At 59.5% G+C, this 106,925-nt stretch overlaps 2 protein-coding genes across 17 annotated transcripts; one reads left to right on the top strand and one right to left on the bottom strand.

Annotated features, from left to right (window-relative positions):
- Positions 1-13,144: 13,144 nt before the first annotated feature.
- Positions 13,145-102,909, bottom strand: FBRSL1 (fibrosin like 1). Of its 13 annotated transcripts, none has more exons than XM_070220479.1 (20): positions 102,257-102,900; positions 83,445-83,645; positions 66,434-66,532; positions 64,103-64,138; positions 47,016-47,048; positions 27,745-27,790; positions 24,741-25,035; positions 24,386-24,603; positions 23,619-23,687; positions 23,235-23,449; positions 22,399-22,449; positions 22,123-22,218; positions 21,261-21,329; positions 21,087-21,116; positions 20,781-20,849; positions 19,468-19,600; positions 17,593-17,670; positions 17,322-17,405; positions 16,824-17,031; positions 13,145-15,196 (listed from the first exon to the last, which is right to left on the bottom strand). In XM_070220479.1, the coding sequence occupies exons 1-20, from the start codon at positions 102,533-102,535 to the stop codon at positions 14,308-14,310; spliced, it is 3,198 nt and encodes a 1,065-aa protein (XP_070076580.1). In that variant the 5' UTR covers positions 102,536-102,900; the 3' UTR covers positions 13,145-14,307. The 13 variants fall into 13 exon arrangements, with proteins under 13 accessions (XP_070076580.1, XP_070076581.1, XP_070076578.1 ...); XM_070220480.1 differs by having other exon boundaries at positions 19,468-19,597; XM_070220477.1 differs by having other exon boundaries at positions 20,781-20,852; positions 24,386-24,600.
- On the top strand, positions 47,329-55,454 carry LOC138915236 (uncharacterized). 4 transcript variants are annotated; one of them, XR_011420895.1, is made up of 5 exons: positions 47,329-47,897; positions 52,679-52,741; positions 52,832-53,069; positions 53,823-55,049; positions 55,283-55,454. XR_011420895.1 is itself a non-coding variant. In XM_070220490.1 (2 exons), exon 2 carries the CDS (start codon positions 49,730-49,732, stop codon positions 50,063-50,065), a length of 336 nt encoding a protein of 111 aa, XP_070076591.1. In that variant the 5' UTR covers positions 47,329-47,887; positions 49,014-49,729; the 3' UTR covers positions 50,066-50,550. The 4 variants fall into 4 exon arrangements, 2 of the variants coding, with proteins under 2 accessions (XP_070076591.1, XP_070076590.1); XR_011420894.1 differs by having other exon boundaries at positions 53,823-55,453; XM_070220490.1 differs by lacking the exons at positions 52,679-52,741; positions 52,832-53,069; positions 53,823-55,049; positions 55,283-55,454 and adding an exon at positions 49,014-50,550 and having other exon boundaries at positions 47,329-47,887.
- Positions 102,910-106,925: the final 4,016 nt, after the last annotated feature.

The raw sequence follows: 106,925 nt of genomic DNA, 5'->3' as shown, positions 1-106,925 counted from the left end.
CTTGGCTGATGCAAAAAAATAAAAATAAATAAAAAACAACAAGAGGTGTAAGAGTGGGAAGTAAAAAAGATAAAACTGTTATTTGCCCATTGTGCAATTATCTTCTCGGAAAAACCAATAGAGTCAACAAAACGTTAGAACTGTCGTTACCAGACACATCACCAACCCACGCAAGCCAACAGCTTTCCCCGAGGCACCGAGGACCAGTGAGAAAGCATAAGAAGAAGAAGGCGCCTTTCAAGTTAGCAATAATGTTGTTCTGTCTCCAGGAATTCACTTCTCCAGAGTGTACAGGACCCTCTGTGGGAGCTCTCAAAAATCACAACCAAGGAAAAAACATCCTCTAATGAAAGACCGAGAAGATGTTATTATAAATGGAAGACATCCCAGCGCTTGGATGTTACAACTTAATATTATAACGGTATCTACTCTCTCCAAGTTAGTGGATAAAATCAATGCAATCCCAATGAAAAATTTAGTTGTGTTTTGTAACTATTCACTAACCGGTCTCTAAAAAACATATGTATGTATATACACACACAAATAATTTTATAAATAATAACATAGATAAATCTGTCCAGTATATATCCTATATATATATATCCAAAATAGGGCAAATTTTAATTAAAAAAAGTAAAAGGGACACCTTTCTTTACAGACATGAAGCGGTTACAAAGCTCTAGTGACGGAACAGTGCGGCGCCGGTGTGGGGACCGAGAGAAGTGGCCCCGGGAGGGCAGCATCGCAGGTGCGCCCAAGGGTGGCATGTGAGCCCGCCCGCCGGGCAGGGTCCCGAGAGCTGCAACGGCGCCCTGCGTCCCCCGGCTCTGGAGGCAGCCTGAGAGACCAGCAGCTCCCACCTCCCCTTCCTCTTGTTCTTTTTCAAAACTGACTGAGACAGTTCACACATGGCCAAGCGCTGAATAATGAAGTTTCGGAGGCTGAGGGCCTGCATAGACGGTGAGGGTCCCAGGAGATCGGTGCCAAACAGCCTGGATGTGTAGCGGGATGTGCCATCTGGGTTTGCACAAGGACGGAATCGCCTAATCACGCATTTCTCAGAACGTCTCCCCGTCGTTAATTGACACGTGCCTGTACTCTAAAATTCACCAAAGTGTGTTTTTAGTGTATTCACAAGGTCATGCAGCCCCAGGACACTTTCTTCACCCTGGAAAGAAACTCTGAAGCCATTAGCAGTCCCTTCCCATCCTCCTCCCTTAGTGATTAGCAACCACTAATCCACTTTCTGTCTCTATGGATTTGCCTATTTGGACGTTTCACACAAATGGAGTCACACAATATGTGGCCTTTTGTGTCTGGCTTCTTTCACTCAACATACTGTTTTCAAGGCTCATTCATGTTGTGGCATATGGCACAACTTTATTCCTTTTTGTGGCTGAATAATATTCCACCATATAGATATAACTACATTTTGTTTATCTGTTCACCCATTGATGGACATTTGGGTCACTTCCACCTTTTTTTTTGGTGAGGAAGATCATCCCTAAGCTAATATCTGTTGCCAATCTTCCCCTATTTTATGTGGGACACCACCACAGCACGGCATGTGTGGGTCCGCGCCTGGGATCCAAACCCACGAACCCCAGGCTGCTGAAGTGGAGTGCACCAACTTAACCACTATGCCACCGGGCGGCCCCAGCTTGTTTCTACTTTTTGACTATTACAAATAATGCTGCTGTGCACACTCATGTACATGTTTTCTGCGGACGTAGGTTTTTAATTCTCTTGGGCCTATACCTACGAGTGGAGTTTAATCTTTTAAGAAACTGCCAGACTGCTTTCTGAAGTGGCTGCACCATGTCACATTCCCACAGTGGTGTATGTGGGTTCCGATTTGTCTACACACTGGGCAACACTTGCTATCATCTGTCTTCTTGATCCCAGCCATCCCAGTGGGTATGAGGTGGTATCCCATTGAGATGGCAGTGCATTCTTAACAAAAAACCCAGAAGGATCATTCTTCTTCACTCAAAATATTCCAGAGACACCCAGAGTAGAAACCAGACCTTCACAGGGCCCTGTCAGGTCCGCAATGGTGTGACTATCTGTGTCTCTGACCTCATCTCCTCTCTTTGTTCTCTGTGGTACTGCCTCACCCACCTCCTTGCTCCTTCTGGAGCCGGCCAGGGTTGCTCCTGCCTCAGGGCCTTTGCACTGGCTGCTCCCTCTGCTCTCCCCCTGGGGTCCACCCAGCTCCCCCCCTCACTCCCCAAAATTCTTTTCTACTCTACCACCCTGGCACCCCCTCTTCCCTTCCCTGTCTTCTCATGTGTAGGCCTCTGATACACAGGACAACTTACCTGTCTCACTGTGTCTCGCCACAGGAGAAAGTGGGCCTACTGAGGGCATTTGCCTGCTTTGCTCTTTGATCCACCCACAGCACCCAGGACCTGCCGGGCATCCCGTGGGCGCGCAAGGAAAGTTTCAGGAAAGAATGAACCAGCTCGGCCCAGCGCAAGCACCAGGGTGGCCACCAGGTGGCGATGTGGCCTTGGCCCCAGGTGCTCCTCTGATGGGATGGGGACCAGCGGGCCGGGGCCTCCCCCATAGACCCTGAAACTTTCCCTTTTCAGCAGGAAAACAGCAGTTTGCCCCCTGGCTGCTGGCCTAGAGCAGGTTCTCCAGGATTGAGAACCTGTGTTTGAGGAATTTGGGGACACACACATCACTTTGGAACCTCAGTCAATTCTGGCTGGTGGGTCATTCTCTTCCTCAGGCATGCCGTCCCGGACCCAGGACCCCTCCGAGAGGCCACCGGATGCAGCCTTCTCCCTGGGGCCATTCCCAAGGGAACCCTCACCAGGGGATCTGGGAGACCCAGCCCAGGGAAGTCACATTCCTGTCCTCTCTCTCCAGAAACACGTCTCTCTCCAGGAAAGCTTGACTCCCCTTGTGCCCCCAACTTTTCAGAGAACGCCATTTCTGGGGTGTGACAGGGACATGAGCAAGGAGGTTTAGAGGCACTACTGAGTGTCAGCTGCCTTCACAGTGGACAGGGCCTCAGGGGCAGCACCTCAGGGCCCACGTCAGGGTGGGTGGGAGACAGGCGGAGCCTTTGGTGCCTCCAGCTGCCTCCTTGGTGGCTGAAGTGGCCCAATGGTGGTGCCAGGGTCTGTTTCTAACCAGGCAGCTGTGGGGTGCAGAGATGGGGGCACCCGCCATTCCAGGTGAACCTGTTCTCCCACGAGTCCAGGAGCCCACGTGCGCCCACGAGCACGTGCAGTGTGGAGCACAGACCCTGGAGCCGAAGGCGTGGGCTCCAGTCCTGGCTCTGACACTTCTCCCGTTGCTCACGAGCCTCCAACTGGAAGGTGGAGTTTAGGCACAGGAGGTCTGAGGTGGAGGCAGCTCTCAGGGGTGCCCGGGACACTTTAATAACTTGCTCCTCACAGCCCACGCCAGGTCTCCCTCTGCGAGGCCATGGGAGACCCAGGGGCTGACCCCAGGGAGACAGAACGCGGAGCCCCCAGGCCAGGGGCAGGGCTGAGCTGTTGGAGGATCGGCGCCATCAATCGTCCCCCGCCTGCTCCCCAGTCTTAGCAACCTTCCCAGAAGCCCACTGGGCTGCCCTCTTCCTGCGAGCTGCTCCCCACTCCAAGGAGTCTTCACAACTAGTTTCTTCTGCTCCAGGGTCTCTACACCAGCGGGATCCAGCAGAAATAATCCTGCAAGTCACTTCTCTAGATTTTAAAAACAGCTTTTGATATATAATTCCCACGCCACACAATTCACCCATTTAAAGTGTACAATTCAATGGCTTGTAGTGTATTCATGGGTTATGCAACTACTACCACAATCAATTTTAGAATATCTTCACCACCCCCAAAAGAAACCTCATATCCCTTAGCCATCACCCCGAGTGCCTCTCCACCCCCTGGCCCTTGGCAACCACTCATCCGCTCTCTGTCTCATGGATTTGCCTGTTCTGGACATTTCATGCAAATGGAATCATATGATATGTCGTCTTTTGTGTCTGGCCTCTGTAACTTAGCATCATGCTTTCAAGGCTCATCATGTTGTAATTTGTGCTGATGCTTCTTCCTTTTTATGGCTGAGTAATATTCCAGAGTATGGATGGACCACATTTGGTTTATCCATTCACCTGTTGATGGATATTTGGGTTGACCTTTTGGCGATTGTGAACCATGCTGCTCTGGACATCCATGTATAAGTTTTTATGTGGACGCAGGTCTTCATTTCTCCTGGGTGGATACCTAGCAGTGAAACTGCTGGCTCATTTAAAATTTTCTACTGGTCACATTTAAAAATTAAAAGGAAACAGGTGAAATTAATTTTAGAAACATATTTTATTTAATCCAATGTATCCAAAATAGTATCGTTTCAGCATGGAGTCAATATAAAAAATTATTGAAATATTTTACATTCTTTTTTTATAATAAATCTTTGAAATCTGGTATGTATTCTATGCTGGCAGCATCTCTCAATCCAGATGCTTAATTTTCATTGGAAATATTTTATTTATATTTAGATTTCATAAAATGTACAGTTGAAAAAGATTCACACGCTCCAGTTGTTCCGAACATAATTGCAATTATGAATAAGTGAATTGCCAGTTTTAAAATTTAAATTTAAATGAATTAGAAGTAGATAAGATAAAAACATTCAGTTCCTCAGGTGCACCAGCCACACTTCAAGTGATGACAGCCACACCTGGTGAGCTTTGCCTCTCTGGACCGGAAACTCTGAGTCATGGTTCTGCACCCGACCTCGAGTTAAACCACCCAAAGAGCCTCTGGAAACACCCTCACCTGGCCCCCCACGCCCATGACCCTGGACCCCAGAGTGAGTCCAGGGCAGCAGGTGTTTTTAACGGCTCCTCAAAGTGATTCTAACTCGTGGTCAGTGTGAGCACTCCTGCCCCAAACCTCCCAGCGTGCTCGCCCTCCAGCGACAGAAATGAAGGATTGGGTGGGCCCCTGGATCAGAGTGACAACCAGAGGACAGATTGGGCCCTGCAGCCTTGTATCTGTCTGCCAGGGAGCCATCAGAAACACCACAGCCTGGGGGTTAAACAGCAGACACTTATTCCTCACAGTCCTGGAGGCTGGAAGTCTGAGATCCAGGTGTTGTGTGTGTGTGTGTCGGGGGCGGTTCCTCTGAGGCCTCTCTCCTTGGCGTGTAGATGCCGTCTCCTCCCAGTGTCCTCACATGGCCGTCGCTCTGTGCGTGTCTGTGTCCATATCTCCCATATGGCGTCATTTTACTTCACTCATCTTCTTAACGACCCCATCTCCAAATACAGTCACATCCGGAGGTCCTGGGGGTCAGGGCTTCAACATGTGGATTTGAGGGAACACAATTCAGCCTGTAACACCCTCCAAGTTGTTCTAGAAACATCTGAGATGGGCATGCAGAGCTGCTCAGCTCCAGGCCCTTGGGAAAGTGGGAGGAGGAGAAATGGGCTGTTCATGGAGGATCTCCAGCGTGTGGTTGCCATCTGTCCTCCTTGAAGGCTCAGTTCGAAGGTACCTCCCCAGGTTCCCACACCTCCCACTGCCTCTTGAGCATGCTGGCTTGCCCTAACTTGCTTACTGACAGAGTTCCTGGGAGGAGGGAACCCACCAGATCCACCTCAGGTCTAGGGCCCAGCCCAGAGCAGGAGGAAATAGCCGTTGGTTGACTGTGTGAGTGGATTTGTAGGGGAAGGTGGTGGTTCAGCTCCAAGCCCCCTCTTACTCGCACAAGCAGGGTTAGTGGTCAGCGTGAGCTCAGTTGTGCAATAGTGACAAATGACTGGAGAACCTCAATGGCTTTCAACAGGGGCTCTTTCTGGTGTGTGTCACATGCTGGCCATGGCTCTGCTCCATGTTACCATCGCTGAGGCCCCGGCTGATGGGGGGCTCCCACAGGGACATCACCCCTGTGCGCACAGGGATGAGAAGAAGGCCGACTACTGCTGGTGTGGAAATTAACAAAAGGAACCTTAAGTAAATGGAGTCAGGAAGGCCGGTAGAGGGTGCTCTACCCCCACCCCCCACCGTCAATTACATCAAACAGGAAGAGAAGGTCACCTACATCTCTAGCAGGAGATACAAGACTTGACTACTGAAGGAAGACTTCTCTCCCCACCCAGCAACAGCCCAGCCAATGAGAAACACCGCAGCCCAGCCAATGAGAAACACCGCAGCCCAGCCAATGAGAAACACCACAGCTCAGCCAATGAGAAACACCACAGCCCAGCCAATGAGAAACACCGCAGCTCAGCCAATGAGAAGCCATTGCTGCCCAGAACTGTTACTTTCCCCCAATGGACCTTCCTTTAGGACAGCCCCCCCCCCCCCCCACCTTTTTCTCTATAAAAGCAGCTCCCTCTTTGTGCTTTGGATTTGCCTGTGGTTTGCCATAGCATGTGCAGCCTGAATTGTAACTCTTTTGGCTGTTCTCTAATAAGCTCGTTTTAAGATAAAATAATAAACGAATTTGCTTTTCAAGTCGACACTGGCCTCTAATGTTTCAGCTCAGAGTGGCCTCAGGTCGAATCTGCCCACTTTTCTTTGTCCAAAGCAATTCACACAACCATTCCTGATATCCCGGGGAGGGTGGAGTTTCCTTCTCCCCGGAGGGCCTCCAATTCCGTGGAGACTAATAAGTCTGCAATAAGTGATGCAATTCCACTGACGCTTCCGGAGGCGATGTCACCCGAAGTAAGAGCCTCAGCCTTGAGCGCCTAGGAAGCCCCTAAGACTGCATGCAAAATGTTGTAAGTGCTTGCGTGCCTTTTGGGGGGAAGTGAGTCTACCATTTTCCTGACTTTTTGTTTGTTTGTTTGTTTTTGCTAAACTGCATTTTATTCTGTGGTCATAGCAGGCAAAGTTTTAAAATTAGGATAAAGTAGACATAACATAAAGAGTTACCATCTTAGCCATTTTTAGGCATATAGCTCAGGGGCATCAAGTACATTCACGTCGTTGTGCAACCATCAGCACCGTCCGTCTCCAGAGCGTTTTCATCTTCCCAAACTGAAACGCTGTCCCCATCAAACTCCTGACATTTTCAAAGGGTTCCAGGATTAAGAGAGGCTGGAAACCACTGTCCCAGCTTGTTGGGCCAGCCCCCAGCCTGGGCCTCTCTCCTGCCCCTTTGAGAAGTTGGCACCTGTTTCTGTAAAGGCGTCAAACTGAGGATGAGAGAGAAAGCCCACTCCCTCTGTGCATAATCTCAACAAAGGTTGCTTGATGGTGCCTTATTTTTCTGTGCTAAGCAGCTCCAGGCTTAAGCTGAGTGGATTGTAAAACAAACATAATTCTTCAGGTTGTGAGGCCAAGATAGAAAAGATTGTCAGGGGAGGGGAGGGTTTGTAGGAGGACAGAGCCGGGAGGGCCAGCGGGAGGAAGGGGGTTGCTCCGAGGGGCTGTTCTCCTCCTCCGCTGGGCCCCAAGTGGAAGCCTGTGACCCTGCTCTTGGCACATGTCTGGCTCAGGGACCTGGCGTCCCTTCCTCTCTGAGATGAGGAGAAGTGGTGGTGGTGGTGGGGTGGCGGGAGGCACTTCCAGGGGCCTCACTGGGAACTTCCCCCACACAGTCTCCTGCTCCTCCTCAAAAAAACCCTAAGATATAGCAGGTGTTGGTTCCCTGGTTAGTTTTTCTTTTCTTTTTTTTTTTTTCAGATTAAGATGTCTCTCCCTGGCTCATCCTGGAGGTGCCATTGGCCTGGGGTAACCACACCCCTGGAGTGCTTTATGACTCTAATGATGGAAGTGGGCGCTTTGGACCTATATTCTTTATGCCAGGAAAGCTGAACTTGGATGAAGAGACGGCAGATTCAGCAGAGCCTCCTGTTTGTGGCTGGTCCTGCAGGACCCACCCCATCAGGCCTCTGAGAGCCCCAGTGGAGCCCGCATGGGGCAGCTCCTGGACACGCCCGCCCACCTGGTGAGGCCGAGCGGGGCCGCAGCACCGGGAATGAGTCTCTGGATAAGGTGAGGAAGGGGCCAGAGTCCCTTACTGCCAGAGAGGCCTTCCTTTCCAGCATGAAAGGTGATGATGGTGGACAGCGGGCAAACCTTTCTGATTCCTAACTGGGGCGGGAGAGGCATGTAGAACCAGAGAGAGAAGGAAAACCCAAAAGTTTGTTTTTTGCAAAAAGTAATAAAATAGACAACCCTGTGAGAGTCTGATTGACAAAAGAGAGGAAATAGCAAGAAGCATGAGAAATGTGAAAGGCAACAAAATCCCTTAAATCATCTAAAAGGGTGTTAAAAATTATAGAAAGAGTATTGCAATGTGCTTGTGCTAATGTGGCCACACGTTTCAGAAAGCAGATCATTTCCCAGGAAGAGATAAATTGCCCAAATAGTCTCTAAAACCAGGAAGTGACGCTGGAGAGCCTGGTTCCCTCCTGCCGAGAGAGCCAGCGCCCAGGCCTGCACTGGCCGGGTGCTCAGGCTTGGAGGGGCTTCCTGCCAGCCTCTGCAATTCTGTCTCACAACGGTGCTCCAGAGCCGAGCAGTGTGCACAGCCTCGGATCCTCCCGAGAGGCTGGCCTTTCCATGGTGTTGAGACCAGACAAGGAGAGAATAACGCTGAATGCTGCCGGCCAATCTCGCAAACGTAAACACGAAATCCTCAGAGAGATATTAGCAAGACGGTCGGGTATCCCGTTAAGTGGTCACGCAGGCAAGGGAGAACAAAGTCCCAATTTTCTCCTCAGGATTCAGAAAAGTGGAATAAAATTTGGTTACGAAAGAGTTGTTTGGTTAAAGTGGTCAAGCGCGCAACTTTTAAAATCTTTTTTAAACTAAGAATCCCTGAATCAAGGTTGCCACAGCAATGCATGAGTACCCCAAAGATCACTGTGACACGTGTGGGTATTTTCATAAAAGCTCGGATGAATGAATGCAAGGATGGTTTGATGTTAGAACATCTGTTAATGTGACCTGTAATATTGGCAGATTAAAGGAGAAAAACCATGTGGTCAACTCAGTAGACACCAAAAATGTCCTAACATGAAACAGCCGGGTCTGATTAAAAAATTACCAAGAAAGTAAAACAGAAGAAAACCCAGCAACCAAACTCCCTGCTGCATATGGAGACAAGTGTCATACTTAATTGTGGTGCCTTAGAACCGTCCCCACCAAAGACAGGAAGACAAAAAAGAAAGGCCACTGCCCACTGCCATTCCCACAGTCCTGGAAGTCCGAGCTGACACAGTAACACAGAGAAACAGTGAAAAACAGACATTGAGGGAGGCCAGTCAGACTCCTACTGTCTGAAGGTGACCTCACAGTTGTCCTGGAAAATAAGGGAGTCGGCTGAAAGCTGCTGGAACTGGTACGGGGGCTCAGTAAACACATCCCTCAGGATAGGTGAGGTCATGCTGCCCTGATAAGTAGCCCGAGTCTCAGGGGCTCCTACTGCCTAGGCTCACCTCCCGGCCACACCACGTGTCCAGGGTGGGCCAGCCAACACTCTGCTCTGTCTTCCTCACCAGGAGCCAGACCGACACAGCAGCCACCCTTGGGAATTGTCCTGGCTCCACAGGACACCATACCAGCAGTTTGGTGCCCCAGCTCCGAAGCAACAGGTGCCACTTCCACAGATAAGGAACTGACCAGGGTGAGTCCCACAGCCCCACCCAGCTGCAGGGGGCCAGGAGAACAACCCTGCTCTGCACGCCTTTCGTGCGGAAGCGGGAGCTGGGAGTCCTGGGCACTGGCACTGTGTCTGCCACAGTGAGGTGTGCAGCAACGACATAAAACCAGGGCCATTCTGTACAACCCTAACAACCAACGAGAACACACAGCTGGATCAACAGCGTAAAACACTGGAATACACACAACAAGAAGCCGCAGGACTCAGATGAAGAAAATGAAAACCTTTACCAAATGACAGCAAAGGAAACCCAAATAAACTAGTGAGAGTCATGTGGTGGATTGGGAAGAATCAATATTGTAAAGGTGTCAATTCCCCCCCAAATTCACCTATAAATCCAATGCTGTCTCAAAATAAAGGTCATAGAAAAAAAATTAACAAAATTGGACAAGCTAATCCTAAAGTTACATGGAAAGAAAAGTCTGCAAGGACAGCAGGACTTCATGCTGCAGAATTTCCCCCCAACGTCTTCCTGGGCACCGCTGTCCTCCCGACTCTCCTGATCTGGGTTCTTTCTACTGCTTTCCATCTTTATTTGAATATTTCCTCTAGCAGCTTCCAAACAAAAGACCCAGGGAATAAATGTACGTCTGAATCCTCGTGTGTCTGAACATGTCTTTTTTCTTGGTATTCATGGTATTTGGCTGGGACGTTTTTTACATCACTTCTTTGAAATATCTCCACTCTATTTAGCTTTCTTTTTTCCTGAAAGTTCTATTAGTCAGATGATGAACATCTTGGAAAAATTCTCTAAGTCTCTTTCTTTTTCTTAATTTTTCAACTGTCTTTTGGTTTTACCTTTCAGGAAATTTTATAAATTTTATAAACTCTGTCTTTTAACCTTTTTATAGAAAAATTTTGACATTTATTTTAATTTCAAAGGTACTTTCTAGGGGGTAGTGGTGCAGTGTGGACTGTGGGTCCCTGGAGGCTGGTGCTGCATTACAGACGATGGTCCCTTATAGTCCACTCTTGTAGATTATGGTCCTTGGTGGGTGGTGCTTCACCACAATGCTCCCAGGAGGATGCCCTACCACAGAGAGTGCTCCCAGGAAGGTGTCCTACAACAGAGTGCTCCCAGGAAGGTGTCCCACCAGAGAGTGCTCCCAGGAGGATGCCCCACCACAGAGAGTGCTCCCAGGAGGATGTCCCACCACAGAGAGTGCTCCCAGGAAGGTGTCCCACCACAGAGAGTGCTCCCAGGAGGGTGTCCCACCACAGAGTGCTCCCAGGAAGGTGTCCCACCACAGAGAGTGCTCCCAGGAGGGTGTCCCACCACAGAGAGTGCTCCCAGGAAGGTGTCCTACAACAGAGTGCTCCCAGGAAGGTGTCCCACCAGAGAGTGCTCCCAGGAGGGTGTCCCACCACAGAGAGTGCTCCCAGGAGGATGCCCCACCACAGAGAGTGCTCCCAGGAGGATGCCCCACCACAGAGAGTGCTCCCAGGAGGATGCCCCACCACAGAGAGTGCTCCCAGGAGGATGTCCCACCACAGAGAGTGCTCCCAGGAAGGTGTCCCACCACAGAGAGTGCTCCCAGGAGGGTGTCCCACCACAGAGTGCTCCCAGGAAGGTGTCCCACCACAGAGAGTGCTCCCAGGAGGGTGTCCCACCACAGAGTGCTCCCAGGAAGGTGTCCCACCACAGAGAGTGCTCCCAGGAGGGTGTCCCACCACAGAGAGTGCTCCCAGGAGGGTATCCCACCAGAGAGTGCTCTTGGGAGGATGCCCCACTAGAGTGCTCCCCAGGGGGCAGAATTCTGCTATGAGTTTTGCTCCATCATAGGTCATCCCCCCCAAGGATGATACTCGACTAGATGTATGTCCCTTTGGACACAGATGATGTCCCTTTGGGATGGCCTGCCTCAGTGCAGGTACCCACACTCTCTCCTGCAGGTGACGTTCCATCAGGGGACTTTGCCTGGGACAGGGGCTGGAAGTACAGGCCTACTGCCCTCATCCCTGTGGTTCAGTGCAGACTGTGTCCTTTGGCTTTTAACTCAAATATTTCACTCCTTCACGTGATACCCCTGGACTCCCAGGTGGTCTTCGTCAAGTGAAGACCCTGAATTGTGTCCACCCTCCAATTATACCTATGGGTGAGTTCGCAGAGCCCCGGGGGCTGGTCGGGCCTCTGCTGCTCCTCACTGCCCTGCCCTGCCCTGCAGGGACCTGCAGTTGTGTGGGGTTTAGCCAGAGCCGGGCCATTGGTCCTCACACAGTCGCTGGCAGAACCCGGTGACAACCGAGTTGTCCCTGAAGATCCACGTGTAGGATCAGTTGAGATCAAGTTAAGACAAGGAAAAACCAAGACGTGCAAGTGGAAGCCACAGTTGCAGCTCAGGCACAGAGGCGCGGCTGGGCCGACCCCATGAGAAGTAACCCTTGCGGAAAAGCCCCATGTGGCTGGTGGTCTAGGCCCCAGGACAATGACTGTGGGGCTTGCCCCTCCTGCCACACCAGAAGCTTCTTCCTGGGGATAAAGGGCACTCCCAACCCACTGTGGGCACTCGGTGGTGGTTTGCCATAAGCGCCAACAGTGGGCTCACAGACCCTTCTCAGGCTGAGGGCAGTTCCAGGCCCGGATGCTCACTCAACGAGACAAATCTAATCAGGATGCTATGTCAGGGGCCCCATTCTAAACTGTGGCCAGGGCCCGCACTAAACGCAGGCAGCCGTGGTCCTCACTGCACGGGTGGGTGCCCCTGCTCTTCTCCTCCGGAGGGTGGAGGTGGCCAGCTCTGCCCCGCCCCCTCCCTCCCTGAGCTCTCATTTCTCCAACAAAGGGTCACTTGGCTTTGCATGGTGCCGGGGAGGAGGGGCAAGGCTGGCCCTCCATTGGACGTGCACCCCCAGAGCCGACAACTGGGCATAGAAAGAAGATGGGGCTGCACAGGCCTGGCAAACTCAGAGAACAAGTTCCACGTAGAACACCCGGCAGGTGACGTGGCAGACGAGGGGGTGGGGATGATGGGACAAGAAACAGAGCTGAGGGGCTGGCACCGTGGCTGAGTGGTTAAGTTTGCGTGCTCTGCAGCAGGTGGCCCAGTGTTTCGTTGGTTCGAATCCTGGGCGCGGACATGGCACTGCTCATCAAACCACGCTGAGGCAGCGACCCACAAGCCACAACTAGAAGGACCCACAACGAAGAATATACAACTATGTACCGGGGGGCTTTGTGGAGAAAAAGGAAAAAAGTAAAATCTTTAAAAAAAAAAAAAAGAAACAGAGCTGAGGGCAAGATGAAGCGCTGGGCAAGGGCCGGGATCGGAAGGAGTCTCAGCAGCAGGAAGAGCCCTGGGGGAGTGGGTCAGGGGAAGCTGCAGACGGGAAGAGTAGAAACCAGCCCCAACGCTCCACTTCCAGGCAAGGGCACGGGCAACAGGGCTCTGCCCAAGGCCCTGGCCACCTGGCGGGGGGTCATGGCCCCAGGGGAGGAGCCGAGGGGGGCGGGGTGTCAGCCTGTGGAGCACGGCCCCCACCTGCCCAACGCCACACAAAACACTCGACCACCTTTCCATCCAAAACCAAGGCTGTATTTATCGTCGTTGACAAGAGAACAGAAAGTTTAAAATGCCGAGGGCCACAGTGGACACGGGGGTTGGAAACACAGACCTGAACTGACAAGGCTCGGAAGCCGGGCAGACACAGGTGTGGACATCAGGAAACAAAAGGGACGTTGATGGCAGGACACGGTGATGCCTGTGAGGTTCTGAAAGCAAAATCAAAACCAAAAGGAAATTGTGCCGAAGCTTCCGCTGGTGGAGGAACTGAGACGGCCATGCCGACGCCGGCAGAGGAGAAAGCAGGTGAAGGCGCTGGGTTTGTCACCAGCTTTAGACTCTTCGCTTCTGAAATTCTGCTTGCCTGGCACAGAACCCAAGAACACTGCACGATCCGCACGAGGGTCCACCCAAGTGTCCGTGCGGCCAGAGCCGGCCAGTCCCGAGCCGGTGCCCCTGGAGCTGGGGAGCCCGCAGGGGTCTGCTCTGTGGCGTCCCGCCTCCCCGGACAGCCCCCAGGCGGCCGGTGGCTTGCATAGTTGAAGGATCGTTGCTGCAGTTAAACTGGGAGGGCTTCCAACTGACAGCGAGGGAGTCTTTCGTGACCACGTTAAACAAACAACCACAGGGGCTTCTAGAAACTGTTTTTATAAAGTCTACCTAGGTTAAGAATTTAATAACGTCATATATTTATATTAACAGACTATTTACACTTATTTCACTTTTTTTAAAAACAAACTGAAAAAGAAATTCTCTTACACTTCTGCATAATAAGGCCAAAAAAAGTTTTGTACATTACTATTAATCATTATTTTAATATATATCTGTAGCTTCGGTTCCAAGTACCACGGGAGGGCCAGGGCCGGGCCTGAGTGGGGCCTCACAGTGCGTTGGACAAAATGACCGTTTTTTCTCCATAAATAAGACAAAAAAACTCCTGGCGCTCTGGAGAGGGATCAGAGGCCGTTAAGTCACAAACCCGAACTAAAAATAAAAAAGCAAAAGTTTCTTTTTTGTCTAAAGAGCACAAAATTGAAAAAAATACAAATCTATTAAAAACGCTCTCACCTGTGGGAGAAAATGTACAAACTTCAGTTTTCTTCCGACAGCCTAACCTCAAGCTCGGAAAACACAAGCGCCCCCGGACCTGCCGCCGGCTGTGCTTGGGGCGGGACTACCGCGCCTCCACCTCCGGCGGGTTGCGGGACGGCGAGTAGTCGCGCGCCTCGCCGGGCCCGTGGCCCCCGAGCGGCGTAGTCCTGCTCCGCGGCGGCGGCCCGGGGGGCGTGGGGGGCGCGCCCGCGGCCACCAGGGGGGGCGGCGCGCCGAGCGCGGCGGCGGCGGGCGGGGTCCGCGCCAGGAGCCCGTTGTGCAGGGCGGCGGCGGCGGGCCCGAGGCGCGGGTAGTGCAGGGCGCCCAGCGCGGGCAGGAGCGTGGCGCCGTCCAGGTGCGCGGCGGCAGGCAGGTGCGGGGCGGCGCCCAGGTGCGCGGCCCGCGCGCGCTCCAACTCCTCGCGGCGCGCCTCCCGCAGGCGCTCGGGGCTGTAGTCGTGCGGCTCGCGGTCGCGGTAGGGGCGCTCGGGGGGCTCGAGGAGGGTGGCGGGGCCCGGGGGTGGGGCGCCGGTGGGCCCAGCGCGGCGCGGCAGCTCCAGGCCGCGGTAGGCGTCGCGCAGCGGCTCCCACGCGAAGCCCAGGCGCTCGCGGCCCGCGGGGCCCGGGCCGAGCTGCAGGGGCGCAGGGGGCGCGCGCGGGCGCTCGGGCGCGGGGTGCAGGCCGCCCGCCGGGGGCTCGGGCGCATCACCGTCCTCCCTGCGCTCCTCCTTGACCTTCACGTCGCCCAGGGGCGCCTTGATGTAGGGCGACGGCGGCCGCGCGACCAGCTTGGCGCCATCCTCCTTGGCCGGAGAGCGGCTGTCCTTGACGCGGGGCTCGGCCTCGCGCTCCGCGGGGACCCCTGGCCGGCTCGGCTCGCCCTGGCCGCGGAGCAGGAGACTGCTGACCGGGTGGCCCACGGGGGCTGCAGGCGACGCCCGGCTCAGCAGGCGCGTCTTCTCCAAGAGGTCCCTGGGAGCAACAGACAGACACCCCCATCAGCCTAGGAGAAGGATGTCACCCTCTGTGACAGGACACCCCGAAGCAAGCTGTTTGCTACCAAGTTCCCACCTCAGCACAGCGGGGCCATCGCCTAGGGCTGTGTGTGGGGGTCCCTCAGCACCCGAGTTCTTGCAGAATTGCTAGCAGCACACAGTGATGACAAACCCGCACCCCCTCGAAGGAATCTCAACACCCACAGGCTCCCTCTCCTCATAAACCCGGAAACCAACTTTGCAGCAGAACCCAGGAGCTCTCCATGCCAACCCAGGCCGCCGAATCTCTGAACCAGGACAGACTCTCAGCCAGGAACTTAGGGGAGTTCTCCGCCCAGGCCCCAAATCTACCCGAGGGACGGGGGATCCTGGAATCCCTTCCTTGTCGAGTGTGGGGATCCTGGAATCCCTTCCTTGTCGAGTGTGGGCAGCCTGGCGGGGGTGGACCACAGCTCTACCCGCCCCATCACAGTCCTGCTCTCATCCCCCAGGGCTAGTCGTACACTGTGGCCTCAGCTGGGGACCCCCCCCCCAAAAGGGGCTGTGCCAGCTGCGAAGGTCAGGCCCGAGGCACTGGTTGCTTTTCCCCTCGCAGCCCCCAGGTGCCCCTGCCCCCCTGCCCTTGGAACCCCCTTGCTGCACCTGGCTACCACCCTACAGAATCTCAGCCCCTTGACCCTCTGCAATGACAGTGCTGCCTCCAGGACGTCCGCAGGCCCTGGGCTGTTTCCCGGTGTCCTTCCTCGGTCTTGTGACATATGTCCCCGCCGTTTTCTATGCTAACTTGAGGTGGCACTCTCGCCTCACCCTCCCATCTCTGCGTATGCACTCCCATGCCCAGCAGTGCCTGGCACACTGCAACGCCCCCCCAGTGAGATGCCCCAGACTCAGGATTCTGGGGAAAAGTCAGGGGAGAGGGTCTGGCAGAGACTGGCCGGAAGCCCTCCTCTGCTCCTGTCCACACAGCCAGCCACAACTCCTCAGGGCCCCCAGGTCCTAGACTCAGCCACTGACTTTAGAACATGACTCCTACCTCCGCTGCCCCACCTAGCCTAGCTGCCCCCATGGGCAGACAAGCTTGGCTCCTGCCCTCTAGGCAAAGGGGCTTCCTACAAATGCCCCTCCCAGGCCCGGGCCCCCTGGCTCAGCAGCCCCCACCTGGATGGTCCAGCCCCCTCCCACATGCAGTAGTGTCCCCTGCCCACCCAGAGCCAGGGGTGAATCAGAAGCCTTCACTGGTCTGCTGACTAAGCTCCTCCAGAGGTCCCACTGTGGTCCACACACTGTTGTCCCTGTGCTGCCCCACGAGCGGGGGAAACAACTCCCCATGGCTCCTGCCCAGATCCTGCCCCATCAGAGGTCCTCCATGGGGGCAGGGTTGGGGTGCTTGCTGTGGGGGTCCTCTTTCTCTTGGCCTTTCCCCGCCCCGAGGGTGCAGCCTTCACCTCCCTCCCAGTGAGGGAGGTCTTAGGGCAGAGCCTAGTTTGACCCACATGCCCTAGAGCTCTGCAGGAAACTGGGTGGGGACTGAGATGCTGGGAGGGTCAGAAGTGGAGACGGGGGAGGGGAGGGGGCACAAGGGGAGGGGGACAATGAATACTCACCGCTCTCGCTCCTCCCGGCACTTGTCTGGCTCTCGGTCGTGGTTGGTCAGAGCTGAGACCCGCTCGGCGTCTGCGGTCTTGGGCCATGGCGGTGGTGGTGTAGGGAAGGAGGGCGGTGCACGGTGCAGCCGGTTCCAGGCCTCATGGGGGCTGGGCAGGCCATGCAGCGTGGAGCCCTCCTTGGGGGCAAAGAGGCTGCCGCCAGGAGCTGGGGGGGGTGGGGGCGTGAGGCCAGTCTGCTGCCCACCCACACCGAGTGTCCCCGCCGAACCGCAGGGCTGCTAGGGAAAAGGACAGTTCCCGGACCCCAGGCTGGTGCTGTGAAGAGGTGTTCCCCGGGGAGGGGGTGAGGCGGATGGCCGATCGGCACAGGAGCAGCCCCAGACTGCATGTGTGTGGACGTGCGTGCATGCACGCGCGTGTGTGGGGAGGATGAATGTGTGTGCAGGAAGGGTATGCGCGCATGTGCACGGAAAGCAGGTGCCGGTGGTCACTCACTCAGTGCATGGCTGCCCAGGCCTCCGAAGGCGTTGCTGCCCAGGCTCCCGAGGCCCCCAAAGGTGCCTGATCTGCTGAAAGGGTCTGTGGGGGCAGCCAGCACTCAGAGGTCTGTGTGGCTCCCACCAGGGCTCCCACCTGCACACGGGCCCTCCTCTGTGGCTCCAGAACCTGGCAGATGCCACCAATACAATTCCCACCCACCTATGTCCCTAGAGCCCCGAGGTCTGCAGAGGCCAGCCAGACCCCACGGACCTCAGGTGGCACCTACCTGTCAGGTGACCAGTGGGCAGGAAGCTGCCAGGATGGGCTGAGGGTCCAAATGGGTTGGTGGTGGGATGGGCAGCACCTGTGGGGGGCAGGTTGGTGGAGGCCCAAGTGCACCTGGAGCCACCTGTCTGTGGCTCGTTCCCAGGGTGGAGGCACCCCAGCTTCCTCTGGGAACCACTACTTCCACTGAAGCGCGTGACCAGGTAGGAATGGGTTTGGTCTCTTCCCTGGAATCTGGAGGACCCCAGGGGAGCAGGGATGGAGGAGGCAGTGATGGCAGTGGAGCCCCAGAGGAAAGAGGGCAGAGAGAGAAACGGTCTGAGACAGCCTTCACGAGCTGCTTCCGAAGCCAGTGATCCTGGAGTTTCCACCAGACAGCTAGTGAAGGATCCTGGCTGCTCAGCAGTGGGTGGGGTCTTTGGTCCTGATGGGCACTGGCTTGAGCAGCTTCTCCTGTGGTGCCCCCCAGCTGCAGCCACAGCCCACAAGTGTTGCCACAGCATCAGCCTTGTCACCCCATCTGTGGTCCTGCCTGGCTCCCCCGACACCCCAGAACTGAACAGGTGAGAGGGGCATTGGCCTTGGGAAGGGGCTGTGGGGTGAGGAGCAGGCCCTGCCATGTGGGGTTGGGCAGGCGCCCTCCAATCTCAAGGACAGGTTTCTGCTAAGACCTGTGACGTGGGCACCCCCTCACATCTCTCCAGCTCCCTCCATCTTTGGGGACCCCAACAATGGCGCATTCACAGCCTCCTGCTGGGGGCCCCCAGAGGTGAACTTCTCCACTGTGGACACATGCACTTTCCAATCTCCACGGAGCTCTCGACTAGAAAGTTAACCACGTCTGAATGACTCAGAAGTTGAAGAAATCAAACCAGAGATGTGATAACAGCTGCCCTGGAGCTGATGGAGACAGCGTGTCAGTGGGAAACGGTTGCCTTAAAAGGCACATGCTGTAAGGAGAGGCCAATGAGCTGCCATTCAAGGAGTCATGAAGATGGGCAGGCAAACAGGCAGCCAGAGGAGGAGGGGGGCGGGCGGAGCCCAGCCGAGGGTCCACAGGCACAGGGCCCAGGCCGGGTGGGGCAAGTCCCGGGGGAGGGGGATGGCAGAGGCAGAGCAGGACAGGCCGTGGGGGGAGCTCAGGCTCCGTGTGGCACCAAGGGCATGAGGCTGCAGCCTGGGCTCCACACTGAGCACATATCCCACAGGCTCCAGCCTAATTAGACTGCTGGCTGCCACCCTCTGCCTGGACTGGGGTCTGGAGGCCATCAGGGCATTGGGCCGGGGGCTGGGAAGAGCCACTGTGCTTGTGAGGCCAGCCCGGTGACCCCATCCATGCCTGTCACTCCAGCATGGTGGTGGGCCTACATGAAAATAGAGCAGGGAGTGGGGGGGGGCAGTGGCGAGGGGACAGTCAGGGTGGCTCTCTCTCTCAGCCGTGAGGGTGGTTTATCCTGGGAGTGCTACTAGTGAGTCCTCCAACCTGGGGGTGCTCCTGGGAACCCCGACACAGCAAGACTGTGGTGTGTCTGCAGTGGGGGACGAGCATGGGGCCGTGGGAGCAGCTTCCTGCCATTCCGAGAAAAGCCCAAAGCCTCCCTGGGAGGGAGCAGGGCTGCATGACGGGCAGCACAGGCCTCGCAGGCCGGGGAGGACGTCAGAGTGAAACCCGGGAGAGGACGGAGCGCCCAGAGGGCACACGCACGGTTCGGGTGAGCCCCGGGAAGCGTGTGCAAGGAGAAGGGGAGGACAGCAGAACTGATGAGTTACAGCAGTGAAAGGAAAACGCTGCTGTGTCAGAGGGAGAAGGCGAGATCACTCTGCCCACTGGGCAGCCCCTCCTTGCAGCGCGGACGGCTGCTTCCCGGAGCCTTACCCGAGGCGGAGAGGAGGGGCCGGGCCAGGTCCTGCGGGTAGTGGAACCCGGCAAACACACCCGGGGCGGGGGGTCTGCTGAACAAGTCCAGCTTGGCGGCCACCTCCAGCTTGTGGGGGTCCAGCTGCATCTGCTGAGAGGGACAGAGCGTGTCCAGGGGCCGCCTCTATCCTATGATGGCCTGAGCCCGCGGCCCACAGAGTCGCAGTGCCCACGAGCCCCCAGGTGCCATCTTGCCTGCTCTCGGGCACATAGAGGGGGTGAGGGACAGTAGGCTTGTCCCAGTGATGTCCCCTGCCTCAGGGGACCAACCATCGTCACAGCCTGTGGTGCTAACACAGGTTACACTTGAGGTGTTTCCTTTTCATGTGGTCTGCTGCTGCATTTTACACTTAAAGCACATCTCAATTTGGACATTACACTCTCATCAGGAATAGTTTGTGTTTGGATTTTGTAAACTTGAATTAAAAAAGTAAATTCACATACCCAAGTTGTTGCAAATATGCTACGAGTTTTCCAACGACTGAATTTAGCATCAGTATTAAAATTTAAACTTACTAAAATTAAACTAAAAAGCCTGTCCCTCAGTTGTGACAGCTTCATGAGGCAGGGGACCCGGCTGCGTCCTCCCTCTGCTCCCACTGCACAGTCTGCAGCAGGGGTGGCTCCATGAGCAGTGACGGTGGAGGGGCCACCCGTATGAGGACAGTCCCTCTGCCTTCCAGGGGCCCTACCCCAGCATCTTCACATCGAAATGCAGTGTTTCATTACAAACCCCTTTCGTTTGGCTTGTCCTTGTAGCATGTTTAGGACATCATGATTTTAAAGGTGTGTGTGGAGGTGACGTGTTACCCGACTGAGATGCACTAAAGGGCGTTAGATAGGAACCCTTCTGTGACGTGGGGCTGGGTCCCAGGGGGCCGAGGCTGCCATTTGCCCTGGCCCTCACCCACCCTGCCCTTGCTCAGCCCCCAGCCCGCTGTCCCCGACCTCCATAGCTGCCTCTTCCCTGTGTCATCAGAGTCACCCTGCAGGGAGGCTCCACCGTGGCCAGGGCACCTGCCACCACTGTGCTGGGACAGGGGACGGTCTTGTAGTTCCTCCCAAACCCCCACCCGGTCATCCAGGTGCTGACCTGGTGACCCCTGCCTCTCCACCGTGGGAAATGACCTCAGTTCTCTGCCCCTGCCATCCTGCCTGCTCCCCTTGCCTACCCCTCACAGCCAGCTCAGTGCCCAGGCAAGGGGCACGGGGCAGATGTGTGAGGACCCTGGACACACCTGCAGGTGCGTGGAGCTGTGACTCGTGCTCACCTTCATCTTCTGCTGATGGTGGTAGATCTGCCAGGCGATCTGCACGTGGACGGCACACCACTTCCCCGGCTTCTGCGACAGGATGGGCGACACGCTCAGCCGTGTGACCGGGGCCTCCTCGCTGCTCCCTCCTCATCACCCCAGATTCCTGCTGTCGCGGGGCACCCCCGGCCACCATGGGGCACTAGTCTTCCACAGCCAAGGACTCTCCCTGAGGTCCCAAGACCCCTTCCTCCCAAGATGTACACTTACACGTGCACACACGCGCACACCCTCGTGTGCACAGACGCATGCACACACACTCACCCTGACCGCTGTCCGGTACGGGTCGGACACCTGTCATCGACAGAGGAAACATTAGGTCCAGGCTCTGCTGGGGGACGAACCGCGGGGTGGGTGAGGACATGCCTACATGGCCTCCACTGGGGGGCTGGCCAGGACGCTCCCAGGGAGGGAGGAATGGGCACCACTATCACCTACCCCAGGGGCTTTCTGGAGGAGGGTGTGAACAGCACTGGCCCGGCCTGTTATCTCGATTGGGTTTGAAGTCTGAGGGGAGAGAGTTACAGGGAGTGAAACAACTGAGGAGACCCCAGGCCCAGGTAGCAGGAGACCCCCGAGGTGCCCATGCCCCCACTGCTCTGCCTATGGGGCCCTGCATGCTGCCACCCACGGGCAGCCTGGCTTCCTACCACATTTTCAGTTCAGGGGTTTCTGCAACGGTTGGAATAAAAGGCTCTCGACACTGATGCACCTGGGCCAGCGGCCAAGGCAGCTCTCCTTCAGGGAAGGTGAGCAGAGCAAGCCCGGTTTCCTGACGTGGGGCCTGAGGTGGGGTGCTTCCTGCCTCAGCCCCCTGCAGTATGGATGGCCCTGTGTTGGCCACCTCACTCAGACCTTCCCTCTACAGTGCTCCTCCTGCCCCAAGCTGCAGCGGTCCCGGCGGAGGGTGACTGTGCATGAAGCATGGCCCTGGTGGCCCCTGCTGTACAGAAAGCCTGCCCCACCCTGCCCTGCCCAATTTCTGTCTAGTCTGAGAGCCCCACAGAGGGTCACGGTGTTCTATATTGAGGCTGAGGCTGCTCGGGGGTACACGTGTCCACACGGTCCTCTGCATACTGCCACTCCACTCCTGGGGATGCCTCGTTTGGAGCCCCCAGCCCCCTCCCACTGTGGGTACAGACAGACACAGCCCACTCGGCCTGGGTGCTCCCACCAGCACCTGGGTCACGACAGGTACAACAGCAGGGCGAGGGGGCAGAGCTGCTCCTGGAGACCAAGGATTGGGGGCCAGTCCTACAGCAACCCCCCGCCCACCACCACACCAGGGAGCAGCCAGTACCTTGGGTTGAAAAGCACCCTGCAGGGACCCAAAGGGGCCTGGGTGTGGGAGCAGGGTGGGCAGTCCTGGGATGGCAGGAGGGAAGGACGGGAAAAACTGTAAGAGAAGGAGGGAGGAGTGTTCCAGGGCCTGGCCAGTGCTTGACATCCTGGGCAGGGAGGCAACATGGACAAGGCCTCCCTCCGGGCCAGTGCACCCTCCTCTCTGCCCTGCCACCCCAGCCCGCTTGGAGAGCCCACGGCAGACCAGCAGGAGCCTGGGCACAGAGACACTCACGTTGGAATGTCGGAAGTAGGGGCTATCCAGCTTGGGTGCATACTTGTCAAACTGGAAGGAAGAAACTGAGAGTGAGGCCTCCCCTACAGGTGACACCCTCCACTGGGCCCAGCACCCGCCCACCCCGGCTGGGCCGGGTGGTGGCTATGATGGCCATCCTGCCTCTTGAGGCTGTGGGCCTGCAGCCAGCCATCCCCCAGGCTCCCTGAGGGCGCTGGCTCCCGGCTCTGCACATGCCCTGCACACGCCCTAGGGGGCCCAGGTTCTCACACTGGGTGCAGCCCCTCCTCCTTCTGATGGCCCCACGACGGGAGGTGCAGACTCGCCCAACTGAGTGGTCTGCTTGTGTTGGCTGAGACCCAGGAGGAAGGCGCCACAGCCATGATGGGGGGCATGGAGCCCAGGGCTAGTGGCCAAGCTTTGGACACACCCAAGCCACCGGCAAACTGGCAGGTCTCAAAGCGAAGCCTGGTGGGAAAGGACTCCACCCCACACAGCAGTTGGCTCATAAGTTCCTCCGTGGGCCCCAGGAACCCTCTTAGTCCTGTCTGGGCTTCCAGACCTGCTGTCCTGCTGCAAACCTAGACGTTGAGGGCCCCATGTGGGTGCAACTGGCCCTAAGGCCATGTCCTACATGTGTGGACACAGGGCACTTGCCGAAGCCCAGGAGAATGGCCCAGGACCCAGAGGGGACCAGAGGGAGGGGCTGCACGGACAGACAGACAGAGAGGGACGGTGTCAGCCTGCGTGCGTGCAGAGAGCGTCTGCGTGTGCCTGTTGCGGGTCCCGCTGCCCGGGCCACCCCCGCCCGCCCGCCGGCACAGGGGCCTACGCACCGGCGGGGGTGCGGCGGGCGGCAGGAGCGGCGTCGGGGACAGCCCCGCGGGGAAGGGGGCGAATGTGTGTTGGTGCTGGTGTGTGTGCTGGTGTGTGTGTTGGTGCTGGTGGAATTCCGCCCGCAGCAGAGCCCCCGGGCCCAGGGGCGCGCAGGGCCGCTCGGCGCTCTGGACCAGAAAGCGCGCGTTCAGCTCTTGCCTGAGCAGCTCGCGATCTACAAGAGAAAAGAGAGAGAGACAGAGAGACACGTCGGCCGCGGGCTCCCGGCGGGGCGAGGCGGATAGTCACCTGGCACTCCCGGGTTCGGCAGGCCAAGCCGTGGTGGCCGCTCGCTAGGTGCGGGCCCAGGGGTGGAGGTAAGAGAGGTGCCTGTGACCAAGTACCAATCAGAATCCCCGAATGAGGCTGGCAATACATGATTGGCTGGCTGAATGAGATCAACAGGCTGGCATCTAAAGGCAAGAGAGAACACGGTGAGCCACCGGGAGCCCCGAGACAGGCCCGCAGGGGAGCCCTGCCCTGCCTGGCTGCCGCCCGTCCCAGCCACCAGTGTCCCGGTCCCATCCCGGGGCACCAAGCTGCCCCCAACCCGGGCTGGGCTGACAAAATTCTAGGAAGAATTTGCAGACCCACAGAGAAATCCTTACTGACCTAAAATTTGACCCTGACAGGGCACCTGTGGGAACCAAGTGGAGGAGGAGGCCAGTGTTCACCTGGGACTCCGCTACTCCACTATTCTGCCCTAGAGGCCCCCAGCAGGCCTAGGAATGAGGGATGAAGAGAGGCGGCAGGCCTGGGGGCCCTGGTCGCCATGCCTATGGAGTCACTCTGGGCTTCACCCCCCCAGGTGTGTGACCAAGCCTGGCAAGGGCTCAGGAGGGAGCAAGACCTGTCTGTGTGTTTGTGTACACCTGTGTGCACCTGCGTGTGCATGACCGAGGCCCGGGCAGGAAGCTTCCTCTGCAGAAGACAGTGAGACCCCTGGGAAAAGTGGCCTGCAGGGGCCACAGGGGCACTGCCACCTGGCCCGTGGGTTCCAGAGCAGGTGGACAGCATATGTGCCTTGGAGGCCAGCACACCTCCCCAGGGGCTGCGTCCCTTCCACCTGCCCAGGGCTGAGGATGATGGGGTGCACGGTGCCAGGACCTACCGGCAGGGTGTCCTGGGATGACCAGGCTGTTGGCCGGCAGTGCCGGGGGCGGGGGCAGTGTCGGGGGGGCGGCGAACATGGCCGCGTGGTGCTGGTGCTGGGCCTGCGAGCGGAGCGCCAAGTGTGAGGTAGAGAGGTGGGGGCCTGGCCCGTGAGGCGACAGAGACGCGTGCTTGGCGAGCCCGAGGCTGGCGCCGCTGCTGCTGCTGCTGCTCCTGCTGCAGGGATGGGGGGCGCTCAGTGCCCGCCGGCCGCACGCCCCACCCCACCTGAGGGATCCTACCCCTTCCCAGGACGGCCTCTGGACTCCTCATCCCCCGCCCCCCGCCTTGGGCCCCGCCCCCCGTACACCCACCTGAGGCTGTGCAGGCCGTTGTGCGCAGGCGCGCCGGGGCAGGGGCCCGGGAAGGCGCCCAGGGGCAGAGGCACGTGCGTCGGGAGCGGGGCCCGGGGCTGCGAGGGCGCGGGCGGCAACGGCGGGGTGAGGTGGGGCGGGCCAGGGGCCTCCTTCTTGACCGGCGGGCTGGCCCGGGGGCTGCGCGCGGGGGGCGGGAAGGGGGGCTCGGTGCTCAGCTCGCGGCTGCGCTCCAGGCCCGAGACCTTGGGTGCCACGCCGGCCTTGGCCGCGGACTTCTCGCCCGGTGTGGGGCCTGCGGGGAGAGGGGCCGGTGAGCCGGGGGCCCTGTGCTCACCCCTTGAAACTGTCCACCACCTGTGAGGAGGCCCGTCGTCGCCCCAGTTTCAAACAGCGAGGCCACGGCCAAGGCCAAGCCCCCCACCGCCCACTCCACCGGGTAGGGGTCAGGGCTACTGCTGGGGCCTGCTGGGCTCCTCTCACGCTCCTCCGGTGGAGGCCCTAGCCCCAGGGAGGGCCACCCTCGAGGGCCCACGGCCAGGCAGCGCGACACCCACGGCAATCCCAGTGGGGCTAAGGCCCCACTTTACAAACCAGGAGACGGGGCTGCGTCAGGGAGTGGGCCTGCTCTGCCCATGGACATGCTCGTCCGCCCTTGACAGAGCACTCGTGCCAGGGGTCCGCTCTTTCTGCAAAGACCCAGGTGACCCGTGGCCTAAGCCCCCTTTGGGCCTATGCCCTAAGGGGAGACTTTCTGGGTGGCTGGCTTCACCCTCACTGCCATTGCCCTGTTCTCACCCCTTTAATTACCTGCCCAGGCCGGCTGGCCAGCGCCTCTGCTCCCCTCGGAGCTTTGGGCCTGCACTCAGGCTATGACCTCAAGCTCTTGCCTGCTTCTTCCAAACCATCCTTTCTGTGGCCACAAGCAGAGTATCGGGTCGGTTGTGTGCCCAGGGGCCAGGGGGATGAGAAATATCCGAGGCAGGCCAGAGGGAGACCACATGCTGGAGGAGGTGCCCCCACAGTCTCAGTGCTTTGCCTTGTGGGGAGGATGTCCCCATTTCCCAGGAGGAGCGGGAATCTAGGGTGCTGAGCACAGCTGCCCCATGCAGGCTGCTGGCAGACCCTGCTTCCTCCTTGAGGCCTGGGGGCCCGTGTGGGTGACTGGACACAGCCTTCCCTGCGGCCGCCACAGGGCCGTGACCAGGCAGGCGGTGACACCGTAAGGAGGTCTGTGGAGGCCTCTGGGAAGACCTTCCTGGTAAATGCAGGTGGCAGGAAGCGGCCCCTTCTGCTTCCTCAGACGCATCCCTCTGCTACCTTGTCTGTCTGCTCAGGGACAGACCTAGGGAGGAGGCCACCACCACCACCACTGCAATGAGGACAGGGAGCTAGGGCCGATGGGTTTAGCCCGGTGGCTCATGGCTGCCCAGAGATGCTGCTGGTCCCCTGCTCCTGTCTCTCCCACAGCTCCACGCCATCCCCTTGCAGAGGAAGAGCAGCCACTTGGCTGGAATGAGTGCAGACCTGGACACGACCCCACATGTGCCACCAATGACCTGGTCCTCCTGGAACCTTGTAGAACCTCCTGGAATGTCAGCCCCTCACTAGGAAAGCATGAGCAATGCATCTCTCTGGGCGCTTCAAAGCCTTGGCTGGTTCCCTGAGCCCTGCCCACACGGGTGAGCAGACCCTGGCAGTGGGCTGAACTGTGCCAAAGATACATCCGAATTGTGACCCCTGGTACCTGCAAATGTGAGCTTATTTGGAAAAAGGGTCTTTGCAGATGTAGTCAAGCTAAGAATCTTGAGATGACATCAGCTTGGGATAGGGTGGGCCCTAAGTGTCCTTGTAAGAGACAGAAGGAGGAAAGTGTCGTGACAATGGATACAGAGATGGGAGGGATACAGCCACAAGCCCAGGGACGCACAGGTTTGCAGGCAACACCAGAAGCTGGAGGAGGCAAGAAGGCTCCTCCCCTAGAGCCTTCGGAGGGAGTGTGGCCCTGCCCCCACCGTGATTCAGCCTAGGGCCTCCAGAACCTGAGAGGATAGATAGCTGTTTGCTGAAACTGATACAGCCCTGCATAAATGCTGTCTGAACGCCGGCTAAGCGGCCTCTCTCCTAGGACCTGTCCCCTGTGTCTCCTACCCCGACTCTATCCAGTGGGCGTCCGTTTTGCTGCAGTGCTCTGATGTGAGGAAGGGGCTTCTCGAGTTGAAGGCATGTAGAGGCCAGACCCGGCTCCCAGGCCAGTGGGACTGTCACTGCAGACACCCCCGCATGTGCTGCAAGGCCTGTCGATCCAGTCACATCCAGATGCAGCCTTCCAAACAAAAGGGCTAGTGACGCCCCCTCTAGGCCATGCCACGATGGACAGTCTAGGTCACAAAGGCCTGCCCTTGGGTGGGACTAACACAGGGCCATCCACTCTCCAGAGGAGTGCTGTCCAAGAGAGCTTTTTAGGGTGATGAAATGCCATGTGCCTGCGCTGTCCCATGCGGGGGTCACCGTGTACCTGTGCTGTTCCACGCACAGGTTACTGGCCAGGGGGCAGGGGTGGCTGAAGAGTCTAGTCCACTTCATTTCAATATTAACAGCCACACATACAGTGGCCGTGGGGGCCAGCCCACACTGTGGCATGGATGCTTCACAAACCACGAGCTGCTGGCTGTCCCCAGAGCACCTGACCCCATGAGCCTGGGGGGCCCAGGAACACGCAATCTTAACAGTCCCTAGGGGGTGTAGACCCCACTTTGTGAACCACTGCTCCAGAGCTGCCCAGCTCCGGCTGGGACACTGGCCCCACTCCTGGCTTCCCCTGCTTTTCTGGTGGCTTTCTTGAGGGGCAGTCCCTCAGTGAACCACAGCACCTAACTCCTGCCTCAGGTTCTGTACCCAGAAGCCAACCCAAGACAGGGCCTAACCTGGGACCTGCCACTGACTTCAGGAGTGTCCTGTCCCTTCCTAGAGACCAGAAGCCCAGGCCAAGAGACATGCTTACCTTTACTGGCTGCTGGGGCAAAGAGCTTCTCGGAGCCCACAGACGCCTGGAAGAGAGAGAGAAGGGTAAGAGGTCAGAGGAACCTACAGGGCTGGGGTGACTCTAGGCCTCACTCCCCTGCCCTTGGCACCCAGGAAACAGGTCTTGGGCAGGTTTTGTGCATGCGAGGGCCGCCCAGCCTCATGGAACATATCCTGCCCCCGACAGCCCCCTGCAGGGTGACCATGCCCAGCCTGGCTGCAAGCACATGGGCACACAGCTCACTCGGCCAGTGGTGGAGAAACCAAGGATGCCCTGCTCAGCAGGGATGTGTCCTCAGCACAGCCCTGTGGGTAGGAGGCTGGGACTGTGAATCTGGGTGCCTCCCCGCCGTGCCTGCATCAGGAACCTGAGGGCTCTGCTGGGCCTGCCACCAGAGGTGGTGGAGGATGGGGCAGAGTCCGGGATGCTGCCCCTGCCCCATGGGGTGAAGACAGTACCTGCCCAGCCTTGAGCACCCAAGTGGCAGGTCTGGAGACCATGGCCTCCATGATGTGCCGGGCATTGGGGGCAGAGCGGACCACTCTGGGTGGGGTCACGGCCACTTCAGGAGGGGGCATGGTGGTTTCTGATGGACTCCACCTCAGCCTCTTTCCCTATGGGGAGATGTCCACGTGTGTGCAAGGCCTGGGGAGGGGACATCGCCTTGGTGCGGGCGGTCAGGGTGAGGATGTGGCCCCTTGACGTCCAGCAGGAGGCCCGGCATGGATCACGGGAACGAGCTTGGTCAAGTGCCCTGAGTAGACCTGTTCCTCCTGATCGTTTGTTTTAAAACAGCTTCACTGAGATATATTCACATACCATACAATTTACCCACTGAAGAGGTCCAATTCAGTGGTTTTTAGTGCATTCACAGCTACGAGCAACCATCCCCTCAATCAGTTTTAGGACATTTTCATCACCCCAAAAAGAAACCTTGCGCTCTTCAGCTATCACCCAATCCCTGCATCTCCCCCAGCCGTGGCAGCACTGCTCTGCTCTCAATGTCTACACTACCCCCATTCTGGACTTTCAGGTGGAGAAAGCTTGCTGTTGGGGGGTGGGGTGACTGAGTACCAAGGAGCGTGCCTTCCCGTCAGGATGGTCACCATCAAGGAAAGAGAAAGCAACAGGTGCTGGCGAGAATGTGGAGAAACTGGAGCCCTTGTGCATGGCTGTCGGGAATGTAACAGGGCGCAGCCGCTACGGAAGACAGTATGGAGGTTACTAAAAAAATTAAATATAGAATGACCATATGATCCGGCAATTCCACTCCTGGGTATATACCCAAAAGAAGTGAAAGCCGAGTCTCAAGGAGGTATTTGTACACTCATGTTCACAGCAGCATTATTCATGGCAGCTAAAGTATGGAAGCAACTCAAGTGTCCACTAACGGACTAGGTCAGCAAAGTGCACTCTATCCTCACAGTGGGATGTTATTTAGCCTCAAAGAGGAAGGAAATTCTGCCACGTGCTGCAACATGAGGACAGCACACCAAGTGGAATAAGCTGGTCAGAAAAAACAAACACTGGAGGATCCCAATTACCTGGGGACCCTGCAGAATCAAATCCAGAGAGACAGAAAGTAGAGGGTCGGGTGCCAGGGGCTGGAGGAGGGGCAGGGAGTTGGTGTTCAACGGGGACAGACTTTCAGTTTGGGAAGATGAGTTCTGGAGATGGATTTTGGTGATGGTTGCACAACAACGTGAATGCACCTAATGCCACTGAACTGTATGCTTAAAAATGGTAAGATGACAAGTTTTATGTGTATCTTACCACAGTACATAACAAATTTAAACAAAAAAAGAGCATGAGGGCGCTTCCTGGGGTGATGAAAACAATCTCCATCGGACTGTGGTGGTGGGTACATAGCCTCCACGTGCACATTTAGAAGAGGCGCATTTTACCGCAGGCGACTGTGGTGCACGAGAGTCAGCTGCAAGATGCGGCCCTGATGCGAGAGCAGGCCGACAGGTGGACAGAACAGAGGCCAGAACCCAGAACAGCCCAGGCACAGGGAGACTCAGTGCGGGCTGCAGTCTAGGGGGACGGGAGGGGCCTCAAATGGACAGGGTGTGACAGGAGCTGGCCATAGAGAAGGGAAAGCCGAGAGCTGTTGTGCTCCCTATGTCAGAATAATTCCAGACCAATCGCTGATGTAAATGTGAAAAACAAAACATAAATGTACAACGGAACCCCATGGTGTGGCACTTTACAGCTGTGCTGGGCCCAGGTGGCATTCCTAACCGCATCTCAGGGACCTGTGCCAGGAAGAAAACGGGTGGCAAGGCAGCCCACAGACAGTGCTATGCGCCCCCAAGCTGGCCCGGGAGGCCGCCACACCACGCGATCCCAGGAGCTCTGCTGGTGGCAGGAGAGGGATCCCTGACAGATGGGCGACGTGTTGGCCACAGATGCAGGGGGTCCCAGATGAGGAAGGAGGGAACAGGCTGGCCTGAGTCTGACTGAGTGGGGGCAGTGGCACGTGGATGGTCCTTCCCATCCAGCCACCTGGGGCCAGGACATGCACACCCTCATGGAAGCAGGCTCAGTGCCAAGGGGGCAGGGGGCCGAGGCCGGGACATGTCAGGCTCCTGTGCCCCTGGGGACGCCTTGGCTGTGACCTCTTCCCATGTCTGTTTCTGTGCTGGATTGTTTTTTCTGGTACATCCTACATGGTGAGTTGTGGTTGTTAGTGTCCCTGGATTGTCACTTCACCCCTGAGGAGTCCCCATGGGGCCGAGGGGTCCACTGGAGCTGGGGGTCTGTAAGGGCAAGACAGGGCAGGGTGTCGGCCCTGGGGGCAGGACGCTGCAGCCCAGCCTCCAGCTCCAGACACAGGCAGCAGCACCTGCCCCACAGGGCCAGGCCCCCAGCCTGATCCCCGGATGGAGAAGAAAGGTCTGTGTGCGAAGTGACAATGCCTCAGGACAAGGATAAGGACAGCCCACACCAGTTTGCTCTGCGCCAGGCACTGCCCCAGATCTGCCAGGAGCCACGATCTTGTGTAACACAGGCATGAGGCCAGACACACTCCTGACCACTGGACCCCTGCCCTACAGCGCATGGGTCACCCACTCTCCCTGGGCCTTCCCAAAGACCCCCAGGCCTTCCTGACTGGATCCTCCTCACGATCCCAAGAGGGGGTCCTGCTGTCACCCCCATCTGGGGACACACAGCAGCATCCAAGTGACAGCTCTGGTGTTATAATAATTACTACCTGATCTTGTTAAAACTCGCACAAATTAGTTCTCCACGTACTATCTGAGAGCATGTTTCATAACCAAGTCACCCCTGGACTGAAAACATTCCACCACCTGCCCACTGCCCCAAACCAAAATCTGAGCTTCTCTCCCAGCCCCCAAAAGGCTGTGACCAGCAGGCCAGTCGGGCCCCCGACTTCACCCAGAGGCCCCCGACCCCAGGTCCACTGGCTCCACTCCTGTCCTTTTGGCTTTGGCTGCGCCCCCCGGACCCCCTAGTCTGAGAGGGGTCCTCATGAGCACTGGTGCTGGCAGATTTCAGTCCTCTTCGCGTGTGGGCCCTGGCCTGGGGGGAGGAGGCAGGGGCATGGGGTGATGTGCCCCCAAGATGAGGCCAGCCAGTGGTGCAGCCATGCCCCTCTCGTGAGGCCGCCCCCTGAGGGTCTTCATTGTGCACTGTGCTGACAGCCCCTCTCAGCCGCAGGGACAGTGCTGGTCGCACAAGCAGTCTCTGAGGGCCCCAGGCTCAGCGGCACTGCCAGAGGGCTCCTTATCTCACTGGCAGCAGATGAAATAAATGAGCTGGGGGCCTGGTGGGGAGGAGGGAGGGGGCTGAGGGCTGCGCCCACCTGCCAGCCATCCCACCCAGAGGTCCTCACAAGTGGGCGGGGGAGAGGAAGCTGGTGTGGGATGTGAGTCCAGAGCACCCGACAGCAGGGCCACCGCCACCTCGGCTGCACCCTGCGTGCCCTGCCCTCCCTGGAACCCCCTCCTATGACTGGGCATCACCATCAGAACAAGGCGGACATCAGAGAGGACCACTGCAGAGGCATCACTCTGAGAAGACCCATGTGTTCCTGTGGGCGCCCCGCCTCTCTGCCCAGCCTGGGGGGGGGGGGCGGCAAGTTCAATTAAGGCCAGGCAACCCCTCCCCCCAAGGCCCAGCCCAGCCTGTTCTGGTTCTGGTTCAGTTCAAGGCCTGAACTGAGCCAGAGCACCGACCCCCAAGACCAGGAGGTGGCGCCCCAGACGCAGGGAAAGTCAGGGGAGCAGAGGAGGGGGCAGCGCAAGGGACTGGCAGTGTCTTCCCATCCCTCTGGACACCTGGGACTCCCACCCTGGCAAAGGCAGGTGGGAAGGCCACTCCCCTAGGTCCATCCGGTCCCCATGCCCCCCCCCCCCCCCCAAGGCCACAGTGAGCCCGAGTTAAAGTTTGCTCAGGGAAGTTGACAGATCCGAGCCCCCGCGGGGTCCTGTTCAGGGACCCAGCAGGCTTCCACTGCTGTGAGGGCCCGGACATCTGCCAGGTGCGGCCACGCCCATCAGGAAAGGCTCTGCCCAGACACCCGCGGGCAGCCCCAGCCTCCAGGCCCCTTCCTGGCACAGGCCCGGAGGCGTCCCTGCTGCAACTTGCTGGGGCACCCGGTTCTCTCGTTCTTTCCCTTCCAGGACGAGGGGTCTGGAGCTGGTCAGCTGACCCAAGATGAGTGGGCGGCCCCAGACCCCTGCTAAAAACTTCCCCAGGATTATCTACTGAAACACGACCCAAGCGCAGCCCCCTCCTCCTCCAATCCCGGCACGGAGCCGGTGTGGGAGTGACAGAAGAGGTCACTCCAGGCCAAAGGACAGGTGGGAGGTCCCCAGGCTGCAAGTTCAGGGTCCTGATAGAGGGGGCAAGCCCAGGAGGGAGAGTGTCAGGGCCAGCACTAACTCCCCCGAGGTGCGTAATCCCGGCCGCGGGCAGAGGTCACGGCGTGCTTTGTCTGCGAGGACGAGATCCGCGGGGGCAGCCTCGGCCCAGACACGCGGCCTAGCCTTCGCTGGCCGCGCCCCGCCCCAGACAAAGAACTCCAACTCCGGGCAGGTGAGGGTGGCGGACGCCGGGAACCCGGTGGCCGAGCCAGTGCCCGGGCACAAACAAAGGCGCGCGCCCCCCACGACGACCGGCCGCGCCTCCGCCGCGGGCCCCCCAGCGCCGTGGCCGCGGCCCAGGACCCTCTGTGGGGCTGCACCCCCACCCGACTGCCGCCACGTGCGCCCCGGGGGCGCAGCCGGAGGGACGCGGGGTCTCCGCTCTCCTGGCTCCCGGGAAAGAAAGAGTGAGCAGAGCGACAGCTTCTCTCCTGCGCCCCGCTCATCTTAGAGGGAGCGGTTGCTCTCTCGACCCTGGCCCCCAAAGTCCCGAGTCCCTCCCCGGAGCCACCAGCGCGCACTCACCGCGCGAGCGCCCCGGACCCGGCGCGCTGTGCAGGCGATCGCCGCTAGTCCTCAACCCGGAGCCGGAGCCGAAGCCAGAGCCGAAGCCGGGAGGCATGGACGCGGGCGGCAGAGCGCGGGCCCCCGCCGGCCTCGGCCCGTCGGGGTGGCCCCTCTCTCGGCGCGCCCTGCCTAGCCCGAGCCCAGGCCAGGGACGCGCGGGGCGCGCATGTCCGCCGCGCGGGCTCGGCGCGCTCCGAGCAGCTCTCGGTGCACTCCGGGGCCCCGGACCCCGTCGGGCGCGGCGCGGGGCGGAGGCGCGGCGGCGGCGGCGGGCGCACTGCTGGCAGGCGCGCGGGCGGCGGCGGGCGAGCGCGGGCCGGCGGGCGGGGAGGGGGCGGGGCGCGGGCAGGCCCGACTAATCCAGCCCCGAGGCGCGGATCTGCCGCGCGGGGTCGCCAACTCGGTCCGAGTAATCGCCGGCCCAGCTCGGTCACCAGGTCCGGGCGCGCAGCGTCGACTGTGCTTCTACGCCCCGTTTACAGAAAGGGAAACTGAGTCACAGAGCAGCGAGGTTGAGGAGCTGGCAGTTGAAGGAAGGACGACAGAGACCCCACCATGTGCGATGTAAGCTCCGCCTGCCCCGGGCCTGGGTTTCACCATCTGCAGAACCGGGGTGCAAACTGGGAGGAGGGGTCCGAGCACGCGCCGACTCGACTACCGCCCAGAGCTGCCGTGAGGATTCTGCCTCCGAGGAAGCCGAATTCAGATCCAGGCGGAAGCCTCGCCGCATGCGAAGGCCGAGGACATGCCCGACGCCCATCGAGGCGTATGGGGGGGGGGGGGCATCTGCCACTCAGAGCTCACTGGAGGCTCACCAGGACGCAGTAGCACACCTCCCATCACGACATGTGCTGTGAAAACATCCTCGCAGGCACGCGGGTGGACCGGCGCCCAGAAGGAGTTTGAGCGCCCCCCTCTAAGCTGCTGTGGGGCTGGGGGCACCAGGAGGTCGCTTTGGTGGGGTGTCCAGGGACCCGCGGCTTAGAGGCTAGGTTTGGGGCCAGTGTACACCTCTCCCTGGCTGGGTGGGGGAATCAGCAGAGGGTCCATTCAACGGGAGAGCAGGCACCTATTTACATGCCCCGGGGGAACCAGCTTCAGAACCGGATGCGCTGGCCCAGCGCTTTCCTTTCCAAGAGGTGGCTAAATATACATGAACATGCACGTTGCACAGCGCACGAGACATCTCCAAAGAACAGACGACTTGCCTCTGGTGCCAGCCTCCAGGTGGGAACTTTCAGTCCTTTTGTTCTGTCTGAATTATTTACCAAATACCTGTATTCCCTTTACCCACCCACCCACCCTCAAATTAACAGCATTCTCCAAAGTCATGCTGTTTCTTGCCAAAAAATAGCAAACACACAACATTGCTTTGTGCCAAACACCATGCCGAATGCCCTGTAACTGTGAAATTGCTGGGCCCTCAAGCTTGTCTTTTGAGGATGCACTTCTGTCATCCTTATTTTGTTGATGAGGAACTGAGATACGGAAGCAAGGTGGCCGAGGGTCATGCAACTGGTATGTGGCAGAGCTGGGGTTGAACCCTGCCGCCTGACTGCGGGGTCTGTGGGCTCTGCGAAGACACGCTCTTCTTCAGGGAAGGCAGCAGAGGCCAGACCTGGGACTCAGGATTCTGGTGGGAGGACTGTGACTCCCAAGGCCGGGGACTCAGCTTTGCCTGGAGGGTGGGTGTCTGTAGGCCTGGGTGCCCTCCCCCCCCCCCCCCCCCGCCATGCCCTGCCCAGCAGGGTTGTGAGCTCCTGCACACGGCCCTGGCTCCAAGGCCTCTGGCAACGAAACGGAAAGATATCCCTGTGGTGGGGTGTCCCAATCTGCCTCTGTAGTTTGCAGCAAGACCCTGAAAGATGTCCTGCCTCACTCTGGGAATCTGGCTGCTGACCAGCCGATCTAGAAAGTGAGAGACGAGCTGGGTGGGTCCAGTGTAATCACAGGGTCCTTACAAGTGGAAGAGGGAGATGGGAAGATGCTGGCTGCTGGCTGTGAATATGGAGGAACGGGCCAGGAGCCCAGGAATGCGGGCGCCTCTAGAAGCTGGAAAAGGCAAGAAGGAGACTCTCCCCGGAGCCCCAAAGGGACCAGCCCGGCCCACACCTTGACTTTAGTCCAGTGTCGGACTTCTGGCCTCCAGACTGTGAGGTAACTGTGTTGTTTTCAGCCACCAACTTAGTGGTCATTTGTCACAGCAGCCAGGGAAACTCATCCCCTCACATCCAGGACCCTGATGAGGGGATGGAAGCAGAAGGACAGATGCCCATCAGCAGGCCTGAGCCAAGACCCTAGCCTGGCGAGAGCAAGAGATGACAGGAAGGGAGAGAGGCCTCTGAATGGCGGCGGGAGTGCCCCCAATGAGGGGCCTTGAGCCTAGACCTGAACTGCAAGAAGGACCCAGCTGGGGGCACTCTAACAGCCTGTGCAAAGCCCTGGGGCAAGAACAACCTGCCGGGCTGCACAGGAGGTGTGGGCACAGGGCCTCAAGGGCCACACAGGAGCTTGGGCATCTGTGTCAAATGACAGAAGATGCTCTGGGTTTAAGCAGGAGAGAACTGTGATCTTTGAGAAGACCCTCTCTGAGGATCCACCATAGGGCCAGGGAAGCAAGGAGCCCAGCTGGGAGCTGCTGTGACAAGCCAGTGTGGGGACAAAAGGGAGTGGGGGCCCCTCTCCTGAGATGGGGAGGGGGCTGTTCCATTGAAGGTGTCAGCTGTCGGCTGGTTACAGGAGCTTGGAGCTCCACAGGTCAGTGACTGGGGCACCTGGCCTGGGGAAAGTCAGCTGGGGGACCATGAGGGCAGAAGGGCCCTGTGCCACAGTCACTCTGTCTGACATGGGGCCTGATGGTGAGGCCTAAAGAGGCCTGCATGAACGGGCAGGAGCGGGGAGGAGAGAAGACACAGACCCGTGAGGAGTCCCAGTTCAGTCACTTCTGCGTGACCCTGGGCAGATGCCAGCCTCTTAGGGGCAAGCACGCACGAAGTCAGGGTTTCCTTGAGAAGTGAGCTACTGAGTCCTCGGGGCCTCAGAAGGTGTGTTCTCTTGTCATGCCTCCTACAGATGACGGGCTGGGGCAGAGGCTGGCACCCAGCAGCCAGGCTGCACCCACTTTCCCCTCGGCTAGAGCCCCCACTCCTGGTAGTTACAGGTTCCAGAAGCCAGTGGGGTGGGGAGAGCAGGTGAGAACTGAGTGGCTACTACTGTGCCAGCTCCAGGAACTGGCTGGAGCAGCTGGGAGATTTGCCGGCCAAGGAGGAGCAGCCCCAGCCCAGCCATATCTCCTGGTCCCAGACAAGCCCCCAGGTCTGGCTATCAGGCCTTGGCCAAGGTCTCAACGCGCCCCCGGCTCCTCTCTCGGGGCCTCCACACGGCAGCTCCAGCCCTGGAGCTGGGGAGAAGAGTGTCTTCCTGTAACAATGTGGTCTTCGTTTCACACCTCATTCCTAGGGCCACCTCAGGCGCCAACAGTCTTTGAAGAGGCTGCCTCCCTTGCAGCGCTCCCCCGGCCTGGTTGGCACCCCTGTGCAGGTGTGGGGCCCCAGTGGTGACAGCTGGCCACTCCTCGCAGCTGCCTCTCTGAGGGGGCAAGTGGATGCAGAGGCTGCAGATGAAGAAGGCCGGTGAGCCATGTGATGAGGATGCCTGATGAGACTGAGGACAGCCCCGTGCAAGGAGGCTAGTGTGGCTGGGGTGTCACGGAGAGGGAAATGGCCAGCGGGGCCCAAGTCGAGTCCCCACCCAACATGGCCCGGCTCCCAGCATTACTTATTCCTGGCCACGCTGGGAGTGTGGCCTTGCAAGGAGGGACCCCATGGGCGTGGACCAGAGGCCAGACCCTCCCCCAGGCTGGCAGGCTCAGCTGAGGTGAGGGCATGGGGGGACAGATTCCAGGGAGGGTCCCTGCAAACTGTGTGTCCATCAGCAGAGTGCACAGTGTCAGGAGAGAAGCAAAAGCCAGAAATACCCACAATGCTCATGAAGAGGCCGATGGCACGTGAATCAGACCACTCACACGGCCGCGCCCTCATTATGTTACTGACCAGAAAACGCGAATTCAGGGCAAAACAGCTAAGAGGGGAAAGACCTAGGATCTCCTGGAATTGAGAAAACCCTGCGAAAAGCCTTGGAAAGAGCGAGGATCTGACAGAGTTGGGAGAACAGCCTTGAGGACGCTGAGCCAGCCGAGGCGGGCTTCCAAGGCTGAAGCCCCTGTGTGAGAGGCCCTGGGCCACCTGCCATCCTCAGTGCTGCGGCCCCGACAGCCCTGTGGCTCGTGCTGTCCACGAGGTGGCTGTGAGCAGCAGGACGGGGCCACCTGCTGCAGTTGAATGGTGGCCCCAAAAATACGCCCACCCAGAACCTCAGAATGTGACTGTCTTTGGAATGAAGGTCTTTGCAGGTGTGATTAAGATATGGGTCTCAGACGAGCTCATGCTGGATTAGGGTGGGCCCTACATCCCAGGACTGTGTCCTTCTAAGACAAGGAAAGTGTGTGTCCCTTCACAGGGGAGGCCACATGCCCGTGGAGGCAGAGATGGCAGCCCTGTGGCCACAAGCCAAGGACACCTGGGGCCCCAGAGGCTGCATGAAGCAGGAAGGCCCCTCCGGAGGGAAGTGTGGCCCTGCGACACCTTGACTCTAGACTTCTGGCTCCAGAATGTAAGGTAAATTCCTATTGTTTAAGCTGCCCACTTTGTGATACTCGCATCCAGTGAGGCAGCAGGTGGGCTCCCAGACCAGCTCGTCCCTGAGGGTAACGTGTCCTCAGGGGGTGTCCGAAGCAGAAGCTATGAGCTCCGTGGAGCTTTCTGAGGACTGGGTGGGGGCGAGGGTTCCACATGTTAGGAGGGGTGTGTGTGAGTGTGTGCACACGAGTGCATGTGTGGTGTGAACACATAGGACCATGTATGTGCACGCATGAATGTGTGGATGCACGTGTGCATGTGCACATATGTGTGGTTCGAACACATGCGTGCATGAGCCTGAGAGTGTGCATGTGTGTGATGCAGGGAAGGGAGGCAAGCCCTGTCGCCCAAGGCTCCTGCGGTGGCCCAGGGCCTCTGGGTCACTGCGTGGGGTGGGGGTGCAGGCCTGGCTCTTTTCAGCCAGAACAGCAGCAAAGCCCTTGTGCCGGGGCGGGGGGCGGGGCTGGGGTCTGCAGGCGCGGTCAGGGCTGAGTGGGGGGATTCCCCCCACCCCCCTGGGGTAGAGGCCTACCCTGGACTCTGACACACTCTCTGGCTATGGTGGGCCGGGTGGAGAGGTGCTCTGAGCACTTGGGGCTCAGGCACTGCATCCACAAGCAGGGAGAGGAGTCCTGAGGGCTCAGCGCCTGGGGGACAGGGTGAGGTGTCCTGGCCGGTCCACCCCGACCTGTCTGCAAGCTCCTCCTGTGTCTGAAAGTGCCTGGCTTGTTTCGTATGCTCGGCCTGTGCCCTGAAAGACCCCAGGGTTCCCCCCGCCCCTTCCTGCCCCCGCTGTAAGGACCAGCACAAGCTCCACCAGGCCCCTGCCCACGTGGTGCAGCAAAACCTCCTCTATGGTCAGCAGGGCAGGTGGGGTTGGGAGGGGCTGTGACCTCCTCCAGACACGGAGGGGTGGGACCACCCGAGGGCCAGAGCACAACCTCCCTCTAGGTGCCCCCGCTTCCCCCTCCCAGTCAGGCCCGGTACATGGGCCCCGGTCCCCACCTATGTCTGTTCAGCTGGTTCTGGAAGCCAGAGGGTGGGGTGGGGGAGGCGGGAGGGGCAGAGGGCTCCCCCCATGGAGGCCTTCCTGCTGCACCCCCTTCTCCTCGGCCTCAGCATTTCCATCCAGCTGCAAAGGTGCAGGTTCAAGTCCACTCTGCACGTGGATGCTGTGTGCCCTCGTGGGCAGGTAAACTCTGGGCCTTGGCTTCCAGCTGTGTGCAGCAGGCACCCTCCCTGCCGCTGGTGAGCAGTGTGCCCTGTTCTCTGTCTCTGGAGGGCATCTGCATCTGCCCCCACTGAACCCGCTCTGCTGGGCCAACAGCCCCTTCCAGGCAGTCCAGTGGTGGCCATCTCCCGTCACCCCTGTGTTGCAGCCGTCCTGCAGATCCCTCCAACCCGATACCTCCCAGACAGACATTTTCCCCTCCCGAATCTGCCTGGCCTCTCCCACGGGACCGGCCCTTCTCACCCCACAGCCTCCGGCAGGGGCCCACATGCGCCCACAGGGGCTGAGCGGGGCTAGAGGAGCTCGGTCTCTTGAATGCTGGGGGACAGCTGGCCGTGCGGGCTGCCACCAGATAAGCTGTCCCAGGCCATCAATGGGCCCTGAAGGCATCACGTGGCTCCAGATCCCAATACATGGGAAACCCACCCTCTCCCTCCAGCAAATTTCCCCATTCACTCAGGCTACTGTGAGTTGAGTTTTTGTCTTTTGCAACCAGAGCACCCTGGTCTTCCTCACCTCCTTCACCCTGACCTGCTTCTGGTGAGCCCCTGCCCTCTGGCCTGAGATCTGGGCATTATCCCCAATATGTGGTAGGAAAATAAGAGTCCCCAAAGACATCCACGTCTCAATCCTCGGAACCTGTGAACATGTCGCCTTATGTGGCCAGAGGGGTTTTCCAGGCCTGATTAAGGATTTTGGGATGAGGAGGTTATCCTGGAGGCTGGTGGCCCAATGTGATCACAGGGTCCTTACAAGAAGGAAGAGAGGGGGCCGGCCCCATGGCCGAGTGGTTAAGTTCACGTGCTCTGCTTCTGTGGCCCAGGGTTTCGCGGGTTCGGATCCTGGGCATGGACATGGCACCGCTTGTCAGGCCACGCTGAGGGAGCATTCCACATGCCACAACTAGAAGGACCCATGACTAAAAATACACAACTTTGTACCAGGGGGCTTTGGGAGGAAAAAGGAAAAATAAAATCTTTAAAAACAAAAAAAAGAGGGAAGAGAAAGGTCAGAGTCGGGAGATATGATGACAGAGACAGAGCTCAGAGTGACGCGAGGAAGAGGCCATGAGCCCAGGCACGCAGCAGCCTCCAGAAGCTGGAAAGGCAAGGAACCAGGTTCTCCCTGGAGCCTCCAGGAGCCAGCCCTGCTGACACCTCAATTTTTGCCTAGCGAGGCCCATTTCGGACTTATGACCTCTAGAACTATAAAACTCAAGCTGTTTTAGGCCACCGAGTTTGTGGCGTTACAGCAGCTATAGAACACTAATACCACCCACCCTGTATCTCCAGCCCAGGCCTCGCTGTCTCCTGCTGGGACTCTTGCAGTAGCCTGACAGTGCCTGACTTTCCCTGGGGACTCCAGTCTGGTGGATCCTCACCCTAAGGGACCTTGGGCATGTCACTGAATCTTTCCGTCCCTCAGATTCCTGGCCAAGAATGGGCTGCAGGACAGATGCCACTGCAGAGGGTGGTTGGGTTGCATGAGCTGATGTGTCTAAAGCCCAGGAGGGGCCAGCTACGTGTCGGTCATCAGATCACAGTCCTCGCTGGGACCTACATGTCGCGCCCAATGCCTGCCTGGAGCCTTGGGGAGCAGACAGCCAAAGGCCCTTCCTTGGGCAGATGCATGGGAAGACACTCTGGGCTCAGTGCCTAGGTCAAAGGGCACAGCTGAGAAGATGGTTGAATTCAGTCCCTCCGGCACCCTGGTGAGGTCACCCTGTGCAGACACTGTCTGTACTCCGTGTGGGGCAGCCTGGCCTGCGTGCATCTGAGATGCAGGTGCCTGGGGAGCGCCAGCAACCTGCACCTCCGTCCCCACAGCAATCAGCCAGGAGCTGGGTGGCCCTGTGGCCGGGAGAGGCGAGTCCTCAGGCGAGAAGGATGGGAGTCTGGGAAGGTGTTCTCTGGGGCAGGGCCGGCGACACACGAGGAAACCTCTGCAGGCAGGAGTGCCGAGAGCCATCGGGCTCCTGCAGGAGCCGGCTGCACAGCGCTTCCTTGCAAGCCAGCCTGGGGCGGCCATGGGGGGCAAGTGCAGACGCTCGCCACAGAGGGGCTCCACGATCCAGGGGAGCTGCCCGGACAGCGGCAGGGAAGGTGGTGGTCTTAGGACGCATACCAGGTGCTGCCCGAGGTCCAGCAACTGAAGGGTTACTGGGCAGGGAGCTCCAGCCCGGGCTGTCTGTCTGTCTGTCAAGCCCTTTCCTTGCAGTTCACAGGAACCTTGTGAGGCCCATTTCAGAGATGAAAAGACAGATGTTCAGAGAGGACCCCAGTCAGGCACAGAGGAGGCTGGGCTGGACTCTGTTCTCACTGCAGACTAAGGACACAGAAAAGCAAGGCCGACCCAGGCCTGGAAAAGAGTCTGGGGGGAGGAGGGCTGGGCATAGAGGGGCGGATGCCCACTCAGCTCATCCTGCGCAGCCACCAATGGCACAGTTTCCATGGGCCGGGTGCTCACAGCAGTGCCCGGAACCCACAGGCCCCATCATGACCCCATTCAGCAAAGAGGAAATTGAGGCTCAGAGAGCAAGGGCTCCAGGTGTCTGGCCTGTGGGCCAGGTTTAACCTCATGCTGTGCCACTGCGCACAGAGGGTCTTTGCCCTCAGCCCCCTGGGGGGCCCCTCGGGAGCCCCACGGCCCTCAGGTGAGGGTCCCTGCCCCTCCTGGCTGGCCAGCGGGCTGTCTGCCCCATCCCAGCCCATGCCCATTCCCACAGCCCAGGAGCTGGCCAAGCATGTCCTGACGGGGGGCCTAGGAGACAGGCCAGACAGACAGACGTCCCTTGAGGGAGGGCCGTGGCCACAGGCAGCGGGGAGGAGCACAGGCCAACCAGCCACCTGGCTGGGCCACTCAGGCAGACGGCAGCCAGTCCGGGCCCAGCAGGCTGCCTAATGAGCCACACACATTTTTCACCCCATATTTTTCCAATAAAAAAGCAGTTAGACACCAACCGCAGCCTCGTGGAGAGGCCATCTGGCTGCCTGGCTCCCGAGCTTCTGGCAGCACACGCTGCCTTTCCCGCCGGTGGCGGGGCGCCCAGAGCAGGGATGGCAGGACAGGTGGGCGGGGTGTGGGGGGCCTCAGGGCAGGGCCTGGTCCATCTGGAGGGTGGGGGCGGAGAGGTTTTCCTGTCTGTCTGTCTGCATGCCAGCCTCCAGGGCTGCTGCCGGCTGGAGGGGACCTTGCTGGTTGGTTTGTCTGTCTGTCTGTGTCTTGAGGCAGTGTTCCCAGTGCGTCTGTGCCCCGAGCCTGCAGCAGGGCACAGGCTGGTGGGCGAGGGGTGGGTGGGTCACAGGAGTCCAGGGGAGCAGCAGCCCGGTGCAGGTGCATACACGTCTGACCTCAGACCCTGGTGGGTCTGGGAGGAGCCAAGTGGCGAAAGGGACAGACCTTGGGTCTTGTTCCTGCTCTGTCTAGGAGGAGATCTCCCTGGGGTGCTCTCCCCAGCACCCAGCACACGCAGGAGTCAGTGCTGACAGGCCCCAGGCCCTGGCCTTCTCCTGCCCGACCTGCACATGCAGCTGCCTCTCACCCCTGAACCTGCCCTCCCAGAGCGGCCCAGGTGTCTTCTGACCAGCTGTTTCTGGTCTGCTGCTGCCAAGGAATGCAAGTCAGGCTTGTTGTGACTCCGTGTAGGGCATGCGTTCCTGACGGCCCAGGGAGCTGCTCGCGGCCTGTCCTCTAGATACTGGCTCTGGGTGAGGCCGGCAGCTGCAAGTGAGTGCCATGTGCCCCTTCTGTGCTCCTGAAGGCTCCGGAAGTCAGCCTGGAGGCCCTGTGGGGACACTCGGTCTTCTTCCCATGATGAGTTCCTCCCAGCCTGGTGAAAGGCCTCACCTGGCTGTGCGCCTGGAGAGAGGAAGTCGAGGTGCCGCAGAGAGCAGAGGCCCTTCTCTGCTCCCGGAGGGGGCCCTGCCTCTGGCAGGTCAGCCTCACGGGGTGGGGGACGAGGAGGGACGGTGACTCAGGCCTACCCTGCCTCTCTGACTTGCGCCTGCTTTTTTTTTCTTCTTTTTCTTCTCCCCAAAGCCCCCCAGTACCTAGTTGTATATGGTAGTTGTGAGTGCCTCTAGTTGTGGCATGTGGGACACCATCTCAGCGTGGCCTGATGAGCAGTGCTGTGTCCGTGCCCAGGATCTCAACCTGCGAAACCCTGGCTGCTGACGCAGAGTGTGCGAACTTAACCACTCGGCCACGGGGCCGGACTCTGGTCCTGCTTCTTGAGGGGCCTGAGGAAGCTACTCATCGCCAGAAACCCAGCTTGGCTGAGGGAAGGCAGCTGGCACTCAGGTCTCTCTTGCCATTCAAACTCTTGCTATTTGTCACCCCAAACACCAGAACCAGACAGCAGTGAGTGAGGGGCGCCCCTTGCCAGGGAGGACACTGAGGGGTTTGGACTGCAAGTGATAGCCGCAGTGCATAGTTACTGTCCCTGTGCAGCCAAGGACTGAGCATTGGGGAGCACTGCCAGGGCAAGGCTGTATGGCAGGGACAGCCCGGGATGGTGGCTCCCCACTGGACTTGGAACAAAACCTGAACTTCTTGCTGTGATTTATGTGATGCAGCACCTCTGAACTCATCTTCTCTTTCCCTCCCACACTCTGCTCCAGCCTCAGTGGATGTTTTGCACCAACACTGTCCCTACCTCACCATGTAGGAGGTGATCAGTCTGTTTGTATACTCAATGTGCAGAAAGGTAGAATGCAGATGAAATGGCAGGTTCTATAGCTGCCTCTGTGGACCAAGAGGTAACTGTGAGGATGGAAGCCATATGCCAAGGATGGCCAAGCAGAAAGACAGAGCAGCCTGATGATCATGGACTGGCCAAGTGCAGTTCCTAATGATATAGGGCCTATGTGGTGGATAACTGGGGTCTGTACCATGAAAGCCAGGATGGAGTTGGGAGGTTATCATGTAGGCAATAGGGGTCTCTGCATCTTTCTATCGAGAGCAGAGATGTGAGCAGATGAGCAAGGAGACTGTGCGGTGCCTGGATGAGAGATGGTGAGGGCAGTGGGGGGCTGGGCAGCTACAGCATCCAGACCTACAGTGCAGGCAGCCACCTGGGGCCTGGTGAGTCATGACAGCATGGCCAGTGCTGACACGCATGTCCCCATCCAGATGGCAGAAATACCAAGATGTGTCCACGCTGGCTGGTGAATTTCCCCGGGGCCCTGGAGGCAGCCCCTACCCCAGGTGGCCTCTCTGGGAAGCCCTGAGACGTCCCACAATCAGACGGCTGTGGGGAAGGCTCCGCCAGCATCTGCCCTTCCTCACCAGGGCCACAGCTGCCAAGGACCCAGCGGAAACCCAAAAGGGGTCTCCCAGCCAGCAGAGAAGTCAGCCCCAATGCAGCCCCAGCAGCCCCTCTCGGCAGATGGCTCTGGAACTCACACCCTGGCCTCCAGAAAACCCTCCAGAGCAGGGGCTCATCCCTTGGGCTGCATGAGGGGGTCACTGGAAAGACAAGGACCACCAGTTCCAGACTCCACCCAGACTGTCCAGAGCGAGTTCCCTGCCCACCTCTCCTGACCACACCTGCTCTCCCTTGTCCGTTGGCCAGGCCAGGCTAGGCAGGTCCTTGGGTACCGCTCAGGACCATCCTGAGGCTCCTGGGTGGAAGGCAGAGCCACAGCCTCCTGCCAGCCCTCGGTCGTGGCCTCTGGCCCAGCCCAGGGCATCAACAGCCACAGGCACAAGTGCCTCTCACTCTCAGTGCGCAGTCAGAGCTGCTGTGTGGGGTGGGGTCCTGGCCGCTGTGCCCTGGCATCGGCCCCTTCCAGCACCCCCAGGTCTCCACCCCCTGGAGTCCTTGCTCCTGCAGTGGGGGGGACCCAGGGGTGAAGGGAGAAATATGCCAGGATCAGCACTGACCAGGGGCCGGGCCGGGCTGGGCCCTCGAGGCCCTGGGGCACCGTCTGGTGCTGGAGAGCAGGAGGCAGTAGTTACGGGCAGGCACAACCTGGCAGCGGCTCCAGGACGTTCATACCCAGAACCAGCTTGAGGGAGTGGCTTTGTTTCTTCTGTACAAGACAGGCCTAGGGGACCCTGGAAGGAGCTGCCAGCAGCCTCAGGGCCTCAGCAACTCTCCCCACCAGACTCCCAGCCGCCCCGCCCAGAGCAGCCCCTGGCTTGGGGAGCATTTGCTGCAAATTGGTTTTAAATTAAAGGAGGTGCCGAAGGTGACGTGCCAGCTCAGCAACTTCCCAGGGGCTGTAATCTAATCCATTAAAGAGACAGAGGGATGACAGCTCCTGCAGGCAGCTGGTCCCACTGTCCACGGCCGCTGCGGAGGCTGCGGGTGGTGTGGGGGCCACACAGGTGCCTGGGGGGGCCAGCCGTGTCCCTCAGTCCCCAACACTCCGCCCACTCACAGGATGGCTGAGGGGAGGGCACCCCAGGCCACAGACAGTGCCAGTCACTTCCCACTGCCCTGCCCTCTGGCCACCTTGGCCGGATGGTCCAGAGCATGGCAACGGCTTCTTATGCAGACCCACTCACCTTAGACAGCACATTGTGGGGCATCCACACCTGCTCCTCCCCCGGCTGCCTGGTGACTCCCCATTCCCTCCCGTCGCCCTCCCAGGCCCCTGGGATGACGTGCACTCTTGGCTGGTAGCCCAGCCCAGGCTGGTGCCCTCCACGTGGCTGGGCATCTCGACCCCCAGGCACCTCCGCAGACCTGTCCTGACCCTGTCACCCTGCTGGGTGGCCTCTGGGTCCTTTCCACACCTGCTCACGTGCTCAGCTGCTGAGCTGCACTTGAGCAGAAAGCCTGTGAGAGGGAGTGACTGCTCCGTCTGTCTACTGCATGGACAGCTCCTGCCCAATGCAGGCTGGGCCACACGCCACACACTCCTCCCAATGAAATTAAATTACTCCACTTCACAAAAACTTGCCTAAAAACCAGTTAGTGTGTAGCAGGCCCTCTGTCCACCTCTCGCAAAGTGCGCTTGTGCACACCATCCCTGGAGCCTGGATGCTCGTCTTCCGAGGGACCCCACCTCCGAGGAGGAGGGTCCCAGCCCTGCCGGCCCTCACCACCACCTAACACTCTTTTCACTCAGCCTGCCCGGGTTCCAGCTGTGTGACCTCAGGCAGCTTTCTTATCCTCTCTGTGCCTCAGTCTCCACGTCCACATTAGTAATTATAGTTCCTGGCCCACAGGGCTCTGGGACAAGCAGACAGGTGAGCGCTAGACTTGTGTGCCCGTCGGGTCTCACTCGTGCTGCTGCTTCTCTTGATCACTGCCCACCCCCACCAGTCAGAGCGACGCCCCCACTGTGTCCCCCACGGAGCTCAGCACAGACAAGGTGCCCCACAAACAGCTGCTGAGCTAAGAACTCTGGGTGGCCTCTCCCTGCTCCCTAAAGAACACACCATGGCCCCGCAGATGACAGGGCAAGGACCCTGAACCCCAAGGGCCAACGGCAGGAGCCGTGGGAAGGAGCCCAAGGAAGCAGCACGGTGGCTGTGGGAGGGCCTGGCGGTTCCCGCGCTCAGCACTCCAGCTGCGCGAACCTGGCTCCGGACCTCACTGCTCCCAAAGACTGAGGGCGACGTGGCATCGGTGGGAGTCTCACTTTCTGGGGACAGCTGGGGCCCCAGCTGGAAACGCTGGGGCTGCCCTGGGCCAGTGGTGCCCGAATCCCAGGGGCCCTGGACAGAGCTCCCTCTGGGGCCTTGAGTTGTGGGCCCAGGAGCCCTGGTGGTGCCCCAGCACCCATGTCTCTTGCACCTGGTCCTCAGCCGCGTGAGGCCGGGTCCCACACCGGAGAACCGTGACCTTCTTGCCAGTCTCCAGAGCCCCTGCTGTGGTCGGGTCAGCAGGAGGGGGTGAAGGGCGGGGCTTACCTTGTCGTCCCCGTCCTCGCTCTCGCTGTCGCACTGTGGGAAGAGAGAGAGAGGCTGAGTCAACACCCACAGCACTCCGCAGCCCACACGCAGGGGCTTCCCCCAAGGTCGCAGGTGGGCACGAGGTAGGTGAGACACAGTGGTGTGGGGGCTCCTCCAGCCTAGGGCAAGGTGTCCTCAGCCAGCCGGACCAGGGGCCTAGGTGGGATCTGGGGGCCAGGCAGCAGGGATGCCCAGGGGTGGGTCAGAGCTCCATCCAGGCCCTGGGGGATCCTGGGGAGGGCAAAGCAAAGGAGACAGAGGAGACAGAGGAGCACACTGGACAGACAGACGCACCCCCCTAGCGGATGCGGCCCAGAGTGAGCCAGGAAGCCCCACGCCTGAGCCAGCAGGGCCCCTCCTGGCCCAGGTAACACGTGGCGCAGCCTCACCCCGACCTGGGGTAAACCCACTGTTTACTGAAGCCACCTGACAGGCCTGTGGCCAAGGGCCCCGCCACCCCTGCGGATGCACCCGAGGCAGTGGCTCCGGTCAGCTCTGCAGGTTAAGGAAAGACCGATGATAGCGCAAACAAATCTGCTTCCTATTTCCAGTAAGCAGAGCGTTAACAAGAAAGATTGCTCTAGAAACCATGGCGCTTCTCCCCAGAATATAAGGAAACAATCGTTTCTTAGCAACAGCAATCACAAAACGTTCGTGTCAAATGAATTACACTGCTGAACACAAATCTCTCCGGGGTGTGCAGAGGGCGAGGGGCCCACTGCCGTGCGCAGTGCTGCTGATGTGGGTCCCCCCTCGACTAACGCAGATGACCGAGCCAGTGGCGCTGCCCTCCGTGACCCCGGCGAGACGGGGTCGCAGTCAGCAACAAGGTTCAGAGTGGTAGGGACACGCCTGCTTCCCCAGCCACCACTGCAGCCAGACAGTGACCTGGGGATGGCAGGGGCCCTGGGGATGGCAGGGACCCCTGGGGATGGTGATGGCAGGGACCCCTGGGGATGGCAGGGACCCCTGGGGTGGTGGGGACCCATGAGGGATGGTGGGGACCCGTGAGGGATGGCAGCGACCCCTGGGGATGGCAGGGACCCCTGGGGTGGTGGAGACCCATGAGGGATGGCGGGGACCCATGAGGGATGGCAGGGACCCGTGAGGGATGGTGGGGACCCATGAGGGATGGCAGCGACCCCTGGGGATGGCAGGGACCCCGTGGGAGGTGGCAGGGATCCCTGGCCTGGGACCCCTGGCTGCAGGGATGGGCATGTGGGGAGGATCCTCCTGAGGCTGAGAGGCTTCCCATCCCAGCAGTCCCATGGGCCCGTCTGCCCCCTAGCCTTGCACTGCCCACTGCAGGGCCCCGCCCAAGACCTGCAGGGTGGGTGTCCTTTCACAAATGGCAGAAGGGACATGTGGGCCCAGTCTCCTGGCCACACAGACAGATAAGAGGCCAGATCAGCCCCTCATGGTTGGCTCCACAGGGTGGGGAGAGTGCGGGGTGGCTGAAACCTGAGAGGCATAGTGGGAAGGTAAGGACAGAGTGTGGGAGATGATGCTGGCGAGGTGAGGGGGCCAGAATATGCCAGAACACGTGAAGTGTCATTGCTGGGACTGAACTTTGTCATGGGAGCCATGGCATGCTGGAAGAGGGAAAGTTAGGGATGTGGCCAGCCCTTCAAGATCATCTCTGTGCCAGGAGAGGAGTGGGGGACGGGGGTCATGGCCTGTAGGGAGGGGGGCCTGGAGGAGGAGGCCTGGAACCCCTGACTGTGCTGCTGGCACAGAAACAGTGGAGCCAACAGCAGAGCTGCCAGAGCCCCCAGTTGGGCCTCCTCCTGCTTGAGTAGCAGCTCTGAGCCCTTGAATTGGAAACTGCAATCCCATCAAACCATCAGGAGATGGCCTCGGGTGCAGCACGCCCGTCACTCGTCACTCAGGGCACCCAGGACCACCCCCAGGTCCAGCCCGGCTCCATCCCAGGCTCGGTTTCACATCTTTCCCCAGGGTTTTGGAGGTGTGGCGAGAGCTTAATGATCGGACATCAAGGAGGGGCAAGGGTGCTCTCCAGTGAGCGCACGGAGCCTACGATTAACCAAACAGCACACCGCTGTCAGGAGGCACAGGCTGCGTTGTAAATGAATTCACGTTATTAAGTCCTACTGAATTAATGTTTAACTGCAATAGAGTCGGGATTGAATGAGACAATTAATCAGGGCAAGGAGGGAAAAGAGCCACATCTGTCTTGTGAGAGCTGCCTGAGTGAGGTGACCTTCACGGGGTCAGGGTAGGCTGGGCAGCCCTGGGGAGCATCACCCCGGTGTGGGTGTGGGTCCAGGTAGGGAGTCACTGAGCAGAGCATAGACCCCAGGCCCCAAGGGGATGTGCTGGTATGGCGAGGAGGCCAAGACATAGGCTCTGGAACAGATCCCTGCTCTGATGCTGTGCTGCCGGCTGTGCCATACAGCCTTGGGCAAGTCCCTTGACCTTTCTGTGCCTCAGAAGTTTATGCTTCTGTAAAACAGAGACAACAGCCCATCTACAGGGTTGTTGTGTGGCTTAAATGAGGGAATACATGCAAAACACTAGGACAGTATTGGCTATGTACTCAGTATGATATACAGAATGATGGTATCTTTATCACCACCACCACCATCATCATCACCACCACCATCATCACCACCAGCACCATCAACATCATCACCATCACCACCATCATCATCATGGTCACCATCACCACTGTCACCACCAGCATGATCACCACCATCACCACCACCATCATCACCACCATCACCATCACCATCACCACCAGCATCATCACCACCACCATCACCACCACCATCACCACTGTCACCACCAGCATGATCATCACCATCACCATCATCACCACCAGCACGATCAACATCATCACCATCACCACCATCACCATCATGGTCACCATCACCACTGTCACCACCAGCATGATCATCACCATCATCATCATCACCACCATCACCAACCATCACCACCACCATCATCACCATCACCATCATCACTACCATCACCATCATCTGCCCTAGCCCCTTCCTTCATATCACCTGACCAGCCCTTGGTCGAATCTCAGCCCTCCATAGGGTGTGGGAACAGACACCTCTCACCTGACAGTGTCCTGCTCCCTGAGGAGCACCTGCACAGGAGGTCTGGAGAACTTGGCCTCCATCACTAGGCCTCTTCCAGAAACCTGGGTAGCCACTTGCTTGGGGTAGGGGCTGCTCATCCTCCTCCACAATCAGGAGATACAAATCAACACGGTCGTCCAGCAGCAACAAAAACGTGCCTTTTTCTTCTCTCAGTGTGAACATTAATTACTGCTTCACAGTGGAGCTCAGAGGAAGGTCCACCTGTCTCCCATTTCTCAAACAAAGGCATGAAAAATTCATGGACAGGGAGACGTTGCCGCTGAGCTGCTGCTCCTATCAGATGTTCTAGCATTGGGGCCTGCCCCAGAGATGTCCATGGGGGTGGGGAGGAGAGGAGCAGAGAGGAGGGGGCACTGGGGAATTCAGGCGGCTCAAGTCCTCAGTGTGGGCAGTGTTCGCTGGCTGTGTTCTCACAGCTTATGTGTGCCATGCGTGCATGACCAGACATGTCGAGTCATGCTCTGAGGGCTCTCACACGTGTGCACCTGGGCATCCTGTCCAATGGGCACTCTACCCTAGGCATCCCACCAGGTCCCAATCTGTGTGCATGGCACCTGTGCACTCAGGTAACCTGCCACGGGGCCACATGTCCCCACATGTGTGGCCGAGGGGTGCTGGCTGTGCTGACAGTACATCGTGCTTGGGGCTCCTGTCTCTGTGGCCCTCAGCGGGTCTCAGTACACATGCTCCAGCTTGTTCAACATTGTGCTCATGGGAGCTGCCCTGGAAGAACTATGGGAGGGAAAAGAGGTGCCGCCGTCTGAGCACACAGCAACCGCCTTGCCCACCCATGGGGATCTGAAGGTGCGAGGCGCTCACCTCTGTTTCTGCTGCAAACGCTCCATCAGGAGGGAGAACACATGTCAACCAAGCGAGTCAGCTACAATAAGGAGGCACCGTGGGGGAGGCCTGGGGCGGGGGAGCAGCTGGAGGAGTCATGTTGAGAAGGCCATTTTTCATCTGTTTACGCCCGCCTCAGTCACGTAAATGGACGTGCAGTGGCCAGGGGGTTCAGCCAGGTTTCCCTTTCCCCTCGATAGGCAGAGCCTGGGCACAGTGAGGCTGGGGGCTGCCTACCCCAGGGAGGCGAGTGAACGCCCGCCTAGCCTCGCCCTCCCCTGGGGACTCTCGTGGGTGGGGGTGCTAGGAGCACGGAGCTGGGGCCTCGATCACCTCATCTGTGGAACAGAGAGGCTGTGGGATCAGTCAGGTGATCGCGTCTGCAGTGCTGGTTGGCGCTGGTTCCCGCGAGCAACTGCTGCAAGAGCCAGTCACGCTGCACACGAGGGCGGCTGCGCTGCTCCAGGTGGCAGCCGTGGCCTCCGGTGCTCACTGGGTGCGGGTCCATCTCACAGATGAGAAGGCAGAGGCTCAGAGTGTAAAGGGACTTGCTTATGGCCATTGGGCCAGTGAGCAGGGTCTGGGACCTGAGTTCACTGTCCGCCTGCTCCAGACCCCAGCCGAGCCCAGACCCAGGGGTCTGGACTCTGCCGGGTGGCAGCCCTGGGACTATAGGGCTGGCAGGAGTGGGGCAGGAGAGGGAGCCTTTGACATCCTACTGGCACAGAGGCCCAGGAAGCCACAGCGGGGGCCTGGTGGGGGCTGACGCTGCATTTGTCACTACTGTTGCTTCTACACACTTCACTCAGTCCCTCCACAGACCCAACTGCTTACACAAGGGGAAATTGAGGCAGGATGGCTGGGAGCCCACCAAGGGCACTGCTGGAGAGCTGGTAAGTAGGCTAGAACCTGTGGTCTTAACTGGCCCATCTGAGTAGAGCCCCATACCGGTGATGCCCTCATGGCAGCTGAGACTGGACAGAGGCCCCAGTCCCACGCCCAAAGGGCCCTGGCCACCTTGGCCTGAGTCACAGCGGAGCCTGAGTAAGCATGCACGATCACTGGACACGGATCCTGAAATCCCATTCTTCTTTTCTCAGCTGACTCACTTTTTACGAGTGTTTAGGCTTTAAAACAAAACAAAGCACTAATTACCCAATTAACGAGCAATTAAGTTACTGCAGCCTAATTGCCCGAGCATGACTGCCTCCGTGAGCCGACAGTGAGTGAGACCACTCAGCAGAGATGCACAGCTGGGGCCAGGCAGGTGCACTTGGGTGGCAGAGTTGCCGTCACCCATGACAGGTGGGGACAGCAAGGATGGATGGGGCCAGAGTCCACCCTGGCCAGGGTCCTTCCCCCAGAGTGGGCCCAGAGAGGCCAATCACTCACCCGCCTGGCCCCATGGCCCCTCATGGCCAGGAGGGCTGGGGCCCTGCAGCCCATGCCCACCCCATGCACTGCGCCTCGGGCACAGGAGGGAGCTCGGGTGGCCTCCCATCTTGTGACCTCCTCGTGGGCAGTGGTAGAGCTCTGAGGGGTCCCGCAGAGGCCGCCACACCCAGTTGATAAGAGACAGTCCCGCAGCTGGGCAGTGGGCTTTGAGGGGCCCTGAGAGCCAAGGGGGCTGGTGTCCCTGCCTCCTGCCCCCAGGGTGTCCTCCTGAGCTCTCACCGTGGACACCACAGCTTATGAGCAGCAGGTGCACGATTCCAGGTCAGTGGGGAGTCTGGGGTGGAGCTGTTGCCTGGTCAGAGGGGAAGCTGGCATGGAAAAAGCCACCCTTCCTAACCCCTAAAATCTCAGGAGGATCTGGAACAGAATTCCGACCATTGCCATGCCTGCCGTGTGACCTGCCCTGCTGCCCCTGCCAGACCTGTCCTCCTCATCCTTCTCTGGGTTCTGCGTGGAGCAGTGCCCAGGCCATGCCTACTCAACCCTGACTGCACCCTGCAACCATCTTCAATTAGTTGCTAATTTGTTTATCATCAGTCTCGTCCCATTGAAACCCAAGTTCCCTGAGGACAAAGATCTCGTTCCCAAGGTACACACAGAACCAGGATGTGCAGGCATGGCATGAATGAATGAGTGAGTGAATGAATGACCTTAGCCTGGTACACACAGAACCAGGATGTGCAGGCGTGGAATGAATGAATGAGTGAGTGAGTGAATGACTTAGCCTGGTACACACAGAACCAGGATGTGCAGGCATGGCATGAATGAATGAGTGAGTGAATGAATGGCTTAGCCTGGTACACACAGAACCAGGACATGGGCGTGGAATGAATGAAGGGATGGGTGACTTGGGCTCTGAGCACCCAGGTCTGAACTGCCATACCATCCTCCCCCCCACTCGGGATCTCGAGGGGATGGCACTCCCAGAGGTGTTCTGGGCGTTCCCACAGCACCGCTCAGCACCTCACACAATTCTGGAAGGTTCTGTCAGAGCTGAAAACCTGCACAGCACCACCGGAGACTTGACCCTAACTCTGTTATGAAAGACACAAAGTCACGTTTAATTTCCTTGAGCTGCAGTGACCACAGAATCAAGGAGAACTGGATGCTGTTTTGTGGGTCACTTCTCCAAGTGTGCCTGTTAGGGATGAGGATTTGCTGGGAGTGTCCCATGGCCTCTGCTTCTCGGGCCCGCGCCAGGACCTGTCCTGTCTGCTGGCAGACACAGGCCTGACGCTCGTGTCCTGAACAGGTGTCATTTCCCCAAACAACTCTCCTCTTCCTGTCAGTTTCTTCAAGAGCATGGTATTCTTTGCCCTTTAATTCTTTGTGGCGCCTACAGGTCCCCCACCATGAAGGGTGTCACAGGACATTGTGACAGCAGGCGTGGAGAGCACCTCCAGCTGGACGGAACATGGCTTGGCACTCTGGTTGCTGGCTGCCCTTGGACGCTGTCTCCCATGGCAGCTGGCGCAGCTCCATCCTCTCGGGGAGCTCCCTGAGCCCCCTGCAGCCTCCACCCAGCCCACGAGGAAATCCACTGCCCCCAGATGGGCCGAACCTGCCCCCCCCCCCCATGCCTTCTGTGCCCCCATCTGCTCCCACCAGCAGTGCAACTCCTGGTGACATGGTAGCAGCCACATCATCACTCCCAGGGCAAACCTGCCGTCTCTGTCTCCATGTCTCCTCAGGCCCCCAGAGCCCCTAGCTGACCTTGCCTCTCACCCCCACGGGGCGCAGTGTGACTGTAATTACATGTGCATGAGGCACACACACTCACACTGTCACATGTCCATGCACACACCTGCAGACATGTGCACACGATGACATACACACGTGCACACACTGTCGCATGCTGACACATCCACACACATGCATATGCACACACCAACATAAACACATGCACACTCTCACAGGCACACATCTGCACACACACCCACAGACACCCACATGTACACACTGACATAAACACGTGTACACACTGTTGCATGCTGACACACATCCACACACATGCATATGCACACACCACCATAAACACATGCACACACTCACACTGTCACATACAGGCACACATCTGCACACACAGACACACACATGCACACACTGACATAAACATGTGTACACACTCACACTGTCACATGCAGACACATGTCCACAGACAGGCCTGTAGACACATGCACATATACACACCAACATACACACACGTGTAAACACAGCCATACAGGCATGCACACACTGGCATGCACACACTGTCATACATGTGCACACATGCACACATGACAGGCAGGGTCCCACCTGGGCCTGCGTGTGCTGCTCCCCCTGGAGTGGACGTCCCCCCAGGTACCCCAAGAGGCCCCACCTCTAGGTCTTTGCTTGAATGGTACCTCTGGACCCTGAGGCTGATGGTGCACTTCCATACAGTCCCCTCCAGGCTCATCTCCTGGGTGCCCTTTGGACACACCAACGTTTTCCTTAGGTCTCTCATTTCCCACGGTCCCCCGGGAGCACGGGGATTTCTGAATTTCTTCAACCCTCTGGCCTCGGGGCCTGCAGTGGCCCCTGGCCCACTGTGAGTGCTACACAAATCCTTGGGGACGGCCTATAGTCACCACTTCACGACCACGTGCTGGGGGGTCCCTGCTTGCCTCTTCCCACCCCTCCCTGACTGCACCTGAGCTGCTGGGGTCAGGGGGGACCCTCTGCTCCCGGCTCAGGGGCCTGACCAGGGCCTCAGCCCATTTCTTCCTCACACCCATGGATGGCGTGTCAGACATCAAACCCACTCTGCCTTTTTCTCATTAGCAGCTCTCCCCATGCGGCCCTCGCCAGGCTGGAATAATTAATAAGCCTGTGTCAGAGAATGAAGAAAGGACAGCCCCAGCCCCACAGCGTACAGCTGACCTTTCGAGGAGTCGACTGTATTAATATATTCTTGTGTTGTCAGACTCAAAGTGCTAACTGCCTTATGAATTATTTATCAACACAAAAGTCTTAACCAGAACAGCGTTAACATTAATCCCTGACGTTCTGTGTCCCACAGCCCCGCCTGTTCCCCGTAATTGAATTTCAGCTTCCAAGGGCACTCGGGATCTGGGCTCTGCTCCTGGTGACCCAGCCCCGTCACCTCGTGCTCCCCGGCCTGCCCGCCTCCAGCTGTGGCTCCTGGCATGTGTGGCCACTGCTTTGAGTGGTCCCCATGGGCTTGTCCAGAGCATCTGTGCCCAACCTCCAGGACAGGTCTGTGGCCTGGTCACCTGACTGGATGGGAGTCCGGTGGCTCATGCTGCCTGGAGCTGTGTGTGGGCCAAGGGCTCCAGGGGGTGGGGCTGAATTGGCCTGGGCTGTTGTGAGGGGCAGGGTCTCAGCGTGTCGGAGTGATTCCTGGTTAGGTTCTGGGTGGGAGGCAGGCCCACCTGGGGACCTCGACCAGCAGCCACATACAGGGAGTGGGCTGCCCAGGTGACACAAGGGGCGAGGAGACCCAGGGGCTGGTGGGGGTAGGAAGCCAAGGTGACCCCAGGCTGGAGGGACAGCAGGGGCTGCCTGCACACCAGGCCAGGTGGGGAGAGGAGTATGCTGGCCGCCCTCTGCCTCTGTGGCTGCCCCATGTGATGAGGACAGGGCGCGGGCTGGCCAAGTGGGTCCAGGGGTGTGTCCAGAGATGGCGGGGGCTCCATGGAGGAGGCTGGGGAGGGCCCACCACTGGCAAGCGGGCTGTGGCAGCCCCCATGACCTCTCCTGGAGTCCACACTGTGTGCATTCCCAGCCAAGAGGACACTGTTGAGTGACCTCGCTGTCCAAGGCTTGGCCTTACACCTGCCTGCAGGCTGCTATCTGGAGAGGCTCATGGGAGAGGAGGGGACCTCCCATCCACAGCCAGGTGCTCCTCAACTCCTGGCCCTGAGACACTGGCATGACGAAAGCTACCATTCTAAGTAACCAAGTTGGGGTACCTCATTACACAGCAACAGATGACTGATACACAAGCAAGAAGAGCACTCGGCCTGGCGAGGGATGATGGAGAGGCGGCACGGCCACATCTCAGCAGGCATATCTCAGGCACCCTCCCATTGCAAGCTGAGGCCTTTCTCCTCCCCTTGGACTTGGGGTGGCCTGTGGGTGTGCTGACCACTGGAACGTGGCACAGTAGCTCTGTGCCAGCTCCACAGTTGCCTTGGCCTTTGGGAGCCCCAAGCTGTCCCATGACCCCATAGGGAGACCCCACGGGGGCCCTGAGCCACCATGGAGAGGGTCTCACCATCCCCACCCAGGGGCCAGGCGTGTGAATGAGGCCACCCTGCAGCCTGCAGCCCAGCCCAGCCCAACATGCCCCAGTGATCACAGGGGCAGGAGGGTCTGCCAGCTGAATCCATGAGGCAGTGAGATGTGACAGCTAGAACACACGCTGCCCATAACAGGGCAGTGGGTTCTCGAACATCACAGGCGGTCTGTACGGAGAGCGGGGGAGCAGGGCCCTGTGCAGAGGCCGGAGACTCAGTATCGGATGGAGGAAAGGACCTCTCAGCACTTTTGGGGGCAGGGGTGCGGAGGCCGTCTAGGGTGCAAAGTGACCACAGGGTCTAAATCCGCGGCTCACGGAATGCTTGCCCCACACTCACTGGCGGGACATTCTCTAGCCACCTGCTCTGGGACACTAGGTGGGCTGGCGTGTGCGCCTCAGCTCCTACATCTGCGGTGGGCTGACGCCTCCTCTGTGGGCCTGCCACCAGTTTGAAATAAAATAATAGGGGTGCTTTTAAAGACAGTTAGAAAATGCCATGGAGACTTGAGGTTTTCTCACAAACGAACGCTCTCCTGACACGAAGTCCAACCCTTGCCCAGACAACAAGAAATGCACGGGGCTGGGCTGACATCTCCGTCACCTTCAAAGCCCAGACAACTGCACCCCAAGGCACCAAGAGCCTCCCAGAACCCAGTCTGCCCTTGCTGACAGCACCCAGAGCTCTCGTGGGGTGACCTGCCCGGAGGAGTGCCAGTGAGCTGGATGTGTCTGGGCTGCTGGACAAGCCTTGCTTGAAGCCTGCTTCCCTTCCAGCCCTGTGAGCTGGCCAGGCCCCCCACCCTCCTGTGACTCCTTCTTTCCTTCTCTGGTTCCCTGAGGCACTGACACCCCTCCGTGAATTTGCCCTCGGCCTGACTTCCCCTGCTGGCTCCTCCTGGGTTGCCACCCCTGACCATGGGGCACAGTTGTCCCCAGGCACCCCCCATGGCGGTCAGCACTCTCTGGAAGCATCTGCCACTGATGGATCTGCTTTCTCCCACTGTCTCCCCACCAGGGCAGAGACCCTGAGACTTGTTCTGCTGTGTCCTCAGTGGACAAGAGCCACGGCCCTTGGTAACACCATTGTCACAGGTACATGGAGCTCGACAGCAACATGCACACTACGGTGCAGGAGTGGGTGAGTTGGTGCAGTAACAGCAAACGCCCTGTGTGCCTGTTTATTCCTCTGCAGCTGGATGGGGCACTCCGGCTCCAGCCTTTCAGAGGACACTGAGGCACCGAGGTGGCACCCCAGCTTCTCGCTCCTCCTCTTCCCACCCAAGGCGCTGGCCCAGCTGCCCCTCGGCTCTGCAGAACCTCAGATCTGCAGTGTGGCCCTCCAGGAGGGCAGGGGCATGTGGGATCTGGCTCTGCCGCCCCTGTGCCCGCTCGTTGCCGGGGGGCCACACGTGACCTTTGGAGGCGGCTCCGGCACGTGTTCCTGAGCAGCAGAGCTGGGAACCAGAATATTTAGCAGCCTGAGCCATCCTGCTGGGCCAGGCGCTGACCCTTCACTGCCCAAAGCCCAGGGATACCAGGGGGCCTGGGTGCCCAGGACTGGGAGGGGCAAGCAGCTCTCCAGGTCTGTGCCAGGCTAATCTGTGACCAGTGGGGGCTCTGGCATGGCCTCCCCACCCCAGCATACACTCGGGCGCTGCTCCATGAGTTGAAGAACACACGCAGGGATGAGGGAGTGATGCAAGTGCAGGGCCAAGGTGCCAGGTGGGGCCTCCAAGGGAGCACAGGACACTCCTGTCAGGAAGGGCCTGTGGCATCCCACAGGACAAAGGGGCGGGGCAGGAGCTTTCTCTGGCTGGGAAGGTGGGTCCCCAGGACCCTGGACAGGCCCAGAGGCTGGGGCCCCAAGGGGAAGAGGGAGGGTGAGTGGCCCTGCTATGCTGGGTACACACCCCATCCTGGCCAGGCTTACCTCAGTCTGGGACAGCAGAGAAAGGGGCCGAGGACCTGGCTTCCTGGAGAGCACGGCCACAGATGGACGAGGGGCAGAAATGTGCTCATAGGACTGCCCCAGCAGGCAGAACCTGTGAGACACTGTCCCTCCCTTCAGGGCCTGCTCGCCCTGGGTATAAGCCCAAGTCCTTGAGCACCCCTCCACCGACACACAGTGCCCTCTCTCTATACCAGCACCCTCCCCTTCTATACCAGCACCCCTCCCCCTATACCCAGCACCCTCTCTGTCTGGTTTATTTCTCTCCTTAGCACTTGCCACCATAAGGTACTGGGTAGGTCACCTGTTCATCCTGTTTACATCTGTTCTGCCCTGGCTCTACCTGGGGTGCAGTGATGCACCACCCAGCCCCCTGCAGGAGGAACCCGCCCCCAGCTGCAGGGAGAGGGGGCCGCAGCACTCGCCCAGGGGAGGCTCAGGAGCAGAGGCCCTCAAAGCCAAGCCCCTCCTGATGCCACATCCCCTCATCTGGGACAGCAACGAAGGGCACTCTAGCTGTCCTGGGACCTGCAGCCTGTCCCTTCCTGCCCCTCTTCCCACAGGCGTAGACCCCAAGGCCAACCCCCGACGTCGATCTCCCCATCAGGGTCTGCTTTCCCAGGAATATACAGCCACGGACATATCCAAGACTGGATGTCCAAAGTATCGCAAAACCGCCTGGGGAGCAGGCGGCGCTGACCGGCTGGGACGGACACCCCCTGCCCCCAGCCATGCCAGGAGAGGGGCTGGACAACCGGAAGAGCCGTAAGGGCTCCTTACCAACCCAGAGGAAGGACTTCCATGTTCTCAACTGGACAAACGCGGCCAGGCTACACCCCAGGCCCCTGTGAGCTGGGCTGAGTGAAGGATGGATGGACAGAAGAATGGACGAGCAAACAGATGGACAAGTGAGTGGACAGTGGACCCTCTGAAAAGAGGCAGGCCAGGTGCAGGCCGGGGCTGACTCTACAGAGAAGGACACCATGCTTGGTGCGCCCTGCTATCCCCCAAGTAGTGGCCACAGCCCCAGCAGCCGGCTTAAGGACTGTCCTGTGCTCAGAGGTCGGGAGGAGAATGCAGCTCCCCGACTCCAGGGAGAGGCTGGCGGGTTTTTATTGCTTTTGTACAGATTACCGGCGCTTGGAAGGGCCCAAGGAGCAGGGTAATGGATGTCATAAACCTGTCTCTTAAAGCCAGAGCCTGCGCCCTGGGCTGACAGTGCGGAGCAGGTTAACAGAGGCCCACGCTAGCCAAGCAGCAGACAGCTCTGCCATTCGGGGGGCGCTGGAGGCTGTGAGTGCCGAGCCAATCCTGGGGGCGGGTGTGGGGCAGGCCGGTCTCAGGGAGGCTCAGGAGCCCCTGGGCACCTCCCCAGCTGCTCGCCCAAGAGTGCAGCTGGCCAGGGCTCCACTGCACACGTCTACCCACCCGCTGTCCAACGCTTCACGAGCAGCTGAGTTTACCCCCACCACGAGCCGCACCCATCTTTCACCACAGCCGTCCCCGGCTCACGGGGGCAAAGCTGGAAGTGGTCTGCAGGTGACCATCCAGGCACCTGAGCTCCATCCCCTGTCCCAAGGCAGCCACCTCTCTGCCACCCTCAGCGCAGGCCCACCTGGACTCTGCCCGTGAGCCTCGTACCTGGGGCCCCAGAAGGCAGGGCTGCGCCCCTCCTGCCAGGAAGTCCAAGTGAGGAGCCTGAGCCATGACAACCATTTCCAGGAGGAAGTGGTGGCCCAGGGCCACAGGGATGTGCGTGTACACATGTCAGCACGAGCCCCCGCCTCTGAGTAGGGACGCTGTGTATTTGCTTTATTTGCCACCTTCTCTGTTAGACTGTGTGCCCCGTGGGGCAGGGACCTCGCTGTCCGGTTCTTCTCCAGCCCTGGTGCCTGGGGCAGAGCTGACTCTCAGCAAGTACTTGTTGAAGGGGGAGGGACTAAGAAAAGCACCTTCCTTTCACACCTTGAGGCGCTCAAGCCAAAGGAAGGGGAGGAGGTTTTCGAGCTCAGCTGAGAAGACCTGGCGTGATGGGTGAGCGGGGAGGGGTTGGGAGGTGCTTGAAGGCTCGGGCCTGGTGTCCAGGCAGAGGGCTTGGTGGACATAAGGACAGGCTTCCTCCTGCTGATGACTGAGGCTGACGAGGACGCCTGGGACGGAGGGGACTGTGGGATGCCGGGCACGTCCAGAGCGGCGTGGCCTGCCTGCCAGGGTCTCGCCTCAGAGCACAGCCCTGAGCAGAGGCCCTCTGGGCGGTGGGTGCCTGCAGGGGACTCTCTGACCCCTGCGCCTGTGTCCTAATCTAGAGATTGGAGGGTCATCGTCCAGCTTGGAGGGTGGCCGTGAGGACAAGAGGAGCCAACGCCCCAGGCCGTCTGAGACTCGCTGGGCTCATGGCAGGTCGTCCACCTCTGCGGGCACTGGCCCTTCCAGAACACTCTGTGCACTGGGGTATGGAGGGTGGGCTGGCCTCAAAGCCTCAGCAGGCATCTAGATCCTTATTTCTCTTTAATAAAGGAAACCCCCAAGCCCCACGTCAGCGGGAGATGGGTCGTGATGTCCTTGTTGCAAGCAGCCAAATTAAGAAAATTACTTTCTAACTAATTTTATGGCACTAACGAACATTTAATGGCGTGCTGGGGAGGCCACACTGAGCTTTTGGGACTGAAGCTGTTGAAGATGAGCAATAATTAGGGATTTGCTGGGGACAAATCTCAGCAAATTAAACCACTTTAAGTACCGTCTATAAACCAGGTCAGAAGACAAATGCCCATATCACTGACCTTAGGGATGCTGTCGGGGAGAGGCAAGGGTGTGACCCCTGCTGGGCCTGAGGACCCCACTGCAGACACACACAGGTGGCAAGGGGCACTGGGGCACACTTACACACCCACACACGATGCCCTGTGGTCATGGTTCTCTCACACACACACACACACACACACGGCACGCCTGCAGAATCAGTCTTCCACAAGCAGATGTACCCATGCCACATCCTGACACAGGCTCCTAGACATACACTCACACACAGATTCCACACTTGGCAGGCACACTCCCACGTGCACATACACGCATGTTTGCTGCATCCACAGACACGCATGCTGATAGCCCAGAGAGAAATGCATGACACTAGCAGGTGCAACATGCACAGCCCCAACACAGCCACACAGAGACACACCTCACGTGTGACAGACATGTGTCCACACAAAACACATGCTCCCTTCTCACAGAGCCACACACAAGCTACATGCAGGGCAGGCACGTGCAAATGCCACACAGACCCGCCCTGGAACATGCATAAACGCATGCGCACATATGTGCACAGAGGGGCCCCAACCTGAGTGGGCACCTGTGCATCTTCAGGCCCCACGAAGTCCTGACCTGGAGGGGGGATCACCGTCCTGAGTGCAGCCCCCATCCCCCTGGCTGGCAGGGCCCACAGCCGCATGCAGCCCAGGGGGACCTGGTACATGTGGACATTTGGGTGTTGAGCTCACAGCTCTCTGCAGTCCCCCGGCCAGGCCACCTGCCCGCCCCAGCACTGCCCAGCCCTGCCCCTCTTCCTGCTGGGCAATGGTCACCAAGGCCAGTTCCAGTTCCTCCAGCCAGGGCCAGATAGCCTCCACCTGGCCTCTGCTTCTGAGAGGGCCCAGCTCCCACCTGCAACCACACGCCAACTGGACAAGAGACCACTAGGGGCTGGGTCAACCTTGCACGCCCTGTGGTGCCTGCCAGCACATGTCAGGCGCCAGCGGACACAGTTGCTCACACCAGGGCCTAATGAGCGGGCCTGCACAAGCCGGAGTTCAGCATGCACACCTAGGGCCGTCTGCAGACATCACTTGGGGCCCCCCGGGGCTGAGCAGCAGGCTGGGCCCCTTCCCAGCCACCATCTGTCACTCCTCTGCAGCGGCCATGGGGTTAAGTGGCAAGCAGCTGGCGTGTTAATTACGGACTCTCCTCCAGGAAACGTTCAAAGCAGTGTTTTGGGGAGAAGACCATGGATGACGCACAGCGATGTGGAAGCAGAGGGGCAGCCCAGTGGCTCTGGCAAGAAGCTCAATGCAGGGAGACCCCAGCCGCCCTGGGGGCCCAGACATGGCAGGAGGCTCCAAAGGGGGCGTCCCTGGGCCTGGCCCTGGGACCAGCACATGCCCCTTGGCCCACCTGCTGGTGGGTGTTCTGCCCGTTACTGTCCCCGTCATGGTCCCAGCAATGCCCACCCGCCTGCGTCACACCACGAGTCATGCCTGCCTCCCCCACCGGCAGAGCAGCCTGCTCTCTTCCTGGCTGGAGCCCGGTCCTGGCACAGCTCTGGACAGAGGGCCACTCGCTCAACACGGTCAACTCTAGGAGTGGTCGCTGCCTGGGAGTGGTGTGGGGGCTGCACAGGCTCGTGGGAGGGAGGAGAAGCACGGGCCCATCGACCACAACTGCCAGGATGGACGAGACCATGAAGGCGCCCAAGGAGGGCAGAGTCCGCAGGAAGACACCCCTTGAGTGGCACCCATCACCCCCGCCACCCACAGTGTTTGAGCCAGGCCAAAGCCTCAAAGACACTGCCTGACCTGGGTTAGAAGCCGAAGGCAGCGAGCTTGGCTGGCAGACCCAGGGTCAGGGCAGCTGGGGGTGGGCCTGAGGATCCAGGCTGGCCCTGTACCCCAGGGAATTAATGGGTTAATTACACACCCTGTAAAAAGTGGCTGTGATTTAGGGAGCCGGCCCCTCAGGCCCTGGAACCCTGGCACTCCAGTAAATCAGGGCTGTGGGATGAGGCGGGTGGGGCCCAGGCCCCACCCCCCAACGAGCTGAATCAGCCATAAATCTGCAGAAATGGCTTTTATGGAGCTCTGGGTTTTATGGTGTCATTAACATTCCTCCTGATACTTAAGAGGAAATGAAATAAAGTCGTGAGGAGGGGGCAGGGCTAGGGCAGGGAGGGTGGCCTCGCACAGCTGGAGTGTCTGGCCGCAGCAGGCCAGCCCCTCCTGCTCCTTGGCCAGGCTGAGCACCAGGCTCTCTGGCCAAGCAGAGCATGGTGTGGGGGCATCAGGGTGCTACGGGGTGGCTGCTTGAGCCCATGGCCCCCCCAACTCCAAGTGCCGCCTGAAAGGACCCAGAGGCAGAGGGTCCCGCCCTGCCCCCCACTCTTCAGAGGTCATGGCTGTAGGGCCAGCTGTCTCCCCCGTGGGCAGGACCCCAGGCGCAACGCTCCCTCCGACTTTCCACCTGCTTTGGCCCCATCCCCAGCCCTGTGCAAACCCCTCTTCTAGCCTGCTGCTGTGGGCCAGGACCACTGTGAGGGCTCCGGCCTGGGGGGCAGTGCCCAGGAGGGTCAGGGCTCCGGAGGACGGGTGTGTAGGACGTGGACAGCAGAGGGTGGGAGACTTACGGAGTAGCCTCTGCCTGAGACCGCCTGCGCCGAGCTCTGCAGGGAAGGAAGGAAGGACAGTCAGTGAAGGGGTTGTGCCCCCATGCCAGCCCCACTCTGAGGACCACCCCCTATGTCCAGGACCTAAGTGGTCGAGTGCCTGACCCAGGGGCAGGTGCTGTAACCTCCGGGCCCTGGGGACTGGGCTGGGACTGAAGCCATGGGGAGGATGACACAGTGAGCCTCATGGAGCCCTGAACAGCCTTGTGGCCGTGTCTGAGGACCCCTACTCAGGACCGTCCCCCTGAGACCCAGGAGACGTGGCCCAGCCCAACAGAGAGGTGGGCAAAGCTCAGCATCCCCCCGGGTGTGGGCTTGGCCCCTCTCAGAGGGCCCAGTCCCGTCTTCCACATGTGGTTCCACCTATACATGGCCACGGAACAGAGGGGAGGTTGGCCTGCCCTTGCCACCCACCAGCCTCCCAGGGTCACAGGGTCAGAGGACCTCAGGGAAGGCTTCTTGGAGGAGCAGCTGGACAGCAACCTTGGAGCCCATGATGTTAGGGTGAGCTGAGGCCTGGAGGTCAGCAGCCACCTGGGGGGTCCTGTAAGGGTGCCCCTGATCGTGCTTGATGGAGCTCCCTCCAGCTCGAATGGGCATTTCAGATCTGATGGGAGAAACTGGTTAGGACGTGGGTCTGGGAGTTCTGCAGCTCCTAGGGCTGAGCCCTGAGGACAGGCTGGTGGGGCAGGGTGCAGGAGAGGACCAAGAGCCGTGGAGGCAGGGCGCGGAGACAGGACCTGGGGACTGGGTGGGCAGGGAGGAGAGCCTGTCTGAGGTGTGTGGGACCCACAGACCAGGGTCCAGAGCTGGGTGGGAGCCAAGGTCCCGAGGCAAAGATTCTTCCAGGAGGGTAGGTGACCACAGGGGGAGTGGGGGCCCCTCCCACTGAGGCTGGGACGCTCTGCTCTGTACGGAGCATCCCCATCCAGCCTTGGCTGCAGCTATGGGACCCCTTCCCTCCCCAGGCCGACCCTGGCCAGGTCCCAGGTTGGCTCCTGGGGGTCACGGCTGGCAGAGCTCACCTTGGCAGGCCCCTCCTAGGCCCTGCAGTGGGGTAGAGGGTGGGGGCCCATAAATGCCCCAAGCTTGTGCCCTCACAGCTGCCTGTGCTGTGCTGGAACCTTCCTCATCCACCCAGCGGCAATTAGAGGAGCTGGGACTGGGGCAACCGTGGCCCCAGACAATTCCCAGCCTCCTTCCCATCTTGCGGCAAGATCGCCGGCCGGGCAATTAGGCCCTCCTCCCGCCAGCAGCTCCCCCAGGTCCATTTAAATAATGATAAGATGACACATCCAAGTGAGTCCTGCCGAAAACCCAGCTCTGCTCTGTGGCCACTTCTGCAGCTAGGGGTCAAGGAAGACAAAGGCCTCTTCTGGGGCAGAGCCTCCCCCTGGGCCCCTCTCCTCCTTGGTCCTCCTCCCCTGGGCCCCTCAACCCTTGAGCCTCTCTCCCTGGGCTCCATCCTCCTGGGGCCCCACTCTCCCTGTGCACCCCCGCCCCCATTCTTAGCTCTTGTGTTTCCTGTCCCATGCCCTTCCTCCAAGCTCTGGGCCCTGAGACCTCCCTGTGGGGAGGGGGACCCAGGAGCCCCGGAGGGCTACCTACCCTGCCCATCTCTGGCCAAATCTCAAGTGGGAGCCCCTGCACATTGCCCAGGTAGTCTCCACACAGGGCCTGAGGCCCCTCCTGCCCCCAGGATCCTAAGCTCAGGGACCTGTCTTCCAGGACACTGAGGCCTGTCCCCAGACTCAGGCTGGTGTGTGCCTCAGCAGGGCACCCCTACCTCCATGTGGGCCAACACCAACGGACACCCCATGCCCACCCCCACCAAGCCGACAAGGCTTCCAGCATGTTCCCTGCAGTCCCCAGACCCGCTTGCCCTGCCCGAAGCACCACCATTGCCACTTTTAATAGACACATTTGTGGGAGTTGCTGCCCCCCACCCACAGCCCTGCCTCCCCACCCGCAGCCCTGTGCGGGCACCACCCGGCACCTGCCTCTGCTGGCCCCTGCTGGACGCAGGGCCTCCCCCTGCATGGCCTCCTCCACAGGCTCCTGCCAGCACCTAATTGTGTTCCTCATTTAAATCACTCCTAATGGGGAAGTCCTAATTAGTGAAAAATCACGTTTTAATGAAGGCAAAACGCTAATTGCGAACACAGAGCCTTCATGTGAGCCTCTCGGGCCCTGAGCCAATGGCTGGCAGTGTCTGCTGAAGGTCGGGAGCAGGTCGCCAGGACTCAGGAATGTTCCACCCCAGCGGGCGGGCGGGCGGGTGAGGGTACTCACGTCACTGAGCTGGTCCCGAGAGCTGCTCCTCCGGGAGCTGGGGGCTTCATGGAAGCTGTCATCGTCACTGTCGCCCCCTCTGGACACTGCGACCTTCATCTGGGGACAGGGAGAGATGGGCTCAGCAAACAGACCTGACCCCTTTGCAGCGTGGGGCCTCCTTGCAGGGCGGGCAGGAGCACAGCCAGGCTCCTCACCCCCCACTGAGTCCTGGGCCACCTCAGGGCCCTGAGCTGAAACCCGGAGAGGGGCAGGTGGGGCAGAGCTAACCGTTCACAGCTCAGAATGGGAAGAAATACCCAGAAGGATGGTCAGCCACAAGGACATAAAACTGCTATTAGCTCTGTCCTCCTTTCCTCAAGTTAGGCTCCCAGGGGGCACAGGGTCAGGGGGCCACCTCGCCCATCCCACTGCACCAGGGAGCTGGTCACGGGCTGCAAGACAGGCCAGGGGTACTGCACAGCCCTCCCTGCGCAGCCTCCTTCAGTCTTCACCACAGTCCCAGGGAGGCGGTCAAGGCTGCAGAGCTGGGTATGACCCTGCCACTCCCTGCTGTGTGACCTAGGGTCATCACTTGACCTCTCTGTGCCTCGGTTCTGCCATCTGCAGAAGGGAGTGGACAGTACCCCACTAGGACTGCTGCTGCTATGTCACGTACTGGCCAGCATTTCCGGAGGCCTGGGTGCACTGCGGGCTGGTCCTCAGCTCTTTGCTTCTCTCACAAGAGCCCTGACCAGACACTCTGCCCACCTCGCAGAGCAGGAAACCAAGGCCCAGAGAAGTTAAGTGGCAATGTAGGGAGTGGACTCAGAATCCTGCTCATCCTTTTCTCCTTGTCTGGAAACAATTTTAACCTCACAAGCTGCAGGGCGGCGACCCATCTCACAGCCCGACCCCGACGTCCTGCGTCACCATCCCTGAACCACATCGGCCTCGTATCCAGGTCTCGTCAACTCCCAACCGCCCTCCAGGCCCTCCCCGCAGGACCCATTGGAGTCTGCCATCCCACGCCCTCCTGCTCCAGAACATTCCTGCAGCTCTGTCGTCCACGACAGTGATGTCTGGGCGCACACTGCCTGCCACACCTTCGTCTGTGTGTCGGCCATCTCCTTGGGGCAGCGAGGCTGTGGTGCTCAGTCAGCACGCAGCCCAGAGGCTGGTGACCCTGCCCTCAGTGCTGCTGACGTCCCAGGGGACAGTGTGTGGGCGTCCTGCCCTCCTCTTGGCTGCCCAGGCATCAGAGCCCAGAGCCTGTCACTCAGAGTCTGGTGGCACTCAGAGCCTGGGGGTGCTTAGAGCCTGCCCCAGGACCAGGACAGTGACATCAGAGCCACTGCGGAGCTCCAGCCCGTGGCCCTGTCCCCCATGCCCAGCCACCCTCCAGCCAGAGTCCACTGAGACTGAAGGTCAGGATGGTCAGTGGGGTGCACTGGCTATGCTCCGGAATATTCTTGAGTCCCCAGGAGACCCCCTCATGGCCTAAGCCCCTCCTGCAGATCCCACGGCGGGCTCAGCCAGAAGCCCCTCTCAAGGCAGCCCCTCAGAGCCTCTGTTCCCCAGGGCCACTCCAGGACCCAAGATGGGGTACAGCCCCCAAAAGCGACGGGCCCCGCGTTGTGTGTCTGGCAGAGTATAAAGGAGAAGATGCAGAACCAGCATTGATCACAGCAGGGCCAGGTGGGGGCAGGGCCTCCGGAGAGGTGTGCCAGCCACACTCTGGGCAGGAGCCCCCACATCACAAGCCGGTGGGATGCCAGCCTCACTGGCTCCGTGCTGCTCAGCTAAGCGTCAAACACACAGACTCTGGGCCAGTGCCACCTCTTCTGCCCATCCCCGAGCCTCAGTTTCCTCATCTGTGAAATGGGGATGCTGATCAAGCCCCTCACACGTGATGGGGTGAGATGAGGCTCTGTCTTGAGCCTGAGCCCAGGGCCAGCACCGAGAAGCCACCAGCTGTCACTGCTGTCATCAGTTAGGCTCTGCGTGTCCTATGGGACAGGCCTGTCTCACCTCTGGACAGTCTCACCAAAAGCAGAGTATGGGGGCCTGGGGGGGGGGTCTCTGCAGAAGCCACGGGCCCTAGTCTAGCAGTTCTCAAACGGGGGTACCTGGAGCAGCAGCAACAGCACCAGGAGCTTATTAGCAATGCAAATGCATGTTTTCAGGCCCCGCTCCAGACCTGCTGAATCTGAAACTCAAACCATGTGTCATCAGGCCCTCTGGAGGATTCTGGTATGGCTCCAGTTGAGACTCACAGCTCTGATCATTACCAATCACCCCCAGGAGCCCCGTACTTACTGCTGGGGGACATCAGCTCAGATCAGGCTTGGGGCAGAACCGCTGCCCAAGGAGAATAAGCCTGGACCTAGAGACACTGCAGGGACAGGAGAGGCCCAGTGCACGGCTGCCATGTACACCTGTGAAGGTTGCTCACTGCACAAGGACACCCAGAAAGGAGGAAGGGGAAGTAGAGGCTGAACCACAACCTACACAGGTGAAACCTGAGGACGGAGAATGCTGTATTCCACTTCACACACTCACACAAGCTGTCTCCTCTCTGAGGTGGGCCCCAGAGAGGACACTGGATCCTGACTCTTTGGGGGTGTCCTGCAGGAGAGGCAGTCTAGTGTCTGTCATCCTTCCTCAGGCAGCTGGTTTTACTTCTGAAAGCCCCATTTTCCAGAAAATCCTGTAAAACTGAGTCATGTGTCCTGGAAACCACCCAAATCCCAGACACACTTGGATGGCTGGTCACCTGTATCTGTCCCCAGGTCAGGAACCCAAACAGCCCAAGCTGGGGTCTGGCTGTCCTGTGGCCCTGCCTGCTTCCTAGCTCTCAGAAATGCTGCTGGCCAGCTATGCCTGGGGGGCCAGGAATGCCATGCCTCCGTTTCCAGCTGGAGCTGGAGAGACAAGATCAGAGTTCCTGGGCCTTCAAGTCCACGTCCAGGCCAGAGGGTGACCTGATTGCCCTGGGAGGGTAGATGCCCATCCCTGGGCCTTGCGCTCCCATCCACCTATCCATCCACTCATTCACCCATCCATCTACTCACCTATCCATTCACCCATCCATCCAGCTGTCCATCCATTCATCTATCCATTGTCCATCCATCCTTCCATCCATTCATCCATATCCATCCACTCATCCATCCATCTACCATCCACCCATCCATCCATTCACCCATCCTCCATCCATTCATCTATCCACCCCTCCATCAACTTATTATACACTCATCCATCCACCCATCCATCTATCTACCGATCCATCCGTCTACCCGTCCACCCCTAAATTCATATATTCATCCATCCACCCATCCATCCACCCGTCCATCCACTCATCTGTCCATTGTCCATCCATCCTCCCATCCATTCATCCATATCTATCCACTCATCCATCCATCTACCATCCACCCATCCATCAATTTATCTATACACTCATCCATCCACCCATCCATCTATCCACTGATCCATCCGTCTACCCATCCACCCCTAAATTCATATATTCATCCATCTACCCATTCATCCATCTACCCATCTATCCATCTACCTGCCCATCCACCCATCCATCCATAAATCCATATATTCATTCATCTACCCATCCATCCATCCACCCATCTATCCATCTACCTGTCCACCCACCCATCCACCCATCCACCCATCAACCCATATATTCATCCACTATCCACCCATTCACCCATCCATCCACTATCCGTCCGTCCACCCACCCATCCACCCATCAATCCATCCATTCGTCCACCCACCCACTCAATGCTTACTGAGTGACTATGAGCTGGCTCTGTTCTGGGCAGCGAACACAACAGACACAAGTTCCTGCCCTCCTGAAGCCTACCAGGAAGAAGCCAGCTTGTGGTCAGCAAATGGCTACCGGTGCTAAGAAGGGACAACAGCAGAGAAGAGTTATGGGGTCACCAGGGAGGGTATCACTGAGAAGGTGACATTTTTGAAGGGTGAGGAGGTGAGTCATGAGGCTGTTGGGAAGAGTGGGGGATGGCACAGCAGGGAGCAGTGGGGCTCCCTGGGGGGGAGCCCCAACATGTAGCACCTGTAGCTTCCATAGTAAATACTCACACTGCGGCTCCTTTCAGCTACCAACACTTGAACCACCAGTGTGCAGAACCCCTAACACATAACAAGTGGTTCCTACAAGGTGGCACAGTGCCAGAACAAGCCCTCCACCTGGCAGGGTCAGGTCACAGGCCTCAGGGTGGGGAGAGGACACTTCCCTCAGACTAGCATGGTTAGGGCACTGCTATCAGGTTAGGGACGCCACTCTTAGACTGCAGTATCCCAGAAGAACCTGGGGTCCTGAGCTTTCTGGCAGTAACAGTGAGGCCACAGCAGCTCGCCCATGGAGAACCCCTTCCTGTGACCCCTCCCCAGGCTGCCCCTCTCCCGTGACCCCTCTGCCACAGGGCGCCCCAGTGGAGCCCCGTTGCACATACCAGGAGGAAGTGTCTGCTCCCAGGCCAGCTGCCAAGTGACCTGAGCTGCAGACATGCAACATGTGGTTCCACTCGGTGATCAGACTCATGGCAGGGTGTGGGGGGGGTGGTTGTGGGGGGGTGGTTGTGGAGGGGTAGGTGGCCAGTCCAGGGGCTGCTGCTGGGAAGGGGCCCAAGAGGTGGGGCCCAGCGGTGCCCACAGGCTGCCCCCCAGGCTGCACACCAGGTGCCTTCCCCTGGGGACAGGAAACCACTCATACCTGGGACGCCCTGGGCCCACCAAGGAGCCCCATGCAGCCCTTGCTCCCAACAGTGAGCAAGCTTGCTGAGACCCCAGCCCCACACCAAGAGTTCCAGAGACGAGCACTCACCAGGACACAGACACGCAGGCACACGGAGAGCCCAGGAGACACCCCACCTGCCCAGTGCCCCCTAGATGGGCCCCACATACCCTCCACAACACGACCTCTTATACAGCCTCTTCAGCCCACACCCAGACACAACCACCACCACTCCCGACACCTGCCCTAGCCCTCCCGACACCACCCTGCTGAGACCCCTAACCGGAGTGGGGCACAGATGAGGACACCCCTCCCCCCCAAAGCCCCCTCCCCCACCTCCCATGCAGATGAAGCACACTCGACTGCCTCGTGCCTGCGAACCATCCCAGCAAATGTACATGCCACCTGTGAGCTGTGCAGCACACGACCTGAACAGTGTACTCAGCAGCCCCGGTGAGTCATACACTCATGTCCCATCAGACAGTTTTACCCACTGACAAGTGCCATCCCTTGGAGCTCCTAGGAACACACATGAACTCAGACAGGGCTGACACTCAGAAGCTCTGGGCCCTGGCCCATGCTTCTCCTCCCCCAGTGCCTGGCCCGCCCAGGGATAGGAGGCACTCTGACTGTGCCTGCCTCCTGGATAAGGAGGGATCCACCTGGCCTCCACACCTGTACCCAGACTGCCCCCCAGGACCCTTGGGAATCTTGACAGGAGCTGTGGCAGAGGCCATGCACAGGCTCTCAAACCAGCCAGGGAACAAGCCTTGGGAGGGAGGCAGGCGCCAGGCACTGGCCAAGCACAGCAACCACCCCCAGCCTTAGTCGGCTGGGCCACTGTCTGGTGAGAAGGGAACTGGGACCCCACGGACAACTCAACAACGCCCCTGCAGAAACCGAGCACAGCTCCCAGCAGCCCAGGTGCCCCATCCCGGGTCCACACACAAACACATGTGTGTGCAAGCCCGACCTCCCTGCTCCAGGGCCACATGGCAACCCGGGCCTGCAGTGAAGGCTCCCCTCCTCTGGCCACTCCAGCCTCCACTCTCCTCCTCACAGCACCCCAGTTTCCTCGCAGGGAACTCGCTGTGCAAACCGTGCCCCTGGTGAGCTTTAAGGACCCCTGGGTCTCCCAGGGATTGGTCATCGTGGGTCTGGGTCTCAGAGACTTCCCTGAGCCCCTCAGGGTGACTCCTGCATGCACCCCCAGGTCAAGAGGCCCCCTCGAGTGGGACTCAGCCAGAGGTCAAGCATGCGGCCCTAAAGGCATCCCTGCTGGCTGGACCGAGAGGCTTGAGTGGCGCTCCCCCATGAGAGCCCCTTCCCCACAGTCCCCACTCCTCCTGGGCGGATCCCTGGTGTCCAGTGTGTCACATGGGCCTCAAAGGCTTCCATTAACCCCGGAGAAGGTGCCTGGCACAGCTAAGGGGGGTGACGGCCTGTCTTGTCTACCCAAAGCCCTCACAGTGGGAGGTCCCAGGCCTGGGCCTCGCCAGCGGGTAGGGGGCCCTCCTCCCCAGACCCCCTTTCCTCAAGCCCTCCCTCCCCCCTGACCCCTCCTCCCTGGAACCTCCAGCCCCTCTGGGCCCCCCTACTCCCTGGACCCTCTCTCCTCTGGTCCTCCCTCCTCCCATCGCCCGCATCCCCTCCCTCTGGACCATAGCACCTCAGGGCCCCCCTCACTCCCCAGGGCTGTAAATGGCAGCTCTGCCTAGGAAGCCCCCTGTGTGACCCCAGGCCTGGCAGTTCCCCTGGACCCCTGACTGCTTGCACTTCCCACCAGCAACAGCCACCCAGTTCCCTGGTGTTCTGTGGGGCCCCGAGATCCCCCTATACCTGCACCCCTGCCCCCTGGTACACATGAACGTCCCCTTTCTCCACAACATGTGACTGCAGGGAGGGGTCATATAGTATTTGAGCTGTTCACCATGCACGGACCCCAAGCTCCTGTGCCTACACCTATACCCCGGAGGTCTGCGCTCTCCATCCAGTCCCGCGTGAACCTGGGCAGGAGCTGCCTTGGGGGCCTTGGTCCTCAGGGCAGGGCCACAGGTGAGGCCAGCCCAGGGAGGGGCCCTTCTGCAGAGAGTGTCCACACGCATGCAGGGCAGGGCTGGCGGGAGCATGCAGACTCTCGAGTGTGCAAGGAGCCTGGGACCTCCTCCCGCCCCGACAAGGCTGCCCACACAGCCTCTGGGCTCTGCAGGTGCTCAGCACACCCCTCTTCAAGTCAATGCAGAGAACGTTTCAGGCTGGCGTCGCCCGGCTGATGGCAGCGCCTACTGGCGAAGCGTGGCAGTGCAGCTGCCGCGGGGAACTCAAGGAAGGTGGCAGGGAGGGAGCACTGGGGGCTGTGAGCGGGAGTCAGGGGCTCCAGGTGAGCCACCCGGCCTTCCCTCTCCTCAGGGCTGGCTCACATCTCTTCAGGTTATGAGCGTGGCCCTGCTTCTTCCAGAACTCCTTCCAGATCCTCCCTCCACTCCTACATCATCCAGGCTGGGTGAAGGGCCTTCAGGCTCCCATGGCGCCAAGTGTCCCTGAAAGTGAAGCGAGATCATTGGCTGGCTGGTCGGTCTCCCTGCATTAGCCTGTGAGTGCCCAGTGGGCAGGGGTTATCCCCTGTCCCCAACTACCTGGCACAGGGCCTGGCACCATGAGGAGGGGCTCAGGCAGTGTGTGGCGATGACTAGTGTTCCCACAGGCAGCACGGTCAGGGAGCAAGCTGCTGCCCTGAGGCTGGCCACCGCTCCACATTCTTCCACTGGGAATCGGATGGGTGGACAGGTTGATGATGGGGGATGGGTCGATGGACAGATGGACAGATGGGTGAGTGGATAGATGGATGGACAGGTGCATGAATGCAGATGCACAACAGATTATGTAAGGGATGCTGGCTGAGCTGAGGCCGCCACCCTAGGAGATGCATGGCCCGCAGACTCTGCGGGCACAAGGTGTGTCCGAGTGTAGTCTCCTGTGCCGGGGGGCGGGGGGAAGTGGTGTCCTGCCCCAGAACTGCATCAGAGTGGACTCTGGGGCTGTGTGCCACCAGAGCTGGCCAAAGGTCTAATGACCTGATTAAAGCCACCAGCATGCCCGTCCAGCTGCAACAGCCTCCTCTTGTTCCCATGGCTGCCTGGCCCTCCTCTGGCATGAGTTTTCAAAACGATAAGTCAGCCCATGTTACTGTGTCGCTTAAAACTCCTCAGTGCTCCCTGCACAGGAGAGTGATATCCACAGTCCTCCTTCCCAGGGGTGCTGGCAGGCCAGCTCCTTGTCTCTCAGGCCTCAGCTCAGGCCTCCCTGACCCCCTGATCTAAAGGAGCCCCCCTCCTTTCCCAGGCGGGCCTGTTGTCACCTCAAAATCCCTCCAGGTGTTTCATGCCTGTCTTCCCAACTGGAGTTTCAGCTTCCTGAGGGCTGGGACTGTCATCTTTCTGCTTACCACTGCATCCCCACACGCAGACAGGGACTGACAAGAAGGCTCCAAAAAGTAAGTGTGTGCCGAATGACGAGCCCTCCCCTGATTGAGGGCTGGGACAGTGCAGGTGAGGGGTGCCTGCCACGTCCCAGACATCCACTTGCTCCTCTATCCTCCTCCCAGTGGTGCCCGCTGGTAAGCCCCTGGGCCACACTGGGTTCACATGAGGCCCATGTCTGTGGAGGGGTCTCAGGGATTGCGGGCAGCCTTGCTCCAGTGCCCCACGCATGACCCAGCCTTGCTGGGCCAGGCCTCGCCCAGGAGGCGGGAGAAACCATTCTGTGAGTGATCAAGACAAGGCAGTAATCACAATAGAATGGCAAATACCTATACAGCACGGAAATGTGAATTAACTCATTTTTTTGTCTCAACAATCTAAGACACATTACTGACTTCCCCATTTTACAGATGAGGAAACAGACCCAGAAAGAAGTCAGTTGCCCAAGGCCACCGGGCAGGAGGCAGTGCTAGCACTGGAGAGAGGCAGAGCCAGGCTCCTCACTGCAGATCTGCCCTCCGAGCAGTGGAAGGGCCGCCCCCTCCAGGGTGGAGGAGGAGGCGCAGCTGCACACAGGCCGGTTTCCACGCCGGCACAGCGCGGCAGGGAGGACCACGGAGCAGCCTGGGAAGCCCCGTGCACCTGAGCCCCAAGCTGTAACCTGGCACAAGGTCGGGTGGAGCTGGGGGAAACCATTCACGTTAACTGGAGCCAGACGTTTCCATGAGCAGCCAGGATTAGCATGGCTCTCAGACCTCACTCCAGTTAACTCATCAACCCTGAAACCCGAAGGGAGGAAACTCATCACCCCACTGCACAGGCGAGAAGACAGAGAACAGTGGCCAAGCCAGCTCCCCGTCAGGACGCTCATCTGCCAGAGGCCAGCGTGAGTCTTCTGGAGGGACCAGAAGACCAGTTGCCCAGTCTGGCAACTGTCTTGTTAGTGATTAGAAAATCCCCAAACGAAAGGGCACAGGGCAGACAGATGTGGAGAGGGCACGGACGGGCCATCATGGAGCGTCCAGGACTCTCCCTCTCTCTTCTCTTCCCCTCACTTTCTGTCCCTCACTGCCTCTCTCTCTCTTTGCATCTCTCTGTCTCTCTCCCTCAGCACTACTGAGGCCTCAGGGGCCTAGCCCCCCCACCCCCACCCAGGCACGGTGTATAAGGCCCGGTCGGGGTGCAGATGAGAAATGGGGCAGTCACCACACCAGGGAGAGCGGATAGAGGGGGCACAGGGCATGAGGGGAAGGCCTGCAGGTGGGTGGCGTGGCACGGGAGCTGGACCACAGGGTTAGTCAGCCAGAAGGTAGGCAGGGCGGGCACAGAGGGCCTGGCAGGGCATGTCCCGGAGGCAGGACTCCACCCTGAGCGAACCTTCCAGGAGGCTTCCAGGGAGGGAAGGACATGCTCCAATGGGTTCCATGGAGGAGCCTCACTGCCTGCACACGGCAGGGAGACAGCAGAGGGCAGGCCAGAGGTTGCTGCTGCTGCTGTCTTCCAGGCGGGGGTCAAGGTCATGGGCAGATTCCAGAAGGAGCTGCCTGGATTTGAATCCTGGCTCAGCCTGGGTTCAACATTATCCTGTTTCTCTTGGGTGAGTTCATTCAGCCTCTGCCTTTTTTTTTTGCTTCAGAATCCTCAACTGGAAAAGGGGAATAACAACAATACGCCGCCTCCTCGTATGGTGAGGTCAGCACAGTGACCAGGGACCCACTGGGGCCGCTGCCGGGACAGCTGTGAGAGGACCGTGTCCTGAGGCAGTGAGGGTGGTGGGCTGATGGGTCAGCGACGGGCGGGCGTGGACACTGATGTCCAGATTGTAAACTCAGCCTCTTGAACACACATAGGACTCTGCAGATGGTCTGCTCAGCTTACGTCAATTCTGATAAGTTGCATTTTTCAAAAAATCTGTCCACTTGAACTACACTGTTGAATTGCTGGAAAATGATTTCTGCACCAGCCTTTGTATGCCTGCAGCACCCGCAGGGGTATCTCCTCTCCTTCCTGATACTGGTTCTGTGTTCTCCCCTCTCCTCCATCAAGCCAGCTGCACATTTCTCAGTACTGTCGATGTTTTCAGAGAAACGATGTGTGGCTTTGTTCATTTTCTCTGTCGTGTTTCCAGGAGTTTCTGCCCTATCTGCATTATTTCCTCCCTCCTCTAGGTGTACCGTCCTGTCCCTCCCAGCCTCACCGGGTCTTTGATTTCAGGCCTACCTTCTTTTCCAAACCAGCATGTGGAGCCAGAGGCCTTAGTTTGAGCACAGCTTTAGCTGTAGCCTATGCATTTTAATTATGAATTTTTATTTTCATTTGCTTTGAGTAATTTTCTAATGAAATCCCATTCAGAGGGACACTTAGAAGGTGGAAGCAAAGGACTGGCCTGGGTCAGGGAGGGCAGTGAAGACGACTCAGTCTCTGGTGCAATCACCTGGGCAGACACCAGGTTCAATAATGAAATGACGGGAAGATCAGAGCCAGCGTGTCTGGCTGTCTGTGGTCAGTGAGGGGGCGGTGGCATCTGGTGGAGACGTCAGGACACACGACACACAGGCCCACAGCTCGGAGGGCAGGTTCTGGGCTGACGCACACTCAGCTGTGCAGCCCAACGGTGGGGATTGAAACCACAGGGCTGTCTGGGCATGAGAATGAACCAACCAACCAGAGCAGCAAGCATGAGGAGAGCTCATGAGGGGCACGTCTCTCTGGGCCCTCCCCGGGCCACGCCGCCTACTCTGAGCCACGAGGCTCCTGAGCACTGACGTGCAGCCAGCGGGAACCGGGACAAGCCATCCCTGAAGACCCAGGCTGCCTTTCCAAGACTTGGCACAAAAAAGTAAAATATCTCACTAGTAACTTTCATATCAATTACATGTTGCAATGATACTATTTTGAATATATGGAGTTAAAATAATTAGCAAGATTAATTTTGTCTCTCCTTTTCATGATTTTAATGTGGCTACTGGAGCATTTACAGTCCTGCATGTGGCGCCCGTCAAGTGCTATCAAGCGCTGCTCTGAGCTCCACCTGCAGGTGCAGAGCCTCCTTCTAACAGGGCCCCTGGGGGCTGGGCGGAGCCCCTCAGTCACGGGCCCCCCAATCCCAGTCCTGGGACAGGCTTCTTGCCAAGTCTCCCAGGCAAGGGTGGGCGGCTGGACACGGACACGGTCTCCCTTTAACTCCCCGTCTCTGACGAGCCGCAGCCTCTGGCCAGGGGATATGGCCGGCCAGCTTCTCTGTCCAGCCAAACGTCAGTGCGGCCGGCCCCACGCACCCATGCAGAGTCACGCTCTGTCTGCTGGAGCAGAGCTCCTGGGGCTGCGGTGATCCGCTGTGGTCAGCTGCATCCTCAGTGCCTGGAACGGCGCCCGGCGACGCAGGTGCTGATGGAACCCTTGTTCAGCGACTGGTGGGACCAAGGCTGGGGCTCATCCTCCAGGGTGTTTCCAACGTGAGAGGCAGGACTGGTTGGGAGTGATCAGGTACTCACAAAAGCCGGGCCCACTCAGAGAGCACCTGCCTGTCCAGAAGAGGTCCAGGTGCATGCACAACGAGACATGGCCCGGTGGCAGACGAGCTCTTCCCCAGCTCTGCCAGCCTGACTGGGTGTTCCAGGGGGATGTGGACATGGCGCGCAAACCCCTCCAAGGACTGGGAGACTGTCGGGTCACCCATGCCCATGCCCCTCCCCTCCCAGGCTGCCCGCCTTCCACCCGGTGGATGCTGAGGGTCTCCTAGGAGGCACCTGCACATGGACCAACATGGACCACCCTCCTCCATCCGATGACAAACCAGCACCACCACCACCGCCATCTTTGCTCATCATGGTCAGGGGCTCTCGCACAGAAGGCCTAGCATGCAGATGGGGAAGTGGTGGGCATGGGTGGCTGCAGTGCTCAGAGGGGAAGCCCCAGCAGAGCACTGTATTCAGGTTCTGTCTCCACCCAAGGGGTGTCTGGGGCAGCACGGACCTCCCTCGACCCCTACAACAGCCCCCAAAGACTCACTCTATCCCCACGCTTCAGGCCAGGCAGCCTCTCTCCCTCCTGAGGGGTGGGCCACACCTCGCAGCCCTGGCCTCAGGGCCAGATCAGCTGCCAGGGCTCAAACCTTTGCCCCAGACCACACGCTGTGTCTCTGGCCAGCAAGGTGGCTCACAAAATTAGAATTAGCCACCATTTCAAAACTACCAAACCCACAGAAAAACCTAGGTTTCTAGCTGCTTTGAGAAACATCAAAGACCTGGCCATGCAGGACCTGCATTTCTTCACGCTAACACAGGCGGCAGCTGCCCCATGACATGGTATACGTGGTCCGGTCCCCCCATGGCAACTGGTGCCTCCCTGAAGTGCACTTCCTTCAGGGTCCCAGCTCTTTGAACCCGAGGCCAGCTGTGGCCACAGGGTGGTCACGCAGGGCTTTGTGGCCCCTCTGGGCTCAGATGGAACTCCAGCCCCTTCCTCAGCAAGTGACCATGCATCATACAGTGGGGGTCCATGGCCCGACCCCCAACCCATGCTCACCACGTGGTTCACCCATGGGGGGACTGTTCCACATGGGGAGAAGTGGAGTGGCCCCAGGCCCTGGCTGCGGGGACCCTGTGGGCCCAGTCTAGGGGGCTGCGGTCTCCAGACTCCTCTCCCACCAGCCGGTGCCCTGTCAGTTCTTTCTCCCTAAGTGGCACTGAAGAGCCTTGGCCAACACTCCCAGATCAGAAAGGCCCAGAGAGGCAGCAGCCACACCCATCCATGTCCGCCTGGGCTGGCCTGCCTGCAGGACCCACCCAGACGTGAGCAGGCACGGGCACCCAGGAGACAGAGACACTCACACTGCCCATCATGTCACGAGGGTTCCAGCGGGGGCAGGGGGGCCTGAATCCTTGCCACCCTGGTAGTTAGGAGACGGGGGAAACGTGAGGGATCAATGACAAGACCTCAGAAGGGCCTTCAGCAGCATCTACAAAGAGACGGCTTCCAGAGCAGGGGCTGTGAGGGATGGGACGGGACAGGACAGGAGAGGCCATCCTGCAAGGAATGCCAGGTCGACTATGGCGAGCTGGAGCCCCCCAAGTCCACACCACACAGCACATGAGCCGTGTCCAGGCCCCTCCCCAGGCTGCCCTCCCGCTGCTCAGTCAGAACGTAGTGAAGGAGAGGCAGGTCCAGTTGTGCAGAAAACCACTTGTCGGAACGAATCACTTCACGTACGACACACGCTCATCCGTTAAATTACAAACTGATGCTGTTATAAAAATAATGGCACTGCACTTTTTATTTTCTTTAATCAGAAAAATAAGCCCCGGGTTTCTGGGAAGGAGACCCTGGGTGAAGACAGATGCCTGTAGGCCCTGCTCCCGGCGTCAGACTGCAGGGCGGAGCCCACACCTGGTGGGTCAGGACCCCCAGAGGGTCGTGGGGGTCAGGGTCCTCATGAACAAGTGGGGAGTGGGGAAGGCCTGGGTCTAGAAACCAGGGGCACCTCTGTGGCCTCCATGATTGGGGTCTGTAGTGGACGCGGCCGTCAGAGCCAGGGGAGACTAGTGCACAGCGCAGGAGCCCAGTGCTGCTCCCCAGAAGGGCTGCAGCTCCCTCCCCCGCACCCCCAAGTCGGGAGAGTCAGAGCTGAGCTCCTGCCTCATGCCCAGGACTCCGGGAGCACCAGCACCCGGCTGCCCTGAGCCAGGAGTCTGGGGCAAGGGGTGGGCAAGCCCTGAGCTCGGTGTGAGAGAGGCAGGGAGGCAGGGAAAGCTCTGTAGTGTGACATCTGTCCTGACAGAGGACGTCCCTGGGGGCCAACAGCCGGAAAACTGCAGGGCCAAGTGGGAGGCCAGGAAGGGCATTCCAAGAATGGCCAGGCCCTCTTGGTCCACAGCTCGGGGGGACAGGAGAGTCTGCCCCCTGCTGCAGTGCTCAGCCACTGAGGTGGAGGCAGAATCCTGGGGGAACCTCCCTGTCACCAGTAGCTCCTACTTGACCACAGATGGCCCCTTGCGGCCCCTCCCTGCAGTCACAGGACCTTGGAGGTGGACACGAATCACCCTGTGCCAAGGGAGAGGTGAGCAGGACCTGAGACTGGCTCTCACTGGGCCCACGTTCTGCCTGGGGGCAGGGGATACACACTGGCCAGAGGGGTGGGGCCCAAGGACGGCAAGGCCTGCAGCTGAATGCCCCAAAATCACACACACACACACACTCCAGGTACATATACATGTGCCATGTATACACGCATACATGCACAGACCACACGTGCATGCCACCTACATGCATGCACACACACACGCACACTCACTGGGCAGCACACCTGGGGCGGGCGTGTACGGAGACTCTGACATACAAAGACACGTGGGCACTTAAGAGGCACAGAGATGCCGAGGGACTTGCCCCCAAGCCCGAGCCCTTGGGGGTGGCCGTGCTCCCTCTCCCAGGGGCGTGCACGTCACAAAGCAGCGGGCATGGTGGAGGCGGGCATGGCGGGGGGTGGGAAGACGCTGGGGGTCCTCTCCTCTCTTCTTGGCGCGGGTGGGCCTCAGCCTGGTGGCGGCCCTGAGGGGGGCTCCCGCCTCTGCTGAGCCTCAGTTTCCAACTGCAAACAGCCCGGCCTTGTCGGGAGGCCTCCAGGCAGTCTGGCAACACATTTCACGCTGCAGGGTGAGGCAGCCTTGGCCCTGGCCCTCCCCTGCGCAGCCACACCCGGGTGGTCTGGAAAACGGGCATCAGGCTCCGGGGCTCACAGATGGTGCCTGGCGGGCCACTGCAGGGATGGAGGATCGAGTCCGTCCTGACCTCAGGGGCCGGCAGGGACGACCCAGGGCCAGGAGTGAGAGCTGGGGCTGGCGGGCCTGAACCAGGTCCAGCAGGGAACGCCGCGGCTGGCTTGGGAGCCCCAGGAGAGGTCGGCGGGGCAAGGCTGGCCGTCCAAGGAGCGAAGGGCGCTCCGGTATAGGGAGTAACGGCTGGGGTTTGCAGGGCTGGCCCGGGCCCAGAAGTGACCGTGGGGGCTGGCAGGGCTGCTTCGGGCCCATGAGTGGCCGCTTGTGTCGGCACGGCTGTTCTGGCCCTAGGAGTGGCCGCTTTTGTTGGCATGGCTGTCCAGGGCCCAGGAGTGAAGGTTTGGGGGGACTGGGCTGTTCTGGGGCTTCAACTAATTGCTGAGGCTGACTGAGGCTGAGCAGTGACCGCCGGGGGCGGCTGGGCTGGCCCAGGAGAGACCTTCGGGGTTGACATGGGGCTAGAAGCGTCCGCCGGGGGCAGCAGCACTGGCCTGAGAGTGAGCTGGTGGGCCGGCGGCATGGACACAGCATGAGGAGTGACTGTGGGGGCTGGCAACGCTGTCCTGAGAATGCTCTGCTGGGCTGGCCATGGGGACACGGGGCCACCCATGACCGCATAGGCCAGCAGCGGTGCCAGAGGGCCAGCAGGGACCGCAGGGGCCGACAGAGGTGGCACGGGGCCAGGAGGGACCGCACGGGCCGACAGAGGTGGCATGGGGCCAGAAGGGACCGCAGGGGCCGGCAGCGCTGCCACGGGGCCAAGAGGGAGCGCAGGCGCCGGCAGCGTTGCCTGGGGCCTAGAAGTGCCCAACGCGGCCGAGAGGGCTGAGCCAGGAGTGACCGCTGGGGCCGGCAGTGCTGATCTGGGGCTGGAAGCAGCCGCTGGGGCCGGCAGGGCTGACCTGGGCCCAGAAGTGACCGCCGGGGCTGACAGGGCTGTCTCGGGCCCAGAAGTGACCGCTGGGGCCAGCTACGCTGACCCGGGAGTGGCCGCTGGGGCTGGCAGGGCTGCCCGGGGTCCGGGAGAGCCCGACGGGGCTGGCAGCGCTGACACGGGGCTGGGAGTGACCCCTGGGGCTGGCTGGGCTGGAGCTGCTGCTGGTGCTGGGCCGGGCCGTTCTGGTCCCAGTGGTTGGCTGGGAGCGGCCCCCCTTCTGGGGAGCACACCTGCATGGAAGAAAGAGCACGTGTCCACCTGGGCAGGTGTGCCTGCAGACCCCCCCATCCAGCCCCGGCCCCTGAGACATGCTGCCCCCTCACCAGCAGCCCAATCCCCAAGGGAGTTGAAAGTGGAGTGTGAAACACTGAGAAGAACCCCTCTGAAAAGAAGGCGCAAACCAGTGAGTCCCAAAGAGGAAAGCAGCTACAGCACTGAGCCAACACCTAGGACAGAACCCTATGCTCTGGGGGAAAGACCCTGGACCCAGTCTCCCTGCCCTACCCCAGCTGGGCTCAGGGTGACAGCAAGGATGCCCCTCCCACCGAGGTCCCAGTAGCTGTAGAGGAAGGCCCCTAAATGGGCAGGGCTGTTCCTTGCACCTGGACCACCAACCGCAAGTCACGTGACTCCCTCCCCCACGTCTCGCAGACACACTGCGTTTCACATAAGCTTAGCAGATAGAGAGCACCTGGCGATGAGCCTGGTCCTCACGCATTACAGACACGCTGGACACCCCGTGGTCGGCGGAGCCTGACAGACGCAATGGGGAAACGGGGCCGGCCTATCAGTGGGTGCAGCCTCCTGTCCCACCCAAGCACACACTCCCCCCGATTCCTGAGCTCCTGGCCTGGCCTGGCTTCTCTCTGACTGTGACTCACCCAGGCAGGTCTCCCGCCTCTGCTCAGGACCCAGTCCACATGTGCCCCATACCCCACGCCCAACAATGATGGAGCGCGTTGCCAGGCAGGCCCAGATGCTGACGGGTGGTGTCCAGGTGCTGGTGTGGTCCTGAGGGCCGCCAGGGGAAGGGGGCACAGAGCCCGCAATTCTGAGTGGGGCAGGGCCCAGCACTCACCTGCTTTGTGGGCTGCAGCGGGACTTTCTTCTTTCCTCGGTCACAAGCAGGCTCCAGGTCCTGCTCGGGGCTGCCTGCCTCCAAGGGCCGCCCGTTCTCACTCGGCTCTGCAGATGGGCAGTTTTCTGACTCACGGGGTTTCTTGACAAGGCGACGTTCCCATTTCTCCTTCCGCTCATGTGGCTTCAGGGCCATGTCCTTCTGTAGGGTGAGGAATGACAAAGCCAGTTAGTCGGCAGTGACATGATTCCACGTTATCCCACTGGTAACACCACACGAGACCACCCTGTGCTCTGAAAGTAGGGTCCTGGGCACGTGACAGCACCTACCTGGAGGTGCTGGGCCCCCCAAGTGGGCTGTCAGGCTGGACTCACACCTTGGGAAGGAGCCTCCCATCCTGGGAAGGCCCACTCTGAGGGGATGAGAGGAAATGGTTGGACGGGTGGGGACAGATGGGTCAGATGAGCATGGGCAGACTCATCAGGACTGGGAGGCCGGGGAGGGTGATGTTGAAACAAAACTGGATCGAGGGAGGACTGAGTTTCCCAAGGAGGCCTCACCAGTAATGAGGGGCTCTAATCCTTGGCCCAGCATGGGGCTTCACCCAAGCTCAGCAGGAAGCAGGTGCCAAGACTGACCTGCTTTGGCCTTGGTGAGGCATCAACCTTCCTGGGAGTGTTCCTTGGATTCCTAGGCTGAGGGCCATCACCACAGTAGCTGACCACAGGCAGAAACAGTCCAGCTCCAGCTGCCCCTACCCCAATCCTGAGCCACCTGTGGGTTTATCTGCCCAATTCCACACAGCTCAGCATCCTGATCCTATGGAGTCCTGTCCTGGGAAAGTGGTCCCTGTCTCAGCCAGGTGTGCAGCCCTTCAGAGACCCAGACCCCTTCCCCACAACAGGGACCCGGGCCCACCTTGCACACAGCTGCACCCAGTGCCCAGAGCAGAGGTGACACACAGCGGATGTTTAATAAGCGTGTGCTGCATCAATGCCAACAATGGCAGTATGATCGCACACGCCCCATGCCAGGGGCAGGGCATCCAGCACCAGGGTGCACAGCTCCTACTATACAGAGGCGGTCCTGGACCTGCCTCACCTGCAGCTCCTCCAATGTGCCCAGAGCCCAGGAGAGCCCGGTTTACTGGTGGTGAGCAGGCAAGGTGTCACCCACCGGCCTCTCACTTGGGCCCATGGGTTGCTAAAGAGGAGGGAGGGAAATTGCAACAAGGGACCCAGAAGATTCTGAAAGCATCTGCCCAAGGGTGAGGGGAGGAGGAAGGTCAGAATGAGGGTGATGCCAACACATCTACCCACAGTGAGTTGCTCCCCCACATGCCAGGTGACACCCCCGAGGTGTCACAGCCCCCCAGGAAGTGTCCCCAGGTGACACCCTCATAGCCTCAGGGGAAGTATTCCCAGGTGACACCCTCACAGCCTCATGGGAAGTATTCCCAGCTAACACCCTCACAGCCTCATGGGAAGCATTCCCAGGTGATATCCTTACACTTCCATGGGAAGTGTCCCCAAGTGACACGCTCATAGCTTCATGGGAAGCATCCCCAGGTGACATCTTCACACCCCCACAGGAAGTGTCCCCAGGTGATACCCTCACATCCCTACAGGAAGTGTCCCTCAGATGACACCCTCATACCTCCACAGGAAGTGCCTCCCAAGGACCTGAGGGAATCTGGCCAGTGCAACCAGCAGTGACCATGGCAGCCTCTCCCAGAGCTGGTCTTTGTTCTCAGGTGGGCGCCTGGCTGGGGCTTCAGAGGCCTCAGCTCACCTGGGCAGGTGGTAGGAAGGATCAATGTCCCAGTCTGTCATGATCCTCTGGCCGGGCAGTGGGGACAGGGACACACTGTGCTTGCCAGGTGGGGTCCTCTGACCTGGCACCAGCAGCGGCTTCAAGATGTCCCCCATACCCCTCTTCCTGCCCAGTGAGAGGGGCCTACAATTCCAAGAATTAGTGAGGGACACCAACGAGGATAGCCAGACTGCAGCTGTCCTTCCAGGCACAGAAGCCCCCATGACCTCCCCGCCACGTGTGACCCCCAGCCCGTGCTGGGAGCCATCACGTACAGTTGTAGGCTGACTGACTACCCCACTCTGCAGCCACACGTGGGGCAGCAGCAGGTTCCTCCTCTCTTAGGGTGGGACCCTCCACACTCCCACGATTCTCCCTTAAGGGGTCCAAACCCATGATCACACAGACCCGGGGCTGACAGCAGGATTTGGGGAGGGATTGCTCCTCCATGGCCTCTCATCAGGGGGCTTGGAGTACCCCTTGACCTCTGACTCGACAGTGAAGGCTGACATGTGCACCCTCCTGCATGAGGTGGGGGGGGGGGGGCCTGCCCTGAGGGGCAGCAGGAAGGGAGAGGGCAGGGTGAGCCAGCGGGGCTGGGGGCTCCTAAAGGTCAGCTGGCAGTGAGGGTGCACGCGGGGTGTTTGTCCTGGAACCCTGGAAACCCTCCCATGCCAAAGCTGTTCCCCCAGCCTGGAATTCAGGTCCCCGATGACCAGCTTAGCCCAAGCCATGTGGCTCTGCCCAAAGCTCCACGGGCTGCCGCCTGAGCAGCGGGTGGAACCTGACTTCTTGGACACAGGACAGACCCTTCCCCACGCTCACCCTCTGGGCTGTCAGACCCCAGGCACACCTACAGGCCGCCTGCATTTCTGTGGCTCCTCCTGGAGCCCTGGGCAAATGCCCTTGTCCCTCCTCTGAACCACTCAGAGCACTAGCTCATCTCAGCCCGAGGAGGGCACTCCTCCCCCATGCCCTCAGAGAGCCCCTGCTGACCCTAGTACCTCCCAGCCCCACCCTGCTACAGGCATCAGGCCAATTCCAGGCTCCAGGGCTGCCTCCATCTCTGCATTCATTAAACTGGCAGTGAGTACCAACTGTATGCCAGCTTGGCTCAAGGCATCGGCGACCAGCTCAGGAGGGACCCAGCCTGCCAGGCTAGTTGCTGTGACACCCAAACAGACAGGAGGGTAACACAAGCAGGGAAGGCAAAGGAAGGGGCCCCTTCAGAGCTGCTTGGGGAAGACCCTTGGTCAGGGCTGGGGAGCCTCCCACGGGGAGCAGGGCATGCGAAGGCCTGAGGCGGCGAGGAGCTCCCTGCTCCCTCTCTGATGCCACCTCCCGGGGACTTGGATGCTGGGCAGGAGGCTCTACTGGTCAGCACCCGGCCCTGCATACGGCCACAGGCTTCCCCTGGAGAGAACCGAGGCTGTCTCTGCAGTGACAAGAAAGTCTTGGTGAAGACAACAGCTTGCTTTCCACACGTGGGTACTTAACACTAGCTGACCCCTGGTGCCCCACGACAAGTGAGTGCCGGCAGACAGAGTCTAGGGCCCAAGAGGTCCAGCAACACTGCTGGTCACCTATCCCACGAGGGTGGGCTCCATCACTCTAACTCACTGCTGTTTTGGGCCTCCTGCCCCAGGCAGGTCTCATTGCTAAGAGGCTGTTCCCACACAGGCCCTGGAGAGCAGTGAAGTCCCAGTCTGTACCTGTCCACTCTGGATGCCGCCACCCGACCCAGGGCACCAGGCTGCACTTCTGTTAGCTCAGAACCTCACTGCCTACCCTGAGGGTCCCCGCCTGGACCCAGCCCCCCATCATGGCACAGAGGGAGGGCCCAGCAGATTGCAGTCAGAGGGCTGGAGAGAACCAGAGAAAGACCTCAGCAACATGCTCTAAGGGTATACTGGTCAGGGTTCTCCAGAGAAACAGAGCAACAGGATGCGTGTACAGGAAAGAGCTTTATTATGAGGAGCTGGATTCACGATTGTGGCTCTGCCGTGGGCAACCTGGAGACCCAGGGGGACCGATGGTGTAGTCCAAAAGCTGGAAAAACCCATGTCCCAGTTCAAGGCCTTCAGGCAGGAGGAGCTCCCTCTTTTTTTGTTTGTTTGTTTTTGTTTGAGGAAGATTAGCCCTGAGCTAACATCTGCCGCCAATCTTCCTCTTTTTGCTGAGGAAGACTGGCCCTGAGCTAACGTCCGTGCCCATCTTCCTCTACTTTATATGTGGGACGCCTGCCACAGCATGGCTTGACAATCAGTGTGTAGGTCCACACCCGGGATCCAAACTGGCGAACCCTGGGCCACTGAAGTGGAATGTGTCAACTTAACCGCTGTGCCACCAGGCCGGTCCCAAGAGCTCCCTCTTACCTGGGGGAAGGTGGGCATTTTTGTTCTGGTCAGGCCTTCAGCAGACTGGGTGAGGCCCTCCCACAATGGGGAGGGCCAGCTGCTTTACTCAGTCTACAGATTTAAATGCTAACCTCACTTAGAAACACTCTTGCAGACACCGACAACAATGGCTGACCAAACGTGTGGCCCCGTGACTCAACCAGGTCGACACACAGCATTTACCATGCCAAGGGCAGTGCAGACACCACCTGAGGTGGATGCGAGCCCGGTGAGGGGGCGGGGGTTTCAAGGCACCCCACCATGCACGTGTCCATGCACATGCACACTCACACACACAAGCACATGTTGACATGTGCACTCACACACCGCTCCCTCTCCCCCGCGCCCCCCAGCCTCCACAGCCTGGGCAGTGGGCTGGGGCAGAGTCCCTGAGCAGGACGTGTATCTCTGCCAGACCCTTCTCTGTACTGTCGCTGCACTGGACAGGCCCCTGGGCCCCATGGTGCCCTGGCCCTGACACTCAGCCTGTTGACTCCCACATGCACACAGCATGCACCCCCACACCTCGGAGCACCTCACAGGCCACCTAGACCTTCTTATTGCCACAGAAAGCAGCAAGTTCTCTCCCCCCAGCTTCCCATAGGCCACCTCCCTCCAGAACGAATATCCTGCCCCCGTGTGGCCCGACCCTGCGGCATGCGCTTCTCAAGTCACTGTGGGGTTAGCCCCACTTTTACAGGGGAGCCACTGGTTCTGAGAGTAGGAGCAGGAGCTGCTTCCAGGGCCATCTGGGGCCACTTCTGACCCAATCAGGTAAAATCACAGAGACTGCCTGGGGGATGAGCTCTGAGCTCTGGTGTCTGGGCCCTGGAATGAGAATGGGGCTGTCGGGGTGTGTGTGTGCACGTGCTGAGAAGGATGCGCAAACACAGAATGTGTTACCGTTTCATTACTAACCATAAAACTTGCGGAAGAGTCTGCCCCATGGGGACACCCAGCTGGGCTGGGACCTGTCTTCTAACTAGCATTTGTGAAGAAAAAAGACAAATGGGGTAGACAGATGGAAGGGCAGATGCAGCAGGGCAAACGCACATCCAGGTGCCAGGCACTGCAAACAGACTCTCCCTCCAGGTCCTGCCTGGGCCCCTCTAGAGTTCTGGAAGAGCCTCAGGGCAACTGCAGGCCATCTCTCTAGACACATCCAGTCATTGCATCACTTGTGTGGTGAAAAGCACACATTCGTCAACTACAAGTCCTTAAAATTTATCACATTTTTTGTAAACCTGTTTTAGCATTTGTTTTTAAAAACAAAAAAAACCACGAAAATCAAAAACCAACTAGATTGTCAGAACCCTTGAAACATCAGTGTCTGGGTCTCTTCCCTGGCCTGGACTCGGTCTAGCTCCATCCTGGCCACAGCCAGATGCCCCTGCTTTCCTGGGCCAGAGGCTGGCAGGCCACAGGGGGTGGGGGAGCGTGAGTGAGCCCCCAGGGCAGAAGCTGCTGCATCTGGAGGCAGCGGGGTAGCAGGGAGGCCACTCACCCCCAGCCCAGCCGAGGGTGAGCCTGTAGGCAGCAGGCGTGGGCTTGTGCAGATGGAGGGGATGGCGAGACCACAGGCTCTCTCCTCTTGGCTTATGCAGGCAGGAGGCCATGTGCGCACACATCCTGGCTCCAGGAGAGGCTGATGGTGTTTCCCATCTGAAGTTTCAAGAGGATAAACTCTGAGCCGCCAGCCCTGCCAGTTCCCTCTCCTGGAAGGAAAATCACTGTCTCAGCAGGATTCTGCAGGAGAAGGTCTCACCGGGGTCCAGAAGTGGCTACTCTCACTCTGAGCCAATGCCCTGCCCCAGATGCCCCTGGGCTTCATGGAGTAGACCCTGTGGTGAGCAACCCAGGGGCCCTCGGTCACCACGGGACCCAATTGTTCCTGGTGTGGGGTGTCGGTGGGACTCATCTGTACTGAACTGCACAGCTGGTGAGCACGAACTGACCCCTCACCTGGCACCCATGGCTGGGGCTGGCCTTTGCCTGTGATGCTGACCCTGTGGGAGCCTGGGCTGGTTTTGGAGTTTCACGCACACATGGGCACACGCAGTGCCACAGTTCTGTCCCTGGGTCCCAATCCTGGCTCTGCCTGGACAGCAAGAGCTCCAGGGGCCCTGAGTTTCCTCATCTGTAGACTGGGGCAGCAGCTGTGTCCAGGCCACGGTGAGGGCTGAGATGGAGCCCCAACAACGACAACTGCCACAATGAGGGCCCGGGGAGGTCTGTGCCCAGAGAGCGAAATCAGAGCTACAGGTTCGGGTGAGCCTCTGCAGACCTGCAGGGAGGAATGAGGCTGAGGTGTGTGGTGGGCCCATGTCTTACACCCAGGGCGCTCAGCTGGCCAAGCATGTCACCAGCTGCTGCTCGTGGATCCACACTGCGACCCCACAGAAATAGGTGCTAGGAGCACCCCAGTGAGCAAATGGGGAAACTGAGACATTGCAAAGGCTGCAACAACGATTCGGGGTGAGCCAGGATGAACTCTGGTAGTCCAGAATCTGGGGTCATGTCCTCAGGTACTCTGTCCACTGGGGCCCCAGGACACCCCAGCCAGCCCTGGGGGGCCAGCAGCTCCCACCATTGCTAAAGAAGACAGAGGCTGCAAGCAAGGAGATCCTGAGGGGGTGTCCAGGCGGGGCCTTGGGCCGCTGTCTACCTACAGATCTACCTGTACAGCCACCTGGGGTCAGCGTACACCTGTGAGTGCACAGTGGCAAACAGACAGACATGGCCCCGCAGTGAAACTCCCAGCAGGAGGCCCCTCGACTCTCCCTGGACTACCCACTGACATGAAACCACTGATAGATTTTCCTGTAGCAATTTCACGTGACTATTTTTAGCTCCCTAAACATCATTACTATGCAGCACCAATAAACCCTCCAACTGCACTTCAGTAAACCAGCTGTGGAGGAGAAAAGGAACTAGAACTGGCAAACAGATTCTGACTCCCCTCACCGGATGCCGAGCCCTTCCAGGCCCCAGACCCTGCAGGGCAAAGGTGTGGCCACTCCCTCCAGCCAGGTGAGCGCCCCCTTCACTCCTGGAACTGCACTGGAGCCTCACCCCCAGCACTGGGCCTGAGCCCACCCCTTGTCATCAAGCACAGGCACTTAAGGCTGGCCATCTTGGTGGGGCGGACAGCCCATCTGAGACCTCACTCCCCGCCCGCCCCTCCACTTGCCACCTTGCGTGGGAGGGAGGCCCTGCGGGATGACCACGTCAGCCCTGGACAGGGCCGGGCCTGGAGTCCCCTCCCCATCAGAAGCCAGGAGGCTATGGGTGGCTGAGCCCTGTCCCCCAGAACCTCCTGGATTTGAGGCCCTCAGTAGCCCTCGGCTGCTCATGGTTCAGTCCACAGATCTGTCGTCCAGGACCCAGGCCAAATCCCACCCGCTGCCGACCTGGCAGGCTGCCCTCACCCTCCCATCCACTCGACTGGGGGTTTTGTTCATGGCCGCTGCCCTGACAATCAGATTTTGAGGTCAGGCTCTGCCCAGACCCCTCCCAGCCTCTCGGCCCATGATGCCCGAGGGAGAGATCAGAGCACCAACCCCTGCAGCTTAGCCCAGTCCAGCAGCCCTCACGACTGCCAGAGCTGGCCTCAGGCCTACCGCCCTGAGAGATCCCCCTCTGTCCCTGGCACCTGTGCAGCTGCTGCTCAGCTGTCACATGTGGTGAGGCCACCAGGCCAACCGGTCTGCCCAGCCCCCCAGGGGGAGCCGCCCAGGAAGGCCAGGAGCCACAGCCGCTGTTGCTGAAGCATCTCCTGCCTGCTCCTGTCCAGGCCGGGGGGACAAAGAGAAACAAGCCATAGGATCGACTGAGAGAAGGGCTTCAAAGAGGAGACAGGGAGGGGCACAGGGCCATGAGGCAGGCACTTTCACCTCATCAGTCCATCCCCAGATGAGGAAACTGATGCCCAGAGCAGGCAGGGCTGCCTGGGGCCATGTGGTGAGGAAGAAGAGAAGCTGACTTGAACTAGGTGTCCAGCCAGGGCTCCCTTGCTTCACTGGCCTCAGCTGGCCAGAAGGGCCTCAGAGGAAGCATGCTGACTTTGCTCCTGGGAGATGGAAAGAGTGCTGGGAAGGGACACAGCAGGTGCAAAGGCCCTGAGGCAGGTGTGCCTGGGACACGGGGATGAGGTGAGGGGATGGTCAGGGCCAGGCCTCACTGGGAACAAAGGTTACTACGTGGATGACAGACAGGGGGCTCCTGGGGGATCTGGGCCAGGCAGAGATGTGATCTCAGGAGCCAGGAGCCCCTGGCTTTATCCAAGAAATGGGTCTACATGCATTCCTGTCTGACAAATCCCTGCTGGGGCTACAGGGACAGCTAAGCACTGAGCACAGGCCACACAGTGTGTGGGAAGAGCATTAGCCAAGGGTCAGCCAGAGACCTGCTGGAGTCAGGACCAGCACATGGGGTTGGGGCCAGGATCAGAGAGGACAGCTCCAGCAGATAAGGTCAGAGAGGTGATGGGGGTCATGGCAGACCCAAGAGTCCCTAAAGGGACTCTGGCTCTTATTGAGAGCAGAACCCTGAGCCTGCATGAGCATTAACAGCTCCCCAGAGGTTGGAGGGTGTCTGCAGGGAGGGCAGCAGCTGCTAGGTACTCGAGGTGGTATGACACGTCAGATCCAGGGTGACCAGTGGGATGGGGACCAGGGAGAGGAGACAGGATGAGGCTGACAGCCATACAGGGCTGGGGCTCCCATGGAGGCTGGTCTGGATGCCCCACCAGGGATCCACCAGCCCAGTGGGGTAACAGGGCCCATGGGACCAACTCGACTCAGAGTGAAACTATGAGGTCACTTCAAAGGACAGGAATGTCAGGGAGGCCAGACATGTGGACCCAGGCCAGAGAGTTGAAGCCCAGGCCAGAGAGGTGGGGCCAGGCCAGACAAGTGGAACCCAGGCTGGATTGGTGGGGCCAGGCTGGACAGGTGGGGCCAGGCCTGATGGGTGGGAACCCCGCCACTCTCTCCCCATGGCTTCCAACCCCAGTCCCCCTGAGGTACAGCAGAGACTCACGCCCTATGCCTGGTTCCAATCCTTTGCTATGTCTCTTCCAGTCGTGTAGACTCAAGAAGTGACTGAACCCCTGTGCCTCAGTTTCCTTGTCTATACGATGGGAACAGCATAGCACCTGCTGCAGTGGCTGCTGGGAGAATGAAGCGAGCTGATGCCTTGCCTCGCATGGAGGAGACATCAATTTGCCCTGACCTTGACCCCGTCTGCCACCATTCCTATTTCTGTGACTTTTGGCATCACTGTAGATCAGGTCGGGCTCTGGCCTTCCACTCCCCCCTGGTAATGGGGTGTGAGTGGTGGTGGCCCAAAAGGGCCACATGTGTGCTTCACACAGATAGCTGCTCTACTCCCCACAACCGTCCACTGACACCAAGCTCACCAGAGAACCCTCCCTTGTCTGGGGCCCAGAGGTGCCAGCAGCCAGGTGAGTGTGCACAGCTCTGTGCCTGCTGCCTGCAGAGTCCAGCGGGAAGGATTGGCCTCAAAATGGTGCTCCAAGGCAGAAGCAGAGCCAGGGCCACTGAGATTCTGCCAGGTGGGTCTGAGCAGAGCAGCCTGTGGGGCAAGGATGCACCCCCTGGACAGGACAGCCTGGGCTTTCTGCCACGGTGTCTCTCCCCACATACACACATGTACCCCCCCATACCTCCACACCCCCCCCAACGCACGTATACCCCACAGGTGCACCCCCCACATGCATACACACCCACACCCATGCACCCCCCACATACACACATACCCATATATGTATATGACCCCCACACATGTGCATACCTCCACGCACATACAGACACCCACTCACATGCGTACACACGCACACTGACCACGACTAGAACGTGGGTCAGGAGTGGTTTGCACCTGCTGGGCTGGGCACCAGGGTTACAAGCCAGCTCTCCCCCACGTGCAGCTTCAAACAGAAGCCCAGTACAGAGTCCTGGTGAGCCGAATAAAGCTGTGAACTCTTTGGCCAGTTTTCTTTCTCGAACTACTTGGGCAAACCAGGCCACCGGAACATTCTCCACGCAGAACTGGAACCAAATATCACAATTGCCCTGAGTCCCCAAAGCAGTCGGTACCATGTGGGTTTCAGATTCTAGCTCCTAAGGGAGAAAGTGCCTCAGTGACCTCAGTGACTGCCCACCACCCCAGCCCAGCCGCCCCTCTGCTGATGACCCCATCGACCTTCTCCATGCGTCCCAACCTGAAAGCCCTACCTGGCCCCGCCATCCTCCCAGGCTGGTCCCCATTGGGCACCTCCCCAGAACCCACCTGGCCTGCAAGGCCTCCTCCCGCGCCCCTGACGCCATCATGACAGCCCGTTACCCTCCTTCCAGGCACCTGCCAGTCTAGTTACCTATCTGCCTCCTCTGCCTGGAGCAAACCCCATGGCAGGCACAGGGCCAGGCACACAGCCGGTGCTAACTAAATGCTCAGTGAGTCAGGGAGGGTGGAACAAGTCAGAGCATTCCCTGCGGGCCAGTAGTCACTTCAAGAGGCTCAGTAGCCCCACATGCAAGCCTGGCCTACCCCAGGGCCACCACAGCCTGGGCCCCAACAAGCAAGAGACAACAAGAGACCATCCCGAGCAACTGCCTGGGTGAGCAGGAGCCACCAAGGGCCGCATGAGGGAGGCGGCCTGGGGATGTAACCCATAGCCTCGAAAACCTGACTGGGAGGTAGCCCAGCTGCCCGGTGGCCTCATGGAGGCTGCACCCAGAGACATGTCCTCAAGGGCCACGAGGAAGGGCAGGTACCCCGGTCCCCAAAGATGGGCAGCAAAAAGTTCTCAGCAGAGGAGCACAGGCAGTCAATCACAGCCTAGGCGGTGTGACCATGGCAGGGGGCCTCAGCCCTGCCCCTGACCAGCTGTCCTTCTGCCCTGGACAAGACGCAGAGGTCCAGGGCCTTGGTTTCCTCATCTCCAGAGGACTGGTCATGGCCCCCACCTCCTGGGGCTCCATGCAGAGCCAACGAACCCAAGTCAAGGCCCCCAGTGGGCGCCTTGCCAGGTCACTGTGTGCGGTTGTTGCCACTCTGGCTGCCCTCAGCCCATGACCCCCACGCCCACAGTGGGTGTGGCTTCCAGCCTCCAGCGTCCTCCCTCCACAAGGTGACCACTGCCCACCTAAACAGAATGGGGTGGGTGTAGGGGGACAGACAGGGCCCAAGGCCTCACCACCTGCCAGCCACAGGCAGCCCCTTGGCAGCTCCCATCCCGGGCTGGCCTGCTCTGGGGGGACTGCCCTGCTGACCCTGCTTCCAGCCAGCTGGTCCTCTAGTTTCTTTATTCATTACCTGCCTCCCCAGCTGAGTGGAGCTGACTCAGTCTCTCACTGGCCACTGGCAAACGGAGCTGGAACAGCGGGGGCCTCAAGAGTTCTTTCCAAGTGGGAGAGGAGCTGACAACTCGCAGGCCGTTTTGACTGTTCCAGAGCGCAGGAAAAGTCGCAGCAGAACCAGCACACACAAGATAGCCTCAGACTAAATACTTAGGAACACAGTGCCAAAAATCTCAACTAAAATATCAGCAAAGCGACCTGAAGCCAGACTCTGCTACCACAGCCAGGCAGGCCTGGTTCCGGAACTCAGGGACATCGCAACATCACCGGGTCCAGGGAAGGAAAACAATCGTCATCACACAGGGCAAGAGTGAGGCCCACTGCCCACTTCTGACACGGGGCCAGATGCTTCCTGGGAGGGACACAGTGTCCGTGTGAAAGGACGCACATGCCAAGTGGAGGGGAAGCAGGAGAGGCCCACTAGAGGGGTGGGGCGCCCACCCAGCACTTTGGAGGTGTTGACAGACTCCACAAGAAACGAAAGGAGACGGGCAATGACAACACTGCGGTTCCAGCAGATGCCATGGTGGCCAGAGGAAAATCCTAAGGCTCTACCGGGAAGCTGTCAGAACCAACAGGAGTTCCACAAATTACCCAGGTAGAAACAAGAGGGGAGAGATGGCTTCCTTATATGCACGACAGCCACCTCTCAGCAAACGGCGACCAAGACGTAAGGCAGAAGGAGTCAGCAAAACGCGCAGACCTCAGCTGGGAACAGGCCTGGCACCACCTCTGGAAGGGTGAATGCCTCGCCACTTATCAAAACCCTACAAAAATGGCACACAGCCACACAGACACCCCAGTCTGGGTCTAGGAGTTTCCCTCTGGATACAACCATGTGCATGAGGAGGTTCTGGGTGGGGAGAGACACTGGATAGCAAACTGATACCACCTGAGTCCTCTTGGGGGAAACAAGGGACAGAGGGTCTAACCTGCCAGGGATGAGAGCCGAGAGGATAAGCCAGGAGGGGACGCCGTGGCCCAGACACAGAGGAGAGAGCAAGTCACCCAACACCTGAGGAAAGAACCTTTCAGGTGGGGGGCAGAGAAGATGGCAAGGGCTGGAAGCATGCCCACATGTGTGTCCGAGGATCCTCAGGGGGCAAGTGTGGCTGGAGCTGCAGGAGCCAAGGGCAGGGGTGGAGACAGAGGGGCCACAGAAGGGCAGGGCTACTGAACTGAAAGCTCAGAGTCAAGAAGTGACAAGCCCAAGAAGCTGGAGGGGCAGGGACAGGGGCCAGCTCAGTAAGTGGGAAGGTGGGAGTGACTATCCCTCTGCAGCAGACCCAGGACAACAGATGGAGGAAGTGAGGCCCTTCTAAGAGCTCCTGGGTGGGGCTTTGCGTGTGTGGCCGAGGGGTCAGGTCCAGGCCACGGAGTTGCTGCCCAGAAGGGGTCTGGGCAGGCTGGATGGGTCAGGGCCAGGTGTCCAGACAGGGCACATAGCAATAGGCAGAAATGGGTGGGGGTGCGGGGGTGGGGGGGTGAGACTCACATAGGCCCCAAGTACACACACACCACATATGTGCCTGGCCAGGGCCCCAACACACACATGTATTTACACACATGCACACATGCATGCACATATCTGGGACACAGACTCACCACCACACACACATGTACAGATACACAGCATACATATGCACACTCTGGACCCAAAACTCCGTCCAGAAAGTCAGAGTGGGGCCAGAAGAAAGGAGGGCTGTGGACTGCCACTGGGGAGCCCCTCATGGCCCATGCAGCCCCTCCTGGGCAAAACAGACTCATGGGAAGGTGAGGCTGCCAACCGTGGGGCATCATGATAGTCCGACTCGACTCCTGGGCACTCTACTCCCGGCACAGTGCAGCCTCCAGACACCTAGCAGACGGGTGGAAGCAGGAAGACAGAGAGAGGGCTGTGCCATCCTCACTGCCATCAGGACCACACGGCCCTCGAAGGTGCTGGAGCATAGTGTGGGCAGGAGTCCACAAGTGCTGCACAGACAACCTCTAGCCAGAGGGGTGTGGGTGGGGTGACGGAGCCTGGGAGATGGCCCCTGCCCACCCACATGGGGCTTGAGACCTTCACCTGTGCCCAGGAGTGGGCAGGGCCAATGAACTGGCCAGCAGACACATGGCCACTGTCCATCAGGACCACAGCTGCCTCCACCACCCTGTGCCACATCATGCGAGCATTCGCCCTGAGGCCCCATCGCCCACAATGGATGTGTGGTGATGGTGGGTGATGCAGCAGACCCCTCCCAACCTGTGCACATGGCCACAGGCTCTGCAGACCCACATCAATGCCCATGGCACTCAGAGAGGGCAGCCTTTCCCAGAGGTCAGGTAGCCAACCCAGAACTGCACAGGGCACCTATTGTTGCTCCTGCAGCCCAGGAAAAGGCTATCCAAGGCTGTCCCTTCTGACGTTGTGGACCACCCTTCCCTCCACTCAAGCTCAGATTTTCCGCAAAGAGCATCTTGAAGATGCAGCCCAAGTCTGGGTAAAGATCTGCAGTGTCTGTGGACTGGCATTGCGGTGGGCAGATCCTGGACAAGGACTTCACACCCTGGCCTTAGTTTCCTCATCTAGAAAATGGGAGTGTGAGGACAGAGAGCCCTCAGGACAGTGCCCTCGGTGGCCATCGTTGTCACCACTGCTCCCAACACGCTTGTCTCCCCTACAACAGGGCACTGACTCACAAAACAGGAGATGGTGACACTGCAGGGACCCCAGCCCAGGTTCCAAACCCACAATTAGCAAAACTGCTGCTGCCCCAGAGTGGTGGACACCCACGCAGACAAGGGGGCCACATAATCGCTTTGCTTTCACCCACTGGCGGGATCCCCCTTGGAGGGAGCTGCTCCAACTCCCCAGCCCTGACAGCTGTGGGCCCTTGGGGGGATGGGGGAGCAACGCAGTGCCATCCTTGGAGGGTTCCAGGCTTGGCGCCACACTCTCATCCAAGACTGCAGGCAAAGCACTCCCCTCTCTGCGCTTCAGTTTCCCCATCTAGAGAGTAGGAGGCAGTCTGGAGGTGGTGCTCTGGCCCCAAGGCTCAGACATTCTTCAAGGTGAAGGCTTCTCCCACCACTGGCTCTCCTCATGGAGCCCAACTGACTGAGTGGTCTCAGTCCTGACTTCTTGTCAGAGGGATGGGCCAGGCACATGGCTCCCCAGATCAAAGCCCTCAAAGGAAAGACTGGCAGCATGTGCTTCTGTACACGGGGCAGGAGGGATGCATCCTAACTCCCCAAATGCACAGACCTAAGTGCCCAGAGCCAGCAGAGACTGCGTCCCCCTACCCCTGGGGGACGTCAAACACACTCCCAGAGACGCCACCAGCCCTGAGCTTCCCAGACGTGGCCCAGGGCAGGGGGAGACTTGGCACCCCTACCTCCAAAGGGACTATGTCCAGACCTGCAGCGGGCCATCGTCCATTGGGACCAAGGCCACCTCCACCAGCTGCCTTGAGGCTCACATCCTCAGCCCGAGGGTCCCACCTGCGTCTGGGAAGAACTCGGTCATTTCTAGCAGAAATGCACAGCACGCCCCTGGACAGCCCCGAAGGCTGGGGGCTGGGCGGCGCAGCCAGGCCAGGCCAGGCCAGGCCCACCCCTCCACGCACAGCCATTCACCTGCTGATGTGGTCCTGGGGAGGCAGGGGTGGGGTTTCTCAAGGACAACTCCATGTAGCAGGTTGAGTCTGGTTTTAGGTGTACATTCTGTGGATTATCAAAGTAACAGGTGCTGATCAGTGTAGAAAACAGGAGGATTAGAGAAAGGAAGCCACCTGTCCACTCAGCTAGAATTTTGGGTGTTTTCCCTTCCATCTTTACTCCCGGGTATACCCTCCCGGACACGTGTACAGATGTGGTGAGTGACCCTATCCTTCTACCAAAGAGCAAGGACACAGACCTGTGTGCACAGACCACACGCCTGTGGTTACGTTTGCACAATGAGCTCAGAAAGGCCAGGAGCGGCGAGAGTAGTGACTGGAGGAGGCTGAGGTTGGAGCTGAAACTTTTTTCAGGATATAGCTTTTCATAAAGCTTGATTTTTGAGCCAGGGGAAAGAGTTTTGCTGTTTGAAAGGCAAATTAACAAGGAATCATATGGACGCCAACCCAGATGGGTGGTTTCCGCCAGGTGCTAGCATCATACGCGTCTCCAGCACAGAGCACACAGGGGAAGGGCCGGTGCACAGAGCGCAGGCATCCCTGATGGAAAGCACTCGGAGGCACACAGTAGGTTTGCTGGGCCCGCCCTGGCTCTGCCTACAAGGTGAATCTCCCAGGAGACCCAAGGCCTGAAGGCTGCCTTTGCCATCGGGGAGGAAGGATCGGGAGGACCTGGGTAGAGAACCACAGTGCTGCCCCGCCCGTCCTCCAAAGGGCTTCCTGTCACCTCTGGTCAACACCCTAGAAGACAGAGATGTAACAGGAACCAGATGGACAGCAAGAGCCATCTGTCCAGCGGTCCCAAATCCATCTGGCTCCTGTGAGTGAGAGCAGAGGAAAGAGAGCCCCTGTCCCCACAAGACCCCTGTCCCACTGCAACCTGCTCATGCCCCTACCCTGTTAAATGGAGTATCAAAAAGTTAACAGGGGACCAGGGCTCAGGTGTGTGACCCCTGACTAGCCATGGCCTCTGTACACCCCCAACTGGGAGACCAGGTTCTGGCCATCCAACCCAGGACTCTGGTGGAGATCACTCCGTGCCGGGGCTGCGGATGTACCCTGGGCCAGGCCAGACGCGGCGGGCCGCTCCTCAGCTGACAACACCACTGCCACATTATGGAGTTCCTGCTGCGTCTGCAGCACTTAACAGAAGTGGCCTGTGATCCTCTCAGCTGCCCCAGAGGCAGGGACTTGGTCTCCCTCGGGGCAGACGGAGGTGCGGGGGGATGAAGGGGTACCTGCCTCGGGTGTGGGGGGCCTGCATCTTCAGGACAAAAGTAAGGAGGAGGACTCTCGGCACACTGACAATGTTCTCTGTGCAGGTCCCACCTCCTGCACAGGTCTACACGTGACGTTTGTTTGTTTACGCTCTGGGGATGGCAGCTCATGTCTCACATGCAAGCCAAGACAGACTCGTGAGGGCCTGGCAGAGCTGAGACCAGGCAGACTGGGGCCTTGACACTCACGGTGCTGGGCCTCAGTGTCCCCCTCTGTGTAGCGGAGACAAGCAGGCTGAGAACAGTGCCTAATAGAGTACACGTTCACTGCACGCTGTCACTATCCACATCATTCTGATTTATCCGAAATCTGGGGGAAAACCACTAAGCTTTAGCAAGAAATGAGGCCAAACAAGAGTGCTGATCTAGAAGTTATGACTTGTCCAGAAACCCTGTACTTTCCAAGGCATGCAGACCCCCACCAGCTAAGGTCAGAGAAAGGTGCATGGAGCAGCCCCAGGTGACGTGGCTGTGTGAATGCCAAGCAGAAAGTAGGCTCAGTCTCACTATGACCCGGCCAGTGCTGGTCTGAGTCTGCAGAAGCCCCCAAACCTAAGGCTGCACTTCCAGTGCCCCCGATGCAGGAGGGGTACAGCCAGAGCTACTGCAGGCAGCACGTGGACCCAACAGGCCTATTTCACCAGGGCATGCTGAGTGACCTTAGCTGCAGCCTTCCTGAACTTCGGTTTCTCCTCTCACTCATTCACTCGCTCCCAACACAAATGTGTACAGGACACTGGGACCCCACAGGGGACACACAAAATAGACATGATGCCTGCTCTCTTCCAGCTTCCAAGTTCTGGTGGGGAGAGCGCCAAAACAACAGAGACCAAGTAAATCACAAGACAGCTTCAGAGAGAGAGGTAACTGACAGGAAGGAAAGTATGTGAAATAACATGGGGGGGAGGGAGCAGCCTCAGACAGTGGCTGAGGAGGGCCGGTCTGAAGGACATTTGCACTGAGACACGAAGGCGCCAAACAAGGGCCCAGGCAGAGAGAACAGTGGGGCTCAGGCAGAGGGAACGGCAGGTACGGAGGCCCTGAGGCAGCAGAACTCAAAAGGGGCTGATATGCCAGTGCGGGAGGAAGTCGGGTGGAAGAGGCTGGCTGGCAGGGTGCAGGGCGTTGGAGGCCACAGTTCAGGTTTTGTTTTCCCCCCACCTGGCAGGGCGGTTACACATCTGGAAGGTGGGTGGTGTCACCACTCTCAGAAGGTGCAGGGCAGGACCTGGCTTGCACAAAGGCAGAAAACTTGGCCTGGGGCCACCCCTTCCCAGTACAGAGCCATGACATGTGCCACCACACCCCTCCAAAGTGTCTTAGTTGGGAACCCTTTGGCCCAGGAGCCATCTCAGGACCCCCAGGTGTGCATGACAGGAGACCCCGGGGACTGTGTGGTTAAGCACAAGCTCTAACACAGGCGTCCCACCTCCGTGCATCCACCTACCCAGAAAGAAAGTGGCAAACCTGTCCCTGAGGCTCTCCAGACCCAGAGGACCCCAGGGTAAGGGCTCACTGCAGGGACCTCAGCCTCTGAAAGTGGGGGATCCCAGGCCACTGGCCCCCAAGCCCAAGAGAAAGGGAGGGAGACTATTCACTGAGTGGTCTCTGGGACTCCAAGCCCAACAGATACTAGTTCCCCAAAAGAAGTGCTGCATGGGGCCCCTGCAGAGTGGCAGGGCTGGCTGGCTGAGGCTCGCAGGACACCAGGGCCTGGCCAGCATTTCTCTCCAGGCCAGTTGTAGGAGAAGGCGGCTCCCCACTCACCCCACTTGCCAACTCTCTGACAGTATTCATTTCCCTCCGCACTCAACTGGGTTCAGGCAAAAACGGCAGTATTTGCTCAGCAAATACTGTCCATGATAACGCAGCCAGACAAGCAATATTTTTTGCCATCCTATTAACCACGCAGCAAGTAGCGGGTCACCGAGAGGGGTCTCCCCGTCTAAACAGAAACCTCAACGGGAAGGGAGGAACAGGAAGAACTCAAAGTATCCATTTTATCACCCCTCCACCAACTCCAGCAGTGCTCATCTCCCTAGCACAGCCTGAACCGAAAAAGTGATACTTTGGCAACAGAAACACAATTGAGAAAAGCCCGATTGTGCAGCCAGACACCCCCGGCTTGGGCAGCGTCACGGAGGGATTCTTCTCCCCGGCAGCTCGGACGCGAACACCCCCTGCCCCCGCGCCGCCGGGTCGCCCGGGTCCCCCGGGAGCGGCCGGCCAGGCGCGGGCGCGCGGTCTGGCCCTCGGGGCGGCGTCTCCGGCCCGCCGCCGCCCACCTACCTCCAAGGCCTCCAGCGTGCTGAAGCTGGCGATGGCGAAGCCGTCGATGACCTCCTCCTCCTGCGAGCTGGACTCGCGGCGGCGGCGGCGCGGGGGGCGCGCGGCGGGGGCGCGGGGCGGGGGCGCGCGGGGCAGGCACGCGTTCTCCTTGCCTGGTCCGGGCTCGGGCTCGTCGCCCGACGACGCGCTCTGGTCGCGGGCGTCGCGGGCGGCCTCCCGGCGCCGGCCGCGGTCCCTCTGCGCGCGCGAGCGCCGGCTCTGGCGGACCTTGGCCTCCATGGCGCGCGGTGACCTTGCGGCCGCGCCGTCGGGCGGCCTCCGCGGCCGCTGCGCTACGCGGCGCCGCCGGGCTCGGTGCGGGCGGGGGCCCTAGGCGGCGGCGGGCGGCGGGCCGGGCCGGGCATGCCGCGGGGGCCCCTCAGCCCCGGGCCCGGCGAGGCCTGGGCGCCTCGGCGCGGGCGGCCGCGCGCATCGGCGGAGCGGCCGGAGCTCAGCGGCCCCGGGCCGCCGTCCCGGGGGCGCGCCCCATGCGCGGCGGGCGGCGGCGGCGGGCCCGGTCGCGGCGCGGCGGGCGAGGGCCGGGGCTGCGGCGCCGGGGCTGCTGAGGCGGCGACGGCGGCGGCGGCGCCCCGAGCGGATAACAACTGACGTACTTCCGCCCGGACGCCAGCTCCAGAGGAAGTGGGCGCTCGGCGGAGCCCGGCCCCGCCCCCCCCCCCCCCCAGAGGCCCCGCCCCGCGCGCCCAGCCGGGCCCCGCCCCTCCCGCCAGCCCCGCCCCTCGGAGGAGGGACCTGGGAGGCCGCGCCCCTTCCCGCCCCTTCCCGCCCCTCTGCGCGCTCCCGGGCAAGCGCCGCTCCACTAAGGAGGGGTGGGGGCCGGAGCGTCATCCTCTCTCGCGGGTGTGCGGTCGGGGCCTCTGCGCTTCCCCACCCGCAGCCTCCCTCCTGAAGCATCTTTAAACGAGAGCACGTGAGCAGAAAAGTAGGGGCCTCTCCAGCCAAACCAGACACATGAGTGCAGAGGGCAAGCTCACCGTCACTCCCGAGATGGGGCCGGGGTGGGGTGTGAAGGATGGGCGTCCTCGTCCCCACTTCTGATGAGGACCCATGGATGGGCGTCCTTGTCCGCACTCTTGATGGGGACCCATGGATGGGGTGCCCTCGCCCCCACTCCTGATACTGGGGCAGGGGGTGGGGTCTTACTGGGCTCGTTCCCCCAGACTCTAGAAGTCTTGCGCACTGTGTGTGGGAAGGGGAGGACCTCCCTGCCAGTGGAGGGGCGTTTGAAGGCCAGATGAGGATTTCTCGGTCCTCCACTGCCCCCACGCCGCAGTCCAGGCTGTCTCCACGTGTCCCCTGCCCCTCTCCCCGCCGGTCTCCCTGCGGGCTGGTCCATGGCTCCTGGTGCTCTCTGCTGCGCCTGCCCAGGCAGCTGCGGGACCTCCAGATCCAAGTGGGGAGGGGGGCTCACAGGCAGTGCATCCCCTCCTCTCTCCCCGGCAGGTTCCCAGGTTTTACAGTAAGGCAGCTCTCCCAAGACCAGAGCCCTGGACCCCAGAATGCCCCCTGTGGGGAGTGGGTGGGGTGGGAGGCCCCGGGGGTGCCTGGTTTGCATAGAGACAGCAGTTTGGCATGCAGGGGCTGCTCCCCACCCAGGGCTGCAACAGGGCAGGGACCAATGGGAAGGAGCAGCTGGAGAGTTGAAAGCTAGATGTTACTGTGAACTTCCTCTTTCACCAGTGGGAGTCTGTGAGGTACGGAGGGACTGCGGGTGGGGAGGGCCATCGGTTTTCCTCAAATGCTAAGGTCATTAATTCATACAACAAATATTTACCAAATGCCCTATATCCAGGCACTGTTTGTGATGCAGTAATTGATGAGACAGACGGCCCTCTTAGAAGTGGGAGAGACCCTGAACACAGAGCCAAATAACATCAAATGATGACATGAAGAAAACCGAAAAGGGTGGTGTCATACTAAGTGGGCATTGGGTGGTCCCAAAATGCCTGTAGGAGTGAGAATTGAGCTGAGACATAGAGATAAGAAAGAGTCAGTTGTGCAAAGAGGGGAACTGTGTTCCTTGCAAAGAGCACAGCATGTGTAGAGGCACTGAGGCAGGGAAGGACTTGCTGGGCAGTGTAGAGACTGAAGAAGGGAGCGCAGTAGCTGAGTTCTGGGAGGTGACTCCTTGCTTGACAGGGAAGTGCTGCCCCAGGCCACGCTGAGTGGGGGGTTCCACTGCCCATCTCCCATACGGGGGCTGGGGCTTTGAGTCCCATCGCTCTGTGCCGTGGAGGGCCCAGGGCCCCAGTGTGTACAGGGCATGGAGGGGTGTGATCTGGGTGTCACAGGCTTTTGGCAGGGCTGTCCCCAGTGGCAGTTGGGAAGGCGGACATGGAGTGGGGCACTCAGGCCCCCAAAGCTGCGGGCCCATCTGCCAGGCTCTCTCTGCTCAGCCCCCCACTCCTCTCTGGGCCTCCCCAGGGTGCGGCAGGGGCCCCTCCCCCTCATCTCATTCTGGGTTTTGTTATGAAAACTCTGCCTGCCTCCAGCCTCACCACTTTTGATTTTTAAAAGCCTCGTTAGGAAGACAGAAAACGCAAGCAGAGTGGTTTCTCTGCATCCCTGCCGCCGTGGTTCCCCTCTGAGGAGAGAGAGCCAGGAAATGCGGATGTGGGGGGGTCCTGGGGATAATATTTCAGGATTTCACTGGATGCAGGCCCTTGGGCCCGCCAGCCCACTCCAGGAGCAGCCTCCAGGCTCCACACCTGCTCTGGAGACCCGCCCCACCCCCAGCCAGTGGCCCAGCAGTCTGTTGACCTGGGGGGGTGGGAGGAGCTTCCTAAGGACCCTTTCCTGTCGCCCCTCCTACCTTCCTGGAACCCTGCTTGGGAAGGTCGAGTTCTGGTGTTGACGTTTTCAAACACAGAAACTCCTCTGTCCTTTCCCATCTGGTCTGGAGGACGCTTAGACGTGGGTTCTGGGTGAAAAACGGGGTCTCTGTGGGGCCCCCTCTGGGTTTTTCTGCTTCCTTAGCTCTCCCCCAGGGAGAAGCCCCCAGGTGTTTTCTTTCCTTTGATTCACTTCCAGGTGGTCTGGCCAGCACCACCTCTGGATTCCCGGCACAGCAAAGCTACCCCAGGAGATGGGGTGGGTGGCCCGAGGCAGAAACCTGCTTGCTGCTTGATCGTGGGCCGCGCTCATTTTTCCTGACTGTGCGCATTGTGACAGAACAACTGAATCCCCCACCCAGGGCTCTGAGCTCTCCCAGGGCCTGCAGGAGCCGTGAGCCCATGTGTACCGCATCACCCGCGCCCCTGACTTCTGGCTTGGGGGTGCAGAGCTGCTGTGCTTCTTGTTTTGATGTTTGTGCTCTGCCTCCCAGAGGGGCCTCCGGGGCTTCCAGGCACGCACGCCAACAGTGGCTCAGGGACAGCTTCTGGGCCAGTGCTGGTGAGGGGAGTGTTCTAGATCAGCGTTGTCCAGTCCAGTGGCCACCAGCGGCATAAGGCTCTTGAGCCCTTGAAATGTGGCTCATGTAACTGAAGAACAAAATTGTATGTTTCATTTCGTAACTTTAATCTTAAAATGAAATGGCTCCGTGTGGCTGATGGCCACCGTGCAGGGCAGGGCAGTTCCAGAGGGAGACTGCCTGGCCTCCAAGCCCAGCTCCTCACAAGACTGTGGGCGAGTGACCTCTGCCTCCACGGCCCTCTCTCTGACACAGGGGTGACCACAGAGCTCCTGCAGTGGGTGGGCTGAAGGTTCAGTGGGCTCTCAAGCCCTGAAGGTCGGTCACATGGTCAGTTCTGTGTTGTAGTCGCTGGGCCTCAGAATTTCCGATCCATCCTGATTCATCCTGTCTCATGAGGGGCTTGGGAATTTGCATTTCAACAAACGAGCTGCGGGTCTGGGGGCCACACTTTGGAAACCATGGGTTTACTTGCCCCAACAGCACTGGGCGCCTTGTAGGGCTTGTAGATGAGTGCCAGCTCTTGTTCATGTGTGGCCACCAACGTCCCTGAGAACGGGCACCTCTCATGGAACCAGGCCCTCACCCAGTCACCGCCCACAGCAGAGTGCCCTCAGCAGAGCTCTGAGGCATTGCTTCCAGGAGGGCCCGTTGGCCCCATGGGTCTTTGCTGCTTGGCTTTACTTTATAGCAAGTCACTGCTCTTTGCAAGGCTCAGAGCAAAGTTAATTGACATGAAATTGTATTCAAAATTCAATTTGCTCTCACAGATCTGATTCAGGCCCAATAAATCAGCAGAGCCAGCTGCTCCTTTGGGGATCTAACATACTTTTTGCTTGTAGGGTGACAGCCAGAAAGCAAGTCTGGCTAACAGGCCAGCCCCTGGTGCTACATCTATGAGCCAGCTGTTTGTTCCACAAGAGACATTCATTGCTTTCCACTTTCCTGCTATCCATTTCATCTCCTTCCACAGTGCCTCAGTGTGTTTTGGAGACTTAGCTTACTTCCTTGGATGCAGACTGAGGGAGACAGCTCATTGAGATGCCCCTTTCTCCCCTAGCCAAGGAATGGGCAGGTGTTTTAGCTCCCACTGTGATAATGCTACGTCACAAACAGCCCCCAGAATCTCTGTGACTTACAAGACCAAATATTTTTTTCTCGCTCATGGGGCTTCAGGTTGACTGGAGGGGCTCTGCT

The sequence above is a fragment of the Equus caballus genome, chromosome 8 (assembly GCF_041296265.1).
Source record: "Equus caballus isolate H_3958 breed thoroughbred chromosome 8, TB-T2T, whole genome shotgun sequence".
Classification (NCBI taxonomy): domain Eukaryota; kingdom Metazoa; phylum Chordata; class Mammalia; order Perissodactyla; family Equidae; genus Equus; species Equus caballus.
This window is presented reverse-complemented; position numbering and strand designations above follow the sequence as displayed.

What these genes read in the sequence shown, in the direction of transcription:
- LOC138915236 (XM_070220490.1), top strand. Translation starts at nt 49,730, where the DNA reads ATGGTCACCATCACCACTGTCACCACCAGCATGATCACCACCATCACC.
- FBRSL1 (XM_070220476.1), bottom strand. Translation starts at nt 102,535, where the DNA reads ATGGAGGCCAAGGTCCGCCAGAGCCGGCGCTCGCGCGCGCAGAGGGAC. An exon ending in AACGGCCTGCACAGCCTCAG is followed by an intron (nt 24,604 to 24,740) that starts GTGGGTGTACGG and finishes CCATCCCTGCAG; the next exon opens with CAGGAGCAGCAGCAGCAGCA. An exon ending in CGCCCGCCGCACCCCCGCCG is followed by an intron (nt 22,450 to 23,234) that starts GTGCGTAGGCCC and finishes TCTTCCTTCCAG; the next exon opens with TTTGACAAGTATGCACCCAA.